General features: G+C 35.1%; 5 protein-coding genes across 5 annotated transcripts; 2 read left to right on the top strand and 3 right to left on the bottom strand.

The window, feature by feature from the left end:
• The first annotated feature begins 3,604 nt into the window (after positions 1-3,604).
• Positions 3,605-15,983, top strand: LOC112045868 (deformed epidermal autoregulatory factor 1). Its single transcript, XM_024082234.2, has 6 exons — positions 3,605-5,108; positions 5,385-5,441; positions 6,029-6,205; positions 7,976-8,205; positions 9,748-9,955; positions 11,067-15,983. The coding sequence occupies exons 1-5, from the start codon at positions 4,385-4,387 to the stop codon at positions 9,937-9,939; spliced, it is 1,380 nt and encodes a 459-aa protein (XP_023938002.1). The 5' UTR covers positions 3,605-4,384; the 3' UTR covers positions 9,940-9,955; positions 11,067-15,983.
• A 1,673-nt stretch (positions 15,984-17,656) lies between these two features.
• Positions 17,657-64,662, bottom strand: LOC112045853 (laminin subunit alpha). Its single transcript, XM_024082205.2, has 62 exons — positions 64,428-64,662; positions 59,895-60,041; positions 55,924-56,051; positions 55,387-55,495; positions 55,017-55,187; positions 54,063-54,279; positions 53,274-53,483; positions 51,993-52,186; positions 50,779-50,854; positions 49,713-49,850; positions 48,867-48,978; positions 47,915-48,090; positions 46,855-47,031; positions 46,421-46,543; positions 45,891-46,049; positions 44,540-44,793; positions 44,322-44,458; positions 42,878-43,013; positions 42,497-42,685; positions 41,524-41,886; positions 41,208-41,357; positions 40,491-40,665; positions 40,069-40,229; positions 39,804-39,963; positions 39,189-39,422; positions 38,915-39,077; positions 38,257-38,419; positions 38,043-38,165; positions 37,777-37,954; positions 37,186-37,489; positions 36,479-36,713; positions 35,739-35,866; positions 35,534-35,658; positions 34,545-34,718; positions 33,571-33,769; positions 32,973-33,052; positions 32,783-32,891; positions 32,440-32,554; positions 32,197-32,358; positions 31,851-32,070; positions 31,650-31,759; positions 31,442-31,563; positions 31,050-31,323; positions 30,687-30,848; positions 30,419-30,606; positions 30,144-30,340; positions 29,786-29,919; positions 29,428-29,625; positions 29,172-29,320; positions 28,598-28,876; positions 28,118-28,331; positions 27,599-27,922; positions 27,082-27,265; positions 26,552-26,690; positions 25,885-26,117; positions 25,109-25,195; positions 24,591-24,812; positions 23,540-23,712; positions 22,572-22,808; positions 21,662-21,823; positions 21,240-21,471; positions 17,657-20,582 (listed from the first exon to the last, which is right to left on the bottom strand). The coding sequence occupies exons 1-62, from the start codon at positions 64,620-64,622 to the stop codon at positions 20,320-20,322; spliced, it is 11,052 nt and encodes a 3,683-aa protein (XP_023937973.2). The 5' UTR covers positions 64,623-64,662; the 3' UTR covers positions 17,657-20,319.
• An 832-nt stretch (positions 64,663-65,494) lies between these two features.
• LOC112045844 (uncharacterized) lies at positions 65,495-66,918 on the bottom strand. The gene has a single exon (XM_024082196.2). It carries the CDS (start codon positions 66,414-66,416, stop codon positions 65,544-65,546), a length of 873 nt encoding a protein of 290 aa, XP_023937964.2. The 5' UTR covers positions 66,417-66,918; the 3' UTR covers positions 65,495-65,543.
• Positions 66,919-67,091: 173 nt separating this feature from the next.
• On the bottom strand, positions 67,092-75,909 carry LOC112045843 (transmembrane channel-like protein). The gene is made up of 12 exons (XM_024082195.2): positions 75,753-75,909; positions 74,961-75,132; positions 74,314-74,452; positions 73,851-73,955; positions 73,046-73,234; positions 72,584-72,816; positions 72,100-72,291; positions 71,767-72,015; positions 70,403-71,684; positions 69,729-70,325; positions 69,436-69,649; positions 67,092-69,168 (listed from the first exon to the last, which is right to left on the bottom strand). The coding sequence occupies exons 1-12, from the start codon at positions 75,835-75,837 to the stop codon at positions 68,471-68,473; spliced, it is 4,155 nt and encodes a 1,384-aa protein (XP_023937963.2). The 5' UTR covers positions 75,838-75,909; the 3' UTR covers positions 67,092-68,470.
• A 16,332-nt stretch (positions 75,910-92,241) lies between these two features.
• LOC112045857 (laminin subunit gamma-1) lies at positions 92,242-119,895 on the top strand. The gene is made up of 29 exons (XM_024082212.2): positions 92,242-92,432; positions 96,300-96,418; positions 97,089-97,243; positions 97,916-98,033; positions 98,531-98,714; positions 99,386-99,561; positions 100,411-100,514; positions 101,817-102,002; positions 103,557-103,782; positions 104,083-104,297; positions 104,619-104,833; positions 108,219-108,582; positions 109,593-109,778; positions 110,616-110,813; positions 111,663-111,832; positions 112,537-112,661; positions 113,950-114,105; positions 114,534-114,654; positions 115,709-115,893; positions 116,193-116,310; positions 116,397-116,638; positions 116,725-116,929; positions 117,015-117,252; positions 117,471-117,673; positions 117,749-117,830; positions 117,909-117,997; positions 118,381-118,510; positions 118,623-118,716; positions 118,796-119,895. Exons 1-29 carry the CDS (start codon positions 92,301-92,303, stop codon positions 118,944-118,946), a joined length of 4,887 nt encoding a protein of 1,628 aa, XP_023937980.2. The 5' UTR covers positions 92,242-92,300; the 3' UTR covers positions 118,947-119,895.
• Positions 119,896-121,896: the final 2,001 nt, after the last annotated feature.

Raw genomic sequence — 121,896 nt, 5'->3', positions numbered from 1 at the left:
CATACGCGACTCACTCCTTCTCGGATGTAGTCCGTATGCAAGAATACGATACGAAATATAAAGTAAACCCACTAAGTTCAATAGGCGAGCACAGTATCATGCTCCGCGCGATAGAGGAATATAAAGATTTTTTAAATGGCTCACAACGGTAGATTAAAACCGCATTCCCTGACTGTCGGCTTCTTCAACGCAGACGGGCTCACCGATAAAATTCTCGCGGTCCGCGAATGGATAAGCGACCACAAACCGGACATCTTTTTGGTACAAGAGACCTTCTTGAAACCTAGCCTTCGCGATCTCAAAATGGGGAATTACTTAATGATTAGAGACGACCGGACCACCCATAGGCAGGGTGGTACGGCTATTTATCACAGAAGGGCTCTTCACTGCACTCCTCTCGATCCTCCCGAGCTTACTAACATGGAAGTCTCAGTATGTCAGGTCAGTATTGTGTGTATTGTGATAAACATCTCTTAGAGAGTGACATTCAGACACTCCTCTCCTTAAGTGACTGCGTCATTTTGGCCGGTGACTTTAACGCTAAGCATACAAGCTGGCTAAACGCTTATAATAACACCAGAGGCAACACTCTAAGAAGACTGACCGACTGTGACGATGCTAATTTCATTTTGCTCACCCCCGACAAACCAACACGTTATCCGAGACTGACAGACACATGACCGAACCAAAAACCGAGCGTAATAGAACCTAAATAACATCACTCTTCAAGCGAGTCCTTTGGAGGTGTTTTCGGATCTAGCCTCGGACTCTGACCACAGACCTGTTATACTCCAGTTTGGCCCCCCGCCCACCACGACCCCCCCGAACAAAACTATAATTAATTACGTGAGCCTGTCTGAGTGTCTCAAGTCCTTGGCTTCACAGCATCTAGACCAAATTCCTGACGAGATAGGGACGTTAGGCGAAGCGCTCGCAGCTTCTTCGAACCTAAACGGTCACATCCGAGTAGCAATACAGGATTGCACCAAGGAGGTGCCTGCCTTCAGCAAGGCCCACTTGTCGTCGGACCTACGGGCCCTATTAACGGATAGAAACGCTCAGCAAAGACTCTACGACTCCGAACCGACCCGACAAAACGCGAGTCTACTCTGGACTCTCCAAAGACGGTGCAAGCGTCGCTTGCGTCGGCGTTATGACAGACAATGGGGACGACCGACTGAGAGAGCTCGATCCCACGCACGTAGCCTTCTACCAAGTGGCGAGATATCTCAAAGCCGACCGTCTCGCAGCCACCCCACCTCTCAAATGCCCTGGCCTCCCAAACGCGATCGAGGACATCGGTAAGGCCGAATGTCTAGCCGACAGTCTCGAAGCCCAGTGCACTCCAAGCACTTCTGCACTCGTAAAATCACACGCGAAAAAAGTGAAGTCCGAACTCACTTCGATCTTATCCCGCCCTCCGGACGGAGTCGAAATTACCCCTACGTCATGCGAGGAAGTCTCTGCGGTTATCAAGGGCTTACGCAAAAAGAAGGCCCCCGGGCCTGACACGATTAGCAATAAGGTTTTAAAGCTCCTCCCGGTCCAGATTATTAACCTCCTGGTGAACATCTTCAATGTTCTCCTAGCCCACTGCGCCTTCCCAGACGCATGGAAAGAAGCCAAGGTCATTGGCATCCACAAGCCGGGCAAATGGCACAAGCCCCGCGATCTCCGACAAGCTACCGCCCAATTAGTCTTCTTAACACCTTATGCAAGGTGTATGAGATAATAATCTTGAATCGCCTCAAAGCCATTTTCGGTGAGAAGCAACTTCTCATCAACCAACAGTTTGGATTTTGGTGTAGACACTCGTGTGTTCACCAAGCGCATCGCCTCACGGAGCACATCCTTACTTTAATAAATTCAACAAACCTATAAGGCTATAGCCACCGGGGCGCCGAATCTGGCACGAAGGCTTAATAGCCAATCAAAATGGTCCGCTTGCTACATAGCTTTCTGCCCAATCGCACCTTTAGGTACCGTATAGACGGCACTCTCCCATCCCCGGATTCGCGCCGGAGTACCCCAGGGCTCCGTGCTTTCCGCACTCCTATACTCGCTCTTCACAAGCGACATCCCCACCAACCACCCGGACGTACACGTCGCACAGTTCGCGGATGACACCGCACTGTACACGACGGCCGGCGTTCCATTAGAGTCCGCCTCCGGAAGGCAGTTAATATTATAGGCAAATGGTTCCGCCTCTGGCGGATAGAAGTCAACCCAGAGAAAAGCGCAGCCGTGCTTTTCACTAGCAAACCAGTCCCCCGAAACAAACCCGGACTCAAAGAAGTCTCCCTTTACGGAGCTCCCATCTCCTGGCAATGTACTGTCAAGTACCTAGGCGTAACCTTTGACCACTGCATGAGCTTCTCCATGCACATTAATAAAGCGAGGAGAAAGGCTGCATATGTAATGCACCGCCTTTATGCGATGATTAACAAGAAAAGCAAATTGTCTCTCCGTTCTAAGCTAACGCTTTATTAAACCACGATCCGTCCGACCTTAACCTACGCTAGTGTAGTGTTTACCCTCGGTCCCAAAACGACCCTAAAGCCGCTCCAAACATTGCAAAACCGGTTTCTGCGACAAATCACGGGCGCACCGTGGTTTGTACGCAATAACTACCTCCATAGAGACTTAGATTTACCTTCAATAGCTAGTTACATGAAACAGCTCTCTCGAAACTATTTCGACAGAGCTGCCATCCATCCCAACCAACTAGTGCCTGCAACTACACTCCCAACCTTAACGCTAACTTCAAGCAGAGGCGTCCCAAAAACGTCCTTTACGATCCAGACGATTACATGACGACCGACAATGCTTCCCGGGCACAATACAATCACAAGCAACGCAGCGTCTTCGCCGGCGAAGACGAGGTCCCCGATATCTAACGTCACACGGACGTGGGTTTTCTAACTCACGATCTCAGGGGCGCCCGGACTGATTCACTCAGGTCACGGTTACACCTTCCCGAATGGCCCTCTAAGCTGAGGTCCGAGTCTCATAGGAGACGCCCTTAGAGAGCCGTTCCGTCCTCTACCTTTATTTCAGCTTTCGGGTCTCATCAGGCGATGCTTCTGCGCTCGCCCAAGCTCCCCGGTGACGCCGTAGTGGTCCCACATGGAACCATCGGCACTTACTCAACACGAACAAAAAAAAAATTGTCGTCGACAGTGACAAAGAGTAAATTGTTTATACAATGATTGCCCACGACTGAAGCACCTTACCCTACATTTTACGTTTGTGCAGTTCCAGTTCCTGCCCCGCGCCTGCATAATATGGGAGTGTCATCAACGAACTTGAAGCGTGGAAGCCTAAAATGCAAACGATCACTAGGAACCCAGTGCTGTAAAGTCAGTTAAAATCAGCACTGTATGTTCTTTGTTTATGGGGAGCATAAAGAAATATGCTGAGATCTTTTTAGCCGTTTGTGATGCTGAGCTAGGACCTTTTTCTAGGTTATGCCACATATCGCAGGGTATTATTCTTAAATAATTGTGATGTGTGGCATAATGTAGTAATAAATATATTTTCTTTCTTTCTAGGTATTAAAAATTATATTGTCAACGTCAATTGCAACTTGGTTTGCAAGTTTGCGCTATCTTTTTAGCCGTTTGTGCTCACAATGATGATGTTTTTGAAATGAAGTATAAATCCGCTCTGGCATAAAGTGGCATTTAATCTCTATCCCTAATTTTACTGGTACCTACTGGGTTTACTACTTTGACTATTTAGTTATTATTGGTCGAAGATTTTCTATGACAGACAACTACAAATACATATTTTATTAGTAGTATCTTTCTTTGATCTATGGTATATATATGCTAAAGCAGACAAAATCCTTGATCCAAACCATAGACCAGTATGTCATTTCATTTGTGTTAACCACGAAGTCCTTAGCTCTTTGACAAAGTCTGAGACAAATTGTGAGTGTGAATTACTCTATGGGCTAATACCTCAGACCAATTACTAACACCTACCTTAGAGATAGATTATTACGTCTACCTACGACAATAACAAACAAAAATAATGTTCAGTGTGGTTCAGTGATTTTTAAACGGAGTGATATTATTTATTTGAGATTATCATAGGAAAAACGTTGTAAAAATTAGAAATGTGCAGCAAATTCTGTACATTATTTACGTAGAGATTATTTAGTTTTGATTGTTTCTATTAAACAAGGAAATTGTTTGAATAAACCGCGGAAAAAGCCGCCATGATAACTGCGTAAGGACAATTTTTTTATATCGTCATGGCGATCGTGTAATGGACTTCTATTTGGTGCGATTGTAGAATAATTATTTTAATAGGTTCTTGTGATTGTTTCAAAATTCGGTCGCATCGCGAAGGGGTTTATCGGGGCGGGAGGAGGATAGTTATGGCGAATAAAAGAAGTTCGGACAACGTCGTTATGCCGGACATTACCGAAGTACCCGAACCCGATCCCCTGTCGAACCCGGCCGAGCAAAACGCCGATTGCTCTGATGGCGATACGGTTTTGTCCACTGCCATCAAGGCTGCCCGGAGATCGAGCGATTCGCATGGCGTTATTACGGTGCCCGTCTCTCTGCCAGTGGGTACTCTTATCACTGGCACTACGTTTAACGTGATATCGTCCGATCAGCTGCAGCATTTCAAGCCCATGTTATGCGTGGATAACGGCTTCATCTCAGGTGGGTCAGTGCCCGAGGACATAAAACCGACGCACATAGTGATACAAAACAACCCATCGTCGCCGAGCAGCAGCGATCACAAAGAGCGAAACTCGCCGACGAATCCTGCGCTTACTAGCAAATTGATGGGTAATCGATCATGGGTCGAAACTGCAAATATGCCCGTTTTACCTGTAAGATGTAAGAACACTTCAGCAGAGCTTCATAAGCACAGGTTAGGATCAGGGGGTCGTGGTAGATGCATAAAGTACGGAGCACAGTGGTATACTCCAAGTGAATTTGAAGCACTTTGTGGAAGAGCATCAAGCAAAGATTGGAAGAGGTCCATACGGTTTGGTGGAAGGAGTATACAGGCATTAATCGATGAGGGCATATTGACCCCTCACGCAACCAGTTGTACTTGTGGGGCATGCTGTGATGACCAAACGGGTACCTTGTTTCATTTTACTATATATTTAAATATCGGAAGTACTCAGTACTTATAGTCACAACCACTTTATAGCAAATAACCTCATCAGGGTGTACTTGGTGTTGTCCTATAAATTAAAAACATAATACATTTAATTTGATAATATTTTATATACTTAATGAAAAGTTTAATAAAATAACTTTTTAACATATCATATTTATTGCTAACAGATTATGATATGTATTTTGTTATGCATATTTACTATGTTTTACTTATTGTTATAATATTACTTTCAGCACTGGGTCCCATAAGATTATTCATACCTTATAAAAGGAAAAGAAGAAATCAAGAAGGTAATGTAGTGATAAGCAATGTAATAAAATAATTATGTTGTCCACTATTCAGATTAGTTTAAAGTGAGACAAATATCTTTGCATTGTATAGTTCTACTGAGCAAGTGCCGTGTTCATTATTTGTCAGAGAAAATAACTCTGACAAATAATGGATACAGCCTGGTATCTGTGTCTGGTCTTTAGGGTTAAGAAGTTGGTAACATGTTAATACTCCTCTGTTTGTGTTGTTCTCCCTGCCCAGCCAAATTTGGTATGCTCCTACTAGCTCCTTTGGAGATATCTAAAGATCAGGTATGTTCTGATATAGAACTTGCTGTAGAGTAAAGACTTTAAGTAGGCTGTAAAGAGATTTAGCTGGTGTACCTCTTGCATCCACTTTTATTGCAAATAAAGTAACCATATTTTATTCACTTTTATTGTGTAGTCTTTAGGGATATCTATCTTCCACTGTTCAGTAAGCTAGTACTATATGTTTAATTTGTGTAGAACAAAGGAATATGTCCAGTCCAGCGAAATAGCTTCATCCTTTGAGATTTTATAATGTTTTACTCACCACATAGTCACAATGTTTATATATTTTTTATTAGGAAATGAAGAAAAGAAAATAAAAGTTAAATGTGAAAGAACGCTAACTGAAGCAGATGTAGACAATATTGATCAGACAAGCAGTAACAGTCATTCCAAAGAAGATTGGCATACAATCTCAGAGGGACTTGACTCTAATACAGATTATCAGTTGTTAGCAAGCCCAGAAATGAGTCCAGGTAAATATCACATATGTAAAAAAAATCTTTTGATATATTTTAGTGTACCTAAAACAATATCTGACATTTAATATTTGCTGTATGCTGTTAGTTTATATTTAATTAGTAGAAAAAGTCTAAAGATAAAGAAGGTAGTAACCTTCTTTATCTTTAGACTTTGTTCAAACAATTATTTCAAATGTGACAATACTCTTACAGGTTTTGGTGGGCCCATTTTTCTACTAATTAAATATAAACTAACAAGAAGGTAGTAACCTTCTTTATCTGATCCAACTGTCAAGTGAAAGCTTCTTATAAAGAATTTTGCTACACAACCATTGACTGGAATAACTATCGAAACAATTCACATTACTATGTGATCCTTATCAGTATTTTCTTTAATTATTTGTGTATATTATGTATAATTTGTGTATAAAAAATTATAATTAAATTGTCATACTGCAGAGCAGAAATATTTTGAACTTGTATCTTTATATATATATGCTCAGTTTGTTTCATGTAGGATGGTGCAGGTGACAGTTTTTACTCTTGAAAGATTGCTGCGATTCACGATAATAGTCTGTTGATAAATGTAAGTCATTAAGGCGACTGTCACCATACCCATGCTATGTGCATTTTAAGATATTAATTAAACTATACTAATATTATAAAGCTGAAGAGTTTGTTCGTTTGTTTGCTTGACCTCACTAATCTCAGGAACCACTGGTTCTATTTGAAAAATTCTTTCAATTCAAATTATCTTTCAATTCGCCCTATTTATCGAGGAAGACGTGAAATACCGACACACTTAAGCTATTTATTATCACCGTATTCCTACGGGAGCAGGAACCACGCGGGTAAAACCACGCGGCGCCAGCTAGTATAGTATAACATGTCTCAAACAGTGAAGTTATCTTAATTCTCTGTGTGTGAAGTCTGCCAATCTGCATTGGGCCAGCGTGATGAACTATTGGCTTAACCCCTCTCATAAGGGAGAAGATTTGTGCTCAACAATGAGCTGTGTGAGATCTGTTAATGATGATGAAGATATGTAATATGCATCAAAATTCTAGTTTAGGAATCCCAACTAGACATTACCAGGCTAGCATAGTTTTGGAGACTGCACAGCCATATCACAAGCTAACTAGAAATTACTGTATTGTACAAGTTTTGATATAAAAATAACATAACAAATTTGCTGAAGTTTATTTTTGTATTTACGCTATGCTGAAAGTATATCTAAACATTGATATCATTTGAAATTATGTGAAACATATTTTGGCATTTCAAAATTTTGTGTCTTTATAAAGATGAAAAATATATATTTTTGAATATTCCAAATTTACTGAAATCTGCAGTTTACTATTCTTTATCAAGCTAGTTTTTTTAAATGATTTTCTTTTAGGTGGCTTACAACAGACATGCTTAAAGGCTGATAGACTTGGCCGTTCACTTGTAATGAGCATTCGTGCGAATGTTATATCACAAAAAATACGATTTTTGCAAGCATTATATTGAGTATTCTGGCGAGCAAATTTGCTTGATGGATTCGAACGTTCACTAGAATTCGCAAGATGTATGTACTAATATTTGGCTCTATGATAGGCTTGGCTTGTTATTCAGTTCGACAAATATAAAAATGGCGACAAATATAAATGATTCAACCTCAACATATTATATTAATGTTGACAGTTCTTACAAAAATCATTTTTCTCCTGGACATTTCTCCCAACAGGCGATAGCGAAGATCTAGTAATGACATTGCATTGTTAGAATACTCTTTCATTGTAGGTCCTCCAGATATGAATAAAGTATTGAAGAGATTGGAAGATATTGGCCAGACTCTAATGCAGCTTTCCACTGAACTAAAACAATGTGTAGAAGAAGTGAGGATTGTCAGCACTAGACAATTTGACAGGCTTGAACAAGAGCGCTCATCGTCAATACTGGAGGGTGTGGATGCTACAGTGGATGCTGAACAAGTGTCATTGCATAGCGTCGATGAAGCAATCTCCAAAAAGGTACTAATATTATTCAGTTGATTAAATTTCTTTACATAAATAAATACATTGATCATACAATACACGATATATCATGTATTTAGGGCACTTGTTTGTTGGATGTGTGGTGCTCCTGGGTAGGGTCCTTACTCACATTGTCATCATGGAATGCTTTAAATTATATGTGAAGAACGCGAGTAATTTTTACACAGATTAACAAACACATCGCTTAGATTCGTTACACAAAATATTTGATTAATAAGAATCGATTTTTTTTGGTTTTGTTTTTATTACAACTTTGATATAATTAATTTAGAAGTACTTAAAAGTTAAATGTAACTTCATCTTTTATTAAACTAGGAGCTGTTGACTGTTTTTTATGCCATTTAATTACACAAACTGGCATTTTTATTGAGCTCTACACGACGAAAACGCTAACAACAATAAAACATAAATTCTATAGAAACAGTTTAAACGCGTTAGAATGTTGATTCTTGAGTAATTAGTCTGAGGTATTATATAAATGTTCCGTTTCATAGACTGTGTAAAACGATAATTTCTTTCTGTAAGCATTGAGAGAATCAAAAAAAGTGCAAATATTTTTTAGTCATTTATATATAAAAACTATTTCCCTTGGTCATCGCATCACGCTCATTTTTTGCTAATTTTTATTTTCTGTTTATTGTTTGGAGAAGAATCTTTTGAATTAAAAAATTAAGAAAGTTGCGCGAAACATTATAAAATTTTATTATAAATGGGACAGACAGACACTAAAGTTCGACGTGCGTTAGTCGAGTCTAATAGTGAGTGTTGGGTAGAAGTATCGTATGGGTAGAGTAGGCGTTGGGAATGGGTAGGGTAGTGGTATGGTAGGTTAGATGTACGGTAGTGGTAGAATGGGGGTAGGATAGATTTTTTTTTTTTTTTTTTTAAAGAAATAATTTGCCATATTTTTTTATAATATGACCAATATTCCCATTCCCCTCCAACTAGTCGGAAAAGACTGTGCTAGGAGTGGGTACGACAATAGACCAACGGGGTGAGGATCGAACTACCACCCCTCGGTGATGAGTCCAACCGCTCTTACCGTTGAGCTATTGAGGCTTCATTATCATTATTGAGATGTATGTGATGTAGGAGTAAGGCAGTAGTGGAATAAGGGTAGGTGTATGGTAGGGGTAGGGTAGTGGTATATTGACGGTAGGGTAGGGGTATGGTAGTGGTAGAAGTATCGTAGGGGTAGAATGGGTAAGTGTAAAGTAGGAAAAGGTTAGAGTAGGGGTAGGGCAGATTTATGATAGGGAAAGAGTGAATGTATGGTAGAAGTATCGTACAGTAGGTGTAGAGTAGGGGTAGGGTAGAAGTATTGTACATGTAGGTTAAATGATAGGAGGGAAGGTCGGTGGATGTTGGAGGTTTTAGTCCGTAGGGCGCCGTGTATCGGTCAAGTGAAACATCGTCATCCAGGCTACCTGGATCTCATCCATGAGAATTTCCTCCTACAATAAAGAGGGGTAGTTCATCAAGTCAGTCATAAATAATCTCTTTTGTTTGTATTTTCAGTGTGCAAATTGTAATCGTGAAGCATCTGCTGAATGTTCCTTATGCAGAAGAACACCGTACTGCTCTACATATTGCCAGAAAAAAGACTGGGCATCGCACCAAATTGAATGTCTAAGAACTGTTCCAACAATTCATACAGACAGCCAGCAGCATCAGTCTATAATGCTTATTGTGGAGAGTCAACATCAATAGTATACAAAAAATACAGGTGGGTTTTTAGAATTCAGTATTTAAAATTGTTTAATTTGTTTGTTTTGTTCACATGAAAATGTAATGATATTGATAATCTATCTACTTGCAATTATAAAATCAGTATGAAGATTTTATAATTTCTAAATTAGCTTAGGTTTGGTCTGGTGATAGGCATTGGCCGTGACTAGTTACATCTACTCCAGCAAAAACGTACCAGTACGATTTAGTGTTCCGGTACGGTGTCGCTTAGATACATACCTATGGGTATAAACTTGTACCCCTTCCAAGTACGCCTGCTTCCATCTTAGACTGCATCATCACTTAACATCAGGTGAGATCACAGTCAAAGGCTAACTTACCATTGAATAAAAAAAGAGTTATTGTGATGTTAGCTCTTGTTCAAATTTATTCAAAATAAAATTTTGGTATTTATTGGTATTTTTGTCTGTTTTTGTTCACTGAGTCCTGGAATAATTTTGATGGTTTAATTTTGAACCAATATTGGTACAATACATATCTCTTTTGGAAATATTCCCTTTCTGTTAATTTTCACAATAATATCCTACTTTCAGAACATTGTTTGTTAAAAATTAGATTGACTGATTGATTTTTATATATCACCATTAAACAATAGGTAATACCTATTGTTTAATGGTGATAAACTAAAATACGACTGTGTTTGTTGACGGCTCTTCTCGGACTTAAGTAACTTTAATTTAGGGTTTATGACTAATTTTATCACCATTATCTAGTAGTATTATTACCTGACGTTCCAAAAGTGATAATTCAAATAAATGAATTTTGACTTTGATTCTGACTTATTGTAGACTTTGTTTAATTGAGATTTCAAGAAACTCTACTGATCAAATTTCATAAAGTTAAAGTAGCACCAGGCAATAACTATGTTTTGACTTTGCGGATCCTTAGAACCATCAAGCTTATTGCAGAATTGTTCCGTATAGCGATTGTGGACGTCATTGACCATTGTGACATTTCATTCACTCAATTCGCACTTCTTACTGAGGTAACTTTACTTAGAAAGGGCTATTAGTTACCGGTTAAGAAATGTGTAATGATAGTTTATATTGTAATAAATGTTTTTATCTGTGGTACTTCTTTGTCAACAGTTTCACCTCGAGAAACTGTATCAAAAAGGATGAAGGACAAGCAAAAAAAGTAAAGTGTCATTTAGTAATATGATAGAATACTTCTATAACAGTGTAAGTTAGAATTTTATCATCACGCAAGTTCCCGAAATGCAACATTTACCCACGATTACTATAATGAAATGTGTATAGTGAGCAGTATAATCTGTAGACAATTTATTTTTAAGTATATATACATTTTTGTCGACACAGATGAAATACTTAAATAGTATGTAGAAAAAATAAGAAATTTTAGTGTTTCTTTTCCACCAATTAGTCAATCATTCGTTTTAAAACAGCTTTTGTTTTAAGCATTAGTGACAAACTCTGCTATTGCCAATTAATTAATCATAATTCGAATAAAATATTTATACAAAATAAGCGGACGGACCAGGTCAAGTTTCACTTTGACTTTTGTGCACTTCTTCCCTACCCCTACCTAACCTACTCCCACCCTACACCTACCCTGCCTCTACCCAAAAAAAAAACATTCTGTAAAAACCATTGTCATACTACAAGGAATATTCTAAAAAAAGAATTAGCCAAATCGTTTTAGCCGTTCTCGAAATTTGCAACACATTTCATACATTCATTTTTATATTATAAAAGACATTTTCTAATATATTAACATTTCTGATTTTAATGATCATTTATTTACCAGCATAGCAATTACGCTAATTAACGTTGTGTTTTATTTACCCATTAAAATTTTATTAAGGAAGATTTGTATCATGGCCAGGTTATTATTAGGTTATTGTGGTTTGGGAACTTACATATCATTTTGTATTCATGTTCATTGCATCATTTAGCTAGTAAGCTATGCTGGTTAATGCAGTCATTCCCAGCACATTGTTATAATTATTTTAAGTATGGTAGAAGTATGGCAGAAAGTGTGCATAATGTAATTTTAATATCATATTAATTTTTGTACATATAATATTTTATGAGAAATCCTTAACTTTTATTAATTGATATCGATACATTTCCATGTAGTATATGAAAGTAATATTGTTTGTATTAAATTTGATATGAGTCAAGTACTCTATTGTTAGTTCACTATTTTTATAATTTTTGTTAGTCAGTTTGTTGTAGCATCACTGGAAAACTCATGGACCTATTTTAACATATATTTCAGGGGTGCATAATTTCTAACATTGGAGCTGACTTTTGGATTTGTTTGTTTTAAACTAAAAACGGAATTTAAATTAATTTTATCTATTTCTAATTTGTTTTTGACGGCCTACGTGGCGCAGTGGTATGCGCGGTGGAATTACAAGACGGAGGTCCTGGATTCGATCCCCGGCTGGGCCGATTGAGGTTTTCTTAATTGGTCCAGGTCTGGCTGGTGGGAGGCTTTGGCCGTGGCTAGTTACCACCCTACCGACAAAGACGTACCGTCAAGCGATTTAGCGTTCCGGTATGATGTCGTGTAGAAACCGAAAGGAGTTTGGGATTTTCATCCTCCTCCTAACAAGTAAGCCCACTTCCATCTTAGACTGCATCATCACTTACCATCAGGTGAGATTGTAGTCAAGGGCTAACTTGTAAAGAATCAGAAAAAAAATAAAAAAAAAAATTCAAGCGTGCATGGTCGATTTAAATATGTATATTTTATAATTAATTAATTGATACTGTACTGATAGTTTTTATCTTTGTAATATTACTTAATGAAATGAATTGTTGTAAAATTATTAATTATTATGTACAGACATACAAAAACCTGCTATTGATATGGACTGGCCTGCTAGTGATGTTTATGTTAAATCTTTGTTTTATTACATGTATAAAATGTTGAATATTGCATAATGTATATGGCTTTCCTTATGTAACTATTTTTACAAAGTTTGGTATACAACAAACTGTTTCACATAGATACTTTTTGGCTATTGTTAATTTAATATTAGGATTTTCTCAATGTTTTATTATTCGTTTTAACTTTTAAACATTCTTCCACATTAATAAATGAAGTATTTTAATGTAATCAAAGGATGTCTGTATTATGTGTTACAGAATATTATGTATTACAACCAATAATGTAGTTGATATTTTAAAGTTAAAGGTTTGTGACTCCCTCAAGGAGTTTTTTTAATAAAATATATATTTGATACAGTTAATGTCTTGTCTCTAAACTTGGTCGCTAACTATGGGCCTCATAAGAAGGCTCAGAGTCACACAGCGGGCGATGGAACGAGCTATGTTAGGAGTATCTCTGCGTGATCGAATCAGAAATGAGGAGATCCGCAGAAGAACCAAAGTCACCGACATAGCTCAACGAGTTGCGAAGCTGAAGTGGCAAAGGGCGGGGCACATAGTGCGAAGAGCCGATGGACGTTGGGGTCCCAAAGTGCTGGAATGGCGACCCCCCCACCAGGTGGACTGACGACATCAAGCGATTCGCTGGATGCAGATGGCTCAGTATCGTGATGTTTGGAAGTCCCTACAAAAGGCCTATGTCCTGCAGTGGACGTCCATCGGCTGATATGATGATGATGATGACAGTTAATGTATAAACAATATGATTAGCCTTAAGCATAAAAAAATAATGCATTTTTTAGAACAAAATATTTATGTTCCTGCATGTTATGAATACCAATGTATTTATTTAGCATATTGGTATTCGCCAACTATTTTAAAAATATGAGCAAAGTGTCATTCGATTCAGAAGAAAATGTAGATTATTTTTAAAAATGATCATGTTCCGCTCGCAAAATTTGCAAAAGTTATGAGTAATTTTCTAAAATATAAAATAAAGTCTGTAAATATTTTAAAAACTAATTGTAAATTTTAAAATTCTATCTCAATTACCAAATTTGCACGACTTGGTTTATTTGTTATGTTGGCTAAGTAAGCTTCCAGATTTTAATCAACTTTTTGTTTAGTGGTAAATAGATTAAGATCCCAGAGCGATGTGACTCAGCTTATTTTCACAAAGATGAAACTTTATGTTTTCATTAGCGTCTTAAGTACTTTGAATACCAGCGTGTTTCTTGAGACTTGCTCTGTGACACTTGGGCAGGCACCTACTGTACAAATTGGTTTTATATATATTGAAAAATATTTTTCTGAAGCAGTATCAAAAGTGTCAGACATTGATTTAAACTTTTGTCAGGCGCTTTAAAGCTCCACTAAAAATAACCCTTACGCAGATATGCTATGTTCATTGCATCATTTAGCTACTAAGCTATGGTCAATGAAAAGTGGTCAATGATAAGTGTCTGACACTTTTGAAAGAAATAAGCTGTGTCAGATCGAGTCTTACTCTAAAAGAATAACATTATGGTAAAATATATTTTTGAAATATTATATGAGCGATTTTCTGTGACGTGAATGTGACTTTTTCTACTACGTCTAGATTAAAGGTATTAAAAATAAGGCAAATCAAACTATGGTTTCAATTGTAATTACGATCACTACTTCGGATATGCTATTTACTCTGTTCGTAGGTATATCGTAGGTAGGCCATAATTTATAATTGTTATAAAATCCAAAATAATGAAATCTATTGTATCTAATGGTATAAAGAAGAAAGACTGTCTGTGTGACACTTTGAATAGGTTCTGGAACTACTTAACCAATTTAAAAAATTATTTCACTGTTGGGAAGCTGCACTATCCCCTACTGCTATAGGCTGTATTTTATCCCCGTATTCCTACGGGAACGGGAACCACGCGGGTGAAGCCGTGCGGCGTTTTCTAGTGTTAAAATAAAGCTAAAATGAAATGTCTTTAGATTCATTATTTTTTCATGTAATAAGTCTATCAAATGTATGTAAATATAAAGGTTAAAAATTATTTAAATGCTACATAATATATTTATTCCAGGCATTAAGTATGATCATGATAAAGCTAGAAAATATGTTAGATTATTTAGTCTTTAACTTGGTTTTATGTTAAAATTACGATCAACCCTTCGGACATCAGACATGATTTATCAAGTCTGATACGAACGTTCGAATAATAACGTAATACACAGGGTGCTCGGGAGGATTTCCCATAACTTCAAGGTGTTGACAAGTCCACTAATTAGGAGCCGAACTGCAATGCTAATATTTTTTAAATCAAACCAATTCAACTAAAAAAAACTTATTCTGTTTTCATACAAAGTAATTCAAATAATTCTTTTATCTATCCTTTCATTTTAAAATACGTAATCGTAGTGGTAAGACTGCCTATATCGTTGAGATATTGCAACTGGCACTCCGCACTTCACTAGTAAGCTACTTCATGATTTTTTTTTATATCTCTCATTTATTTATTTCTCCTTTTTTTTTAAATTTACATAAAATATACAAAACACTTTTAAAAACATAAAAAAAATTCAACCCTCTCGCTGCGGGACATTTGAGTGACCAAGCAACCGGTGGTCAGAGCTCCAGAGTGAGGAACCTCCTCACAATACGCGCCGTCTCAAGAATCACTGCCTTCTGTATCCGACTCTTGATCCAACAGTTAAGCGAAAGCTTCTTAAGGTGTTGGTCGAAGCTTTTCGCTATGAGACCATTGACTGAAACAATATTTATTAATGAATAAGTTTGGCTAGGTCATAATATAAGGGACACACTTTAAGATCTGTTTACTAAAGAAATATTTTTTACTCAAAGAAAATATTAATTTTGGAACACATGTTCCTTAGACATTTTAATTTTCCCTGAAGAATATAATCCTAGAGTTATGGGAAATACACCCGAGCACTCTGTATATGTTGTTATACAATTCCAAAATAATGAAATATTGTCAATGCGTTTCATTATTTTTTCATAATAACCAGTCTACCAAAAGTATGTAAATATGAAGTTTTAAAGGTCTTCGCATGTAATTTAAAGTTTATTAAAACTATTAATTAGTTAATTAATAACTTTTTGTATGTAAAGTGGTTTTAATAAACGAATTTGTTTTATGATTTTGATATTTTATTTTAAATTAATAAAGCCTCATAAGTCTACTTTAGAATAGTTTGTCTCAGTGAAATGCTTTTGTAGTATGATCTATTCACTAATTTGTCTTTATTATCAACCTATTAAAATAAACATTAAATCAACTGAGAAATTTCATCTACATACTGTTTGATATCCATGAAGGGTTGTTAATAGGCACCAGATGTTATTAGTTACATAGAATCTCAATTTCGGAGTTAGTAATAGGTTTCATTTGATTAAAAATTTAGTTCTGGTGAATGAATCTGGATGAAATTTGGCATAGAGGTAAATTATAATATTGTATTAAAGAATTTTTACTTTTTTTATCTGCTATAACATATAATGAAAATCGCAATCGTATAAACCTTGGTTTGTTTTTGGGATAAAAAGTAGCCTGTCAATCCAGTGTATTATCTATTTTCTTTTTAAATTTCAGCCAAATCGTTTCAGTAGTTCGATGGTGAAGAGTAACAAATATCCCACATGAACCATGATAAAATGTAGCATATGGAGCTATATTCTTTCTAAATTCGAAATTATAGCTAATTCGATTCAGTAGGCGTGACGAGACAGTAACAAACATTCATACCACCTTAACCAGCAAAAGCCATGGTATTTCTTCAGGATAAAAAGTAGCGTAGGTAATCCATTACCTTCGTTCTAAATTACAGCCAAATCGGTTCTGTAGTTGCAGCGTTAAAGAGTAACAACTATGTGATGTGATAAGTGTGATTAGTAGAATTTATTTGTAAGGCATTGTTGGGAGTTGCAAGAATGTCGGAGAAAATCTGTTCAGCTTTAAAACATGGCCAATAATAATAACGTGATAGCCAGGTGGATATGACCTCAGCCGATCCGATGATTCGATGGTTCGAAAGGTGTAGGTTCGTATCCAGCTCGGGGCATGCACCACTGACTTTTCAGTTGGAGGAGCATGCTAAGAAATAAAATATCACGTTTCTCAAACGGTGAAGGAAAAACATCGTGAGGAAACCTGCACACCTTAGAATTTTCTTAATTCTCTACGTGTGTGAAGTCTGCCAAATCGCATTGGGCCAGAGTGTTGGACTAAAGTCTAACCCCTCTCATTCTGTTAGAAGACTCGTGAATAGTGAGCCGAATATCGGTTGTTAATGATGATGATATAACATGCCTTAATTCTATATTAGAACGGGTGTCATAGGTTGCTCTGTTGGGATCTTGTCAGGTTTGGCTGAGCGGGGAGAATGATTTGAGCAAAGAAGAGGAGTGTTAACTAGTTTTAAATGCGTCCTTAACCCTACATCCATCGGTCACAAGTTCCGGACTTCGCTCAAGAATATTCCCTGCCACTCAAGGGATTATTAGTAGGTATATTGCCCTTTTAAATCCGTTTCGAAAGTCAACCTATCACCGAAACTATACTATTTAATTCGAGGAATCATGGTTTACTACTGAATAAGAATGCATTGTTACCATAATAGGTTCCAATATAGATCGTTACAGATAAATTAAAAGATTAAAATATTTATGTTCCATAGTTATATATTTTTAATACAATTGCACACACAGGACAGTAAACAATAAATGATATAAATTCTATAAAATATACTATTAATATACGAAATACTTAGTTAAATGCAAACAAACATGATAATAAATGCTTGTAAATACTGAATGAAAAGTTAAAGTATTTTTTTAATTAAAAGTTGTTTCACAAACTGCAAGTAAGGAAAGTTACACAGTGATAAACTTAAGATTCTAATATTTAATTTCAGTAGAGAATAATATTAGAGTAGGTATACTAAAAAGTTACAATGAAACTCGGAAAATTATAAGGTATAGTTTTGATTGATTCATCATGGAGGCAATAATTAACAACATTCAATCATAGTTTTTAAAATCCTAACTCCTAAACATCAGCCGCCATATTGAAAAAGAGGTGGAAATCAATGATGTTAGAAGAAAAAAAAAGTAGATTGGTTATACGTGGACAGCAAGTGTCACGTTAAAACTATGCTAATTAGCCAATCTGAGCTCAGTTGCCGCACTGTCATCGCGCCGTCGACAACGTCGCTGAAATAACTACCGTGTGCCAGTTGTAAATATCGAATGTGGTTTATGTGACATATCTACGTCTTTTTTCTTCTAATAACATTGGTCGAAATAGTTTCTTCGCTCAATTGTCTTAATATAGGCATGTCTCGAACAAATAGCGCAACAAATGAATAGAAATGTAAGGTTGCTGAAGATTTTACCCGAATAATTTTGATTTTTGGCACGGTTCTAGGTAATTGCTGTTTTAGCCACTAAAGCGAAAAAACGATTTCCACTCCCTTTTTCTACATAGTGACTTATGTGTAAGTGTTTGGATCCCGAAAAGTTGAATCTGAGCTGGCATTATCTCCACGATGAAACAAAAAAAATGCCTTAGAATTTTTCGAGGTTCAGCCAAAGAATTTGATATTTCAATAGACTAATATAATAGCTTAAGCTTTTTATTTAATACAAAACACAAAACGAGAAAATTTATAACAGAACCTATTGCTTGTTATTCGGACCTGCCTGCTGCAGGCTAATTCCCTATGTTCGACGTATGCTAGTTGACTTGAAACTGAGAATCTTGAAATTGAGATTCTTAAAAATGTCATCCGGTACTGGTGGATATCACTCAGTAAATTACGTTTTATCGATTGTTTTGATGTTTATTTTAACAGGTTGATAATAAAATAGGGAATAGGCCAGTGACTCCACCAATAAGCACCGGATGACATTTTTACATAGAATCTCAATAGCATACGTCAAAGATAGTGAATAAGCCTGCTGTATAAGTGAATTTCTATTGACGTTCCTAAAAACTTGATATCTCGCCTCAGCATTGACTTTTTAACAGTAACTTTTTACTCCCACAGAAAATAAATAAAATACATAAAAGTAAATCTAGTTTGGTCAGTGGTCAAGAAAACATATGTACAAGGTTTGTTTATTACGATTAAAATAAATGATTCGTTCGTTCTGTAAATACTGGTAATTTGGGAAGAATTTTATAGTTTTGTGGTCAATATGAAATGGCCGTAGGTCTGTTTCATATTGTTTACTTTATAGAAATCCTAAGCCAAATGCAGAGTTAAGTGTAGATAAAACAATACTCAATATTAGATATTATTAGATATAATAATTATAATGAATATAATGGCACTGTCCAGCCTGTAAATAATTATAGGGCCAGCTTTAAAGTTTGACCACACCACATTTACATCGTATTTTAATTTTTGCGATCTTCTAACCTGATTATAAAGAAGTTACCTGGACAACAATTAAGTACATCATGCATCATCAGTGCATACTCACTTTACGTAAAATGACGATAATTATGTCATTTCGTTGAAAAAAGATTATCAATGATAAATGATCGCTAAAACGAAAATACGATGAAAAAAAATGTACTGCCTCATGTTTTGCATCGTACACCGATATAAATAATAATTGACTGACTGATGTTATTGAATGTAAAACGCAATATTTACCTAAAAAATATATCAGTCGGTTAAAAAGCTAAAAACGTGTCTCAAATTCAAATGGAGTGTAAAGAAAGAAATGTAAAACGTTTGTTTTAAAACTGAGTTGCACTAATCTGGTGTCTGATGCCTCCTGGGCACTCCAATACCAAAACTCTAGTAGAAGCATCAATGTTTGGCACAACCTTTGAAAAAGGTGCCAGCTCAGTATTGTGCTGCATGAACCAAGCAAAATTCTGGAACATAAGTCAGTTACGCGGTTACAAAATAGAGCATAGATAGTGGAGGCCAATTCTATTTCTTTCAGACGGAGAGCCAGACTTTCGTCATTTCATAAAAGCTTGATATTTGTCAGCTCATGCTCCTACCATCGGTAAGTACGGTAGCTAATAATGGAGTTTTTGAGAGGTAAGAGGTTTAAAGGATCCAGACCCTGTCGTCTGAGTATAAAGTACACTTTATATTCCCTTTTGTTTTATATTTCCCTTGGCAAAATAGTCGTTAGTGACTTCGCGACAACCCTTCGAAAAACACTATTTAAGATAAAACTTTAAGGGTTTCTAGCGAAGGGTTACCATGAAGCCATAGTCTGCCGAATGGGGATATAATATCTCATATTAACATAAACGTTTGAGGGACTGGATACTTTAAACCTACTACCTTCTAAAGCCCAAAGGTATCACGTCCAAACTCCATAGTTGACTACCGTTCTTACTTATGGTAGGAGCACGAGCTGACAAACTTTGAGCTTTTATAAAATGACGAAGGTCTTAGGATCACGCGCTCTTAGAGTATATCGCCTTGTTATTAAGAGTTCTATGATTTAATCCCTAGGGCAAACGCCAATGTTAATATTTCTGCCGGCCGCGTTCAGCGGTATTTGTACAGGAGTGTCTTTTATGGTGATGTTTCTGATACATCCAGTGAAGCCGCGCTTGGAGCGTACTCCGCGGACTCTGTTGATCGGACGCTCGTGACCGCCTATGTAAATTGCTGATCGCGTATCCGTCGACCCGGTGACACCAAGCCCGGCGTCGGAGAAGTGTCCGTCTACACCAACTGACACGACGTGGTGAGATTTCACGGCTGGAAACAAGCGTGAACAATTTATTTACAACCACTTTATTGAATTAATAATTAAAACAACCAGTGCATAGATAAACCAACTGTGGTTTATATTGTTACATGTATTTTGACTTTATTTTAACAGGCAATTAATTAACTCGAACATGATGAAGTCGACCGTACGGTGAGCGCCTTAGGTATATCACCAGTCGCTCCCGTCCGGGTCGCCCCTACTTTAGTATTTCCTACTCTTCACGGAAACAACTCGCGCCACCAAGCGTCGACACGAGATAGTCGAGTTTCGTCATATCATTCTCAGAATACTCTTTTCTTACAATATAATGGACTAGCTGACGCCACGCGGTTTCACCCGCGTGGTTCTCGTTTCCGTAGGAATACGGGGATATTATATAGCCTATAGCCTTCCTCGATAAATGGGCTATCTAATACTGAAAGAATTTTTCAAATCCGACCAGTAAGTAGTTCCTGAGATTAGCGCGTTCAATCAAACAAACAAACTCCTCAGCTTTATAATATAATATAGATAGGTTTTTAAGAACATATATTGGTTTTGTTTGCGGAAAATCAAATTCGTCTACCCACAAAAACGTAGGTATACCTATGGGTTTTTTTTAACTGTATTTCAATAGTTACTATAAAATGATTAATATTAAATACCGTGTATTTTATGCCATTTGCCATCGCACAGTGAAAATTTGTTCCCTAATTTGTAGCTGGCACTAAAAGGCCCTTTTCCATTCTCTACATTGGCCACAACTTCGTTTTCCAAGAGCTCCAAGACCATATAGTCTTTCCTTCCATGTACACTCAATAAAAGTCCAGTGGAATTGCGAGGTTTCACTTCCATGGATATTGAGATTTCGAAACCGATTCTAAAGTTCTCTAGAAGCTGAAAATAAAAGTTCATTTATCAGTTCATTATTCATAACATTTTCTGATAACGATAGGTTAACGTGTAAGTATGACTATGAGATGTAGAAGGTTAAGTTCCAAGTTAAAGTTAGTAACTTTCGATATAAAAACGTTTAGATGATAACTACTATGATACTGGTATGTTTATTTAATATTTAAATACTTACTTTCAAATAATTACTATGGCCAGTGGTTGATGGTCCGAAATAAACACCATCTTCCACGTTATCTGTACAACGAAGGGAATTACTTCTGACAAGAATATCGGTGACGTAATGCGCATTCATCATAAGACCCTTGAGGCAACCCTTAAAAGGCTGGTAAAAGTTCTGCAAAAGAAAGATAATAGTCATTTATTTATTTGTATAAACTGAGGTTCTATTCATATAATTTAGTATACCTATGTCCTATATTGTCAGGAATACAGATCAAATTAGACCAAAATTACTTCAGGACGCAATTTAGAGAAGGGATAGAGGCATGGCAAAAATAATGCTTAAGGTAGGCATGCTTTGATAGGCAATATTGGGTGTTTACTAAAACTATAAGTACCCAGTAGTCGCTATTTGTGATCGAACTCATCCAGGTATAAGACCTGAGTCAAAAGGAAGAAGAAAAGATCTATATTATCCATATCTTTATAAGTTTTGCAACACATCAGAAAATAAATATCCAATTATAGGTGGCGTAACTACCACTCAAAATGTTCGCTTTTTGCGTTTTCTATTCTGTGACTCAAACAGTAGAAGCAGTAAATATATAAAGGCAAAGTCAAAGTTCATTTATTTCAATTAGGCTTATTTTACAAGCACTTTTGAAACATCAAATGTTATTAGATAGACTAAATGTGTTATAGTTTCTTGAGTACTTAACTAGTTTAAATCTTAAACTAGTTAAGTACTCAGTCATATAGTGCGTTTTAATTCCTAGCTAATTTATTGTTTAATAATCATTAAAACTATAGTAAAACTTTTCTATAAACTTGCGTTTAATAAAACTTTTAAACTTATTAAGAGAATTATAGATATAAAAGTACCTACGAGTAATGTAATTGTAATACATTTTGAAAAGGCGTACCTTGAGATTACGGCCTATACTATTAGAAACATTTCTCAGGCCCCCGTAGTAGTAAGGTGCGTTGAGGCCTACAGGCTCGTTGCACGTCACGCTGGCATTGCCGATCCATTCATTGACGGTAAGCTTGCCGTGACCACCGTACCGCACCAGTGTCACCGTGTGCCACTCAGTGTCATTGTACGTGTTAGTCGACACAACTTCACCGGTCTCGCCACCGCAGTTGAACGAGAAGTGGAGCTGTAAAAATATTACATGATTATCACTCTATTTGTACATTCCAATTTAAGGCCAGGCCTCCCTCTTTATAGGAGAGGGGATATGGACCTTAGATTCACTACACTACAACAATGCAAAAGCGGGCTTAGGATAATAATACTAAACTCCTTAACTATAGGTTTTTGACGGCCTCCGTGTCGCAGTGATATGGGCTGTGGATTTACAAAACGGAAGTCCTGGGTTCGATCCCCGACTGGGCAGATTGAGAATTTCTTAATTAGCCCAGGACTGGCTGGTGGTAGGCTTCGGCCGTGGCTAGTTACCACCCTAACGGCAAAGACGTACCAGACTTCCATTTTAGACTGCATCATCACTTACCATTAGGTGAGATTGTAGTCAAGGGCTAACTTGTAAAGAATAAAAAAAAAAACTTTCACTATATTAATAACCTGATAATAAATAGAGCCACCATAGCCTAGTGGATATGATCTTTGCCATCCATACGAAAGGCGTATGATCGAATCCGATTCGGGGCATCCACCTCCAATTATTCAGTTAAAAATATTAAATTGCGTTAATAAATTGCATTAATAACAAATATGAAGTATTTGTGTATAGCGTATTAGTTGAATTAAATTAACTAGCGAATAAAAACGTGTGTTTACTTCTTATTTATGAATGACAATTATATCAATGTGAATAGAAAAATTCTCACGATATTTAGTAGTGCAGTAAAGGAAACTAATACTTACTTTTGCATCTTTCATATAAAGAGCTAGGAATTGATCCGGCGCTCTCTCAGCAGCTGCGTAGAAGATTAACCCTCCGTGTTCATCGAAGGTGCGGAACGTCATCGTGAGATCGAAACCATCCAGTTGCCGGCCAGGTAACTTTGCGTATTCTATACGACTGTCGTTACGTGTACCTATAAGGGGAAGGCAATTAATCCTCATGAATTTTGTACTACATTCATTTTGATATTTCGTGATAGTCCAGTGGATACCTGCCTCCGAATTCGGAGGTTGAGAATTCGAATCCGGTCCGGCGCATGCACCTCCAACTTTTTAGTTGTGTGCATTTTAAGTAATTAAATATCACGTCTCTCAAATGGTGAAGGAAAAACATCGTGAGGAAACCTGCATACAAGAGAATTTTCTCAATTCTCTGCGTGTGTTAAGTCTGCTGATTGGGCCAGCGTGGTGGACTATTTGGCCTAACCCCTCTCATTCTAAGAGGAGACTCGAGTTCATAAGTGAGCCGAATGTGGGTTGATTGTGATGATTCACTTTAAAAATATTCGAGTTCTTAAATTCATCTATAATATATAGACGATATTAAAATATTCGTTTTAAATAAAGTACGTCTATGTGAATATATTGAAAAAAATTGAAAAATATTGAACAAAAATAAAATCAGCAATACATGCACTAGAGGTGGCGTTTTCGCTAAAATGTGATGTTTGCTAGGCAAGCTAATTCAGGACTATTATAATCATCAACAGGACTATCAAATGTAGAGAAGTACCTTTATTATATGAATGTACTCTTACTTTGTAGTAAAAGAAAAAGATGATGAAGCAGAAAACTTCATTTAAAAACGTCGCGAAGAAACCTGCATACCTGTGTGTGAAGTTAGCTAATCCGCTTTAGGCCCGCGTGGTGGACTATTGCCTAACCCCCCCCATTCTGAGACGAGCCTCGTGTTTAACAATAAGCCGAATATGGATTGTTAATGATGATGATGAAAAGCAATCTGTTACAGGCAGCCTCTGATGACAGAAACTAAGAAAAAGTATTTACTAACCGAATCGGTAGCCTTCCTCAGGATCACCGATATTATATTGAGGGTCATACGCCAATGCGCATCCACTTTCAGGAAGTGGTGGCGTTCGTCTCGTAGTAGGAATACTTCTTCTTGTTGTTGTAGATATAAACGGTGGCCTTGTTGTAACAACAGTTGTTGTAATTGGCGGAGCTGCCGTTGGTGGCTCCGTTAAAGGTCTCTCGGGATTTATCACTGGGTATTCTGTGAAAAGGAAATGTTTATTAAGTTATTCACTTTATGTTAAACCTACAATAATTAATCTGATAACAAAGTGCACCCGGATCAAATGGGATAACAATGGCTCAAATGGAATGGATGGGCTCAAATGAATGGAATGGATGGAATAGAATATGATTCACGGTTAGAAAGTACGAATCAATACATAAAATAAATAAAACTGGAGTGTCTGTCTGCGATTTCAGAGTAACTGTGTTTTTCTCAAGTGCTTTGTTTTTTTGCTGAAGAATTTATTAAATAATTATTTTGTTTATAATTACCTGTTTGTGCAGTTTCTTCTGTTTCTGGGATAATCATAGGTGTCGGTAGAACATCCACAGCTGGTTGTATTGGCCACAAAGCTTGGTCTAGAATATCAAAATAGACAATTAATTAATAGGCTACTTTATTTATTAATTTACTATCAAATATTTCAAAAATCTTGATTGTAAAATCTAAAATCAATACAATAAATACTTATAAATAAAATTGAAGTGTCTGTCTGTGATTAAAATCAACTGTGTTTAAGCTTTTACTAAAATACAATCGAACTTATACATTTTCTTCTATGTCTGTTTGTCCGTCCGATCTTTAGATCACAACAATTTTAATGAGACTTTCAGATGTAATGTATATACTCCGAGGCACAATTATCCGCCCAATACTCGCGTCATATTATAATATTAATAATTGATAATAGAGCCGTGATAGCCCAGTGGATATGACCTCTGCCTCCAAATCCGGAGGGTGAGAATTCGAATCCGGTCCAGCGCATGCACCTCCAACTTTTCAGTTCTGTGCATTTTAAGATATTAAATTTTAAGACATCACGTGTCTCAAACGGTGAAGGAAAACATCGTAGGGAAACCTGCATACCAGAGAATTTTCTTGATTCTCCGCGTGTGTGTAGTCTGCCAATCCGCATTGGGCCAGCGTAGACTATTGGCCTAACCCCTCTCATTCTGAGAGGAGAATCGAGCTCAGTTAGCCGTATATATGGGTTGATAACGAATTGATAATTGTGCCTCTGAGTATATTTAAATAAACAATAAGTTACCGGGTGGGACACCTCCAGTGGTAGTTGTTTTGCCGCATCTCCCGAAGGTGACACTGTTGTTGTTGAATGGCTCCAGAAGATTCAGAACCCGACCGTTGATACTAGCGTCTGCTATACATCCCTTGAACGCAGTTTTGGAGCCAACTTTGCCACCGACCACGTAATTAGGCTTCAATCCCCCGATGAAGAGAACGCCATCCAATATGTGCAACGGAGCCGGCGGTGAATCCGTACTAATCAGATAAATTATTACATATTAATTTATTACGAAACACGGCCGAAACTCACGTGATACAACGTCGGAGTATGCCCGACTTGTTTCGAATCCATACGAAGTTATTCACATTATGGGTATTAAACCCATAATATGAATAACACTGACGATAGTTTAAATTCTAAAATTCTATTACGTGTACTTTTCATACTAATATTATAAACCAGCGGACTCCTCAGACCTTCTTTATTTCCCCTTGTCGAAAAATCCGTTTTTGGCATCTACTAACTATTAACTACCTCCCTACTCCAAGTCCAAATTTCGGACAACAACAACAAAGAGTTAGGTTCCAGCACATTCTAACTTTATGTCAAATGACAAAGGCAATGTTAGCGAATAAGCTATCAGACACTTATCCGGATGTGATGAAACAGGTCCTTAAGAATATCTTACCTGAAATAATCGAAGTCATCCACTACAAGTCGTAACGCTTTGTTGTTGTGAGTTACAGCGACAACGTGCCATTGAGAATCATTATATCTGTTTAGGCCTGTATCTAGCACTTCGCGTTGACTCATCAGTACTAATTTACCTGTAATTAGAAGAAAATACTATTGTTACTTATAACTTGCTAAGTTTGCGAAAAGAGTAGGAATCTTGTTTTTCTTATATAAGATAGGGTCGCGTTTGACCTAAAGTAGAACACTTGCCTAAAATATGCCTATTTACTCTTCTTAAAATTGTCCTGTTTCTATAAATATAATGATAATGATGATGATGATGATGATGATGATGATGATGATGATGATGATGATGATGATGATTATGATGGTAATGATGATGATGATGATGATGATGATGATGATGAAGATGAAGATGACGATGACACGATGGCGATGACGATGACGATGACGATGACGATGACGCTGACGATGACGGTAAATATGAATACTATAATTTAAAAAACATATAAAAATAATTACCTTTTATAAGAGACAGAGAAATACTGTCTGGCATAGGCGTAGTCTGGGTTCGGCTCACGTAAATAAAAAGTAATCCATCAGGTTCTGAGGTTTTGAACTTAAGAGTCAACTGGACGTTTTCAGTTGTTATGTCTTTGTACCATAGGTAACTGTTTTCACCAGATAAGGAGACTAGCGATGCAAACTGTAATACAAACAGCAAAATAATAATAATAAATCACTCAATATATACGGTTATTTAAACATTCTATATAACAGGTTCGGCAAACCTCACTATAAAGCGCTAGCGACAGAGAATTATAAGTTATATATAAAATAGGTCAGTCAAAAATAATAACGATATTAATAAAGGTGCCTAAGTTTCATTTACATATTATACATACAACCTTAACAGTTGTATGTTTATGCGTGTATTAACGCTTTTCGTTACGTGAAGATTTCTGCAACTTTACTGTTAGTCGCGTAAAGGAACTTAGTTACAAATTTTATTAAAACTGTTATTGCATAATTTACTTACCTGACAACTATAAGCAACTCCAACAGATTCTACATTTTCACTCAAGTCTATGTTTATACCCTCAATGCTTATTTGTCTCAGACAACCATCAAATCCTTTAGTTGTAACTTGTATGATACCCTTGTTGTTTCCACCAAAGTTCATTGTATCCAGTGCGACAATTTCCTTATCATCTGAAGAAACCACTTTTTTAAGAATTTCGCCATCAACCCTGAGTGAGCAAGAGGTTGAATATCTTCCAGCGTCAAGTTTATGCCATTTGCCGTCATTATAGGTTTTAAGTGTACCTAGGATAACCATGTTGTTTGGATCACCAAATGATACCTAGAATCAAAACACAAATAATTCTTAACCCAAAAATTCAAAGCAATAAAATTATTGAAAATTCAATTTCATGAAATCTTTAAATATTTAAAATACCTTCAAGTTTGCAGAATATATGGCTATGATATATTTTTATTACTAATAAAGTAACTGAATTTTTTATAGATTCTAAAAAAATAGTACTATCTTTCATACCTGTAAGTAGACGTGGCCGTCTTGCATTTGTAATGAAAGGAAATGTTTGTTTTCTCCTACTACATAGATCAAACCGTCAGGAGCGTATGTCCTGAAGAATAGCAACACTTGATTCTTTTGTGGTCCAAGGTACCGGCGGCCCGGCATGGTAACATGAGAACGTCCGTTAAATCTGTATTCTTGAGGACCCGACTGAGGTGTTATCAGTTTATCCCTAAAAGAGACACACACAGCATAATAATATCTATAAAATATGTGATTGCCAAAGAGAAATTGTTCTTGCTGAACACATCATGCGTAATTCGGTTCAGCAAGAATATTTATTATGTATGTATTCATGTCCTTTTGTACAGGAATCCTTTTGTATTAGGACACATTCTTTAGCTTCAGTTGATCTAGAGAGATTTGTTTTGACAACCATAAATAAACAAAATAGTGTACAAATACGAATCAAATATTATTTATAGTTAAGATAGATACCTTTGTCTAGCTCCTTTCAAATTTGCAGCGCTAACAGAATTCCACAATCCAACAGGCGTATCACCGATCATTAGTTCTTCTATCTGACCTTCAAAGGCTGGGAAGCTTATGCTCTGTAGTTTCGCGTCAGAAGGAACTCCACCCACAAACAGTTTTGATTTTTCCCGGTCCAGGTTGAATATGGTATGTTGTCCCGGTAGAACAGCATCTTTGTCGTATATTTTTTCTGTTCCGTTGCCGAGACTTTCACGAATTGATAGCTTGACATTTCGACCGATTCTGTTAAATATTGTGATTTTATTGTACTATTTTTTTGTTAATGTGTATAGTTTATTTTAACGAATAATTGTCATATTTTTTTTATTGTGATCAATATTCCCGTAACCCTCCAAGTAGTCGGAAAAGATTGTGTTAGGAATGGATACGACAATAGATCGGGGATCGAACCACCACCTCTCGGTGTCGAGTCCGACACCTTTACCGTTGAGCTTTTGAGGCTTAATGAGGTTTACCTATTGTTTTAGTGATGTTTTATACTGCATGTAATGTAAATATTAAATTTGATGTGTCATACCTATCAACAATAACTTGGTACCATTGATTGTCCGCTACAAATTTATCACCACTTATTTTGACTGGGTCTCGGCCAGATTGTGCACTATCACCAATATCCATAACAAGGTAAGGATAGCCATTTTGTACTCCTATTACCATAAAGTCGTCCTAAAAAGGAAAACAATCAAACAAAAGTGATCAGTAAGATAATAATAATAAGTTAAACAAATAAATTGTAGAAGAAACTATTTAGAATTATTTGTGTAATATCTTACAGATTTAGTTCGTCTCAACATAGTGTCTTTGGGATTTCCAAGATATAAAATGAACCCATCTTTCTCCTTGGTGCGGAAGTATGCCGATACATGTGTTGAAGTCGACATTTCATCTATAGTGTCAGGTAAGCGAGGTTGGAGAGTTGAATGCCGGTCAAAGCTCACTCCCACCTGTATTCGGTTTGCTACTGTTCGTGCCTGAAATAATTTATAAAATTGAAATTTTCCGATGAGAAATTATAGGTATATTACCTTCGTGATAATTTAAAATATAGTACATCACTATGCATAAGTAATAGTTTTATGATTTAACTACATTAAGCACTTTTTGGTCTTTTATAATATGTATTAATTGTACCTGTTCAATCAGTTCCCTAAGTTTTTTTAGTTTTTCATCAGCTTCTTTTCGACGAAATTCTAAATCATTCTGTTTTAGTTGAACACTATCCAATTTAGACTTTACAATTGGATCCATGTTTTGAATATTCTCAACTGAAAATATATAATAAAAATAAATAAAAATGCCGATCGTGTATGTACTGAAACAGCTAGATAAGGTTTTGAGCGATCTTGAAGTATAGCGATTCAAACTAAAAGTCAGTATTGTGCGAAGTTTCATCATGCGAAAAATAAATAAAATTAAATATAATTTTCCTACATTCCAGCATACACGCTTTGCACGCTATACATAATATCATGATAAGGAATTAACTTACTCGAACTATTTACATTAGATACCATTTTTTGTGCTTCATCAGACAACTTTGGTAAAGTCTGTGCCCGCTCTTTACTTTTAGACAGTTCACTTGATAGATTAGACATAGTATCTACAGTAGATTTCACGATTTTGGCCACTGCATCAGCCTTTTGTGTTTCGCTTTCAAGTGATACTTTCGGAGAAACCGGAAGAGATCTATAATCATTGTAAGATAAAGAAAGAGGTCTAATAAATCTTAAATAACATTGTTGGAAAATTTTAGTTTGTACTCACAAGTATATAGCATTATTCTCGTCATCAGCATAAATGAAAGTGGAAGATGCATTTTTCAGAGCCTGATCGGCTAACGTGAGGTTTGGTTTTAATTCTTCCTCCACTGTTCTAAGAGCATTCAATGCTGATTTTGAAATAGCAACCGAACGTTCCCTCGCTGGCTCGACGATGTCCATTAATCTGTTGTTCTATTAAATATGAAGAGTAATTTTTTAACTACAATATCAATACTTTTTTACAACTTTATGTTTTAGATAATTGTACTTACAACATCAGTAATGTCAGCAACAGCAGCTTCAGCATCATCGCTGGCATTCTTAGCATCAGAGATTTCTTGAACAATTGAAGAATACGCAGAAGCTGCACTATAGGCATGTTGGGTACGTGAATTGTTGTTTTCTCGCTCCGCTAATAGTCTCAAATTTTCGGCCTAAAATGATAGTATGTAGATATACAGAAAAGTATTACGAAAATATTTTAATTTCAAGTACTTAAACTGATTTTAAGGTGATCGTGCTTCACTAGAGACTGGATAATTTGGAATAAAAGAATACTTGAAAGGAATCAATAAACTAAATTAATTATAATATTATAAAACATATTTAAATAAATAACAAAAATATAATCTTACTCTACTGCCCAAATTACTAGCGTGGTTTAAAGCCTCATTTGTAAGATTAGTTAATTCAGGCAACGAATTTTCCAGTGTTTCTATAGAGACGCTTATATTTGTGTTGACACTTTGGATATCTTCTAAAGCAAGGCTCATGTTATTGCTTTTCTCTTTTGTTTTACCAGTGAACACAGTTGCGTTGCTAATGTCAAACGCAGAATCAATTAAATCTTTCATGGCTGCGCTGTTTAATCTTGTCACTGATGAAACTTTGTTCTCAAATTTGGATTTCCTGCAAAAAAACGAAATATTGTTAAAAATAATTTTACATCATTTTATATCCTATTTTTTTTAAGCCAATTCATGATTATTTTAAATAATTAATTGGCTTAAAAAAATTTACTTTGTACCTGTTATTTGCATTTAGAAGTTCTGCTTCTGCAGCAATTTTTTCAGCTGATTCAGAATATACGACCATTTCTTGCAATTTCGATTTTAAATTGCGAGTACCATTAATCAAAGATTCGAATTTCTGAAATTATAAAATTTTGTGATGATAGTTTAATTAAATTTAATACTAAAATGGAAATAAAAACGGATGTGATGTATTTTGCTTACTTTAACTTGTTTATTCACAGGTTCCACGAAGATATTCATACGTTCTACTTGTTGGGATGCATTATTGTAAGCATTTAATGCTTGGCCCTCTTTTGGTTTAAGATTTTTTTCTATAAAAAAAACGTAGAATAATCATGATTGTACATTTATTTATAATAAAATGCTTTTTTAGTAATAATATAATATTTGTAAGAAAATTACCGGCAATATCACTCTTAATTTGTCTAGCTTCAGCTAATGCACTATCTATTTTTGGTTGTTGGCTTAATTCTAGTCCAGTTGCTAGTTGTGCTACATGGGATACAATGTCCTTTGCTTTTTCACTATTTTCTCTCACGGAAGCTAGAATATTTTCGGCAGTATTGATCAAATCTGCAGCCCTTAAAATTTGTTTGTCACTGTCCGTTGCGGCGAATTCCGCCTAAAAGTAATGAAAATAAGTAATGTAAAACTACATTTTATATTATGTATATCGAACGTTTTTAAGTTACTTTACTTATTACTATGTATGACTTTTTTTATAAAATAAATATTTTTCTATTCTTACCGATCGAAGAAGGTTTTTAGCATTGGTTTCAAGAGATTTTGCAGCTGATGTAACTTCACTTATGTCAACATTTCTCAGTTCGGTGACTTTTGGCTTTAACATTTCAGTTTGATTTGATATGTAGTTTAGTCTTTGAGTGGTAAAGAAAGAATCCGCTTTATCCTACAAAAATATTTAGTATTTATGGTAAATAAATTCAGGAGCATAAAATCAATGACTGAATAAATTTTTCGAGACATTTACCTTAAAGTCGAGGGTTTCGTTACCCAACAGATAGTTTAATTCTTCAATTGAGAAAAGTAGAGCATCTGTGCATGAATTACATTTCGAACAACCTTTTTGAGGATCAAATACCCATCTGTAAGAAATATTTGTTACATGAACTGACTAACAAAATAGTGTCTACAGAGGAAAGTGACAAGACATATTTTATAAATCTAAGCCTAGTAAAAATATAACATTAATTTTTCCTATAATTCAACCGACCGCCTTGTTTCGGTGAGCTCAACACATACGTACATTTTATTAAACGATTTCTTATTCAAGTGTATTAGATTGACAAATTAATATTTAAACTGTATACAACCTGTCCGGGCAGCGATCACATTTTTCACCAATTACACCAGGCAGACACTCGCATTGCCCAGTGGCGTTGCAAATGAATCCAATCGAATAGCCCTTATTACAGTTACAACCTGCAATCAAATGTTAGTGTATTAATAAACACAAAGCTAAGCAGCAAAACAGAAAGATTGATAAAAAATAACTATACTGACGGTCGCAGCCTTCTTTTGTATAGTTCCAGTAGCCCGCTGCACATTGGTCACAATGCGTTCCAGTCACACCTTTCGCGCATCTAAAACGAATTCGTTACGAAACTTAGCAACTCAAACAAAAAAAAAACAAAGTCAACGTTTTTATAACTAACGGATATTAACGTAATATAACTGTTGACTTATGAAAAGCTCTCTAATATGAAACACTTAAGAAAATAAATTAGATATATTTAGTGATATACCTAAAATAATAAATTTAGTAAACAAAGATAAAAGATTAAAGAGAACTCGGAAATAGTATATATATATATAATTAAATTAGACTGTGATGTTGCTGGTAGGATGTATGGCCGATCCATCAGAATTTTTCGAGGTGGGAAAGAGATTTTTAGGCCGATAGAAGGCAGTCACTACCCAATCAGGAGAAGCTATTTCCTACCTAATCATCATTAAAAGCCGACGGAAATCCACTGCTGGACCTAGGCCTCTGGCATGGACTTCCAAAGCTTGATGTCCTCGGTCTACCTAGTGGGGGGTCGCCATCCCAGTACTCAGAACCCCAACATCCATCGGCTCATCTACTATTTTATATCCATACCTGCATTTTCCGTCGTCGTCACATTGTGAAGATTCAGAAGCAATATCACAATCACAAGGGGTGCACCCCCTTCCAGTCATCAACCCCCAATGGTCAGGAAGGCACTGATCACACATTGCACCTATGACTCCCGGACGGCACACGCAAGTACCGGTGGTCGCATCGCATCGCTCCATGCCGTAATCATTGCAGGTACAAGCTTTAATATAAGTAAAGAAATATATTAGGGCACTGTTCACATCAATATAGTTGCAAAGTAAGCGGAGCTTGTGTTATAGATACCAAGATAACCATGAATATACATATATCATCATCATCATTACAAGCTGATGAATGTCTGCTTCTGGACATAGGCTTCTTGCATAGACTCCCAAACACTCCCAAACACTCCCAAACGTGTCGAGCCGCCACCATCCAGCGGCTCCCTGCAACCCGCTTGATGTATTGGGGGTCCACCAAGCATAGCTGAGTGACTTTGAGCCTTCTTATGTCATGCCAATTATGGCCGCTAACTATAGTTAGCGACCATCACTGGCAACACACACTGTTGAAGGCACTGAGGAATATTAAACATAAAGATGTCGCGGAATTTTCCGAATGCTGCTCAACCGAACCACCACGCTCCTGTGCCACGCCTCTGTTATGCCCTTATGAATGCTGGACCTGAACAATCGCTGAATGACCTTAAGTATTGGTGTTCCACCCGCTTTCATCTTGTCTACCAGACAGCATATATTCAACGATGTTTCTGTGATCAACAGGGTTAATATCCGGCAGTGTTCACAATGGTAAGAGCCAATGGTAAGAGGCACGTTGAATATCAACGTACTGCTGGAACGGTATCGACTGGTGAAATCTACGCTCCGACCTACTCGTGCCCAAATCCAAAACCCCGAGAGCATTCAACTGGAATTGCAGAACAAATATGCTGTAAAATAATTGATAAATTAGTCACGGGAATTAATAAAGTTTACCTGTGCAGTTTTTGGAGAAGATTGCATCCCCGAAGAAACCGGGAGCACATAAATTGCAAGCAGCTCCGGCGGTGTTGTTCACGCACTTTAGACAATTTCCTGTGATACTATCACAAGAGCCGGGATCTTCAGTGTTAATATTCCCGGAACAGTTGCAAGGTTTGCAGTAGTCACCTAAGAACCACAAAAGCAAGTTCGAATCGTCGAATTTTCTCATCGAGGTATCCGTGCGAAAATAATTCTTAATTAAATTAGTTTATCTTTTACATTTAGGAATTTTTGGTGCTTTCTTTTCGTTCTTCTTGTCTCGTTCTCCGTTCGTGTCCGTTTCTTTTCGTGAAAACTTCAATATTATATATTATTATGTATATTGAAGTTTTCACGAAAAGTAAACACCAAAAACTCCTCAATCTAAAAGATAAACTAATTTATGTACTGTTTACTAACAAACAAATTAAAAATGAGGGTATAAATCGCTAGTCATTTCACATCTAATAATAATAATACTTAATTTGTTCTTAAATTAATGAAAATAAATTGGAATAATAAGCTTAGAGCAATTAGATATTATAGTTAATAGATTTTGAATAACATTAAACAATACATAATCTTAAATACAAAACGAAGCTTGAATGGGTCCGCTAGTCCTCGTATGTTATAACTTTTATAGACGCTGCCTTAGAAGTTTGGTTTTGTCACAGCTTTAAGAGATTGCAGACCCGAGTATTTGGCTTCACGGGTTGACGAGAAAAGGGATCTTGAAAGATAGGTCAGATAGATGGACAACGATGTGTGAATAAGGCTTTAATTTTTCACTTTTGAGGTAGTTACGGAATCTTTTAAAGGACATACATAGATAAAAAATATGTGTAACTTTTACGCGCTAGAAATTTTCAAGCGTATTATAAAATTAAGTGAATAAAATACTGTAACCTACAGTATTTTACAGCGTTGTTTTAGGTTCTTAAGTATTTTTACAGTAGTCTTACCAATTTGTTCCGGGACGCCGTAGTATCCAGCTGCGCAGAACTCACACCTTACCCCTCCATAACCAGGTTTACATTTACACGATATTAGTGTTCCATTATTACTTAAATCACAACTATACGCGAAACTGTAAAAAAAAATTAGTATTATTTTTTTATGACAACACTAAGCATACGCAATATATTATATGAACAGTAAATAACTTACTTATTGGAGGAGTTTGGTATGGGACATGCGCAAATAAGGCAGTCTCTAGGAGTGCCCACCGTTGCATCTCCGTGATATCCCGAGATGCATTTTTCGCAGTGATCTCCCTCAGTGTTGTCGGTGCAATCCTAAAATAACATAAAATTGTAAAACCCCAAAAGTCGTGAAATTATTAATTACACTGTCAAAGAACTCATCAATATTATCTTTCAATGCGCTTTCATATCATTACACTCATCAAACATTCTAGTATATTTGCAGACATTCGGTTATTCTTCCCCACTTTCAACACCCAGAACTTTTAAACGGCTCAACCGATTTTCATCAAACATGTCTAAGAAAATTTGCCCCTAAATCACCTTTCATACAAAAATAAATTAATTGAAATCGCTTCATCTTTCGGGAGCCACAGACAGACTGACAGACAGACAGACACGTCAAACTTATAAACTTATAACACGGGGTTAAAAAAGAACGATGGTCTACTTTCATGGTTATGATTTGTGAAAAAGTCAAACCATTTTTAGACTTAACGTTATAGTAGGAGATCCAGAATAAGAAATATTTACCCTCCTCTGTTATATTTTATTTCTTATCACTAATAAATAAAAGATGAGAGTATATTTCTATTGCCGTATCTTAGTCTATAAGTGATATATAGTCTATATTAGATATTAACTATAATACAATGCCGTACGTATATGTGACAGGAGCTAACGTATAACCATCATGATATTTACCAAACAGATCCCAGTATTAACATCACAACCTTTGGAATGTCCATTACATTGACACGGCACACAAAGACCTGCGTGTGGTCCAGAACTAACTCTGTAGTGCCCTTCAGCACATTGTTCACAAGAAAGACCTCTGTACGCTTTAGGACATTGACAATCTTCGACTGAATAAGCTCTTCTATCGGGTGCCACGTAGTCTTCTTCATCTATTGCAATATCCAAAGTGACTCCCATTAATCTATAAACGTAAATACAATATAAATTCTTAACGATAAATGATGTTTATCGTTAAGAATTTATATATTCATCATCATCATTAACAGCCCATATTCGGTTCACTGTTGAATACGAGGCCCAATGCGGATTGGCAGACTTTAGACACGTAGAGTATTAATAAAATTCTCAGGTATCATGTTTACTCACGAAATTCCTTCACAGTTTAAGACGCGTGATATTTTTTTTAAAATGCACATAACTGAAAAGTTGAAAATACATGTCCCGGATCGGATTCGATCCTACGCCCTTCGAATCGAAGGCAGAAGTTGTATGCACTGGGGTATCACAGATCTAATGACTAATTAAATCTGTTTATTAAGCGTAATTGCATCTAAAATTCTGCATTTCGTTAGATTAAATAAAAATGTTTAATATAAATTACCATTTAATGGCATGGCGGTTATATTGTTTAAATAATAAATCTGATCTTATACCTAGTCGTAACAGCTTCATGCCCATACGTAGCCCTGATATAAATATTGGAGATGTTAACTATAACATTCATAAATTGGTCTCTTGTAATTGGCGATCCGTCTAAGTTAGTGAATTCGTCTTCCGAAATTCTGACACTATGTTCCCAGTTAACGACAGCTGGAGGTTGCTCTATACTGAAATGTACAATAAAGTTGTTGGAGCCCTCGATGATGACGTCAGCCGCTGCTATAGCACCTCCTTTCTCCCGTGTTGTATATAAAACCGAGTAGGTAAGATATCCTCCGTAAGACGACAGACGCTTACCTGAAATTGGATAATGGGTATAATCACGTAAAAATTTAATTTAACTTTAACGCATTCGATGCGGTATGAGGTCAATTGACCTCGCACGTCTAGCTGCTTCAAGAATTACGGGGTCGATGGACCTCGCACCGTACAAAATACGTACGAGGTCCATCAACCCCGTAACTCGTACCGCACCAGAGGAAAGTACAGAAAAATCAATGCCGCAGCGAACGTGTTAATACTTGTACAATAAAAGTCACTGAAAAGAAACTTGTAGAAATAGCTAATATATTGAAATGATTTACCGAGATAGTAGTCAGGTGCGGCAAAATATACAACTTTTTGCAGACCATCTTCGTTGCCTGCGAGATCGGCGCCAATAACAGAATCATTTAAAATATTTGGACTGATAGTCAAGGGATATATATTCAATGTACTGTTAGCCTCAATATTCACTAGACTCCAATCGCTCATGCCATTTATCTGTGAAATTTTGAAATAATTTCTTGATTAGTTAAGTGTTCACTGTTGATTCGTTTATTTATATTTATTGATTTGAATCATAACTCACCTCAGCCCACGATAGATATGAGCTACTGCACCTTGTTGTTTTTCCAAAACAGTAGCACTTTGAGCATCCGTTAGGATTGTCCGATTGGAGATTGAAGTATTCTTCTTTGCAGACGCTACAGTCCTATAGAAATAATAAAAGTTCATTTAATAAAATTAATTCATTAATGTAATAAACAAAATTGTTACGCATTGTATTATTGAGACAATATTACCTGACCCCTGACATTTTTTTTACAGAAACACTGTGCAGTGTTTTGATCGCAAACGTCGTCTGTAGTGCCATTTATATTACAGGTACAAGGTACACAATCAGGGAATGCATAATGTCCTGGTACACAGTGATCACAAGTTCTTCCTATAACATTTTCTTTGCATCTGGAAAAATGTGAATTATAAAATGAAATCTAAGTGTTCAGGGAAAATTTTCTTACTCGAGATGTCCTAGGTAGACTTGTAATTGTATTTTTTTTTATTCTTTACAAGTTAGCCCTTGACTGCAATCTCACCTGATGGTAAGTGATGATGCAATCTAAGATGGAAGCGGGCTAACTTGTTAGGGGGAAGACGAAAATCTAAACCCCTTTCGGTTGCTACACGATATCGTACCGGAACGCCAAATCCCTTGGCGGTACGTCTTTGTCGGTAGGGTGGTAACTAGCCACGGCCGAAGCCTCCCACCAGCCAGACCTGAACCAATTAAGAAAATCTCAATCGGCCCAGCCGGGGATCGAACCCAGGACCTTCGTCTTGTAAATGTACCGTGCATACCACTGCGCCACGGAGGTCGACAAAATCCGTAATTTTGTACCTATCTTATACTACTTTTTTACTTAGAGAAAAATTAATTTTAATAATGTCTATGGTTCTTACTCGCAGTTCCCACTGTCGGCTTCACATTGTAACTGATTGTCGATCACACCCAAAGGGTTACAATTACAGTCGTCGCAACCGCGTTGTACATCAAAGTTGAATGTGTAAGGTTTGCAGCGATCACAATTTTCACCTGCCACGTTCTTCGGGCAGATACATTCTCCTAAAATAAACATTGTTTGTCATATTATTTAGTTTTAACTTTTAATACATGAAATAAATTGATTTTTTATATGATCACAAATTTGTTTAAATGAAGAATTACAAAGTTTACCATTGTCGTCACAAATGGCTGTAGAAGGACAATGACATGGCCTGCAATTGGGGAATCCGTAATAGCCATTTTTGCAAGCATTACAAGTCCTTCCAATTACATTGTCCTTGCAAGGACATTGACCACCGAATGTGTTGCATTCCAGTTCTGTCGATCCCAAGAAGTCACAGAGACAACTCAAAGCTCCACTATTGTATTCCGACGTTATCGAAAACATGGCGTCGCGGCAAAATCCTGTAAGACATAAATGTACTGTTAAAATACCATAGATTTACGAGTCGTTACACGATACGTATAATTCTATGCAAAATACATTGATTAAAAATATGGATAGAGTTTATTATGACGATTGCATGACAATAGAAAAGCTACGTAATTAAATATTATAGTACTTATTTTAAAAGAGTAATGTAAGTAAACCCTTGTTGTAAACCCTTGCAATGTAAGGGTACAAAATCAAGGGTTAGCTTTAGCGTTTTCTTTGTTCTGTGGTCTGTATCAATGCGTGCAATTTTTGTGTATACATGTTTATAAATATTTTATTTTATTTCTATTCTAAATACCTAATTTTTATAAATATAACCGATTAAAAAGCTGTATAAAAAGAAATGTCACCTGTTTCGTTAGAAGCGATGTAGTAATGATTCACAGCACATTTTTCGATAAACTCTCGTGTGTAATCAATCATGTTCGCTTCTTTAAGCACGGAGTCTAGAAAATCAGACTTTGAAATGACGAGGACGTAATCCAACCAAACTTCTTTGCCATTATCACCCTGTCACATAGAAGAATTGTGTTAATTAGAACTATGAATACACATGAAAAATAAATTGAAAAAGCAATATATTACTATGTTCTCTAAAATAAATAAAACTTTTACCATAAATTCAATTGTGAAGTTGTCTGTAATGCTAAACTTTTTGTTTCCGTTAGACTGTTTTATAAGGGCCCTACATCCAGAATTAGAGGGACAGTGTTCTACAGGAATAGATGCCTTATACTGTTGTCCATTGGCGGTGAGATTTATCATAACAGTACTTTCTGTAAACGCAAAACAAATATTAAACGATTATTTTGGTCATTATAAATCTTAAATCACAAGAGAGTAGCTAGACTGCTTTAGGGTGATAAATGATCACCCTAAAGCATTAGGGTGATAAATAAACTTGCTCCTAGATGTCAACATACATGTATCAATGATTTTCTAGTAAAGGTTAACCCCTATCTAAATTGTTAATACTCATAGATATTGTTCAAGATTCAAGTGTTTAACTATTGTTTCAATTATATAAATTTCATTACCTGGATGATCCGGTTGGTAATAATGTACTACAAACATGTAATCTCCAGGAGATGGCACCTTAGAATCTATCTTGACGGAGTCTAACTGAGATGCGAGGTATACAACTACAGTAGAATTGTCTTGTATTGGAGGTCTAAGTTCTCTGTTTCCTCCTGTGCCGGTTTCTATTTCAACCTTAAACACAATGTCGTTTATGAATATATTGCCATACAGATAATACCAGTATCAGTAAATTGATTTTTTCATTTTATGTATTTTAGCAGACTCAGAAGTGTACTACAAAAATAAGAAAACCAATTTCGAACAAAGGTTATGATTCACAGTATTCATCAGGACAACTTAATTAACAATCTGTAACCAAAATAAGACCTTAGAACGGCAGAGAATGACCTTGAGTGGAGTCACGCACTTGTAAACGTTGTGTGTAGGGTTAAAGACCTCTTTGACAGTTAACCAACACTTCCCTTTCCCACTCAAGTCACTCTCAATCCATAAAGAATTACACAACAAGAAATGTGGACTGCTCGAATGTCACGAGCATACTAAAGCCGACCGTACGACGAGCGCCTTACATCGCAAGTACCCCTCTCTAACTCCCTACTCTTTGCAAAAACAAGTCGCGCCACCTAGCGTCGGCACGAGCCAACACGAGACCGGGCAACATCCTATCCGTCTCAACTACTATTTCCAACAGTGTATTATTAAATAAAATGTACCTTTTTAAAGCCAACAGTAGAGAAGATGGCAGGGCTACAGCGGCCGTCACGTCGCAAGCAATATGGCCGCGGTGTTATATAGTCGGGGTGCCATTCAGACTCTGGTATCGCTATTATTGATTTGATACCAGCGAGAGTACCGGTATCACCCTAAAACACCACACACAGAATTACAAATTGTAAATAAGAAGCTTAAATTTGTATGTTAGAGTAAATAAACAACGAGTTAACGAATGATTAAACTAAATTTATTACAGAAAAATTTGTGCATTTTGATGCATGAACATATTCAATAGAAAATCTATATAATACTAACGTCCAAGTATACGACATTGTTGGCTTCCTGAACATCAAAGGAGTAAATTTTGGACAAATCATCAATAACGACTTGTCGGCATGGCGTAGTATAAGGGCAATCATTTAAATTAGCTAAAGCGTTTGACTGCGGTCCATCTCCTGATTGGAATCTTATGGTGACGACTCCTCTAGGTGTCAGCTCGTAATCGTCAGTGGAATTACTTTGGTGAATCGCCACAGATGTTTTGTTGATGGGTGTAATGTATTCTATAACCAAAACGTAAGGACCATTTGGATCGATCTTCATGTTGTACTGAAGCTCATTTTGAACGCTGTTTATTATTGGAAACTCGTCAGATTGAGCGTTGAATTCTTGTAATTGCTGAAATAAAAAATATGCATGTTTGTAATTGTACTCTATAGCTATACACAACTATTTTTTTTATAACTATCAATTGATTACATAATAAAATGTTTGCTTTTATTATAATTGTGATTTGCTAAGATACCACGAATATTAATACATAACACATCTACACAATAAGCGTGATACAATAGTAGATGTTTTCTATTATATTTTTTTATTTCTTAAAAAATACAAATAAAGAAAATTTGTATTTTTAAAATTTTTAACAATGTAAATAAAATACAAAATATACAATAAATACAATATAATTAATAAAATTAAAAAAAAAAAATCAACCCTTTGCGGGGCTTTTGCGTGCACAAGCAATCGTGCACTGGTCTGAGCTCCAGAGGAACCTAACAATATGCACCGTCTCAAGAATCACTGCCTTCTGTATCCGACCCTTGATCAAGCAGTTAAGCGAAAGCTTCATAAGGCGTTGGTTAAAGCTTTGCGCTACAATTATAAGACGATTGTCAGAAACGACTATCGACTCAACTTTTCACATGGCGGTAATCTCGTGAGCAAGTTCCAAGTATTTTGATATAAAGTATTTTATTATTTTTAACATCGAAGCTTTGTTTACCTCAGGATCGTCGATGAACAAGGTGACCGGTGACACCATATTTGTTACAGTAGCAGTAGGTAGCCCACGTAAGCTTGGATAAGCGAACTGTCTACACAGTTTTTTATCACCAATTATACAAGGTGTATCTACTTGCTTTGTCAGGACAGTAGCTTCGTAGTATGCCTCCGGTATCAAAACAAAGTAATCCTAAAAACAACAAAAAAAAATTTTTTAATTCGTTGACGGATATATCAATGACCATACATAAAAATAGGCTGATAAAGATACAAGGAAAAAAACATACACTATCGAACGTAGAACCTTCTCCATTTTGGAAGTAAGGAAGCTAAGGAAGAAGAAAACTTAAAATAATAGCAATATTAAATAAGTTTATCTTACAATCATTATTTCCTTAGTGGTTTTAATAGTGACGGTCCAATTTCCAGCGTTTATAACAAATGGTACTGGAACATTTCCTTTTTCTAATACGGTGACAAGTTGTGGTTGATGAGTTGGCCTCAAATTAATGTTGAAGCTGAAATAATAATTTATTAATTATTTGCAATAATATTATCGGTATTCTCAATAGTCGATATGGAGTGACATCGTCAAGAAGGAAGCTTGAGTTAGAGGTCACGATCCTCTGTAATGAGGAATTCGACACAAGGAGGAGAAGGATGACATTTAGCCATTTGTGATGTCAACTTGCTGAGGGTCTGATTTTTCATTCAAAACCCAAACCCTCTTCTGAATGAATAACGTACGAGTAAGATGTTTTACTCAGTAATTTTTAATAATTTATGATTTTAATGAATTCGAAATCAAGGATTTGATAGATTAAAAAACTATATTGTTACCAACTTTAGCTCTTAAAGGTTATTTAAGCTTAGTTAAAGTTGTTACACTAGTTAAATTAATTTAGTCAACACCAAAAAAAATCTTATCGGACACATATGGTGTCCTATTAATAGTTGAGTCATTAAATTCGCGGAAGACCACATGTTGTAGGTATCTGGCAAAATAAGCTGCGCTCAAACATCTGCAGACGACATTGGTTTGTTTCGAGTTTGACCCTCGTGGTCTAAGATCCGACATTAGAAATATATACACTCATCTGGTATTTATTAGTGATAAGTAATAAATGATATATAATATTCACAGTTACTTATTGCAAATAGGTAACCTATTAATTTGCGGCCTGACACGTTTTTTATAGAAATTTAAAAACTTATGAACTTGAACTTCATGAACATGAAAATCAATGATACAGTAAAATTAAGCATAAAATTAGCTTTCAATTAGACATTTTACACGACTATTTTTTAGTTTAGTTTATTTTTGATTTTTGTACTCGTAACTGTTTAAGTTTATATTAAAACTTCCTACTTAAATTTGCTACTTAAAACTAATTAAATAAACTAAATATAATAAAAATAAAAAAATAATATTCATTTAGTACTATTCGATCGCATTTTAACTATGTCAATGTGAATATTTTCTATCATTTATTTCTTATCCCAAATAAATAACAGATGAGTTTATATATTTCTTATGCCGGATCTTGTACTATCGCAATTTTAGTATAAATTACAAATACGAGTAGTTATATTGCTTACTAGCAGATGTATCGCGGTGGGAATATGGGGATAAAATATATGTTATAACATTCACAAATAACTTGATAAATTAGAATTTTCAATATCGGTTCTATAGATTTAGAGATTAACTCTACAACCTCAAAAACTTTACTTCTTTATAATACATTCCCATCTTTGCGATCGGGAAAAAATGTTTTATGGGCATTTTGTAAAAACCGTTAAAATTTCCAACTATTTTAAGTTACCTTTGTTTTGTTTCGATAACACTCTCTGGTGTTATTATAATTTCCACACTCACAGAATCTTTAAGAGGATTGGCGTACTTTAATACCATGCGGTACAAAGAAGATTTGCTGATTAGGACAACGTTGATTACTTCGTTCTAAAATAAAGAATAAGTTTTATTATTTCAAGACATACCTATGATTTAATTTAACATCTCAAAACAGATAGATATGATTACCTGTAAAATTGAAAACACCACATATCCTTTCCAAGAGTAACCAGGGAATACATCTTCCGAATTTCTGTACCTAACGGGTCCAGATTGTGTAAGGCCTTCTTCAACTTCGTATTGGAACTGGTGTAATGTAGGGAAATAGTGTGCGCGGATGGGTCGGTCGCAGCGGCGGCCCTCCACGCGGGAATGGCAGTGACATTGTCCGGTGTGCTTGTTGCAGTTGTTATCGATTGAACCACCAATGTCACAGTCACACGCTAAAAACAGCTCAATGTAAACAAACGATCTATACTTCACACCACGAAACAAGTCCCGTAGATGCGGCGCTAATGTCTTAATGGCGCTCATTGTCATAAAGTGTTCATTGTCAGTTTTGGCTGGTGGGAGGCTTCGGTCGTGGCTAGTTACCACCCTACCGACAAAGACGTACCGCCAAGCGATTTAGCGTTACGGTACGATGCCGTGTAGAAACCGAAAAGGGGTGTGGATTTTCATCCTCCTCCTAACAAGTTAGCCCGCTTCCATCTTAGACTGCATCATCACTTACCATCAGGTGAGCTTGTAGTCAAGGGCTAACTTGTAAAGAAAAAAAAAAGTAATGACGGTCATTGTCATTTGTATAAGGCGCAGTCAATTTTAGTTTAGGTTATAGCCGCGGGACTTCTTTTGTGGCGCAGAGTCTAATTATACATTAATAAATGTAAGGTTAAAATCACAAGAGTAGCTCAGTTTTCGTTTCCAAGATTTATATTTTAGAAAGAAAGCTTATGGGCAATAGAGCACCCGGTCGTCAAAGGAAAAATGGTTGAACGACATTAGAGAGTGGACCAGATTGGAGTATCCACTACTGATACGTGTTGTGTAAGACCGGAAAACTTTTCGCATACTGCCCACCAAACTTCCTTACTGGAATGGCACCAAGTGATGATGATGACTTAAACAAGAAGGCTCAAAGTCACACAGCGGGCGACGAGCTATGCTTAGAGTATCTCTGCGTGATCGAAACAAAAATGAGGAGATCCGCAGAAGAATCAAAGTCACCGACATAGATCAACGAGTCGCGAAGCTGAAGTGGCAATGGGCTGGGCGTTGGGTTCCTAGGATGCTGAAATGGCGACCCCGCACTAGAAGTTGCGTAGAGTTGTGTTGGTTGACCTCCCACCAGGGATTTGCTGGATGCATGGGGCTCAGCTTCGTGATGTTTGGAAGTCCCTACAAAAGGACTATGTCCTGCACTGGACGTCCATCGGCTGATATGATGATGATGATGATGATGATGATGATGATGATGATGATGATGAATAACGATCTATATTAGCCATTAAGGTGTGGGTTTATTGATTAGCACTAGTACCTGTACAACCAAACATGTTGTGGTTTTCTAATTTGTAGAAACCGTCCTGACATTGCTGGCATTTCCTCTCGCCGACATTCAATTTGCACGAACACTGTCCACTACGTGTGTCGCAAGCGCCGAGGCCACCAAGCGTACCCGACAAGTGACAGCTACATTCTAGAAGGAAGCAGAATACAAGATGTAGGTATATTTACTTTATTACAATGCCCGCCTGTAGGCCAAATATGCGACCACCGAGATATTTAGAGAAGAGAAATAGACAAATTTAAGCCAATAGTGACGCAACCGGAAATTTCGCTATCTCTATCATTGCGTTAGAACGATAGGGATGAGATTGGGACAACTCCGCCTCCTTTAGTCGACATTTTGTCTGCTTCTCTTCACGACATAATTATGTCGTTGTTCGCATGCTAGGCCCTCTGGAGACTATTTGTTAATCATTGTGACATGAGTGTTGGGTTAAGCTTTTTTCTGTGTTCTGTGAATATCAATCAATATCAATTGTGAATATCAATAAAATTAGTTACCTTCACATCCAAGAGGATTATAGTCTTGCAGATTCCAAAACAATGGTCTACAGTCATTACAAATACGGCCTTGAACACGGCCTTTACATTGACATAGCTCGCCGGCTGGTACAGAACCGCATCCTGTCAAAAAATATTTTAATAAATAAACATACATCTAAGTTACCACCATGTGGAACATTGAGTTAACCGTTGTCGTTGCGATAGTTTAATAGCGAAAAGTTAAACTAACACCTTAAGAAGCTTTCGCTTGGCTGTTGTATCAAGGGTGACGTACAGAAGGCGGTTATTCTTGAGACGGTGCGTATTGTGAGGAGTTTCCTCACTATGGAGACCTTACCACCGATTACTAAGGCCCTCAGGCCTTGCAAGGCAGGACTGGATTTTCATACACAAAGTATAAACATAAAGTATGATGAATATTGTATTCTTACCTGCAAAACTTGCAACGACACCTTTCGGATCGCAATTACACTCTTCACAAGCTGGGTAGTTGTAAAATTGCTCCTTGCATTTATTGCACTTATCACCGTCGAAATTTACTTTACAGTGGCATAGTCCTTTGTCATCGCATGTTGAGCCGATTGCGCCTGATTCATCGCAGTAGCAAGCTGAAAAAATACGAGTATGGCTTAAAAAACTATAAGCCTCAATAGTTCAGTCGTAAAGGGGTCGGTTTCGTCACCAAGATCTGATGGTTCGATCCCCGCTCGCTGGTCTTTGTCGTACTCACTCCTAACACAGTCTTTTTCTACTATATATTTGGAAGGTAACGGTAATATTTGGTTAAAAGATATGGTAAATATTATTTATTAAAAAAAAAATAAGAAATCAAGTCATAATTATCATTATCAGTCTATTTTAATGGCCCACTACAGAGTCAGGCCTCCCTCCTTGGGAGGAGTTGGGAATTTTTACTGATCTTAGAAGAAAGAAAAGCTCAGTACGAGTATTTCGTAGCCCAGGATTCGAACCTCGAACCTTGTAATCTGAAACCACATAGGCTAATCACTGAGCTAATCAGGTAGTAAAGAAAGGACTTAAGTAATATTAAGTGTACCTACACTTAATATTACTTAAGTGTCAATTTACTAAACTTTTACTTTTTAAAATAGTAATATCCCAAAGCTGAAGTATATACATATTTTATTTATATTATTAATATAATAAATTAAATTATCGTCCCAAAAATATGAGCAGTGTCTTTGTTTTAACCCGACTACTCATAGATGCAAAATGCATTGCCTATCCTAGGAATTTTCTATTATGAACCTTTTTCCCAGGCATATCCTAATGAAACCTAGTGCACACAACTCACAATATCTCATATCTTCATTGAGAAATACACTCAGGTCTATGGATCTACGAATCAACATTTTTTTACATAATAATAGTCTATCATAATCTATAACATACTCGTAGTTCATAGCTAATTTTATATTGGCTTAAAGATTATTAAATTTATTGATTTTTCATTAAACTATTTATACTTACCGAGGCATTTAGGGTACTGATAGTAACCTGGCGAACACTGGTCACATTGCTTGCCGCCAAAATTACTCAGACAGTTGCACTTTCCGTCAATAGAACAACTGGTGCTAGTGGATCCTGTCGTCGAACAGTTGCAAAGGACACATAAACGCTCACGGTCTCGAATTTCCATGTAATATCTGAGAAAGTTATAAACCATTAATTTACGTCATCGTCAACATTATTATTAGCTGATGGACGGCACTGCTGAAAGTATTTAGAACAGACACTGAGAAAAATAGGCTACGTATCTAAATGAGCTACTATTGTATCTTTCATTATTTATTCATTGTTTTATCTTACCTTGAGCCTTCAAGAGTCTTCAGTAAGTTCAAAAGCACACAACGGGCGATGAAACGATCTATGCTCGGGGTATATCTGCGTGATCGAATCAGTAATGGGGAGATCCACAAAAGAACCAGTCACCGACATATCTTAACGAGTCGGGAAGCTGAAGTGACAATGTGTGGGGCACATAGTTTGAGGAGCCGAGGGACATTGGGGCCAAAGGTGTTGGAATGGCGACCTCGCAAAGGAAAACGCAGTGTTGGTCGACACCCCACCAGGTGGACTAACGACATCAAGTGAGTCGCAGGGGTTCGCTGGATACAAGCAGCTCAGGATCGTGATGTTTGGAAATCCCTACAAAAGGCCTATATCCTGTAGTGGAGGTCCATCGGCGATATGATGATCATGATGATGATCTTACCTTGGGTTGTGAGGTTGGTGGTGTTACGCTATCGTGTCTCGGAGAGCTCGTTATGCCGTCGGCCCTGGGCATTATTCTTAACACCTGCTAGTGATCGTAAAAGAGTTTAAATCCCACCAGCCCGCATTGGATCAGCGAGGTAGGTCTAAGCTCTATATTATCTCTCCTATAAAGAGGGAGTGATGATAATGATGATGATGATCTTACCCTGACAAACATTGATCACAGCGAGCACCACCAAAGCCCGGTTTACATATACACTGTCCACTGATGTCATCACAAATAATAGGTTCTGTGCCACTGGTGTCGCAATTACAATCTGCAAAGTTACAAGTATAATTTTCAATTCGATGATAACCTTTATTCTTCTTTATTTAGTTTATTTTAAAGAATATTCGCCACCTTTATTAAATGACCAATATTTCCATTCCCCTTCAACTAGCCGAAAAAGACTGTGCTAGGAGTGGGAATGACAATAGTCCAGCGGGCTATCTCAGTGATGAGTTCGGCCTCTTTACCGTGGAGCCATTGGGGTTTCAAGCTCACATGGCAGTCTCCTTCATTTAATTAAAATCATAGACATTGAATAATTTTACGTGTGAAAGGCCATAAGTGATGGAATCGAAATAACGACGCAGTCTAAGATGGGTTTACTTGGAAGACGTACACGTTAAAGAGCATCAATAACTCAACGGTGGTGGTTCGATCCCCGCCCGTTGGTCTATATTGTCGTACCCACTCTTAATAGAGTCTTTCCCGACTAGTTGGAGGAGAATGGGAATATGGGTCATATTTAAAAGATATGGCAAATATTAAAAAAAAATACTACCCGGTACCCCTCTGACGGGTGGTAGCTATTGCTTACCACCAGACCAGACCGGGGCTAATTTAGAAAATATAAATCCTGACCCAAGCTGAGAATCGTACCCAGGACCCCAACTCTACCAGCATTTTTTTTTACAAGTTAGCCCTTGACTACAATCTCACCTGATGGTAAGTGACCAGCTGCGCCAGAGAGGTCGTCATACTATTAATTTATTAAAAAGTACTTACGTTTACATGTTGGATAATTAAAGTACCCAGCCTCGCACTGATTACAAGTCCTGCCATTGTATTTGCTTTTGCAAGTGCAGTTACCACTGTCTTTGTCGCACACTTGTGATACTGAACCAACTGAATTGCATTCACAATCTAAAACAAATAATATTTGTTAAAATCATCATATTATTAAAGAAAAAAACATTTAATTTATTTTATAGATCTATTTTATCAGTACATTAAGAAAGAAAGAAAGAAAACACATTTATTTCATTTACTTTAGTGCCACAAACAGTACATCCTTTAGCATTAATGCCATGAATTGCAAAAAAAATCTGGCGCTGATTTTCAGATGAGACCCAGGTTAATTTATTGAAAATAATAAAAAGTGCCGAAAATTTAACATATTAGAAATGAAGGTAAAAAAAGCCATTTCACAACTGATTTATTTAAAATTATATATTGTTTGTCTAAAAATGTTATTCTAAGCTTATTTATCAAATATATTTTCATTAATTTATGAACAAGTTAATTATAATTATTTTGATGTCCTTTTTTTTATAATTATACTTAAACAATACACATCACTATCTAGCCCCAAAGTAAGCATACAGAGTAGCTTGTGTTATGGGTACTAATACTAAGATAGTTGATATTATAATATTCATATACATTTATATACTACATATAAATACTTATATAATGTATGAATACACACAGACACTGGAAAAAACCCATGCTCATCACACAAATATTTTCCAGTTGTGGGAATCGAACCCACGGCCGTGGATGCAGAAAGCAGGGTCACTACCCACTGCGCCACGCGGCCGTCGAATAATTATTATAAGGTGTAAAAGAAGTTGGTAATGGCTAGCGATTGTTGCGATAAACCAACCTTGTAAAGACTAGCGATTTATACCCTTGTTTGTTGGTATACAGTACACATCGAGTAGGGCTGTAGTATAAGCCCAATATCCCATTTCCTATAAGAAGTGAGGGCTGGCCCTGTGGAGTACCGTTAAAATTGGCTTCTAATTAATATTAATAAGATGTTTTGTCTTCTAACAACAACTCAACTTACTTTTACACTCAGGTGAGTAATATCCATCGGCGCATATTTCACAGGACGATCCCGCGTAGTTATATTTGCAGGGACACTGTTTAAAGAAAGAAATAGATTACAGATCTTTTTTTTTTTGTTCTCTACAAGTTAGCCCTTGACTACAATCTCACCTGATGGTGATGATGCAATCTAAGATGAGAAGAAGCGGGCTTGTAGGATGAAATCCACACTCTTGCTATTGTATCTATGATAATCAATGATCACAATAACATTTATTGTTTTGGTTATATACCTACCTATAATTTGTTAATATAACGTAACAAATAGACGGTAGATGCCAGATCAAACTTTTAGATTTGGCAGATTAGTCTTATTTCCGCTTTTAGCTACGGGGAAATAAAGTACAAATTTTGGCAACTTTTTTATAAGACAATTTTTACGGCAATTTCTTTTTTTTGGATTTATTTTATTCTAATGAACCCAAAATATCTTCAGTGCTCGTGGCTCGAAAATAGCTATATACTTTTTTAATTTCCTTAACTTAACTTTTTTAATAACCTTAACCAACTTAATACACCGGGTTTTCATTATTTTGGATTTTGTGTCATTTGATGCCATAAATCGTGTAGAAACCGAAAGGAGTGTGGATTTTCATCCTATGCCTAACAAGTTAGCCATGCTTCCATCTTAGATAGCATCATTACTTACCATCAGGTGAGATTGTTGTCAAGGGCTAACTTTTAAAGAATGAAAAAATACATATTATATTTTATTATTCTACTAAACAAATATTAAAATTAAGCCTAATTAAAGTGTAACATTAACACTTGATTTTCCTGTGCACTGGTAGTTATAAAATCATTAGCGGGTAGTCATCATTCATCATTATCAAACCATATTCGGCTCACTGCTGAGCTCCAGTCAAAATGAGAAGGGTTATACCAATAGTCCACCACGCTGGCCCAATGCGGATTGGCAGACTTCACACATGCAGAGAATTAAGAAAATCCTCTGGTATGCAGGTTTCCTTCACCGTTTTGAGACACGTGATATTTATATTCTTAAAATGCACATAACTGAAAAGTTGGAGGTGCATGCCCCAAAGTCCAGTGGATATGACCTCTGCCTCATTCCGCAAGGTGTGGGAACCCACACCCTCCGAAATCGGAGACAGTGGTCATATACACTGGGCTATTAGACATATCAACATAGGGTAGGAGCATAGTTCTTACCATTCCGTCAGTGGGTGTGCAGTGTTGTCCATCCGTGCCGTTAAGGTTACACGTACAAGGCTTGCAGTTGGGGTAGTCGAAGTATCCGTACGCACAAGAGTCACAGTTAGGTGGGTTGTACTCTCGTCGGCATTCACACTGTCCTGTCTCCTCTTGACAATTGCCGGTTGAATAGTGCAAGTCACAGTTGCAACCTATTGAAAAGTAACATTGGATTTTATTAAAAACATTTAACTTTCCACTTCAACTTTTATTTAGAACTAGAGGACCCATCTAATTTCCATTTCCATAAGTATACGCTGCTAATGTAGATTTCCATTAGTGAAAGAATAACGATCGATTCAGTAATCAAAGGCGGTAACAAATAAATTCATTTAAAATATAAACAAATCCAATGAAATTTTAATATTCTTAAACAGTGGCGCCTATTGGATGGTGGCTTAAATATTATTGGAATGGATTAACGTCGTAGTCAGAGTATAAAATTTTCTTGCTATTAATAATGGTAAAGAAGTTTTAATATTTAACTAATTCGACCGATAAATGGCGGTATATCCATTCCCACAGGCTAGATTAATAAATGCCTCAGGCCGGTGTCGGGCAGCAGCGACACCGGTGCAAGTAATCTAGCTCTGCGGTGACCAACCCGCATGCCCAGCGTGGTCAGTACTGAACAAAACTTTGTGTTGGACCGTAAAAACATCGTGATGTTCGGAAGTCCCTACAAAAGGCCTATGTCCTGAAGTGGGGTGGAGTGATGATAATGATTTAACTATAATTTTTTTATTAGATGACTAGCGGACGCCCGCGTTTGTGTACGTGTGAAATTCTGTATTTCACAAATCCTACGGGAACCATGAATTACCGAGATAAAAGTAGTCTACATATTATGTTGTATAGTAACCTCCTGTCTTTCAGTGAAAGTCCTATTATCCATTCAATCCATTCAGCCGTTCCAAAGTTTCAAATATTTATGAAGCCTCAATAGCTCAACGATAAACCGGCTGTACTCATCATCGAGAGGTGGTGGATCGAATCCCGCCCCGTTGGACTATTGTTGTACCCACTCTTAATACAGTCTTTCCCGACCAGTTGGAGGGGAATAGCAATATTAATCATATTTAAAAGATATGGGAAATATCCTTTTTTTTAATTAGCCCAGACAAACAGATTTTTTTAAAAAATAGTTTTGGGTATTTGCGAAAATAACTGTACAACACAGTTATTTTAATAGATAGACACTTAAATTGTATTTATATGTTTTATGATGATGATACTCACGTTGGCACACATCAAGCTCCTCCCAGCGTTTTCCATAAGGGCGATAAAATGTTGGCTTGCACTTGTTACAATTAATTCCTTCTGTGTTGTGTTGACAGTTTTTACATACACCCCCACCCTCGTATCTGCCATGAATATCAAGTGATAAACCTTGCTCATCAATTTTTGGATCAAACTCACACTCGGTTGTGTGATTATGACAGTTGCACGCTGAAACAAATATTTCTCACGATTGAGATTTGGAATTCTCATTTTTTGTTTTTTTTTTTTTAAGTCGGCCCTTAATTGCTAACTTGGCCGGTGTTAAATGACGATGCAGTCTTAAGATAAGTTTACTTTGAAGATATAAAAGATTATTCTACCTATATCATAGACGATTTCAACATGCGATCTTGCCGGAACTCTATCTGCTTGGTGTCTTTACTAATCTTGGCCGATGCTTACCATCAGACCAAATCTGAACCAATTTAGAATTGATCCAAGCTAGAACTCGACCCTAGGATCTCTCAAACTAAGACATTGTTATAACCAATTACGTTAGAGAGAATCCTATCATAACCTTACATCCAAAAAATAGGGACATATATTTGTTGAAGTACATTTTCTTCATCTTTCTTTTTCAACTTAACCTTTTCTGCAATATTACGTTTAAAAATTCCTTTCATAGACACCTATGACATATTTTTGATTTATACAATAATTTTTGTCCAATAAAAAATGTGAAGCTACTCTATAACAATGTTTTATAGAAAGCGGTATTGAATATTGATAGAAGTAAAAAGTCATTACGTTCACAAGCAAAACGGTCCCAGTTTTGTGATATTCTCCATTTCTTCTGCTCAAAACCTGGACAACAGGCTGTACATTTGGGACCGCAAGTGTTATGCTGGCATCGGCAAATCAGAATGGTGCTCTCGCTTTGAGGATCGGCTGGATCACATGTGTCGGCGTGACCATTGCACATACAACGTCCTCCAATACTGATATCCTTAATACTGTAGAAGTACTGTTAAATAGACAAGAAAAGTTATTAATTTATGCTTCTCTTACTAAATCACTTAAAAATCTGATTGAGATTTAATTTACTTTAATGTATTACAATTAGAAATATGACGTAAACTATGATATTGAATATCAATTGCAATATCTATTTCATATTCGACTGGTGGATTATCGAATTTTTTGGTAGTGTTTCAAAGTGAACTAGTTATATATTTTTACTATATCTTTTGCTGCTTTATTAAGTACAGTTTTCGAAATTCCACCTACAAATTAAAATTAAATCAAATCATTATTTCAATGAACATTATTGTCAATTTTAACATTCTATTATCACCTATGCGTGTGTGTAATTTTGGTTCTGTGTATCATTCAAATTGTAGTGTGTGTAATGTTAAATTTAATAAATTTAACATACTTCTAATGCATTTTATAAATATTTTATAAATAGAAATATAAAGTGAAACAGCTTTATGCACTTTTTCTCCATCTTATAATATTTAACTGTATCGTTTCGCGTATTAATATACTTTGCAATTGTACGTTGTAGAGTCAACATCTCCTGAGGATGCTCCGGTTTCGGGGTGAAACGTACGTAGAGAGTATTTTTTCGGACCTGGGTGACCTAATCGCATGGGTTCGTCGGGTTTTTGCGGAGGATAGCAAAATAAATAAATCATTTTATAATTATTAATATATAGGTTATAGCTTTAGCGTTGTAAATGTTCTGTGGATTATACTCACTCTTCTGGTAACCGTGGGGTCTTGTCTTGCTACTGACATAAGATGTCCGAGTAAATTTTTGGTTCTCAGTAAACGTAACCTGACATTGGTCGCTCTTGTCCACTCTTGTAACACGGAGGAGTTGAAATATTTGTTTGCAGATGGCCGTTGGTTTAACAATGATATTGGTATCTAAAATAATGTTTAATATTATGCAGTGTACTAAACGAAAATAAAATTACTGATTACAGAAAATACTAAGACTAGCGTTGATTGTCCAAAATTAAAGCTGGTTTAGATAGTAATGTAGTTTAGAAAGTACTCAATTTCGTAAAATTTTGATCTCAATCGATTCTAGTAATTACGATAATATCATGTAAATTGTTAATACCTCTCCGCCTTCGAGCGGAACAATTTTAGAATATTCTGTACTGCAAATCACAGAGTCATCTTTTGTTATAGGTTGTAGACTTTCCTTCCCAAAATATCTGACACAGTCCCTAAAAGAAAGACAAACAACATAATTTAGTAACTGCGTGTATAATTTTATAGAATAAAAGAAAGATTTATTATAATTAAAGTACATAATGCCAAATTAAAATTTTAGAGAATTAATTATATTGAATATAATTTTTGCTTTATATGTAACAACTAGCAGATAACCCACAGTTTTACTCGCATAGTTCCCGTTCCTGTAAGAACATGGGGATAAATTATAGCATTTATCATATCATTTGGTGAAAATGTGGCTTTCTAATGATGCAAGAATTTTGAAAAAAGGTTAAATCGTTTGTGTTAAATTGTAACAAACAAAAACCGTAAAATCAAAAAAAATATTACTCATTACATTCATATTAGTTTATATTTATAAAATAATTATTTTATGGATCTATTTTTTAATCTTTTTTGGTTGTAAAGGTATACGTACTGCGGTGAATCGGAAAAATATTGCCAAGGCCTGAACGATTTTCCATAATCAGATGATTTCTCCAAAGCCCATAGTCCTGGACGTGGGGAATTGCCCATACGCACGAATACATAAGCCACGTGAAATTCCTGAAAAAAATACAAAGGTGTCTCAATACTTAACTGTTTAAACAGTAACAATGACACTAGCAAAATAGTAACGGTTAATACCATAATCTCCGATTTGCTAATTTTCACAAACTCGTAAGCTCCTAATCTTTAAAACAATTCATCTGGACCTGACTTAACTGTCGACTTAACAATTACAGTATGCCGAAAGTCGATGGTTAATAAAAAATATTAGGTAAAGGTTATAATTTATATTCAGGATATTAAGTTTTTTTACACAATAATAATACCCTGCACCTTTCACGTAGGCTTAGGTTGTTTAAAAAAATCAAAATTCATTGATTTACAAGCACTTTTAAAAGGTAGACGTTTGTAAAGATTACCTATTTAATCAACCACGCACAGGTTCGGTAGGTTCTAATGAAAAGAGCCGGCTAGAAACTATGCAGTAGCTTTTTTAAAAAATCATACATGATATTTATATTTATCCTGCCTCGTTGGTACAGCAGTTAGCCTATCCAAATATGATCCTCTAAATTCCTGTAGCTCCGACATACTGAGTAATAATCTCCGATTATTACTTAGTATGGCATACTCTTAGTTTTTATACAATTAAACTGTAATCATTCCTATTATATATATCAAGACCCATCTTCACTCGATCATGTATGTCGTCATGATCATTGAAACATGTCACTTAAAATTACAATTTATAAAGCATGTTGAAGTGGTCACTGATAGATTGACAGATGTTGATTTTAATTTGATTTACGTTGAACTTGTCTACATAAAAAGTATTAGAAGAGTTTATATCATAATAATTCATTCGCCAAGCAATATATAAAATATACTTACTAAAAAGATAAATCATTACGTATTAGCTTAGATCGTAGTACATTTTCGTTATCTAATTATCTACTAATAATATTAAATTTGTTTTTGATATGATGTGAAGAAATCATAGCTGAGAGTAGCCAATGGGCTTTAATACTGTACCATCAACTTTCTAAGCTCAGACTGTTTCTAATGATTTTTTTATCATAAAAAGCCCAACAACCATTTTTTACACAAAATATGCTTCCATCTAATCTATAATGTCTGGTGTAAGCAACGGTGGGGTTTAGGTTGGCGCTCGTTTGCCTAGAAAATACTTACAGACTCTTGTCTTGAAAAAGCATAAAATATTCTTGATAAGTTATGCACCTTCAAGTGTAAATTTAAATTTGATGTGCAGGCTAATTCACATTGACGTATGCTAGGTAACATATACGAAATTGAGATTTTATTACAAATGTCATCCGGTGCGTACTGTATGTACTCATTTCTTAATTGATTTGATATTTATTTTAATAAGTTGATAATAAATACCAAAATAGTGAATAGGCCAGCTGGTATTAGATCACCAAGCAACATGATCCGCTACTTATTAAGATATAGATAGACTCATTGAGCTAAAGTGTCACTTATTATTTATTGTTTAACATAGAGCATTCTAAAAATTATGCAACAATATATATGAAGTACGTAGGTGTTAATAGCTACAATCGCTAAGCTGCAATAGTGAGATCACATGCGAAGCATTCTTAGGATTAATTATATTTCGCCAAGCAAGATATTATCGTTTTACTGCTTACAATGCTATTATGCTCATAGATAATTCACTTGTAGAGAATACAAAACCACGTTATTTCATAGGATAGGATGTAAGTTGTACACTAAAAAATTGATCCTATAATTTTGTTTGCAAAAGTCTATCTTAGAAAAGCTCCTTTGCTGATGGACAAAAGTCACCAAAATACTCTCCGCCCAGATCTAGTAACACGGTCTTTTCTTACTAATTGGAGGGAGAGAAATATTGGTCATATTAAAAAAATATCGACATTATCAACTAATATTCGTCTCATAATGATAGGGGTTATATAGTCCACCACGCTGACCTAATGAGGATTCACACGCACAGAGAATTAAGATAATTCTCAGATATGCAGGTTTCCTCACGATGTTTTTCCTTCACCGTTTGAGACATGTGATATTTAATTTCTTAAAATGCACATTACTGGAAAAATGGAGGTGCATACCCCGGGCCAGATTCGAACCTACACTCTCCGGAATCGGGGGTCATATCCACTGGGCTATAAAAAATATGCCAAACACTATTAAAAAAAATAATCTATAGAGAATTCAAGCATTGCATGAATACAAAATAATGTTTCACTCGCGTACATATATGGCTTGTTTATAAATATTTTCAGTCTCTAACGATGTCCCAGTGAAGTAACGTTCGGTCGATGAACTTTTAGCTATTAAGACTATTTTCAGAACTATGAAGTAAAGTCTACAAGTGAATATGGCTGCACTATTCTCAGTCAGTTTACACCGCGGAAATATTAGCAATATTAATCAATATTAATAATAATAGAAATCATATAAGAACTGTAGAAAAGAACACTGTTATAGTTCTTTTATTTTATTTACTAGTAGACACCGCGTATTTTATTTTATTTATATATTGTTAACCGACTTCAAAAAGGAAGAGGTTGTCAATTTGACTGAAATGTAAGTCGGTGCTACGCCGGTGTTGTCTTAAATTAAGCCGTTTTTGACAGGACCACATGAAACAGCACTTTCTGCAAAATCTGAATCTATGATATTACGTGGCTTGAATTAATACATTACCGGCTATGCACCACCTACACACTGATCAGCAGGTAGAACTTAAAAATATTATGATGTTATTTTTCACTTTTTAGTTTAGTGGGTACCTTTTTAGGTTTTAAAGTCGGTTATATTTTAATGATGAAGGTTGCATTATATCATCAATTTGCAGTAAATGGAGTCGTACGGACCTACTATTCTACCAGGAGGATGCCAAGATTAGCCTACGTGGCTTTGTTTACGTCGGGGGTCGGGCAATGAACACTAAGACTTTCAGTAGAAATTATCAGTATTGTCGGGAAGGTAGTTTTATAACCCCCTGCCTCGGAGAGCACGTTAAGCCTTCGGTTGCGGTCGTTATCATCGTCTGTTGCATAAAATCAAACATTATCATCCTAAGCCCACCAACCCGAATTGCAACAGCGCGGTGAGCCTAAGCTATCTAATACCCCCTCCTGATTTTATAGTGGGCTGTTGATATAGGCTGATAATAAATGGAGGATAATGATCATTGTAAAAGTACATGCTCTTGCTCTGTACGTTTGATAAAATACATTACATATTTTAAGAATATTATGATGTCATCGACTAACTCAGCGCCATGCGTTGTTATATTCTAAGCTGGTTGACTTGAGCGGCGTCACCCGCGTAGTCCAAGTTCCCGTGGGAACAAAATACAGCTTATGTTACTAGCTGATAATGTAGCTTTCCAATGGTAATTGACTTTTCAATCTATACTAATATAAAGAGGTAAAGTTTGGGTGATTGTACCTAAGGGTTGTAAACTAAGGAGCTATTAAACCGATTTGGAAAATTCTTTTACCAATGGAAAGCCACGTCATTTACCTATATATATATAATTTGCTACGGTACTTACCTTTGCATTGAGCATTGGCGGACAAGCTATTAGCCTTCATAAAATGAGGTATGTCTAATGGCTATCGCAGGCTCTAAGTCCAACACTTATTCCATCATTCATAAACATACTCGTAGATTTAGATTTAAACCTCAGTTTTCTTCTAGGTAAAGTAGACCTAATTACTACGGTTCGGTACGGTAGAAGAAATTTGAGGTTAAATTCCTAATCCATGTTTAGAAATATGGCCGATTGAGAGTTTCGCTAGTAATTTTGACAACAAAGCAGCTAGCATTTTGAAAAGCGATTGGAATATGTTTAAGTTCGCGTTTTATAAAACGATAAATCATTACCTGTCCAAGATCGATGGTTAGATTGACTTCGTTGTACTTCATTCCACGTGACAGAGGTGGGCTCTGCCACCAGGTTTCCATCAAATCCACAGCATATTCTGGCGGGTGCTGTTTCGTTTTATTTGATGCATCGCAGTAGTCACACACCTATTAATACATAACATGTTAATAAATATTTATGACTTTTTTTTTTTTTTTTTTTTTTATTTTTATTCTTTACAAGTTAGCCCTTGACTACAATCTCACCTGATGGTAAGTGATGTTGCAGTCTAAGATGGAAGCGGGCTAACTTGTTAGGAGGAGGATGAAAATCCACACACCTTTCGGTTTCTACACGGCATCGTACCGGAACGCTAAATCGCTTGGCGGTACACGTCTTTGCCGGTAGGGTGGTAACTAGCCACGGCCGAAGCCTCCCACCAGCCAGACCTGGACAAATTAAAGAAAATTTCAATCTGCCCAGCCGGGGATCGAACCCAGGACCTCCGTCTTGTAAATCCACCGCGCATACCACTGCGCCACGGAGGCCATCAAACTAGCTAGCTACTAGCTGATGCCACGCGTTTTTATCCGCGTGATTCCCGTTTCCATACAAATACGGAGATAGTATATAGCCTATATAGCCTTCCTCGATAAATGGGCTATCTAACACTGAAATAATTTTTCAAATCGGGCCAGTACTTCCCGAGATAAGCGCGTTCAAGCAATAATATTAGTATAAAATATCTGAGCGGTTACAGCCCCTGTAACTGCCTCGTATGTCCAGTGGTTAGGCTATGTGGCTTCGAATCACGAGTTTGTGGGTTCAAGTTCTAGGTCGCTCTGTAAAATACTGAGGTTTTCCTTCTACTAAGAAATGAGTAAAAATTCTCAGCTCGGAAAGGGTGGTGAAAGTTGATGGTGATACACTGCCATACTTTGGAGAGCATAAGCGGGTAATCCCGGTCATTTATTAATATCTAGTTGCCACGGGGAGGCAAGAAAGTTATGTGGGACCGACTAAAACCCCACGGTATTCAAACTCGCCGCCTGATGACTGAGCCACGGGAACATTTCGTAAACTACCGCAACCCAGCCAGCGGCACTCGTAAATCGAGCTCTCCTGTTGTTTTATTGAGATTGCTTCGGGAACACTGAAAGCGTTAACAACTCGAGGACTTATCTCCAGTAGGTGACAAATTCCCCGTATCTATCACCCGGAGGTCCTCGTCAAGGAGGCAAATGACGGTCCTGAACGAGCCGCCTGCGTCCGACTCTCTTACCGCGGACAGGATGAGGATCCACGTCGATTTCTCTCAACCTTTCCGCCGCAGACATTATTATACTAAGCCAACCTGCAGTTTGCAGCAGCAGTGGGTTTACGCTAAGATCGATATCTGGCCCTGTAGCGGTTTTATAAGTGTAGACTTTGTTTTTGTGCGACTATTAGAAGTAGACAAAAGTAAAAAAGAAAAAAGCCTTTTTTGATTTTATAATATATGATATTTTACTCGCTGGATCTGTAGTTTGTTTATTTTTTGTTGTTTGGGTCAGACTGGACTTTGCTATGTAATAAAAGGCTTCATATAATTACGGTACCACAAACAAAAATCAACAGGAACGGGTCAAGATTTTACATTTACGTTCAATATAGAGCCGATCCATGCGCCGAGCTTTCGTGTAAATTCGACAAAGTTCGGGCCGTCTCGTAGTGTTTTTATGGACATGTGGCAGCCAAATGCGCTTGCGCATCCCAACTCCGAAGCGTTCTTTTGTTTCTCTCCGGCACAATGAATTTTTAAATTTGAATGTATTTTTTTGTCGGCGCATGCTCTCCGTATGTTCAGAAAAAGAAAAAAATCGTTTTGTGAATGGACGGATTTATTGGGTGTTTTAAATGGACCTTTTGCAGTTGAGACTTCCATTGATGATGTAACATTATACTTTATTGTTGATGGTTTGTTCAATGATCAGCTTTACCGTGTATTTTTGTATTTTGTGCGTAAAGGAAACCTTTTGTCCTATATACCTGCATAGTAACGTTTATATAAATGTTTCATAAGTTGTTTATCTAATAGGTTTTATTATTATAAATACTTCTAATGAGATACCGGACGTTCCTATTGCTCTTTTGTTGATAACAGAAGACTAACGACCTCCTTGCTAGATAACATATATGTATGTATGTTTAAAAATAATCGTAATATGACCTACGAACCTCGTATCATAGTACATACCGAAAAGCAACATTTACGTATTTTAAATTTACAAATTATGTTATTGCTACTCGATTAAAGTGTATATTCGATTTTTTTGGATGAGAAGTATGTTAGAGGTTAAAAAATTAAAGCTTCCGAGATAACCATTTCATGATCAAGTCTGTAAGTCTTAGTTTAGTTCTTGGTTTTTTTTTAAATTAAGTACTAAAAAGTAAAACTCTACTTCTGAATCAGTAAGTGATCTGGTAAAAGCTCATTTCTAGGAGGTATGTACAATGCAGAAAAGTTAGCTATGAGTTAACGAGTAGGGTCTAGGATTCATTTTAAAACTAAGAAGCTTAGAGAAGCTTTCTGGTGACATCAACCCATTATAACTCATGTCGTTATTGTTAAGTGTTAATTTAAACTTTAGAGAAATATTGCAAAATAATACAATCGTACCTATATATTAGTTGAAGGTGTTTTAAAGCTTTTATAGTGGTATTTAATACTCATAATAATTCAATAAGTATGTTATGTTTCCAAATTTAGGTCTTGGTTTTTATGATTGATCGAAATTTCACACGTACTTTTTCAAGTCTATCTCGGGTCTTTGTTTGTTTGTGTCGTTATTTTTAGTTATTAATATTTTTACTAGATTTTTACTAACACTATAAAGTGGAAAAGTTTGTGGTGTTGGATCTGCTGAAGCGATTTTGAAAATTCTTTAACTGCTAGAAATCCACGTTGTTTGTGAGTGTTATAGGCTATATTTTATCCCTTTATTCTCACTGTAATGGAAACAAGGCGGGCGATACTGCGGGGCATGGGCCAGTGTAATATATAAATGTATAATATTAAAATGACCGAATCATCAAGTTATATAGTGACACCAGATTTCAACACCGCGGAATGGAGTCATATCGCAGGATGATGAGCCAACAGGATGTTCGAGATAACTTATCTGTACCCTTTTATCAAACTTGTAGCTCCTGGCGGCTATCGAACCGCAATAAATTTGAGATGAAAGAACATTTGATGTAAATTCTGACTCTACTACTCTACGAATGTTTATTAAACTGGAAGTAGGTGCAATGTTGTATTGGTTCTTAGTGTACCTTCATAGTATTCAAAGCTCATTGGAAGCTTTTGCACGTGCTTGTAAAGTACTTTTGTGTACTCTAAACTTCAAGTAGTAACTCTACTAGTAGTTTGACGGCCTCCGTGGCGCAGTGGCATGCGCGGTGGATTTACAAGACGGAGGTCTCGGGTTCGATCCCCGGCTGGGCAGATTGAGATTTTCTTAATTTGTCCAGGTCTGGCTGGTGGGAGGTGTGGATTTTCATCCTCCTCCTAACAAGTTAGCCCGCTTCCATCTTAGACTGCATCATCACTTACCATCGGGTGAGATTGTAGTCAAGGGCTAACTTGTAAAGAATAAAAAAAAAATTGCGGTTTGGCATATTCTAGACTTTCAATATATATGTCTATACTTTATAAATGACTATATACTGAATAGCTCGCCAACCCGCATAGCAGCAGCACGGTGGGCCTAAGCTCCTATGTCTCTATTATAGAAGAGAGATTTGGATAGGAAAAAGAGGGAGTGCCTAAGGCTGGCTGAGTGACCTATTCTAATAAGACGATGATGATTTCATAAAACTGAATATATGTATATACCAATATAGTATTTGTGGTAACTAGCCACGGTCGAAGCCTCCCACCTGCCAGACCTGGACTAATTAAGAAAACGTCAATCGGCCCAGCTGGCAATCGAACCCAGGACCTCCGTTCTGAAAATCCACTGCACATAACACTACACCACGAAGGCCGTATTACCAAAAGGAACAATTCTTAAATAAAATGAAAATAGAAAAATACAATACATTAAAGCATAACATTAAACATAAATTTGTAGGTATATGACTCTTCTATAAGGTACTATGTTATTTATTTACTATCTATATCGTACGATTATAAAGGTTTATCTTACACAAGATAAACCTTAAAAGTATAATAACAATAATTTAAAGCTCTGTTTAACAATAAAACTAAAGCGAAACTCTATAGAGAAAGAAACTTTTTTTTATTTTTTTTATTTATGCAAAGTACACTGGTAACATTGTAATATGTAAATTTTTACAATACTTTATATACATACAATTTATTAATCTATAGCAAATCAACAACAAAAAGCTACGTATTGTAGAGTTCAATATTCGTTCCAAACCACGATGCTTTTAGAACTTGTTTTAAGTATTTTTCTAATCTCAAGAAGATTTAAGTATATTTATTTATGTATACAAGTAAAATAAGCATAGACTATATAGTAAAACTAAATAATGTAAGCAGTTACCTGTCCTTGAATCACAGTTTCATCCTGGTCCACTTTGGCACCAGCTAGTTTACAGTACAGTTCAGGTCCCTCGTCACCACAAGTTGCTGTGGCGGTTATTTTCTTTCCAAGCGCCAAGTTAAAGTATGGAGGTGTCAATATTTCTGCGCACGCGGCGCTTATATACAAGAGGAATAGCGCGATGACACGCGCCATGATGCGCGTGCGCCGGCTCGTCGCAGAATGAAGCTAAATGTAGAGAATACTATGCGTCGGCATCGGGAAGGGTGGTAGAGATTATTTTTTTTAATCAAATTCAGAGAAAGATACACACGACCACTGCCGCCGACCTGTTTATGTGTAGGCAATTAATTCCCCGTCCAGATTGTTGTACCCTGTTTCTGAATTATCCTCTAAGCAAATTGTATATTTACAGTAGAGAAAGCGGAGAGTAACATATAAGTTTGTATGAGATGTGTTAAGAAATATTAAAGTTTCTTCTTTAAATCTTTAATATTCTTTTTAAATTATATCTATATTATTTTTTTACATTATATATATTATTTTTATCTACATTATTGTGAAGATCCAAGGTTCTTTAGACAAGAGGACGAATCTTAGCAAGTATAAATTTCTGTGTGAATTTATGTTAAGGTACTTAGGCCTTAAGTACTGCCAAGGCTATAAAATAGCTATAGATCTCATGGAAAGCCAAGATTTTAACTCTACATGCCTTAACATTACATTTTCCAACTCTAAATCCTACAAACCTTAAAATACCATCAGTCACTTACTATGCAGGCACTTTTGAAACGTCAAGCAAGGTACATATTTGTAATGACTACCACCAGTTTGCAAGGCAGTTTCTGCTGAGAAAAGCAGGCAATAAACTCTACAGATACTCTTTTACTCTACTACTCTTTCTGCCGAGCTTTCCTAAAAATCAATCTCCTAAAATGAAGAGATAAAAAAGTTCCTGTTATCTTAAGGTTCTATTATTTATTAAGGTTGGTAATCTTAAATAAAAAAATGGAGAAGGTAATTAAAATATTATATTATGTAAGTAATTGATTTTATTTACTGTTTAGTCAAAATAAATTTACAATACACAATATAAATGTATGAACATATATGTAATTAACAGAAAATGTATTTTAATAATGTATAAAACAACAAAATAAAAGTTTCGGCGATATTCAATCCGGTAGTTTTAGCACTGTTGCAGTATTTACGACTGCATACGCATACATGGTATCGGGCAAAAAGCGATATGGCTCTACTGAATGGTGTTAATGATGCATACGGACTTGCTATACATGCATCATCTTCGTTTTTCAATAGATATTCCATACTCGCGAAACGTTTCGAGGCAAAACTTTTTCCCTTAGTTGGGCGCTTAGTTCTACAACCCCGCTCATTATATTCTACGCCGACGTCCAGATACCTTTTGAAACAGCCTGGCCGGTATGATGGACCATATGCTATACGGTTTTCTTCCTTTGCTGCATCATGGCGAATGCACTTTATTTTGAATCGACTCCTAGGAATACCACTAGTGATATCACCTTTTCCTTCAAAACTATTATGACAAAGCGCCGATGGAATTCTGGATTCATTGAGACCACATCTGTAGCAATACGCTGTTACTTTTTGTCTTGTTGGAATACGCGCGAAAAGTACACTGAGTTTATCTTCTGGATTATTTACAGAACTCAAAGTGGTAGCTGTTATCGATGGACCGGTATTCGTCGGTGTGGCTGTGCTTGGGATGTCATCAGGAATGTCCAACTTTTCGTTATTTTTTGATCTTGTATCACTGTCATATGTAACTGTTTTTCTTGTTGAAGTTAATGCGGATGGACTAAAACTATTGGTCGTATTTTTTACAGAACTAAAAGTAGTCGACGTTGTAGAGGGACTAGTGTTCGTCGGAATGACTGTACTTGAAATGTCATCAGGAATGTTCAACTTTTCATAAATCTTTGGTTTTGTAATATAGTCATATGCCATTGATATACCTGTTTCAAAAGTTTTTATTTTTTTATGTACTCATTATATACGGATGTTATATTTTATGTAAAAATTATGGATAATCTTTTTTATAGTATACTTATATCTATCGCATATCTAGTGTTTTTTACATTAGAATCAGGAAGTTATTATCAAAAACATCAACCTAAGCAGATTATTTTGTATTACTAATAAAATCCATTCAAAAATTGTGCATTTGTCTCTATTTATAAGAATGTAATATTCATTAAATTTGCTTAGTTTACAAATATACTTTTAAAACGTCAATTGTATTGGTTTCTATACGCGATTATTCTGCTAAAGTGACCTTTAGCGTTCTATGTTCTGTGACTGAGAAGATTCTGGAAGAAACTCAGCAATTATGCTTTTAAAATAATCATCATACTTGCTTAAATTATAAAAGCATTTGGATGGAAATTATTGTACTTAACTAATTTCTTAAAATGCACACAACTGAAAAGTAGGAGGTGCATGCCCCAAACCGGATTCGAACCCACACCTTGCGGAATTGGAGGCAGAGATCATATCCACTGGGCTGTGATATCCTTGGGGCATGCACCTCCAACTTTTCAGTTGTGTGCATTTTAAGAAATTAAATATCACGTGTCTCAAACGGTGAAGGAAATACATCGTGAGGAAACCTGCTTAACACAGAATTTTCTTAATTCTCTGCGTGTGTGAAGTCTGCCAGTCCGCGTGGTACACTATTGGCCTAACCTTTCTCATTCTGAGAGGAGACTCAAGCTCAGCAGTGAGCCGAATATGGGTCGATAATAATCAATGAATGAATTAATGAATGTGGCTTGGTAAGCAAATTACATCTATTAAAACGATTAAATTATTACCAGTACTAGGAACATCCGTTTTTCGTGTAAAATAAGTCCCCAAAGTTTTCCTCGGTTCATTGAGATTTTTTAAATAAGTCTTTATGGTTGGCCTAAAGTAGTAAAAGGGTTCAGTAGGAAATTTTAGAAATTCGACTCCTTCATTAATAGTGTCAACTTTCTTGTGATTAATTTCGTTGGTATTTAAATTAATGTTATGTAAAGTATGGTTAAAATATTTTCCAGTGTTGTTTATTTTATTAAGGTTATTCAAGGAATTAAAATTTGTAGTCATTTTATCATTTGTAAACACGAAATCATACAAATCTTCTGTAAACATGGGCACATTACTGTCTTGTGGTATATATTCGTAACGATTTTTAAACCTAGATAATAATGATAGGGACGTGTCTTCAAGTAAACATATTATTATGAAAAAAGTAAATAAAATTTTGTGCATTTTATAAATACAAATAAAAAAATGTAAATAATATTTAAAAATACGTTTGAGAGCTTTTGTCAATCATGTTCACAGAACACCAACAGACTCAGAAAACAGAATACTTTCATAACACAGACTTAGTGATTCTAGTATCTACTACGAGTGTTTAGGATAGCGTGAGGCCACGATCACGTGACCACGCGTAACAGTGTCGCGCAATGATTAAAATAACGAAGTCTTTAATCTTTTTTATGAGAACTTTAATATAAACTTATTGGCTGGAATCTTTATTAGACAAAATAATATTGAAAGCTGCGATTTCTTCCGCGTGAAATTTAGTTTTCTTGTACCATAGATTATTCCAGGATAAAAAGTAGCCTATATAATAATTAAAAGTAAAATCTATTTAAATCCCAAATTTCAACCAAATCGCTTCAGTAGCCACAGCGCAAAGGAGAAACTAACATACACACTTACACAAACTTTCGCCTTTATAATATTAGTGTGAATCTGTGTCGTATATACCATGAATCTGTCTAAAATTTCGTGAAATTATAACATGCATTTTTGTTGTTTACAAGATTTGTATTAAAATAGGCAAGCTATTCAATGGATTATCTTATTTATTAAATAGCTTCAAGATGGACAGATCAAGATTAAAATTATCCTATGTGTTTATAAAGATTGTAAAAAAAGTATGGCAAGAAAATAATTTCGTATGACCTACAATATATTAATTACAGATTTAACCTTTTTACAGTCATGATTTATAATGAATATTGGTAATTGTGACCAGATTCTTCAAATGCGCTTTCTTTTGAACTTTTGTTCTCATTTATACTATCGACACTACTTTGCCGTTGAAGAGATTTTAGATCAGAACAATTTCTAGTTCTTTTAACGCATATTCTAGTGTTTTCATGCTCATTGGATTTATGATTACATTTTTCTTCATTGACTGCTTTGTCTTGTTTTGAGCATGTTTCTTTAGTATCTACGGTTTGCAAAACTTCATCATCACTTTCCGTGGTACTAATTGTAATGACTGGTATAACTGATCCAATGGAATCCGTTTGTTTTGTAAGGCTACTAGACTTAGAGTCTTGTTTTGTGTATTGAACATCATCAACGTTGTCTCTAGTAAAAATATTACTATTATTTACTTCTACGTTAACAGAACTTGTATTGTACTTTTCTGCAACAACATTTTTATGTGTGGCATTTGTATCTGGCTTTTCTGACTTTAATATATTTTCGGTCTTAAATTCTACAACTGGCGACTTCTTATATTCAGGAATTTTAGAAATTGTGATATCCTTAATTTTTAAAACTTCTTTAGGTAAAGTTTCATGAAAATCAGTATCAGTTTCTTCGTCTATATTGTGTGAGCATGTAACATCTTGAATATTATCTAAATTCGATTTTCGATCTATCATTGTATTAACAATTTTTGCTAATATTCCACCTGCAATTAAAAAGTTAAATTAGTTTGACGACCTCAAGACACATTCTTTCGATTAATAACTAGGACAATTTAGAAATAATTACGTACTTTCTAAATTACCTCAAGTTTCCAGTACTATTTGTCGTAAAAATCAGACGTGGGATATGATATATTTGAATATACCATATTCCTGTTAAGTTAGCGCACTAGTAACTTTTACTGTGTGTGACCGACTACAAGCGGTAATTAATTGTTGAACAACAAAAATGATTACTCATTATGTCATACCTTTCTTTTTTACTGTTTTGGACTCTTTGCCTTCGTCAAAAGTAGTTTTACGGTCATCCGAATCTATAGATTTGCTGATCGGTAAGGATGGTAATGCCTTTTTCCATCTGGCAAAAGGAGTGTTATCTATAGACGATGAACCACCTCGTCTACGAGTATCCGCTAATTGAAACATTTTACGTCTTTCTTCTGTTCGCTCTCTTCTAAGTTGTATCTTTAATAAACAAAGGCAAATAGTTAAAATTTTTGTATATTCAAAATCCATTAAAAATGGCATATAAAAATATTCTTACCTTTAAATCATTATTAGCTTCTCTTAGTGAGTTTGTTAATGATGTTAAGTAGTATATGATAAGTATTAATAGCACTAGTAGTGGTATTACTATTGCTGGTGACGTCATATACTCAAGAGCAAAGTTAAGACGACCAGGAAGTACTTTGTAAATATTATTTGTTAATATCTTGTAAATTTTATCATATTCTGAAAAGGGTCCACAGTGCCATGATGGTGTTACCCAAAATATAGTGTATCCAACCGGCAATACACATAAAAACAACATTGTCAGTAACAATGCTAAATAAAAATTATTGCTTTTGGAAACCCTAAAAACAACTTCATGTGGTACGTTGCAGGTCATTACTGCCCAAGATCGAAGATACATCATGATCATTAGTTTAACAACGTTTAGAACAACCAATCCCGGAGAGAAAAACATTCCCATCCAAACCATACCTTGGTTGTTGATAAGATGTAAAATATTTTCAGCAATTTTAAAATCTCCATATTCAGGAAACTTTTTTTCTAAATCCCAACACCAAAATTTATTCATGTATCTAACGAACAATGCACGAAAAAAGTCCATAAATAATGTTCCCAATAACACAAATACCTGAAAAATTAAAAGATATTACGCTTAAGATAATTGTAATAACTGTCGTTTAATAAAACATAAAAGATACTACGTACTAGATCCATCACTGTTAGTTTGACCAATTCTTGGCCAAACATAGTTTCCCAGCATAGTTTTAGTAACTTAGTTTTTGTATCTGGCGTTAAATTGTACATTTTTCTTTTATATGCATCAAGATAAGCAGTATCTTTAATTGTTGAAATGTTAGTTTTATTATTTTTTAAATCCATCAAATCATCCTGTAAAGTTTCGCACTGTTTATGGTAGCATTTAATAAACAAAATTTTACATTTAGACATATAAAATGTTTGAGTTATATTTCTATCACCACAATTTATTGAACAATTAAATGTTATATTTGGACAAATGTTAGGTCCCTCTAAATATGTGGGTGTAGAAGTGTAGTGCGTAGAATTCCTTATTACGTCGTAAGACGTGAATTGTATTGAATTAAAGGAAGTCGTTTCTGTTGCTGTAGCATAATCAAAATCTTTATCCAGTGTGCTAGTTTCCGTGATACCCAATTTATCATTGGTGCTTGTTTTTGTGTCACCAGTACTTAAACTGGAATTTGTTGAATAACCAATACCAAAAGCATCAGTGGTGATTTCTGTTGACGTTGGATTACTGCCCGTTATCGTAGAATAACCTGTACTGTATTCTGTACTAGACAGAATATCTTTTGTAGTTTCTGTGTCTATGGACGTAGAAACTTGAGGAGTATCAGAAGTATAATCGTTTAAAATATAATTTGTTACATTTTCTTGGGTTGAATCCAAGTTATTTGAGAAGATATCATAATTGATATCACTACTATCGTATGATTCAGTATCATTTGTTTCCGTTGTAACTTCAACATAATATTCTTCCCTTGCAGACAACTTGCTTATGTTTTTTATTTTATCAATTTCTTTTCTAAATGCAACATCTACTTCATTGGAAGCCTCTTTAGAAGTTTCAGTAATTGATTCATATTCTATCAAACCTCTTTTTTTAATACTTTTCTTGACATTATTATTAGATAATACCGTGCTTCTATGGCTAATAGGAAAATTCGTTGTCTGATCTTCATTCAATGAATCAAATATATTTTGAGACATTTCAATTGGTAGTCTGTGCATTTCACATGGTAAGCACGACACAATAATTTCACTACAATATGGAAGTTTTTCGTTTATAAAATTGTCTTTTTCATTAGAAAGCGTAGCATCGGAGAAATTGCTAGTGTTCATTTTTAGTTCTGGTTGCAATAAGCTTAAATCTTTACTCATGCCATCTATTTTACTGAACAATGCAAATATTAGAGAGTATAAATTGAGTAAATTTAATAACATAATTCTGTAAAAGAAATTAATCGACAGATTAAGATCAATGTATTTCATATTTAAGTAAAATATTGTAATATTGCCAAAAAACGTACCTAGCTAGTTGCAATCTTAATTGTTTCCTTGGATGGTAATGTTCTAAAATTCCAAGACATTCAAAGAAAACAGGAAAAGTTATTGAAATTACAGTGACCACGATAGTTGTTTCATGCTCGCGACCCCAAATTTTAAATATAGGTTTATCATCGGACCGCGATACTACTGTGACAACTGCATACGCTGACACAGCAAGTAAAATAAGTACACAGATATTGACAAGGCCCCGCAAAGAAAGAGTACGCCAACTGAAATATAATAATAAAACAATTCTTATATCTCATGTACAAAATTTCAATAAATTTACACATACAATAAAATCCACATCCTACTTTCTTAATTTTTTTTTCTTTTCTGCTTCTTCCAATAATGCTTCTTTAAATCCTAATATAACAGATGCTATTCGGTTATGTGCTGTTTCGCCGTTACCAATCATGAAGTCCCAACCAGTAAAAAGTTTCCAAGAAAATATGCATTCATCTTCTTTTTCTGATAGTTTTGACATTCTTGAATTTTCTGCCATCCTAAGAAATATAATTCAATTAATTTAATGAAGGTTAGATAAATATAAATAGATTAATGGTTGCTCCCATTATATTCTAATCAAATTGCTAATTTAATTCGTATCTACTAAACTAAAAACATTTTAGTTCTATTATGAGCAGTTCATTAAAAGTTAAAATTTTGACAACGCACTTTTGTTTAACACACTGTTTGCGAATATGCGATACAAACAAAAACTGAAACTAAGCAAAGTGTAGCAGAGACCAACCATTGATGTAAAGTTAAACTAAGTTTGATTCTCAAAATACTTACTTCCTCAGTATGGCAACGAAGCTGTAAACATATACGACTAATCCTGTTAAAAAGTATGCTAATGGCATTCGGTATTCCGGCCGTTCTATGTTGCTATAATATCCATAGAATATAGCAGAATATTTTAGGGCACCTTCAAATTCCCAAAGTGTCAGAAGATTTGTCGCATTTCGGCGTTCGTCTTTCATTATTATCTTTCTTTCACCATCTTGCGAAGGATTTTCTGTTAGATACTACGAGTATAATGCATAATTATATTTATTTGGCCTGTTGTTCTTTTAAATATTGTTATTAACTCTAATGTGTCTTTCAAAAGTCAATAAAAATGTTTAATATTTCTGAACAAGAAATTCAAGTATACTAACTATCTTTTAACTTTAATATGGGATCTAACTTGTTTTTATAAAATATGATCATATTAGTAAACAAGACAAAATTTTTAATATGAAGTATACTTCTTACCTCGGGAATGATAACAAATACAAGAAGAATAAACCCAATAACTAAGTTGACCCAAAATAACCATCTTAGGAAAGTAAAATATGAAGCTACGACGGAGCCAAAGTGAGATTCGATTTCTTTAATTCGTAATTCCCAAGGAATTAGGAAATTGGACGTGTTGGCTGCTTCTCGTTTCAATTGTTGCCATTTCTAAAAGCATAAAATCATTATAAAACATATTTTTACAAAATATGAACGACGCACCGTTCGGATTTCATTCTTAAATTTCACTCGATTTTTTCGAAAATCATCAGATCGATTTGTAGAAAATGGACTGTTAAAAATGTTGTCCAGATAAGCACTAAATATGTTTATATTATATTCAGTAGATGCCTGCGGCTTCGACCATGACTTAATCAGCTAAGTCAGCTTAAGTGTAAGCTTACGTGACTATTTCTAAGAAGTTTATAAAAAAATGCCATCGCAGGCTTTTCGTAAATAAAAATATCCCACTATGAATTGTATTGTTAGATATATCTTGAAGGGATTAGGCATTTTTTTCAAAAAAAGCTTCCAAGCGGATTGTCTTTTTCCAACTTCCAACAATCGTTATCGACATATTTCAACCGATTTACACAAAACGCAAACTACAAATTATACTCATAGACCGTTCTTACAAATCACTTTATCTAATGGTAAAAATCGCACGAAAATCACTAGTTATTGAGTTTCACCTAAATACAAAGACAGACAGATGCGGTGAAGGACTTTGTTTTATTATAATATATATAGATATTTTTTATTTTATAGCTATAGACAAACTTACCGATGCTACGAGAATATTAAATCTTGCATAAATATCTTTTGTACTTTTAGATTGCGCAAGTCTTTCCTGTAATTGTCCTTCGTGACGTTTAATATAACCTTTAGCCTAAAAATGATAGAATCGCAAATATAAGTCAAATATAAAATATGTTGCCACATAATTTATATTACGCCAAGTAAGGGTAGGATTTCTACCCTAAAAAATATACTATTTAACATTACAGAATAGTCAAAAATTATACTTTAAAGGTTATTTGAAGTTTCATTTGAATTCATTCAGTAGTTGATGCCCAGCAACAAAAATATGGACAGTCAAAAAAAAAAAAAATTAGCATCAGTTTTATGTAATCGATATAATGCCCTTTAATAAAAATTTTCAAAATCTCTTCAATATACAGAATTTGGACTGTTACAGTTTTATTTTATGTATAGATTACTAATTTTTAGGAGAAATTTTACCGTACCTGATGAACAATCTTTAATTTTCTTCGCATTCCAAGTGGTTGCTGTTTCACAGACCCTAGAACTTCTTTATGAAGATGGATGTTTTCAAATATTTGTTCCTGTGTGACTATTGGTTGATCATCGATAGATATTACTGTACTGGAAAAATATTTATCTTTGACTATCTATATTCTATAAATATTTAATTTTCTGTGCAATTAAATGTAGTAAATTATCGAAGTAATATGAAGTGACTTTTCCCATACAAAGTTATTTCCCTTATTAGTAACCTGGGAATCAAATCCCATGATCAATAAGACGTGCTAACCAATGAACAACGGGTTTTTTTAGGGTTTCTAATGGTACTCTTAGTATACAAAACTTGGCAACTACCTTCATGGTACAGTTAGTATATGCGGCTTCGGATCACGAAGTCCTGTGTTCGAGTCCATGAAGTAGTCCTCATAGACTCGAACACAGGACTTCGTGATTCGCAAAAATTCGTCACAGAATAGTTTATGTAACGAAGTTTTGCACAGCTCGCAAGTGCGAGTTTCAATTTCACCTCTACCTTTCTCATTCTATAGTACCGTGTTACGCAGAGAGAGACAAAGGTGAATTCGATACCTGTTATTGATGATAATGATGATACAATATTTGCACTTACTCGCCGGAACTGGTAGTGAAGACAGAGGAACGCCGCCTTAGACGTGTTTCATCAGCCAAGAACGGGGAAGAAGGTCGTCTAGTTCTCCCTTTACGCGAGCGTCGTACGCTAGCTCGACGGTGACGTAACACTGCGCTGAGGCTTGCAGAATAATCCTCGTCTTCAGACCCATCTGAATATTCGTAATAATGGTCACATGGATATAAAAAAAGTCTAAATAATATACAAGATAATTTAAATCCTGAAATTAGCATGGTTTTCTTTGAAGAGGAGATGAAAATGTTATAACGCGTTCCAATTTCATTTAATTTTTAAGCTATTGCATATCTGTTATCGCTTTAGGGCTTTTGACCAAATCAAGAAATTTCGTAACGAATATAAACCTAACACCCAAGCCGTGCATCAAGACCACGTCCAGTTGAGTCGTCTTGATGCACGCATCGCACGAAGCATCTACAACTCACAGACAACATTCGCTGAGTGAAAGAAAATGGCGCCAGTAACAGAAAAGTTGAAAAAAACAATGTGAAGCGCAGGGATGAAAGCTCTATTTACCAACGGAGAATGATAAATTGCAAGTGAAAAGACACAACAGTAGAAGAAGGCTCAATAACAGGTTGTTGGAGTGTGTGAAAAAGGATATATGTATGAAAGTAGGTGATAGGTTTATGAATAATATAATAGAAGAAGAATGAAAGAGATTTACATACTTTTCCGTCTCCACTCAAGTTGGATAAGAAAAAGGAGATTATGATTATGTACGAAGATTATTCTGATCGAATATTTACTTACCTCCTGTAGATGGAGAAAACTTGACTTCGTTGTTAGCGGGTATTTCAGAAGGCAAGTGGAAGAAGTTGACTCCCGAAGATGTCATACTACTGGGGTCAGCCCACGTCACTGATAAACGGTCCACAGACGGCTGTGGTGACGACGGCGGCTTGTCATAGGAACCCTTTAAAACAAATATGAAATTATGACTGAACGAATGCATTGAGTGAGTAATAGCAAAAAATATAAGCTTGTTTAAGTTAAATTATATTCTCATGTTAGCGGTTAAGCCATATTATGAGAATAAATAAATAAACTAAACCTAAACAAACAGTCCTGCCATTTTTAAGATTTTAGCACAGATCAAATTCTGTGCATTAAAGATATTTTGATTTTTTTAATTGGAGGGCACTTTTTTATTTAAATTGTTTTAAATTACTGTAGTTTAAGATTCGGGTATAAGTTTTAGGTACTTGAGAAGTTTTGGTACATTTCCAAAGGAAATCACTTAAATAAATTTTCACGTGAAATCAACGTGTTTTATTCGATTTAGTTGAATTTGCATGAGTTTTATTCATTGAAAAATTATTCTATCATGATAATTGCACACGTGTTATTGAAATTAATACAACGCTGAGTTTAATGTAGAACCTCTTACAGAAATATAACGATTCACATTACTCAGTTTAAAGAAATTAATTCTGATAATATTCTGATGATATCAGCTCTTTTTTAACTAAAACATGACGCTAAAATAGTATAGGCTAAGACAAGTTCACATTTAAAATCACAAATAGTATGGAAGGAAAAAGCCTAAATAAGATATTCGGAAATTACCTACACTAAAGAAAATACGGAAACTTTATGTAGATACTAGTTCACGAGCTGAAGCGTGTAAGCCGACTGTTGTGTATCGGTGGATGATGCCGGGACTCGGGCTGGACAATTAATTAAACGATTTATGGCATCGTTCAGGTGTTTTGCGTAGCAGCTGCTTTCATACTGCATCATGTTAGGATTGATACACATTTAATTTTTTTGTAGACGCAGATTATATACGAGAACATTAACGGTTGGAAGACCTGTCGTGCTGTATGGATGGAAAAAGGGACGGATAGTAGAAAAAGGCATGCGAACGAAATGCGTATCCGACCTCACTTAAGTGGGATGAGGTAAAGGAGATGATGATGTTAATATTAAAAACGTATAATGTAACGCCTGCTAGTTTGTCCGCGAAAAATTTGGTACCAAAAACTATATCTCCAAGGGATTAGGTAGCGCTGTCGATGAAAGCACTCAGGTGGCTTGACTTAATTATCCGACATTTTCTAAAAATATTATCATAATTTAATCAATTTGCACAAAATGTTGAAAAATTATACACTAAAACCTTCCTCATAAATTACTTTCTCTATTGGCAAAATCCGAATGACAATCCATTCGGTAGTTTTTGATTTAATCTCGAATAGACAGACAGACATGCAGACACGGCGAAGGACTTTGTTTTATATGTATAGATAGATGATAAGCCAGTAGTTGTTCTTTAAAACTAAATCGGTAATGATTGAAATGAAAGCAGGTAATGAGGTTTGAGAGTTTTGATATTTGAAATATTTCTTTCAGTGTGGCCTTTGTTCGTTTAATAAGTAATGTTGATATATATAAAATTTCATTATTTTACTTTACAAATTGTAAAACACTAACTTTGTAATAACTGTATCGCAAATTGCAGGGTTTTATAAACTAATTTAGTAAAAGAATAAATGAACTTTTTACTTGGAATATTTATGTAAAGAATATACGTTAGTGTGACATGAGCTTTATCACAGAAAACTAGGACTGCCCTGTAGTTCGTTATTGTAAGGTGTGGCGGAGAATTTATTGTTCTTTATGTATATATAAAAGTTGGTATACTTCAGTCAGATCTAAATTCTCTTAACATATTTTTGGTAATTAGCGAAGTAAATAATGCTAAAATTATACTTAATAAAAAACTTGGTTGTATAGTAATGTACGGATTGATTCTTTAAGCAATATAAACCAAAAAAACATATGAATAAAATACTGAACGTTTTCACTGAAATTCAATACTTTGGGTTATTTTTAATCTGAAAATCACAGATATAAAATAGTCTTGCTCGTGCGTAGAGCGGCAACGCAAAACCTATTTTATATCGAAGTTGAAAATATTATATTATAATTATTATTATCAACCCATATTCGACTCACTATTGAGCACGAGTCTTCTCTCAGAATGAGAGACCTTAGACCATCGCTGGCCCAATGCGGATTGGCAGACTTCACATACGTAGAGATTTAAAAAATTCTCAAGTATCACGATGTTCCAAGTGATATTTAATTTCTTAAAATTAACATAACTAAAAAATTGGAGGTGCATGCCCCGGATACGAACCTACGCCCTCCGGTCATAGTCACATTGAAAATAAAAAATATTTATTCATTCTCTTAGCTATTCTCTAACGATGATTTGTATAACTCGTAAGTGCGAGTTTCGAATTCACCGCTATCTTTCTCATTCTATAGTATCGTGTTAAACAGAAAGAGATAGAGGTGAATTTGAAACTCGCACTTGCGAGTTATAAAAATATCGTTACAGAATAGCCTAGCAGGTATGGTTTGAGATCACGAGGTCCCGGGTCGGTCGGGCTATGAAATATTAAGGTTTTCATACTGTCAAAAAAAATGCTGCTGTTAAATCCCCGAGCCGAGCAAGTGGATTACTTCTTCACATTTATTTTTTGTTTGTTTGTCTATTTTCTTTTTGTTTAGAGTAAGTTAATAATTTGCGTTATGTAACCTATGTAAGCATGTTGTGTTTGCTTCAAGTAGGCACAATGTACGTGAGGATTAGAAGAAGCTATTTTAATATATATGTTAGGTTAAGTAATTGTGCCAGTTTAGCAAACCAATAGAAAAAAAAGAGCCTTGGTCGTTCTTATTAAGAGTAATTGTTACAAAATCGTAAACCTTCTTTGGAGCAGCGTGGTGAGCTAAGTTCCATTTCCTATAAGAAAGGTAGGCACTTGAGTGGGTTTTAAAATAGGACCAATATCAAATACAAAAGTTTATGGATGAAGTTGGGCTAATTGGGCATATAAAATGCCTCAGATTCAAACGAATGGAACCAGGGGCAATGCTTATATTAAATACCCATTTTGTTCTATGACTAGAGTTTTTTGTGTTGTAGAAAAAGGTAAAAACACACCCTGATAAGTGCCGTGACAAAGAGCAGTCAGTCTTTGAGCGCCAATGACTGACTGCTAATCCCCGATTCTGATTAGCTATTTAAATCAGGGCTGACAAAACTTCTCTGTGTTTTATTAACTTTACTATTAAAAGGTAACAAATGAACAAATTATTAGGTATTAATATCTTGACGTCATAGTGGCAACCAAAACAGCCGTGATGAATCACGGCTGCATGCTGGTATGCATCAGGTTTCCTCACTTAGGATAGGGGCAGGGTAGGTAGGGTAGGGGTAGAGTAGGGTACGAGTAGGGTAGGTGTAAGAAAGAGGTAGGGTAGAGGTAGGTGTATGGTGGGAGTAGGGTAGGGGTAGGGTAGCTATTTATACCCTACCCCTACCCTAAGTAAGTAAGGTTAGAGTAGAGGTAGGGTAGAGGTAGGGTAGGGTAGGTAGCAATGGCGTGCACTTCATACATGCATTAAATCACTGAATACCCTAACAAAATATGTTTTTTGTAATGCTTGTCCAATACATTTTCCCAGTTTGGTTAAATTATCTTACCAGTGCATACCCTGATCAACAGCCTTATGCACGCCACTGGTAGGTAGAGGGTGGGGTTAGGGCATGAGTAGGGTAGGTGTAGGATAGGGTACGAGTAAGGTAGGAGTAGGGTTTTCATGCGGATGATGTCGCGGGCGTCCGCTAGTTTGAAATACAGATATAGTATTACAATTTGCTTTTAATAGTTGGGAGCAGCACCAGGCCTAATGGGTTGGGCGGAAACGTAGTACGAAATCAAAACATGAACTAAAAGCTACGCAAATCTCAATAAATTGGTAACACGAGACGCAACCCTGCTCGTTCATTCCATTAACAAGCTCCTCCCCCTCGTTTTATAGCACACCGCATAATAATTAACAAGAGATTTTTTTACGAACAAAAGGTCAGAAGCGGTCGATAATTTGTGTGATAAACTATATTATATCTATACAATTAGGGGCGCGGAGCGTATTTATGAAGATAGATACTGTAACTGGAAACATAAAGATGGTCTTCGTTTATTTCATTGGATGAATGAATATTTAATGAGATCCGAAGAGAATTTAAAATTATTAAAATATACCTGAGTAATAATATTAGTATTTACAAGTATTTATAGTTTAAAATACAATTATTAACACTATTGTAAATGTAAATCTATACTAATATTTTAAAGAGTAAATGTTTGTAAGTTTGTAAATGGCTTTTAAAGGGATAATAATCTTCGGAACTACTAAACCGTTTAATTAAAATCTTTCACCAGGTAGAATGCTACGTTATCGGTGAATGCATAGGCTCTATATTATATTGGTAGTAGTTTTTGTATCTAATATAATTATATTTATAATATTGTACTAGCGAACGTTTTGCAGTTTCACTCGCATAGCTCTCCTTTCCGTGGCAATACCGGGATAAAGGATTGCCCATGTTACGATGTAAATGTAACTTTCTTTTGATGAAAGAATTTTCAAAATCAGTTGGTTTACTTGTAAAAAATAACAAACAAACAAACGCGCATTTTTAATATATTGCAAGCAGGCATACGAGTATGTAAGCCATGTTAACCCAGTGGAAAGGACTTTTATTCGGAGGGCGTAAGTATGAATCCGGTCTGGGGCATATCCTTCCAACTTTTCAGTTATATGCATTTCTAAAAAATTAAAATTCAGCGTATTATGTATGTATGTATTCACTGTAGTAAATATAATTCTACTAATATTATAAATGCGGAAGTTTGTATGGATGTATGTTTTTGTCACTCCACGCAGACGAAGTCGCGGGCGTCTGCTAGTAAAATTATAAAGAAAACTATTATAACCACTCGTATGTTCTGAAGTCTGTACATATGTTCTGAAGTCTGATGTCAAAATGAATGAGTACCTACGAGTTTACAGCTTATTATCTCCCAGTCCAAAGTTGACCAAAGTTGAATTTTGGTTAATTGACTAGGTTTTAATATATTTGCGACTTCGTAATGAAAATTGACACCACGGTCGACATTATCTTTATGGCCATAAATTAGTGAAATCACTTGTACATATGTACTGTGGTGGTTAGATAGTATCTACTACTCGTATACATATGTCAGATTTACTTTACCTTGTCTGTTGATGAAAAATTATAAATTAATCGAATTATTCAAGATTGGATGACGCCCGCGACTTCCACGCGTAAAACTAAGTTTTTCCCAAACCCCGTGGAAACCATGGGTTTTCCGAATAATATTGTTATAATAATGTAATAAATTGACTACAGCTACATCCAAGTGTTGAAGTGCTTGTACGAAATTGCCACTATGTCAGTACGTATACAGGATCAGACTACGAGGCCAATCCAGTTGCAGCGAGGAGTACGTCAGGGAGATCTAATCTCACCGAAACTATTTACCGCCGCATTGGAGGACGTCTTTAAGCTTCTGGACTGGGACGGACAAGGCATCAACATCAATTGCGAGAAGAGCACTCAAAAACTCAGCCAGAGTTTCCATTTTTGTTATCACCATTTCACAATATTGTGTTGAAATAAGTACCTACGTACTCACATATTCGTAGTGCTAACTGCCAGTAATTCCCAAGCTTCTTTATAATTTATAATATAGTGATTTACTTTAAAATAAGATTTTTTAGCTTGATTTTAATAATTAAACCGTGGATGGCTGCATTTTAAGTTGTATCGTTTGAAATAAGTATAGACAATCTAATAAATTATTACCATTTAATGTTTTTCGTGATATTTAATACAGATTCGTCACTACTAACCATATTATAAACATGTTCTGACTCTCCTCGATTGAATCACTGCAGATTTCTGTGACTTGAACTGACACAGGCTGTTTCTTTTGTCGTCGCTAAGCAAATGTGGTATCCAACGAGATATCAACTTTCTTACGCCAAGTTCTTCATGCAGGATTTTTTGATTTTTGGATTTTTAGTGGTCCCTGAAATGCCCACGGATGCCTCTATTTCACAGTATGTCGCATGACGTTCTTTGAGGATTAGCTGCCGCACGGCTTCGATATTCTGATGCGTCATGGCGGTTTTTGGACGACCTTCACGTGACTTGTCACTGAGGGTAGAATACCCACTTTGAAATTCTAAATACCAACGTTCTACAGTGCTGCATCAGTGAACACAGAAGTAATCTCCTCAAGGAACTGAAGTTGTGATAATCCCCTTTAAAAGTTGTAGAAAGTTAACACACGCAAATTTTCCTTAGATATTTCAATTTTGAATAGACGATACAATAAAACAATTCGACCAATTTGAAAACACTCTATTGTTTTCGAATTCTAAATTCAAAACGATGAAAATGCCATATGTTTTTTTTTAATAATCGCGGAAAGTTGGCAAACGACACGACTTAAAATGCAGCCCTCTAAAAGTTTGCGCTTAATGTCTAAACTGCTTTTCCCCCTTCTATAAGAAGGGAGGCCTGACCATGTAATGGGCCGTTAAAATAGGCTGATAAATATAATGACTTAAAACTTTGAACTTGGTATTATAGACATGGTAAGTATTATTATCTAATTATTTTAATTACCTGCGGTGTCAGCTCTAGTTTTGTGTCAACTATTGGTCTCTGTCGTGGCTCCAATTTCAGTATCCCTCTTTCCTTGTTCTGAAAAATAAAAGTATTTTTAGTTCCATTGTTATTATTGATTATATTTTGTAAGTACTTATAGAATGTCCTCAATAACGCCACGGGTAAAGACGAGATCTTCTGCATCCTAGGCCGTAGGTTCACAACCTACAACTCAACAATGTTTTTGTAATGAACATTGGTGTCTTCCATTAACAGGTGGTTCATATATTTTATCAGATATCTCAGTGCCCTATAAATACGCTTACTAGATAGCGATGTGTGTGTTAAAATCTAAGCACTCTATTTTTTTAAATAATAAATATATAATATGTAGTGTGTTTCTTGCTTTGTATGTAAATTGTTTACGTGATCTACTGAATGAATAGCTTGTATTACAAATAATTACGAAAATAGTGCAACAGTTAGAGATATAAGAGATTTAAAACGAGAACCTTTTGTATTTCAGTCCGTCTCGAAAACCGTTGATGATTAAAAATGTCTAAGGGATAAAACAGGAGGAGAATTTCTACTGCTTTCTTATAATTGAGTTGGTAGCCATTAAATAACTGGTAAAAAAAATCAGTAGTTTCACAAGTAAATGATAATTTATCCTATAGGAAGGTAATGGTTTTAATTAGAAGATAAATTTTCTTACAATGATTTAACGATATGGCAAAATGGGTAAAAGAAATAAATGAGAGAAAAAAGGCTTTCGATGTACATTTATTGAATAATAATGTTACAATGTCTGAGTGTAAGAGATTATGCCTGAAAACTCACCAGCTTTACCTCTTTTTAAAATTTGTATAAAGCCGACGTATTCTGAGCTCTAACTTAATTGTGTAAGAGGTCAAAATTATTAAAAGTATTTAGGGGAGTATATATACTGCCCTACTAATTATATACCTATATCAATTTTAATATTTATACACACACAAAGACTAGAAAATAAAATTGTTAGATAGATTTTCGACTGAAAAAAATAAATATTAATTCTGAAATTCGCGGGTGATAGTATAATAACATTCTATAAGTCTCTTTATAATTGGCCATCTTTGGTTGGTTTTGAATTCAATTTACTGAAACTTTGAGATACTGCTGTGAAAAATCTCAAACTTAATTTATATTTATATATACAGTAGATATAGTACGAGTAGAGTACGTATGTTAATTACCTTAGCATCCATGGTGGCTCCGAGCCGGCGATCACAATCGATGGTTGACAAGAACTGGGGTTATCCTCCGTGTCGCGTGTACAACTCTACTCGCGAAATGTCCTAACACGTTTTTTGCAATTATGTATACCAATATCGTAAGTAACTTTTACTAAATTACTAAATGACATACCTACGTCGCTTTTTACTTTTTTTAATTGCTATTACTCGAATAGGTGCTTTTAAAATTAATTGTAATGGCACAACCTTTCCATAAAGAATATACGCATAGAAAAAATTGTCAATGGAATAATTTAATTTAGTCTTGGATGATATACGACGATTAGTTCGCCTTTTTAATAAAAAAACATGGACAAAGTGTTTTTAAAATTATGTTTCTTTCTTATTTTCTCTGCAAAAATAACGGAATTAGTCCGACGTGTGGTCAACAATCAAGAACATCGCAGCCTAAGTCCAACTCTCGAATGATGATGATGAAGAATATATCACACTAATATTATAAAGGCGAAAGTTTGTATGTAAGTGTGTGTGTATGTTTCTTTCTTCCTTTGCGCTGCGGCTGCTGAAGCGATTTTCTGAAACTTTGAATGGAATTAGATTTTACTCTGAATTAACACATAGCTAGGCTACTTTTCATCCCGAAAAATATCATGGTTCCCGTGGAATTTGTGTTAAACAGAATTTGACGTGTAAGAAGTCTCGGGCGTTTGCTGAAATTACTTTGAAAATGCTTCAATCCCAGAAAATTATACAGTCCCTATGGGAAAAAGCATGAACAATTGTGTCGGAAAAAGAAATTTATGTTGTTACGTAACTTCACACTAATCATACATGTAAATGTGTGTGAATGTTGGTTACTCTATTACGCACCTTTGCAGCTCCTTTTGTAATAAACAGATTTGGCTGAAATAAAGTTGTAAACATTATTTATTTTTGAGTAATACATGTTGGTTGCTCATACTCAGCATTTCACAAATCTTATCTAGATAGAAAAAAAAACAATTTTGATAAAAGTTAAGTTATACAGTTTTACTGCGAATTGCGCACTAATTAGGGAGAAAGACTGCGCAGAGGTGGGCTGTCAAAAGGGGTGAGACAACACAGGTCACTTTACCTCCATCTACACAACTTTCTATAAATCTATAGTAAAGTTATACACGACTCTACTTTAGTGAAAATTATGGAGTGCAAATGCCCAGAAAATTATTATCATTAAGCAAAACCATTTTTATGTATGTCACCGAACTATATGTAAGATAAGATACTACCTGTAAGGCTAGTTTTAAGTTATGATGATAATAAATAAAGAAATAATACATAAATGAGAAAGCGGGATTGATTGATGAAATTTTCGTTTGCGTTTCTGTGGATGTTTAGATGGTGTAGTTTCACAATTGGACTGGGTTTTAGAGATGATTTATTTTGACTATTTTGATTTTTCGAATTGAGGATGATAATATCAAATTTTCACAAGTTCCAGAACACCTTAATTTTAGGAACTCAATGTTAACTAACTCTTTTAATGAATAAAACAATTATGTGATTTACCAAAAACTATGAACTGATAAAAATTTGAAGCTACTGCACACGTAGAGTCGATTAATTAGGAAAGTGGCACGTAGTGATCATACACAAATAGGGTTACCCAGTGACGACAAATTTTCGGACATCCTTGAATTTGCTTTTAGAAGAAAAAAATATATTTTATACCTATTCTTACTTTTAATATAATACAATACAATTATAATTTCTTATACAAATATTTTTGTGTAGGAAATTAATATTTAATTCTATTATATGTAACTCTAGTTAAACATAATAGAATGAAATATTAATATCTGCAAGTACAATCGTATGTATTTTTTTTTTGTAACGAAACCGGTTTGGGGCACATCGGTTGGATGGTCTCAAAGTCCAAGGGATGTAGGTAGAACCGTTATTTATCATTATCAATCCATATTCGACTCACTGATGAGCTCGAGTCTCCTCTCAGAGGGGTTAGACCAAATGCGGATTGGCAGACTTCACACACGTATCACATGTTTTTCTTTCATCGTTTCGAGATACGTGATATTTAATTTCTTAAAATGCACAAAACTGAAAAGTTGAAGGTGTATGCCCCGGACCGGTGTCGAACCCACACCCTCTGGAATGTAAGTTCTTGTTAATATTTTTTATTGTTCTATTTCACTATTAATATATAATTAAAAAATTTTTTTCACTAAAAATAAATTTATTTCATAGTTTTTGTAAAAATCCTCAGCTGTATTATGTCAGCAAAAACTGACGCTTTAGTTCTTTTAGATAGTATTTAGAAGACAGGTTTATCTAGAGAGAGAGAAAAGAGACTATATTTACGTTAACGGTCAATTAAAACTTTCTTAACATTTTTTCCCGATCTCTCATATATCAATCTGGTTACCCTAAAATTGTAAGTCATAACACTTTAACACTTATGTAATGCAATGTTTTTAGTCAGACAAACTATTTTACAAGTGAAGTACTCGTTAATTTATTAACTACATATTTATTTATTTATTTATTTATTTTATACACATATATATATAAACATTACAGGCTTAACCTAATGTATTTATATAAACTATCTATAATTTCTGAATTACTTGAACGTATCTGCTGAAAGTTCTGTGAAATTCAGCAGGCGAGGAGAAAAACAAATCTAAATCCGGGTCCCACTCCAATACCCCGCTTAGCAATGCCAACGCGCGAACAAGAGGTGACTCGCGGGTTTGCACCAACCTACATGTTGGAATAGTGAACAGTTTCATTTTGCGTGCCCTTTTTTGTATTTTGGGTATATGGAATGAAACCAACTCTAGTACTGAAGGGTTCAACAATTCATATTGTGATCATGTATATTGTATAGTTTACATGCTTGCAGTAAATGCAATTTATTCTTTCATTTCTATAAAGCGCTGGGATATGTTTAGTAGTAATCTATTAATAGCGTAGAAAGTACTTAATATTTTCATTGTTGATAGTATAATCTGTGAACTTAACCGTAACTGCTCATACTTATTATATTCTTACTAACCAAATCCACCAAATCGAAGCAATAATATAGGTACTTTTGAAATAGCTGTTACTTATTCTTTTTTTGAATTTGTAATTATATATTTAATAAATATAAAAAAAAAAACAAATTACTGACTACGATCGCAGCTCATATTTTTCTGTTCTAATATATGAGTAGTACAAGTATAGAACATCGCAAAACCCAAACTTAAAAGCAAAGTACCTACCTACTCGTATTTATAAGCTTTCTTGGTCACGTGAACGCAGGTCATCACTATCAGTAAGCACTGAAGCAGTGGCGTAGAGAGTGCCTTTGAGGGGCCTTGCATCAAAATGAGTAGAGGCACAGAAAACATATGTACAAGAGGGCCCAATAGACCAGCGTCAAATCCCGAAAAATCTCTTAAGTTTTTGATTTACCCCTAACTCTGACCACAAAGTAAAATTGGTCCTAAAATGTTTGTTCTTTACTTTAAAAGTAGTAGTAGTATTTTTTTGGCTCGGGTGTGGGATTATTAAAAAATCTATACATTTATATATATACACAATTTGACGGCCTCCGTCGCGCAGTGGTTTGCGCGGTGGATTTACAAAACGGAGGTCCTGGGTTCGATCCCCGGCTGGGCAGATTGAGATTTTCTTCATTTCTCCAGATCTGGCTGGTGGAAGGCTTCGGCCGTGGCTAGTTACCACCCTACCGGCAAAGACGTACCGCCAAGCGATTTAGCGTTCCGGTACAATGCCGTGTAGAAACCGAAAGGGGTGTGGATTTTCATCCTCCTCCTAAACAAGTTAGCCCGCTTCCATCTTAGACTGCATCATCACTTACCATCAGGGGAGATTGTAGTCAAGGGCTAACTTGTAAAGAATTAAAAAAAAAAGTCCAGGTGGTCCGTATCATTAATACGGCTGATACGGCGGTAGCTACTCCCCTGCACTGAATACTAGTGTGTAGAGTCCCCGCATACTATACGCTTTTGTCTGCCGATAGTCTGCGTTGTTATTTCCATCCATACAAAATTATGAGATGCAGTATTTATATTTATTAGTCTATCTTTATTTATATTTATTATCCTTGACACCTAATCAGTATGATGCATTAGGTACGTTAACTATTATAACGTTAAAAAGTTCGAGGTATGCAAGTACCTACCGTAGATAGAGAAAATTACTCACGTATAAGAGCCGTGATAGCCCAGTGGATATGACCTCTGCCTCCGATTTCGGAGGGTGTGGGTTCGAATCCGGTCCGGGGCATGCACTTCCAACTTTGCAGTTGTGTGCATTTTAAGAAATTAAATATCACGTGTCTCAAACGGTGAAGGAAAACATCGTGAGGAAACCTGCATACCAGAGAATTTTCTTAATTCTCTACGTGTATGAAGTCTGCCAATCCGCATTGGGCCAGCGTGGTGGACTATTGGCCTAACCCCTCTCATTCTGAGAGGCGACTCGAGCTCAGCAGTGAGCCGAATATAGGTTGATAATGATGATGATGATATAGGTTGATAAACGCATAGGCAAAAGGTATCGAGTAATTTTGGATTAATGGCTCACGCAAAATAAATTCCTTTTTATAACAAAATATTTTAGGGACTCCACTTGTAATTTTATTAAATTTATACCCAATTCAGTATCAAACAAAGATAAGAAAGCGCTTAAGAATAGATACCTAACCCATTTTATGGCTTCACAGTTCAGAGTTCATTGAACCTCGTTATCTTAACTTAGGATGTACCTACCTACTGAGATATAGTTTCATTCATGTTTAAAAATTTTCTGTTAATAGTTCATTGGAGAAAACTGCATAAAAATCCGTTCAGTAGATTATCTTGAACAGACAGACAGTTTAGTCGCGGCGTATAAATAGTTTAATAACACTAGAATTTCGAAAACTGCTAGACATTAATTAATGAATTCGTTTAAGTAGCTCGTCAATACATATATAAATTGAGTCTATGATTACAAAATAATTAAATTTTGTCATTCAGTCTGTCTGTTTGTTGGGGCTTATCTTCGGAACGGCTGCACTTACTTTAGTGGGACTTTCACTGAAAGAGTAACATAAAGGCTATTTTTTATCCCGGAAAAATCAATGGTGAAAAACTGAATTACAAGCGGATGAAGTCGCGGGCGTTCGCTAGTCTAAAATATCTACCTTCAGAAAATAACAGCAGCGCTGCTTATGCTTGGCGGTAGAAATAATCATGATGGTGATACTTCCCCGGTCAAGCTCCCAAAAAATCTCTACTAGTAATATTAAGTTTGCTATTTGAGCTCGTACCATCATTACCTTTTTACCATTACTATGTAAGGCACCGGGTAGGTTTCCTTCCCTAAATCATTGACATTCCTAGAATTCGTATGAAGCGATTTGCTTCTTCGTTTCATATACGCATGGCTAGGGTATGAAACTCTCTCCCGAAGTCAGTGTTTTCTGATTCGTACTGCATCTTTAAGATTAGAGCGAATGGGGATCTTTTAGGCAAGCGCGTTTCACTTTAGACCACATAATATACACTTACCTACCATCAGGTGAGATCGTGGTAAAGCGCGAGCATATTTTAGAAGTCACGGGCATACGCTAGTTAAAGATGAGCCTCTCTTTAAAAAGGTTCTATTGAAGCTAAAGGTCTAGCCACTGTGGACATGTTTTCTCATGATATCCCGTAGAAATAATAAAAAAAAAGTTTTATACTTGGAAAGTCGAGACTGGTCAACCTACCAAAGTCTCTACGATCCAAACCTCATAGTCGCCAGCCTTGTGTTTTAGTTTCGTATGAATTCACGTTTAACATTTTGTTATTTCTACTTTTTGTGTAAAGGTGCTGGTCAAACAAATAAGTAGCCTAACTTTAAGTAATGATAATTCGTTTGCTTACCTCGACTTGCTTAAAAACCTACTTTGTTTTTTTTCTCTAGGTAGGTGTATTTATTTAGAATAAAAAAACAACAACAAATTGTTTCATTATGATGGAATAATTACTTATCTTAACTCATCTTTTCCTAGAGGAAACAGGCATCGTGCATCCTACCTCAGTGCGAGCGAGAAGCAAATATGCCAGAGGGGAACAGCCCTTTCCAATGACCTAATGCACTCGTCTACATCGCACTACCACAACTAGGTAAAGCTTCTTTGAATTTGTACTAAAGATTCATGAATATAAAAATGTCTAAATGAATAAACGTTCAATATTTAATATGTAATGTACTAAAATTAAACGAATCCAAAACTTTAAAAATTAATAAGTATTCATTTTTAATTATTTAAAAAAAAAATATTGTTTGTAAGATACTCAAGTAGGCGCACATAGCACCTATAATGACGCCAAAAATGATGAATTATTTATTGTAAATTCTCTTCAATTTACTCAAATTAAAGAGCTTATATTTCAAAATATTACATACAAAACTTTGCCTCAAAGATCGTTTTCGTTTAAAAAGTTCCCGCGTGATAGTAAAATAGAAAAAGCGAGATTTTCTGTTGTTTTCCAAAAAAATTACTTCAAATTTTTCAATTACTTTAAAAAGCAACGAATATTATAATTTTCGAAAAAATATTCTCGATTCGATATTATCGAATTTATCAATCGATATTATCTAAATTCGATTGTAGAGTCACTCATGAATTTTCTTATTGTTAGAGTCTGCTTAAGTTTGTATTTTGTTTTTGTAAGTTTCTAAGTTTACATCAAATGAATTTATAATTACAAATAAACAAATTCGGGATATTTTATTTTATTTTATTACCTATTAAATTCGACATCTTAAAATAATTAAAAAAAATTTAAAACAAAGCTTCTGCATTATTAATCAGTTACAAATATAGTAAAATTATATAAAATGTCCTAATTTGACGCTTAAAAGCCTATTCACACATTTCCTAACTTCGAGAGTTCGTAATCGTAACCTAAGTAGTAACTACATATTATGAAAAGTAAGAAAGAAAGATGAGATCTAATCTCTCTTTCGTATTTATTATTTCTTCGCACTATCTGCAGGTTGACATGGTATCTAGGGACTTTAAATGACCGCACATGGTGGTACTCTGGCGGAAAACAAAAGCTCAGACCTTTTTAGGTCCGTTTACAAAAAAAAATGATCCTTAAGAGGCCACAGAGCGGTGTGCTTAGAAATGCGTACTGCCATTTGTCAAAGATTAATTATTTAGTATAGAGAGAGCAGACATTTTCATCCAATTATAATTGTATAAAAGTGTTGAATCTAAATTATAAACATTCTGTAGTATGAAAAAGCTTTCTTAGTTGCTATAAATGGGATCACTTTACCTGCTAGCATGGAAATTGATTTGAATAATTTTAGAACGTGATTTTTTTTTCTCTGTTGAAAAAGTATCAATTTGGTACTTCACAAAAATACGATCTAGCCTACATATGTGACTAATTAGTAATTTAACCTAAACTTTTAATTTATTATTATTATTATTATATTACGATAATGATAACTTAATCTTAGTCTTTCACTAACTATTACGTCTTTAGGTCACTTTATTCACGTGATCTTTCAGAATGACGTTTATTTGAATGAATATAATTTTCTTGCATAGTAGTATACAAGATTTAGATTATTCAAATTAAAAAAAAAGAGTGCACACTAATAGGGTATATTAAATGCTTGCCCAAAGTTCACGAACTCAAGAAAGCGAAAATACTGCGTTTACCATCTTTATCACAAAGATGGTAAAAGCAGTATGTCATTAAAAATCAACCAATTTATAGATTCAACCAAATTATTGATAGTTTTATCAGATTATTAAAATCATAGTGGAAATTTGGATAATTACCTGACGAATTACAATAAATACTCATTTACAAATAATCATTTACTTAGATGAGATTTATTTTACCTTAGTACTCATATCATGATGCCAGGGGCTGAATAGTAAGTAAATATGTAAGATTTTTTCCAAATATTCACACATTTCCTATATATTATTTTCCACAGATCATCTTATTTAAAATAAAAACATAATATTATCTACGTATTCTTTTTTGTGTCACGCTATAATAAATCAGTAGAAAAATTGTCGATTCAGTTTATATAATATTCAGTTTATTAAATGCACACGTAAATACTTTAGGTAGAGTGAACACTTATTTTAGAATTAGTAAAGTGTTTCGAACATTTTTGTATGGGCGGTGGCCTAATGAATATCTACTGTTTTGTTTTTCTTAGAATTTTGAACATAAATCGAAAATAAAATGGCCGAGCACCATTATCTAGGTACCACAATAATCAAATGAAAATCAGTCGTAAGCCACTAATCTTCGAACCCTTATCCAAATATTTCATTTTAAAAGTTTTATTTTTAAAACTACTTCATATCTACAATAAAATTCTACTTATTCTATATAAAAGTCATAAAATATTTAGTTTAAACTCAGTGAGACAAAGTAGTACTATCAAATACCTAACAAATGGTCTTTGTCTGTATTGTGAAACGAGCTGAGCGTCAGTGCTCAGTCGACCATCAGGCGTGTCGAGACGGGCTCCACGCGCTCCCACAAAATGGCGCGGCCATTCATTTATACATACTTTCTAACATTTATGGTTAATGTATTAGCACAGGATTACTACCAAACACCAAGCATAGGATCACAGATATTAGCCACATGTTACAATAATGAAGGACAACCGCAAGTGAGTAACTTATGTGGAGCTTTTGAAACTTTTTTGTTTGTGTCACTTTTTGACGTTTCCATGGTTGTGTTTTTATTCTGTGCCTCGAGTGATTTGTTTTGCAGAATCTACTATCTAGTCAAACTTAAGTCCGTATTCCTTTAAATTTTATATATAAAAAAGCACATATATTTTTTTAATAATCTGCTATATTTGAATGTAAATATGCTTATATTTTGTCATTACATGTATGGAATTCCTATTAGGTGTAGGTTTCTCGATAATATGATTAGTTGTTTAATTTATGTGTGTTCTTATTTAATAGTTGTATTATAAATACGTAAAACACTTATCAAGACATATAATTAAAATTATGTTCATGTTTAATTTCTGATTGATTAAAAATTGGATCGGAATAATATTCGTTTATGCTATATTTTATTTTTCATATAATTCTATCTTTGCAATAACACTTTTTCTAAAGTGTCTTAAGTATACTCAATAGCTATTATATCTATACGACGGAATTGAAAATTTGCCGCTATCTAAATATATGTATTTAGGAAGTTAAGGTTGAATAACTACTATTTAAAAAAAAATTGTTTTTTAGGAATTTGTAATGAACATTAATTTGGTAGAGCATTTTTTGTTAGTAGAGCCATATTTGATGACCTATTTCGATAAAATATCCCGTGTCTAAACCGATTGTGATGAGAATAATGAATGTTTATGGTGATCGGTTCAGCAAACTCCCACAAAATGAGTCTCATACGGTTTCTTCACAAAAATGAATTTTATCGTCTTTGCTGGTAAAACTTAGTATTCAAATAAAATTAATCTAAATCCAGTAAAATGATCTGAATCTTTTGAGGTCTAAATCTGTTTAATCACGACGGAACCCAAAAAACTTGTTACTCGGCAAGTAAAAAGTAGGTTTTACCAAGATAGAGCACTCTTCCTCGTGCCATGTTATCGCAATGACGTCACTTGATAAATAGTGTTCATTATCCCAGACATCAGAGTTCAGATCTCAGGTCTTCAACCTCTAGTGAATTTTGAAATTTTTATTTCTAATTCTGCCGGTATACAGACTCATGGCACAACAAAGCTTAAATAGTATTTTAGTTCCCTTTTTAAATTATAGTAAAATTTTCGGTTCCTCAGCGGAAGAAGCATATGTAGGTATATGCCATATATCAATCATGAATTTAGTGTCTTTTCAAGCGTCAAATCTCCTGAGGTATAGTATATGAACATCCAGGTGATTCAGATGATTTCTGAGTCTAGCTTTGTATTTGTTGTTACTGGATTTTATTTCTTCTTTTACTGTAGATTTAATTTCTATATGATCGTGAATTTCCGTTATTCGTAGGAAACATAACGCTAAACGCTTTCGGCACTTGTTTAAATATGTAATTTTGGGCTCTTTGTATAATAGTAATGTAAGAGTCGCATGCTGATCCTCATAACTGGGTTCCATACATCCTATTGGTTTAATTATTGACATCTAAACAAGTAGCTTGATTTCTAGGGACAACCGGGAGTTCCAAGCAAAACGTACGTATCTAAGAAAGTTCAAAGTACAGATACCTAAGACTTACTATTACAGTTAGTAATCTATTTCGGCTTTTGACAGATTAATTACTATTGTTATCAGAAGGTTATCGAAACGCGAAACAGGGAATGTTAGTCCATGATATTGTGCGAGTTCGTTTACTCTCGCGGTCTAATGTTTCGTTATCAGAGGCCAACGGAACGAGCTTATCGGCACATCCGTTTAACATAGATATGTTATGTTATATATAGATATGTTATGTTATATATATTTTTATATGAAATGGCTTTTTTATAAGTTATAATTAGTTTTCGACCTCTTTCTGATTGGTAGGCTTTCTAAAAACTTATTATTTGTAAGTTCACTAAAATCACATTTAGATTCACTTTCTATCCAAACTGTTATTAATGCAAAACTGTACTGATCTGTTACCTTCAAGGTAATAACTAAATCGATTTTGATGAATTATAATTATGATACATAAATGAAGTTGAAGGCAAAGGCTTCTTCTTGTTCCCAAAAATATATAAACTTTTAATTAATATTATCTACTTGCACGTGTAGAAGTCGCTGACTCGGCATAGACCACCCACTTTCTTCAAACATCACGGTTATATTACGATAAGATCATACTTGCCTCTTAGTAAATCTATCTTATCGTCTATTCACGCGAACAATGTCGCAGGCATCCGTTAGTTAAACATCTTCACTTTGTCGTCGTTGTTGTTGGTGCTACAGAAATTATCTACCCGCCTAGTCAAGTGGCACGTCGATAATCTTTCTACAATCGTTAACGCTTCGAAAACTAGAAAATGTATGAGAATGACAGATCTTGACTACGTGAACTGTCGATAGCAAATGTCATTCCCATACATCTGTCTAGTTTTCGAAGCGTTAGCGATTGTAGAAAGAGAATCGACGTGCCACTTGGCTAGTGGGGCTGGTTACCTAAGAAACACTATTTTGTAATAGTTACCCAAGTAACATTTATATAAAATTCAGTCTTTATTTACTTTATTTACAAAAAAAAAAACGAAAAATATATTATTATAATAAAAAAAATATTTTAAAGAATATGAAAAGTGAAATCTAAATATTGATGTAAGCATGATTGCGCGAACCAGCCGATGTGAATGTCCTCGTCCTGTGAACGAAGCAAGTTCTATTTTGGCGCTAAACCACCATCTGAAATGGGGCCTATAAAACCGCTTCCGTATTTTGTTACAAAGTTATTTCAGACGCGTACTTGCATTAGAGTTTAGATATTTTAGAACAACCATAGTTATGACTAATTATCACCAAAACCATAGTTAAATAATCTTTTTAACTTAAAAATGGATCCGACTTCAAAGACGTTCAGTAATTTTGATTTTAACACAAAATTACTAAATCGATACTCATGAAAATTGAATGGGACCAATCTGGAAGTGCACTCTTTAAAAAAAAAGAATATTCAATATTATTTAAAAAATTACGACGTTATGAGGTAACAAAATATTAATAAACAAAGAACCTTTTTTGGATTTAGTTAAATATCAATTAAGTACATTATACACAAAATACAGACCTCAAAAATATATATTTTTTAAAGTTTTGCCTGTTGATCTGTTTGTTTAAGTATTATTAAAACCAATGGACCTATTTTTATATATTTTTAATACAGATTAACATGAGCTTAGAGCAATGTCCTTTGTTTCATTGTGATCAAGTGTAAACGAACGAGGCGATTGTAATCCAACGGTCAAGCGAAAGCTTCCTAAGATGTCTGGACAAAGCTTTTCGATACAAGATTGATTGAAACGACTATCAGAACAATATTGACCATTATAGTGATAAAATATTATCATATCATTATTTTCTTAAGTACTATTCTTTTACTCGTTCCCCCATATATACGTGATTGATATTTACACCTCAATTTTCTTCAAAGTAAAGTGGACCAAAGCTCTACTGTTTAAAGTTCACTTAATTGGAAGAAATTTAAGGTTGAAATTCTAATCTATGTTTATGAATAAGGGCGTTAATACCCAAATACATAATAATCTGAAGCCACATAGACTAACTATTGACCAATGAGTCAGTTATATAATTTAACTAGCGGTAGCTCGCGACTTCATCCGCTTGAAAATTGATGTAAACTTTCAACTACCCCTACCCTACAATTTTTTTTTATTTTTTCTGTCATAAGAACCTTCTGACAGAAACAAACACATCCAATAACAAAATAGTGAAATCGGTTCAGCCGTTCACTCGTGATGGCGTGACCAAGGGATATATGGATTCATTTATATATGTATATATATATAGATAATAATATCAATTGCTATTTATAGAAATGTGTACCGGAGTTTCAAAACGCGGCATACAAGCGGGCGATTGAGGCGACGAGCACATGTGGTGAACATGGTGTCATGACGTATTGCATTCAAACCTCGGCCGGCACTTCGACTCGGTAACTATAGTTTTACAATCACACTTGACTAACAAAAACAAAGCCTGGTCTTATTCTATCTAACAGATGGGATACAGATCTTAGAGCCGTCAAACTGCTCCAATTGGTCTAAGACCCGGCATTAAAAATATATACCCTCATCTGTTATACATTAGTGCTATAAAATAAATGATAGATAGTGTACACAGTGACACATTGCAAATAGTTTGCCTAGTTAAATTGAGCTTTTATGAGAACCAAACACATTTTTCATACAACATCTAGGATATCATTAAAGATAAGTATATTAAAGGCAATCTTTTTTATAGTAAGAAACTACAGAAATCCAATTCATTCAAAGTTATAACATCAGCAGAAAGCATCGATCTATTAATATTTCCTCTTTGGTAGAAAGTTATGTATTTAATAACAAAATTTTCCAGCGATCCAAGTGAGCTTAATGAGACTTTTTGAACACTTACAGCCAGTTTCTTCATGTAAAGCTAAAATTACAGTAAAAGTAGTAAGTAGTAAAGAAGACTTTATTTTTCAGTGAATAAGACCGTCACTTTTGATTTATGACGTTACTTTGACTGTTACTTGCGATGAAGAAACTGGCCGTTAATGTACTGGTTTCTTGTGTCTTTTGTTTTGTTTGATTTTTATCAGAATGTCTTTGTTGATTGTTTAGGTCGTGCGAGTATTGCAAGCCAGGGGATTTCTCAAGTGACTATTTAACTGACCTGCATTATAAGCAGGATAATCAGACCTGGTGGCAGTCTGAGACGATGAAAGAAATCAATCCCACTAACGCTATCACCCACGTCAATTTGACTTTGCATTTAGGTAAGCACGTAATAACATGAATTTTTATTATTTTATTTATAGAATGTTTGAAAAAATAATCAAAAATTCATTTATTTCAAGTAGGCTCAGTATACAAGCACTTTTGATACGTCAGTTGACTATTTGTAAAGATTCTAACACCGGTTCGGAAGGCAGATTCTGCTGAGAAGAAACCGGCAAGAAACTCAACAGTTGCTCTTTTTAAAAAAAATCATACAATAATATTATAATTACAATTGATGACAACATTACAATTTCTAATAGTTTTACTTCCTGTGTGAAGGTGGAAGCAGATCCAACGGCCTCCAAGCAACTTTATCATTAAGGAACTCATCGATGGTGTAGTAACCTCGACTAAGCAAATGTTTTTTAACACGTTGCTTAAAGCTATGCATTGGCAGGTCCATCACAGTCTTGGGGATCTTGTTATAGAAGAATACACCCAAACCTTCAAAAGATTTTTTGAGAATAAGAAGCGTCTGAGATGAAAAAGAGATGATTTTTTTAATTAAAAATAATTTATATATATCACACAAAAAGCATTAACAATCTTATAAAGTTTAAAAACTGGCTAAGGATAAATAAACCTCTTCCCTGAGATCTGTTTGAGAACATCTGTTTATTCGGTCAACTATTACCACAAAAAATGAATTTCAAATTGAATTTTCACAGGGAAAGCTTACGACATAACATACGTGCAATTGGTTTTCTACTCACCTCGGCCGCAGAGCTTTGCTATATATAAAAAAGTCAGCGCGGATTCTGACTGGGAACCTTATCAGTATTTCAGGTAACTTTTGTATTTATTTACAATCAGAGCTTCCGATAAAAATATCGATGAACCTTAAATCAGAAGAGCTATAAAGGTTTTGAATCTACGATTGAGATTTTTATGCAAATTATAATCATTAATTTAAATATATCATGATTACAAAAAATTGCAACATGAGATAAACATTATTTTTCATTTAACTTGTTATTTATTATTACTATGATAAAAATACTGTAAGTTAGCCGAAACTACTACTTAGGTATTTATATTAGTTGTTTCCCTAAAAGTATTGTTATGAGATAAGATAATTATAAAATATTACCTATATTAATATAATAAGGAGGTAAAGTATGTAATATTGTAGAGGTAACGTCATCTTTTGAAAATTCTTTTGCCATTATACTTATATATTTATATATTTTATCCCCGTATTCTCGGGAACGGGAACTACGTGGGTGAAACAGCGGGGCATCGGCTAGTGTTCTATTAGAATACTAATTATTATTATTTGTTAGTGCATCATGTCGAGACTCATATGGATTATCAGAGCAACGCGCCGCAGAAATCGGTGCAGAAACTAGACCTCTTTGTACTAGCGAGTATTCGGACATCTCACCTTTGTCTGGTGGCAATGTGGTTTTCTCTACACTAGAAGGAAGACCATCGGCTTATAATTTTGAAAGTAGCCCAGAACTTCAGGTAAACAACTGCTATATTTTTTAACATAATTTGAAAATATAATTAAAAACCATACAAAGTATTGTCACTATTTCATTGGTGTATCTATAGGTAATTAAGCTTGTATTTGAATCAGATGAAAATTCACAGTTCTTTGGCACTTAACTGATATAACCCTAATAATGTTACTCATACTGGCCTATTCACTGTTTTGGTCTTTGTTTATAAAGCTATTAAAATAATCATTAAATCAATTGTCAAAATGTCATTTACCTACTGTGTGATGTCCTACCCTTGTCCTACCAGTAAGCACCGGATGACATTTTTACATACAATCTCAATTTCGTATATGTCAACTAGCATACGTCAAAGAGATGAAGAAGAAGAAATACTTCATTATACACAATATAAAACAAAATAAAAATTATCAAAGAATAATTTAAAACAAAAAAAAAATAGTATGCAAAGGCGGCCTTATTGCTATAAGCAATCTGTAAAGAGTCTGCTGAATATCCTAACGTGGTGGAGGTGCTATAACAGAGATTTCGTTTCCATTTTTGAAGGGCAGACATGAGATTTACATTTTCCATGTCTCAACTGCTCAGAAATATGAATAAATGAGAGAGAAGTACAGATTTAAATAAAATAGTTTATAGCAATAAATAAAGCAAGTGGTATTATTACAATTATAGGAATGGGTGACAGCTACAGATTTGAGGATAACACTTGATCGTTTCAATACGTTTGGTGACGAAATCTTCCAAGATACCCATGTGTTACAATCGTACTGGTACGCTATAGCTGATATTGTGGTCGGAGCGCGATGCAAATGCAATGGACACGCGGCTAAATGCAATACTCAGTGCAGGTTAGTGATTATTAATTAGTGAAGCCAGGGAAATTTTCAAAATTTGTAATGTATTTTAATTTCGTACTCATCTATCAAATAAAAAAATATATAATTTCCATAGTATATAAATATTTATGAAACAATTTCATTATAAATATAATCGTTATGTTTTTGTTTACTTCAAATTGGAACAAATTATTTTTCATTAAGTTACAATACAATAGGAAACTTTAGCTAATGGATAAGTTAGCTTACGTTTCCTATTATATTCTATTGTATACAAATCAATATAATGATTATACAAATCATGCCCACGTGGAATGGTGGTAAAAATTCTGGCTACAGTTTCGCGCTGGACAGCCAGGATGATCCATTGCGCAAAAAATGAGCCAGCCCTTTTGTCGAGGCACCTAGCCGCCGTGAAATAATTCGGAGTTTTTGTACTGCGACTCCATTGTCAAGATACATTTTCTAAGTTGATAGCAAGTTCAATGGTTCTTACAATAATTTCACTGTCAGCTATAGCTGAGATAATTGCTTAGCTTAGCTTGTTCAACAGCTACTTTCTGTTTACTACTTCTTATGTATTGCAAAGATCTAGATTTTCATTTCCGTTTTCCCTACCTCTTGAAGATACTTGTGGGAAGTTGTGATTATCTTCAAGAATGAACATTCTAGGAAATTTGTGTTACATCATTTATTGACCATCAATAGCCTATAAAGAAATACTTTCGAAAAAGAATATTCGAAAATTAAACAGACTTAATAACGTTCTGCCTTACAATTTAGCTTTGTACCGAATACTGTTTAGTTTCATGTTTTAACATTATATAATATTTGAAATAATATTATGTTTATTTTTGTTAGATGTGAACATAACACGGACGGCCCTGAATGTGAAAGATGTTTGGATTATTACAACGATGCTCCTTGGGGTCGAGCTTTGCCTACCAATGCTCACGAGTGCAAGGGTGAGTCTAACATCATGATCATTATTAACAACCCATATATGGCTCAATGTTGAGCACGAGTCTTCTCTCAGAATCAGAGTAGTCAAACATACACTGATAATATCATTCCTAATTCCTGTAGGGGAAGGCAGTGACCACGTCCTTACACATGCTATGATTCTTAGATTTCTCCCTTGCTTCTTTCATTCTTATCCTTTCATGCAATTTCATCGGCTATACTCTTGACCTGGCTTTTAAAGAGAATGTCCTGTATTTGTCCTTTAGCCTTCCAAAATATTCATTCTCTCTCGCCTTGTAAATTCCTTTTATTAGTCTCCTATTCATCCTCTCTAAGTCTAATGTATAAAAATAATATTAAGTTAATAACCATTTTTGTTTCAATAACACTGTCAAAAACGTCATACATACTCTGATTTTTTACGCTTGTTTGACGGTTAAGTTTGGTGAGGTCACTTTTCAGACTAGGCAATTTAGAAAACCCGAGCTGAAACTCGAAATTAAGCCTCTCTGTTTTATAGAAATGTCGTTGTTAAAACCTTCTAAAAAACTTAAAATATTGTAATATCAACATAATATATTACCATATTTTTAGCTTTGCGATTATGTAACGTAAAGTAGATCCAGTGCTCTTTGACGAACCAGTATTTGCAATATAGTTAGCGCTTGACCTCAATTAATATTGTATGACGTAACCTTCTAAAAGCGCATGGGTTTGTCAAACTATTCCGTATATCTCCTGGTGAAATGTCTTTGTCGATATATTAGTAACTAGCCACAAGTAAGGCCTACAAAACGACCTACAGATTATAGAAATCGAAAGTTACGATGTATTAAAACTACTAATGCTTAATGTATTGCTATGCGATATCATATTTTACAAGAATAAAACTATGTACATGTTTTTCGAATTATAAAAAAAACAATTTATATTACCTACATACATAAAGAGATTGATCTTGAAATTTGTAAATCTGTAATGTACTTCGAATAATATGTAACTATGCCTTAGTATATTGCTTGGCGCACTTCACAATATCTTTGATTTTATTTTTACATCATTATGTACATAGTTATCAATTAAAATAGATAAACTGTACTTATATTTATTAAATGATTTCACTTGAGGTATAGTAAGTAATTTTAAAACAAAATGATGACCAACAGAGCAAGTTTTTAATTTAAAACATAAAACCGATTTTATTAATTATTATTACGATTACGAAACCTTCTTTAATGTATATTATTTGTAATTCATATGAAATGTTCGATCTAACAAATTTCAGCACCTTATTTTTTCCGCAGCTTGCAATTGCAACGGATTTTCGCAAAAGTGTTATTTCGACAAGGATTTGTACGAGAGGACTGGCCATGGAGGCCATTGTATGAATTGCACACACAACAGAGATGGTGCTAACTGTGAGCGATGCAAAGAGAACTACTTTCAAGGAGATCAGGGCAACTGCACGGCTTGTAACTGCAACCCAACAGGTAAATTTCATCATCATTATTTGGGGAATAAGTATATTTATTTTGTATATTTGGTACATTTCTGACCATTAAAAAATAATCCCAAGATAAATCATTATTCACTACTAAAACACCATTCGGCTCACTGCCGTGCACGAGTCTCTACTCAGACTCAGAGGGGTAAGGTTAGTCAGGCATGCAGGTTTCCTCACAATGTTTTCTCCCTCACCGTTTAAGGCACCTGAAAAGATAGAGGTGATTGTCCCTGACCGTATTCGAAACTACGAAACTTCGCCCTTCGAATCGAAGGTAGATGTCATATCCATTAGACTATCATGGCTCAAAAAACATTACAGTTTTCTGCCAAATAATAACATAGCTTACAACCATCACGCTACTCCAATACGAATTTAAAATTTGTTTTTTTTTTTTCTAAAATGTTATCAAATGTTAATGGATAATGGTTAATGACCGACGCCTATACTAATAAGTAAGTACATGAGTACTTACTTATTCAAGATACGCAACAGTGGCACGAACTTGCCTACTCGGGCCTGCTAATAAAATTTCGGAAACATGGTCTCATGTTTGGAAGCTATATACGAACGTACTCGTACGTTCAACACTAGAATATTGAGTCAGTTAAATAACTAAGTCACTCCGCGAGCTATACTTGGAGTTTCTCTTCGTGATCGTATAAGAAATGAGAAGATCCGCAGACGAATCAAAGTCATTGACATGGCTCAGCGAGTCACGAAGCTGAATGGGCCACATAGGAAGAGCCGATGGACGTCGGGGTCACTAGGTGAACCGAGGATATCAAGCGGGTTGCAGCCACTAGTGCTGTCGTCTCGAGACCGTTGTGCTTGGAGGTTCATGCAAGAGGTTTATGTCCAGCTGTAGACTTCTATCGGCTGATAATAATAATGATGATGAATTATGGTCAGTTAAAAGAACTATTTATTTCACAATGTTTAAAATAATGTTGTATAGGGAAGTCATTTTATGGTGATCCGCCATGTTGAAACAGATTACGGGAGGGACTCGATAACAAGGTCATACTGATAGCTTCTACTCTTAATGTCAGTTACCAAAAAAATGATGTCTAATTGTTATTGTCAGAGAAGATAATGTTAGCTAAGATGATGAATTATGCTTAAAAAATAGTTCTTTTATTGATCAACAATTAACATTATTTTTATTATTAGCCATTACTTCTGACATTCAGAATTGTAATGGGACAATAATAAGTAGGTATTCAGCGGTAGTATTGCACATATGTTTTCTGTGGTATTGCTAATAATAAATTAGGGGGAGAGGGGTACACTGATACATGGGCGAGTCTTCTCTCAGATTTTAGGGTTAGACTTATACTCGTAGTCAACCACGCTGGCTCAATAAGTATTGGCAGACTTCACACACATAGAGAATAAAGAAAATTCCCAAGTATGCAGGTTTCCTCGCGATGTTTATCCTTCACCATTTGGGACACGTGATATTTAACTGACTGACTAACTGTAGAATAAAACAGCAATTAAAAGAAATAGACAAATAATAAAAAGTCGTGTATTTCAGGATCAAGAAACCTTCAATGTAACGCTGAAGGCAAATGTCAATGCAAACCAGGAGTTACAGGAGACAAGTGTGATTTGTGCGCCTCCAATCACTATGACTTCACGAACCAGGGGTGTAAGCCATGTGGGTGTAATGAGTACGGATCCTTCTCCAACACTCCTCAATGTAATCCCGACACGGGCGTATGTTTTTGTAAACAAAACGTTGAGGGCCGACAATGTAGAGAGTGAGATATCTTGATTTTATTTATTTTAGCACTTATTTTATTAAGTCTATCCGAAGTTTGATATTGTTTTTTATAAAAATAAGAACCTAGTGAAACAAATATTATTAATGCTAGTAAGAAATTGGCATTAAGACAAATAAATAGAAAATACTTTAAGAAAATGTTTTTTAACTATTCTATATCGAAGTAAAACAGTGTTTCTAACTATTTTAATCGATAAGTTGACAACAATTTGTAGATTAGTTTTATTATCGGAAAAGTAGTGTTTTATAAGGTTAACATTTTCTTTTTGATTTGCAGGTGTAAACCTGGTTATTTCAATCTGGATATTGGGAATGAGTTTGGTTGCACGCCATGCTTCTGCTTCGGTCACTCGTCACAATGCAGCCCAGCACCCAAATACCAAGCCCATGAAATAAGTGCACATTTTATCAGAGACGCCGAAAAGTGGACCGCCGAATATAATAATCACACTGCCGCCCCATTAAAGTTTAACGCAAACATGCAAAATATAGGTTTGTTACTGCATTCGTATAAATGACATATAAAAATTAAATTTTCGAAGTTCTCATTACTTTAGTTAGTTATTAAAATCGTTATCTTTGGAGACAATTTAATTAGGTTTTTATAGTATTTGTAAGCTTATAGAATTTCTGCAAAAATTCGGATAATTACATACATAGACTGCCAAAATCCTTCCTTTTGCCTTCGCTGTAGTCGGGTAAAAAGTAAGGAAAAGTAAAACTTTTAGTTATAATATACCTACATCTAGCATAATTTTCATGGAAATAAATATTTGGAATACAGGTATGTACAAAACACTGTTCTTTTTACAGCTGTATCGTCTAAGGATTCAGAAAAAATCTACTTTGTGGCTTCAAAGCAGTTCCTTGGTGATCAAAGACCTTCTTACAACCACGATCTTAAGTTTTATTTACGTTTGGGTGAGAATAGAGGGTACCCTGAATCCCAAGATATAATTCTGGAAGGCCCTCATACTTCAGTATCTTTACACATTTATGGACAAAACAATCCGGAACCTAATGATCAGGTATGAAAATAGTAGTAAATATCTGTAGTAATTTTAAGTAGTAATAGTTTTATTGCAAAATGCGCATTGATCATGATATAAAAAAGCGTGTAAAAATATATTTAAAATCAGCGAACATAAACAATCTCTCTAAATCTGTGTCCAAAACAACTTTTGGGTGGACTTTTAAAGAAATTGTATTTGCAAATTCAACCTTAAACGAATCATTTTGATCCGTATAAGGTTGATTTGGCTTTGAATTTGTGGTTTTATTTGAAGCTGCGTTTGTATTGAACTTTAAGCGAAGGTATTTAGATTTAATTTTCTTTAACTATTCTAAAACTGCCAAAACACATGTAGATAGTTTCAAGTAATATTTTCCATATTAGAGCAAGAGCCCACGACAGCCAGACCTTCGTTATTTTATAAAAGTTGAAAGTTTCTCTGTAGATGTCTCCTATACAGGTAAGAACGACCAGCGACTATAAAGTTTGGGTTGTGGTTACTTGGGCAGGTGACAGGTAGTAAAGGTGTATAAAATAGTACTTGAAATTCGTTAAAGTATAAAGCTCAATTTTTTAATATTTCCTTCGGGATAACTTTAAAAATCTCGTCATCCATTGCCGGACACTTATGCCAGTTGCTACCCCCTGCCAGACACCCCTAAACTTTAATAAATTATAATTATACTTTCGTTATAGTATAAAAGCTAAATTTTATATATGTTACTTGGGGACTTATAAAAAGATGTTACCTCAATAGCCGGACAGTTTTCGTGGTTTTTACATCTTGCCAGACACATCGAAAGTCCACTATAGGTGCGAGCGCGAATGCTTAGTCGATTACTATTTTTTAAGATATCTAATAAAAAATAATTTTATTACGTTCATAGCCATGTTATATAAAGTAAAAAATGTTTGTTTAATATCATAAAAATATAAAAAAAAAGTATAATTACAAGTAAAAAAAGATAATTAAACTTATTTATTAATTTAAACATTGTCGTCGATGTTTTCATTTTCTTCATCACTACTACTCCAGTCGATGGCAGAATCGTCCTCAACATCACCTTCTTCTTCAGTGTCTGAAAAAAAAAATAAGCAAGTTCAAAAATTAAGCAAGTTTATACAATTATAAATAATTCAAAAATTATGTATCATAATTTGTCATAATAATTATATACCTGATTGAGTTTTGAGTGAATCACTAACATAACTCGGCAGTTGATCCCCTTCAAACCATTTGAACTGGTATTTGTCATCTTTTAATACCCAGCCATTATTTTCTGGTTGATATGTGGTTGGATTTTTTAAATGAGCATTATTCCAAATTGTACATATATAATTTGCTCGCAGAAATTGCTGCAGTAGTTCGCAAGGTGGTAGGTTGCTAGCGTCAAAGCTTCGTTTACATCGGAGACTGTGTACGAGTCGATGAATATTTGAAGTCTAGCGGCATCAACATCAATTACATTAGGGACATTATAGACATTGCATATAAATCTCTGAATAATATAAAAGATATTTTGTTGATGATTTAAATTTTTAATTAATTCGTTGTTGCCGAAGTTCTTGAAAGCTTCCTGGTACTCTGGATCTTTTTTTAATATCTTATACGGTTTTAATTTTCCTTTTCTGAAGAGCGCAGGATTAAAATCACCACCTGTGATGGCATGAAATCCAGGTAAGCTCTGACAAGTTAACAGTCCCAACTCTGCATGTATTTTGGTTAGGTCCACATACCTTAAATTATTTCCAGTGCCTGTAAGCATCCAAACAACCGAATCACTTTTAAGGTGATGCATGTTACCAAGCATTATAGCCGCAATATCGGTATCAGCACTTCTTATTACTATTTCTGCTGGATAGTTGATGTTACATGCATGATATACTGACAACTCTTCATCAATCCTTGAGACAACTTTGTTGCAATTATCAACAGTAAAAGAATGACACTTTCTGAAATTGATGTATATTGTTTTGTTGCCAATAAATGGCACCACTTCATCAGTAGCCCAATGTGAAATAAAAAAATCAACTAAAGCTTCTTTGAAATTTAAATTTTTCAACTCATCTATGGATGGTGCGCAGTAAAAGAACGCACTTGACTAAGCGCTCTATCTCACTCGCACCTACTTGAAGTTGTTACCCCGCGCTCGCACCTATAGTGGACTTTCGATGTGTCTGGCAAGATGTAAAAACCACGAAAACTGTCCGGCTATTGAGGTAACATCTTTTTATAAGTCCCCAAGTAACATATATAAAATTTAGCTTTTATACTATAACGAAAGTATAATTATAATTTATTAAAGTTTAGGGGTGTCTGGCAGGGGGTAGCAACTGTCATAAGTGTCCGGCAATGGATGACGAGATTTTTAAAGTTATCCCGAAGGAAATATTAAAAAATTGAGCTTTATACTTTAACGAATTTCAAGTACTATTTTATACACCTTTACTACCTGTTACCTGCCCAAGCAACCACAACCCAAACTTTATAGTCGCTGGTCGTTCTTACCTGTATAGGAGACATCTACAGAGAAACTTTCAACTTTTATAAAATAACGAAGGTCTGGCTGTCGTGGGCTCTTGGGCTATATGATTATGTGATATTTAATGATAATTCTGCATTGCTGCGAATATTTTTGATGCGAATGTTTTAATCTATTATTGCGCTATATGGTTGTGACTCTAAATTAAAGCCGCATTTTCATTATATGACATTTGTCGCGCCACTCTGTCGCTCGACACGAAATTCACATGTCCCGCGCGATGTCGCCTGACGTCCTTAGCGACGTTTACGGGTTGTGCAACATGTCGCTAATCGGTGCTCGAACAAGTCATATGTCGCGGGACAACTTTTGCAGTAACAACTACGTGAATGTCGAGCGAAGTATCAGCGACATGTCGCCTAATGAGAATACGCCTTGATATGTATTAAATTTAAAAATCTACGAATGTAAGACAGTCGTATTTATTTCTAGAAAAGCTTGTCAGTTTTATTAATTTTTATCATATAAAATAAATTATATGCATTCAAAATAGGATCTTTATCGATATCACAGAATACATTAGGCATTAGGTGGTAAGTAGCATTTATTTATTTTATATGATGAAATTATATAAAATTTAGTATAATTTTTTTTTATATTGTCTACTAGCGAAAGTAGGTAGTTCTACATGAAATAAGATTTTGTCGTATTCAGTTGTGCGATGAACTCTTGCAATTGATAATAAAATATTAAGTGTAATAATGCAAGGATTTTTGCTATGTTGAATTTTGTGTATCTGATTTATAGTGTATTATATTATTATATATTAGCGTGCTAATAAATAAATAAGTGACGATGTACAGAATTTTGGGCGTTATGAATATGACCCACTATACAAGTAATTTTATTGTGTTCCAGGAACAAGAATATGTATTTCGGTTACACGAGGATCCCAGATACGGATGGACACCGACTTTGTCCAACTTTCAGTTTATGTCATTGCTTCAAAATTTGACTGCAATTAAAATAAGGGGCACATACAACAAATACGGCACAGGTTATTTAACCGGGTTCAAACTGGATACAGCAGAAATCGGGAGAGAGAAGGGATCAGCTCCCGCTAACTGGGTGGAGAAATGTTCATGTCCTGACGCCTACGTTGGCGACTACTGTGAGGAGTGCGCCCCTGGATATAAACACGAACCAGCGAACGGCGGCCCATACTCTGATTGTATACCCTGTGACTGCCATGGACATGCCCATATCTGTGATACGGCGACAGGTTAGATTAATAAAGATTTATACAGAGTGCTTGAGAGTACGTCCCTTAACTTCAAGGTGGTGTAACGAGTCAACTTATAGCAGCCGAACTGCATAGCTGATATTTGTTTAACTAAAAAATAAAAGCTTTTTATGTTTTCATACAAAGTAATTCAAATGATTCAGACTATTTTATTTTAAAAATACGTAAAATTTGAGAACGTCACAATTATAATAATGCGTATAATGAACACATTTTAAGATCTATTTACAAAAGAAATATCATTTACCCCGATAATATTAATTTTAGAAGGCATGTTCCTTGAATGAACATTTTTAATTAATTTTCGGTAAAGAATATAACCCCAGAGTTATGGGAAACACTCCCAAGTCTGCGTGAAATACAAAAAAAAATCCGATCTACATATTCCTAACTACGATTATAAATGCGATTGTTACGTTTTCTTGCATAAATCTGATTTAAAAATTCTTTTACCAATGGAAAGATTTTATCAGCGAGTAACACATATCCCCACGGAAACGCGATTCATGCAAGGGAAACAGTGAGGGCCTCTGATCTTATCTACTTTTTTTCTTTTATTCTTCTCAAGTTAGCCCTTGACTGCAATCTCACCTGATGCTAAGTGATGATGCAATCTAATATGGAAGCAAAATCCACACCCATTTTGGTTTCTACATGACATCGTAACGGAACGCTAAATCGCTTGGCGGTCTTTGCCGGTAGGGTGGTAACTAGCTACGGCCGAAGCGTCCCACCAACCAGACCTGGACCAATTAAGTAAAACTTATTCGGCCCCACCTGGGGATTGAACCCAAGACCTCTGTCTGGGGATTGAATCCACCGCGCATAATAAACTGATCCTAAACTCGAACCCAGGATATCCTAATCCGAAGTAACAAACGCTAACCACTGCACCAACGAGTTACGAGTTTAATCGAAAGGAAATAATATTCTATACATTATTTTAATAGGTGTATAATTGTTACAGAACCATGTGTTTCAATTTGCAGGTTTTTGTATATGCAAACATAACACTACTGGAAGTAACTGCGAGCTCTGTGCGAAGGGTTTCTATGGCAACGCCATCGCTGGAACACCGGACGACTGTAAACCATGCCCTTGTCCTAAAGACAGCGGGTGCGTTCAGTCCAGGGATCAAAGCATTGTCTGTACCGACTGCCCATCTGGATACGCAGGTAAAATGCTTTGTTAAAACGTGGCCCCACAAATGAATAGGTACTGTTAGTCCGAGGTCCGTGTATACCTGGCGAATTTCATCAAGCTGTTTATTGGATGAAAAGTATTTTATATCAAATTAAATAATAAATATGTTAAAAATGGCTAAAGAATTTCAGTCAGAATTTTAGGTATCTCTAATATACTTATATCATTTCTGAGAATTATAAGCCACTATAATTCTCAGAAATGATATTATACATTTCTGAGAATTATATAACTACTTGTATCTCCCTGTTTATGGTGCCTGTCTGATTGTTTAATTTCATTAAATAAATTGATTTTTCTATTCTATTATATAATAGATTAAAAAACACGCTTTTAGCACGAAAAATTTTATCTTAATCGAAGACCGGGAAGTGGATCAAATTGAGGTTCCAAGATTTGCTTACCTATATAGTTACAAGTGATTGGGGAAGCCGCCATATTGGATTTGTAATGACATTTCTTAGCTAGTCATGTATTATCATCAGAACTCAGAGCGTGTGCAAAATTTCATCCTAATCGAAGACCAGGAAGTGGGGCAAATTAAGTTTCCTAGATTTTCATACACAGTGAAGCTAATATAATATAAAGCGTGTAAAAAGATATTATATAAAAACGTTCTATAATAAAAAAGAACTGAATTTAAAAAATAATGCTTTATTTCTCTTGCTTTGAATGCTTTGGTTCTCATTGGTATTTGGTATATACCTGAAGCTACTCATACACTTATAATACCTAAGCAATTAAGTGATGCAATATAAAAATTAAATAAACTAGTAATAATTTAATGTATTGTTTTTCGTTTACCTTAGGTCCTAGATGTGAAATATGTGCAGACGGTCACTTTGGTGATCCCACTGGTCAGTTTGGTCCACAGACAGAATGTCAGGAGTGTCAATGTAACGGCAACGTTGACCCAAACGCTGTGGAGAACTGCAATAGGACTACTGGAGTTTGTCTCAAGTGTATTTATAACACTGCCGGGGAACATTGTGATAAGTGCTTGAACGGTAAGTCCGATATAATATCTTATTAATGTGCCTATTGAAAACCCTACAGCATTGTCTTGAAGATCGAATTTGTGTACCTTACCTTTCTATGGTCAGAACATCGATACATACCTAGTTCCTACAATCCACTAAAGGAGGTGTAGTTGTTTCATCGTGCTAGCCAGTGTGTAAGCACTGACATCTTAGCTCATAGTCTTCACCAGGAAGATCTTCCTGCAATACTGTATGGTTTTCCTCGCGGCACATAATATCGGTTTTATTGTTATGTAAAACCGTTATAATATGTATATTTTATCTGTACGTGTTTTTGTCACTGAACTCCTCCAAGATGGCTGGACCGATATGGTTGAAAGGTGTGTATATTTCAATGGGTTCCTGAATGATTTGGAAATAAGAAAAAAGCTGAATATCAGATTTTTTTTGACGTGTCTGTCTATCTGTCTGTCTGTCTATCTGTGGCACCATAGCTCCCGAACGGATGAAGCGATTTCAATTTAGTATTTTGTATGAAAGATGACTTATGTGCGAATGTTTTTAGACATGTTTGATGAAAATCGGTTAAGCTTTTTTCGGGGGGTTCTGGGGGTTAAAAGTGGGGAAGAATAACCAAATGTCTGCAGATATACTCGAGTACTTGATCGAGAGTGTAATTAATAATTTCATGACCTTCGGTGGATTTACAAAATTTTCAATTTTATAGAACAAAATGACCGACATTGCAATCCGATATGATTATAGCTCTGTTTGTTCGGGTGTTGTTTTGGGTAAAAAATTACAATATATCAAAAGCACATGCGCTAAGACGTGAATTTTTAATATATCATTAAAACTGGTATTCTGGTTTTACAGGTTTCTTTGGCGATGCACTCTTACAAAATAATAAAGGAGACTGTAAGCCGTGCGAATGCCACGAGGCGGGTACATTGGAGAGCTCCGACGGTTTACCTCAATGTGATGGACTCACCGGGTATTGTTCGTGTAGGCCTCACGTTATTGGCAAAAATTGCGACACGTGTGAGGTAATTTTTTAAAGAAATCATTGCCTTCTTTCTGTAACTGACCCTTAAATAAGCCCGTACTAGATGAACTTGCGAAAATAATCCAAAATCTTAGTGATGTCTTCACATCTCACTATTGTGTATTTGTATATCAAATCCAATATTATCTGACTGAGTTATGCTTAAAATTGTAAGCCATTTTTTTTTTAATTCTTTAAAAGTTAGCCTTTGACTACAATCTCACCTGTAAGTGATGTTGCAGTCTAAGATGGAAGCGGACTAGCTTGTTAGGAGGAGGATGAAAATCCACACACCTTTCGGTTTCTACACGACATCGTACCGGAACGCTAAATCGCTTGGCGGTACGTCTTTGCCGGTAGGGTGGTTACTAGCCACAGCCGAAGCCTCCCACCAGCCAGACCTGGAGCAATGAAGAAAATCTCAATTGGCTCAGCCGGGGATCGAACCCAGGACCTCTGTTTTGTAAATCCACCGCGCATACCACTGTGCCATGGAGGCCGTCAATATTAACACACATATTTGTATTTTTTTGATAATGCCATATTATTTTTTAAATATGACCAACATTCCCGTGTAGTGGGTACGACAACAGACCAGCGGGCAAGGGCTACCACCTTTCAGTAATGAGCACCAATGTTGAGCTATTGCACTTTTAAATTATAGCTACTGTATTTACGATAAAATTGTTTCAAATCTGTTATCAGGATGGTTACTACGACATCCGATCGGGAACAGGATGCAAAACATGCGATTGCAACGTTGAAGGATCATACAATGCAACTTGTCATCCAGTTACCGGGCAATGTTACTGTAAGCCTGGTATTGATGGGTATGCATATTTTTTTCATTATTATTTTTCGAGTAGCTAAAAGCTCAAAAATCTGGCTGGTCTATTCAATATTTTGGCCTTTTGGCCTTTATTATCAACCTATTAAAATAAACATCAATCAATTGAGAAATGTCGTCTACCTACAACATGATAACCACCAGTACGGATCACCGGACGATATTTGTTACATAGAATCTCAATTTCGCTTATGTCAACTAACATACGTCAAAGATAGTGAATTAGCCTGCAGAGCCACAAAAGTTAATCACTGGACTAACGATGTTATTGTTAATATTTGTTATATAATTATAAAAGACTAGTTAATACCAGCGGTTTCGACCGCGTCAAATTAGGGTTTCCACAAATTGTTTCTGAATATAAATGTAATATCAGCTCAATCCAAGTTTATGCTTGAAAGAGTTCATACCATCATTACAATCAGTATTTCGCAAATTTCATAGAAATTATGGTCACTTTCGGGACAACCTTTGTGTTAATATAGGATAATATTATCAAAATTCAGCCAAATCAGCCAAGTAGTCGCGGCGTTAAGGAGTAAAAAATCCATACATCTTTCGCGTTTATAATATTATAGTAGGAACTAAGAAACCACCAGCATTTTAAAATACCACGGGAACCATTGATTTTTTTGGGACAGAAAGTAGTCTATATGATAATTCAGGATCTATTTCCATTCTAAATTAAAATTATACGTACAGCAGTAGCGACATTAAAGAGTAACAAACATCCATACAAAGATTCTAGTTTTCAAAATTAGTAGGTAGCATTCAATTGTACAGAAGCTCTGTGTTAGATTTCTTTAACACTAATTAATTCTTTATAACTAATGAATATTTCAGACGATAGACTAACATTTCCGAAGTGCATGGTACACTCAGACCAATAATTGTATAGGACCTGCCTCGCTAGACGTTATTTTTCTGTCAAAGTATATGATCAACGATCTAATGCGATTATAGAAACTGTCTCTATAGAATCAATGTTAAATAGTTGTAATCGTGTTCGTCGGTTAAAGAGCTCCATAAAAATTTCTTTTTGCGTAATTGAATTGTTTAAAAAACGGGCAAAAACTTCTAGTTTAGTATAAGATATATACCAAATCTAAGATCGTTTTCTTCAGAAAATGACAGACAATTTTGTTCGTGACTATGACTGCGATACAGGTCCTTCTATAATTGGTCTGAGATGGTACAGCACTAGCTTTAGCACTTTATTCATGTACTATGGGAGGATTATGTTAATAGTTTTGTTTAATGTTAACATTCAGTATCCACTGCGACCGCTGCCAGCAGCAACACTACGGGTTCTCGGTGGAGGGCTGCAAGGATTGCGACTGCGACGTGAGGGGCTCCATGTATTACCAGTGTGACATGGACGGCCAGTGCAAGTGCCTTAACAACGTCGAAGGCAGACGTTGTGATAGGTAAGACTTCAAGAGTTCCTTGAGTTTCTCTTTCTTCTAAAAAAGAATATCCAATTCCATAAAAAAGATATTTCTTCAACACTTTCTGAGATTTCGAAATATACCCAGTAATTGGGCCTCTGGCTAAGTTACGCACCAATTCTCTTTTTACAAACGCTAATTTCTATTCGATGACGCTAGAAATGATATCCACTTGGATATGTCATTTCCATCCATATTCGATAGCGATTGTAGAAAGATAATTTATGTGTAACTTGGCCAGAGCTGCTGAATATTAAATATGACATTAAATATTTGATTTATAAAGATTGTCGTCTATTCGATCTTAAACCATTTAACTGATTATGACGAAAGAAACATATATGCTTCAAAACTTAATATCTCATAGAGCACATTCGTCAAAATTCACATTTTTATGACTGTTCTAGGTGTATGGAGAATAAGAAACGCCGTGCCGATGGAAAGGGCTGTGAAGAATGTCCTGCTTGTTATAGTCTTGTGCAAGATGCGGTTACTCAGCATAGAAAAGAATTAAAAGAATTGGATGATGTAAGTTTTGTTAGAGAATAATATATACCGTAGACACCCGGTCCAGTTCGATAGGTCCTTCGAGAAGGAGGTAAATTGCCGAATCCAACTCGATTGGGCAGCGTTCGGGAAACTCCGCGACATCTATTGGATCCTTTGCACCTGAAGTCAAAAGCGCAAAGCGTAAGGGGAGCTGCTGGATGCTGGCGGCTCGAGACAGTAGTGTTTGGTGGTCTATGAAGAGGCACGTTTTTACCAATAGGCGTATATCGGCTAATAATAATGATGATGAAGTTCATTTTTTTAGTAAGTAAATAGTAATATATTGTGTAAGGAAACTTCTTCAAAAAATCTCAAAAAATGTAAGACCAAACGCAAAACTCAGGACATAAATACACCCTTATTTATGTCCTGAGTTTTGCGAAACTACGTCTATCTTACTCGGTTGCTTATATTTCTATATTGTAAAAATAAAGTTCCTAGCTCATTAGAGCCACCCGGGACCCGACTCATACTGCCTCATCGCTAGGCGTCCACTTGTAGTCGACAGGTGGACCACGGGTGAACGCCGCGTTGTCACCAGTGAACCTCGCGTGGTCAACGAATTTTTGCGTATTTTACGCGAGGCAAGCATGCCAATAGCGAGCTATCGAGTGGTCTACTTGCAGTCCGCGCGTTGACACCTTGCGAGCGAGCCGATCCGATTATGGTGCGGAGTTGATGTATTGAGCGCATGCCTATACAAACCCATACGAAGAATACTAACAATTAGAGGCAAGGCGGTGCAGGTCGGGTCCCAGGTGGCTCTAATAAACTACAGCCTTAACAAAGGAACCTCTAAGCAGTTATAAAATTCGTATAAAATGGATTTCTAAGTAGGGTTTACCTTGAAATTAACTGTGAAACTTTAGATTTCATAAGATCATCCTAAAGGATATATTTTTAAAGCCGGTAATGCTTGCTTGCCCATAGTCATCAGCAATTAAAATACTGTAAATCCTGTTGAATTCACAGATGATACTACAAAATATATTTAACAGTTTGATAATTTAATGAATGATTACATTTCTTCTAGATACTTTCGAAAATATCTAAAGCCCCAACTGTTGTTGAAAATGCTGACTTTGAAAAAGAATTACAGCGTGTTAAAGCGGAAATAGAAAAATTGATGCAAGAAGCGCAGGCAGAGCTTGGTACCGGGCCCGGTTCTAATATTACCAACAACTTAGCCGATCTCGCTGATAGGCTGGCTGATATCCGGTAAATGTAACATTATTATGCTTTGTCATGTTTACTGTAAGAAAGTTAAGAGAATCATTATATATGGCATCCTCAATAAGTTATCTAATTAAACATAAATTAACCAGTCTTTCATTAATCTATCCCTACTCAAGAATCTCATTGTCACTTGAATTTAAGATGTAGCTTTCCATTATACTGCACATCTACTATACTAACTAACTCATAAATAAAAAATAAATAACTTGCTCCCCAAAAATGTTTTTTTTAGTCATCATCGTCAAAATCCTAGTATATATATGTTACACAATTTTTTTCAGAAATATGTTATTCAAAATTGAAGATGAAAGCTATGAAGGTAATGAGTCTGTAGAGAGGAGCAAAGGTAATGTTTCCAAAGCTGAAGATACAATAGAAGCTGCACAAAAGGAAATCAATGTATGATCATGTTTTTTGTTTTGAGTTTGTATTTATGCATTATATGCGCTTATAAAATAAATTAAATAATTATTTTAATGTTGCAGAGTGCTTTGGAGTATCTTGATGGAGAAGGAGCAGCCGCTTTAACCAAAGCACGCAATCGATCTGACCAATTCGGAAAACAATCTGTAGACATGTCTGCGTTGGCAAAGGAGTCTCGTTTGTTGGCCGAAAAATTAGAAAACGACGCAAAGAATATTAAAGATATTGCTGATAAAGCTTTAAATACATCCCTTACTGCAAACACTATCGCTAAAGATGGAATAACAAAACAAGCTAACATAAGGTAATCAAAATAAATCAAAATTATTGTTATCATACTTATTTTCTAGATATTATAATAGGTGCTGACGAATATATTTTGATTTACAGTAGTGAGGTTCAAATCTTAGCGAACGAGTTGAATGCAGCGGCTGGAAAGTTAAACAGCCTGGCAGAGTTAGCTGACCAGGCATTGAAGCGAGCTAAGACCGTCTATGATGAAGCTTTGGGACTTTATGCTGAAGTGAACACTACTTTATTACCAGATATTAAGCTTAACGAATTACACACGTCTGCTGTGGAAATGAATAGAACTGTAAGATTTTTTTAAATAAAACATCAAATATTTGTTTAGTTTTACTACCATTTTTATGCTTTATGATTTAATTTTATGCTCACAGATTGACGAGAAAACAGCTGAATTGGATCAACTTATGAGTGACACTGCAGAAACGCTTCAGTCTTTAGAAGACGAAATTAGCCGAGGAAAAGATCTTTTGAAGCAAGGTCACGAAAGACAAGATAAACTGTATGACTTACTAGGTCAGCTCGATGAATTACGAGCCCAAGCTCAAAAAGATGTAGAGCTCACTAATGCTACTCTAAAAGAAGCAGATGATATCTACAAAACTCTCAAGGGTAAGTAAAGATAATTAATTTTCAAAAAATAAAAACTAAATTTTAGTTTATCCAAGGCATTATAGATAAGTGTTATCAATGTATTGCGAGATATTCTATTTCCATCATGTATAATAAATAGCAATATCTACGTTAACATTATTTTCATCTTCATATAAAATGTAAATGCATGATATTGATGAAAAATATTATTTATTTGATTATGTTATTAAATTCAGAATTTAGTGATCAAGTAACGGAGTCCCGGCAGCTAGCTGAAAATGCAGCTTTAGATATACCTGGAGTACAAGAGAAGGTAGCAGCTGCAGACGCCAGCATAACCAGCATTACTGACGAATTAACAGCTGCTAGTGATAAAGCTAAAGAAGCCAGGGACTTGGCTCAACAAGCCCAACAAGAATATGCTAATAAGGCATCCGAGGTAATATAGTTTAGTCAATTATATATCAATGAGAGTATCTTATAATTTTAAAATAAAATCAATTATAATTTTTAGGCAGCACATGAAATTCGGAAAGATGCTTCCCGATCTAAGGCTGAAGCGCGTAGACTCCGAGACGAAGCTGAAAAACTATCAAGTATGACTATTAAAAATAGTACATTTACGAATAAGCCAAATGAATGTTGTATAATTAAAATAATACCTATTATTTTAGCTCGAGTGCAGGGCACTGCTAAACAAATCAAAGAGTTGGAGAAACAGGCAGGTGATAATATGCAGCTTACGCGTGACGCTAAAATGAAGGTAGGACAACAAACCACGATTGTGTTATTGAATTTGAAGAAATACGATAATTTTTATTTGAATTTGTTCGTTAGTATACATCATAGATGATGCTCCAATGCACGTTGGTTGACCAGGTGCCAGATAATAATGTTTGACGGTAAGAATCACTGATGGTAATGACAATGATTAGGATTAATTGCTACTCTCCGAGGTACATCATATCACAGGTATTACTCATCAAGTTTCCCACTCCGGGCACACACATGGAATACTGAGAGTTTCATAAACGAAAGAAATAATCTAATGTTTATTTGTGGTTAACTTATTACTAGTTAGTATAGATGTCAAAGGTTAGTATGATAACACAGAATAGTAATCAAGATTGTTATTTTTATGAACAGGTAGGTCAAGCCAATACCGACGCTCGTGAGGCTGAAAAACAAGTGTCCAAAGGGTTGGAAGATTTGAAAGTAATTATGGACGAACTACAAAACTTACCAACTTTAGACGATGCAGCGCTTGATCGATTGGGTAAGTTATAATTAGTAAATAGTAATTTTGTTGTAAATTAAACTATGAATCAGTATCTATTACACGAAGTAAGTACATTATTACTATTTACCTACTACTTTTTGTGTTACAGAGGAAAGTTTAAGAACAGCCGAAAATTCTCTGCGGTCAGTGGACTTAGATGGCAAAATCAAAGCCTTAACTGAGGCTAAGAGCAACCACCAACTGTATGTATTTGATAATTAAGAATAAATTACTAAATATTCTTGTTTATCATTATATATTTATGTATATACGTTTTTACAGATGGATTAATCAATATAAAGATGAGCGCAATCATCTTAGCAGCGAGGTTGATAATATCGAGGCCATCTTTAATCAATTACCAGGTGGATGTTTCAAGAAGATCGCCCTAGAACCGACTGAAGGGCCCAGTAGACCTGCTAGCTTTAGATAGTGAATTGCAGAATTTTATAATATGGCAATCAAGGATCAAAAGACAATAAGTTTTATATCTATACTCATGGTAGTTCACGATACTGTACTACACAACACAAATTGGTAGGCACGTCAACTTTAGACTGAAATCCTTAACAATCGAGAAACTTCAACAGAAAGACTGTTGAAGTTTCGGAAGTATGTCCAAAAAAACACAATACACAATAAATATATCGTCATTCAGTAACTTAATAATCAATTAATAATATAGGTACCTAATTTATATATATTTTTTTATTTAAATAATTCTGAAAACATTGCTATTCACACAGCAAATAATTATTTAAATATTCTGGATCAGGCGTAGAAATAAAATAATCATAAAGCTTATTTAAATGTTACTAGCGGATGCCTACGCTTTCGTCCTCGGTTTTAATAAATATAATCTTTATTGATAATTTACTGTTTAAAGAATTCCGAAATTAATTATTGGAACTGTTCAATGATTTTTTTTTATTGAAATCAGAGTAAATAATAATTTTGTATTAAAAATATGTGTTCTTAGTATCAGCATTTATTTTCGCATTTTACGTTCTTAATTAGTCGTTATTTTATAGAGTTTTTTTAAACCTTACTATACATTATTTTGTGAAGTTTAAGTTATAATTATATAGGTAATTACTTACTTTAAACGGTGCCATATATATTTGGTACAAATTGTAAATATTCTTAACAAATACAATTTAAGTATTGAACTCACACTTTGATATCTATTATTTTTATGATACATGATAAATTAAGTAAATTGTCTCCCAAAATTATTACACGCATTTCGCCAAAGAAGAAGAATGACAAGAAAGGTGTACATTGTAGGATTAATATTAACATTTTTTTATTTGACCTATTGAAGATGAAAAAATACATTTCACTGTAGTTTATTTATTTGTAATAAAACAAAGAAAAAGGAATTAAGAGTTTTATTTGCTTTATTGTTTTAACATCTCTTTCCAGATCTATAAAGAGTCGGAGTTGGAATCTTGCATACAGCCCCTGCATTCCGTCAGAGAAAAGGTGATTCCGTTAAGTTACAGCGATGTGACATTGCTCATTTCCATGGCAATTACGTTGTTCATCATCATCATCAACCCATATTCGGCTCACTGCTGAGCTCCGGTATCCTCTCAGAATGCGATAGATTAGGCCAATAGTACACCACGCTGGCCCAATGCGGATTGGCAGACTTCACACACGCAGAGAATTAAGAAAATTCTTTGGTGTACAGGTTTCCTCACGATGTACCGTTTCAGACACGTGATATTTAATTTCTTAAAATGCACACAACTGAAAAGTTGGAGGTGCATGCCCCGAACCGGATTCGAACCTACGCCCTCCGGAATTGGAGGCAGAGGTCATATCCACTGGGCTATCACGGCTTTACGTTACGCTACTTTAATTACGTTGTTAGTGACATTTTAGTTCTGACATCCCATAGAAATAAAGTTTAAACTCTAATAAAACTTGTTAAGATTACATCGACGAGAATAAAATAGCGGAATCACACCTCAGGTATTTTTATGTCAAGCAAGACGTAGTCGCAACAATATAGCAACTAGCAGGAGTACACAGAAGAAGCCTCTTGACGGAATTGCTAGATGTCTAGAATATTAAGTTACAAGCTAGTACATGCAAAGAATTAACACAATCGTATATATAAAGTACTGTACCGATTTGGATGAAATTCGGTATAGAGATAAATTGGACATTGAGCAGAACATATCTTCTTTTTATCCCAAAAAAAAAACCCCTGGTTGGGATTTGTATAACACGGAATTTTATAAAACGGAGTCGCGGGGGCTAGTGGACTATTTTTTTATTCTTTACAAGTTAGCGCTTGATTACAATTCAGCTGATGGTAAGTGATGCTGAAATCTAAAATGGATGCGGACTACCATGTTAGGAAGAGGATGAAAATCCACATCCTTTTCAGTTTCTACACGACGTTGTACCGGAACGCTAAATCGCTTGGCGGTACGTCTTTGTCGGTAGGGTGGTAACTAGCCACGGCCAAAGTCTCCCACCAGCCAAAATATTTGAATAGTACATTATCTGCCTCTCACAAAATTTGAAAAATGATGCAAAGGGCGATGAGTGGCTTTATTACATAATAACAAATAAAAATAAAAAATACAAAACTTAGTTTAAAAGAGGAGGTATGGAGTCGTAGGCATCACATGTAGCTCTAGTTATATTTTCATTGATTTGCTGCATCGTAGAGTTTTATTGGTAAATGTTTTAAATCATTAATTCAATACTTCCGGACGCCCGTGACTTTGTCCACCGATTGACCTCCTTAACCCGGCCCTATCGCTAAATCCTATCGTAATATAGGTTTTATATTCGATTTTCTCAGTGGACTCTAATAAAAGTTTTCGTAAGGTTGTCGTCGCCTTACTAAAGCGTGATATGACTCGTCTAGGACTGACTGACTGACAATGACGACTAATAGACTATATTTGATTATTTGATAATACTACATTATGATAAAAGTGCGGTGAGTTGAAAATTACAGACGAGGCGATATTGCAGCTCGAGCCTTGGCGTATGTCATACTACGTTTTATAACACATTTGCGAGGAAACACATATTTAACACACTTTCTGAAAATTAATTTACATATTTGCCTGTTTTCCATAAGATGACATTATCAAAATGTCGCTTGTCATTTTTGCAAAGATAACAAAGTGCGTTTGTTTATTCTAGACAAATGCACCAAAAACAGCCAGTATTACTAATAAAGTAAATTAACATTTTTGTGTTTCTGATACAGATAAATGTTCGTTTTTAGACGAATATTAAAGGTTTTATATTACATTATGGCACATGTGCGTAATGAGATACTTTACGATATTGAAATTGATGAAATAAGCGGTACTTTACGAGCAAATGTGTTATAAAAATAATAACTTGAT

The sequence above is a fragment of the Bicyclus anynana genome, chromosome Z, assembly GCF_947172395.1.
Source record: "Bicyclus anynana chromosome Z, ilBicAnyn1.1, whole genome shotgun sequence".
In the NCBI taxonomy this organism is placed as follows: domain Eukaryota; kingdom Metazoa; phylum Arthropoda; class Insecta; order Lepidoptera; family Nymphalidae; genus Bicyclus; species Bicyclus anynana.
This window is presented reverse-complemented; position numbering and strand designations above follow the sequence as displayed.

What these genes read in the sequence shown, in the direction of transcription:
- LOC112045868 (XM_024082234.2), top strand. Translation starts at nt 4,385, where the DNA reads ATGGCGAATAAAAGAAGTTCGGACAACGTCGTTATGCCGGACATTACC. An exon ending in ATGCTGTGATGACCAAACGG is followed by an intron (nt 5,109 to 5,384) that starts GTACCTTGTTTC and finishes TATTACTTTCAG; the next exon opens with CACTGGGTCCCATAAGATTA. An exon ending in ATGAAGCAATCTCCAAAAAG is followed by an intron (nt 8,206 to 9,747) that starts GTACTAATATTA and finishes TTGTATTTTCAG; the next exon opens with TGTGCAAATTGTAATCGTGA.
- LOC112045853 (XM_024082205.2), bottom strand. Translation starts at nt 64,622, where the DNA reads ATGGCGCGTGTCATCGCGCTATTCCTCTTGTATATAAGCGCCGCGTGC. An exon ending in ACAATGTCGTATACTTGGAC is followed by an intron (nt 41,358 to 41,523) that starts GTTAGTATTATA and finishes GTGGTGTTTTAG; the next exon opens with GGTGATACCGGTACTCTCGC. An exon ending in TTACCAACCGGATCATCCAG is followed by an intron (nt 40,230 to 40,490) that starts GTAATGAAATTT and finishes TTGCGTTTACAG; the next exon opens with AAAGTACTGTTATGATAAAT.
- LOC112045857 (XM_024082212.2), top strand. Translation starts at nt 92,301, where the DNA reads ATGGCGCGGCCATTCATTTATACATACTTTCTAACATTTATGGTTAAT. An exon ending in TTGTAACTGCAACCCAACAG is followed by an intron (nt 102,003 to 103,556) that starts GTAAATTTCATC and finishes CGTGTATTTCAG; the next exon opens with GATCAAGAAACCTTCAATGT. An exon ending in CTGTGGAAATGAATAGAACT is followed by an intron (nt 116,930 to 117,014) that starts GTAAGATTTTTT and finishes TTATGCTCACAG; the next exon opens with ATTGACGAGAAAACAGCTGA.
- LOC112045843 (XM_024082195.2), bottom strand. Translation starts at nt 75,837, where the DNA reads ATGACATCTTCGGGAGTCAACTTCTTCCACTTGCCTTCTGAAATACCC. An exon ending in TTCGTTGCCATACTGAGGAA is followed by an intron (nt 72,292 to 72,583) that starts GTAAGTATTTTG and finishes TATATTTCTTAG; the next exon opens with GATGGCAGAAAATTCAAGAA. An exon ending in TTAAGATTGCAACTAGCTAG is followed by an intron (nt 71,685 to 71,766) that starts GTACGTTTTTTG and finishes TTTCTTTTACAG; the next exon opens with AATTATGTTATTAAATTTAC.
- LOC112045844 (XM_024082196.2), bottom strand. Translation starts at nt 66,416, where the DNA reads ATGGCATATGACTATATTACAAAACCAAAGATTTATGAAAAGTTGAAC.